The sequence below is a fragment of the Pleurodeles waltl genome, chromosome 12 (genome assembly GCF_031143425.1).
Source record: "Pleurodeles waltl isolate 20211129_DDA chromosome 12, aPleWal1.hap1.20221129, whole genome shotgun sequence".
Taxonomy (NCBI): domain Eukaryota; kingdom Metazoa; phylum Chordata; class Amphibia; order Caudata; family Salamandridae; genus Pleurodeles; species Pleurodeles waltl.
In genome coordinates, this window is record NC_090451.1 from 122874431 (window position 1) to 123015933 (window position 141503).

Genomic DNA, 141503 nt, shown 5'->3' on the forward strand with positions numbered 1-141503 from the left:
CCCAACCCCTGCAGACCACAGGCTTGCTTCCATCTAATTCTTCTGCACTCTGCAGAAGAGAGAAGAAATGTAATTTATATGCTATCCTTCCATGAAGCTCAGCAGTCTGGTCTGATATGGCAAGACGGTACTTACTGAACATTTGAAAGGGCTCAACTGGTGCTGAAATTGGAAAACATTTACTCCGGGAACCCATAACTTAGCAGTTATGGTCAGGCAAAGGAAAGGAGATAGTCACGAGGGGCGGAGTTTGAAAAGCAGAGTCTGACAGTCAACGTATACATCTACTAAAAAACTTCTGCTACAAAGAGACTGGAAACAAGGACATATGTGAAAGTATAGCTGTTCTGCATTACTTACTTGGTCACAGAGAGGCTGCATTTTAAAACATCTTGCAGGGTTAAGACGCATGCTATAGCAATCACTGTGTGCCCAGCAGTTCTAAGAGCATTATAATAGTAGTAAGATATCTTGCAATCTTGGGAGAATTCTTTGTTTTATCCAGTCAATGTTTTGACTCATAGAGTAGCATAGAAGGTTAATGTGGCTGCTTCCAAGCACATTATGTAACATGCAGATCACAGATTTTTTTTTATTTTTGTTACATTTAGATAGGTAAGTGGGCTACTGCTTTGGGCACTGAGGTAATTTTGGTACTTCCTGTTCAAACGTTGCAAGCCTTCTAATCTAGCACTGTGTTCTATTTACCAGGATTCACTTGAGTTTAAATCCTTATTGGGTTTTTACCCACAATATGTTATTCTAACATTGCAAAGAAGAGTTTCTTTGGGAAGTACTAAAGACTTATTAGTATAAACAACCACAATCACAGTGTTTCTCCTGACTGTCACTCTTAACATAAAATGTCTACAAGTATTGGTGATATGTGATTCCTAAACCTCATAAGCAATAACCCTCACTGCTTTAGCCTGTACAATGAATTATACAGCTGTATAATTTATGCAGGGCCGGCTTTAGGGCGGTGCGGCCGCACCACATGCTGACCTGGATTGGGGGCGCTGACCTCAAGGGGCACTGTGTTTAGCAATGACTTATGAAACTTGTCATTTAAAACCACCTTCTGAAAAGTTCCTTGTGTTAGGGTCTCAAGGCGCTGGTGTGGGGGAGCTACTGGTCATTTAAACAATGTCTTGAGGCGTTTTCTGAACGTCAAGAGGTCTTCAGTCTGGCGAAGATGGAGTGGTAGGGAGTTCCAGGTCTTAGCGGCTAGGTAAGAGAAGGATGTTCCTCCGGCGGTGGTGCGGAGGATGCGGGGGACGGAGGCGAGGACGAGGCTGGCGGAACGAAGATTGCGGGTGGGAGTGTGGAAGGTGAGTCTGTCATTTAGGTAGGCTGGACCTGTGTCGTGGAGGGCCTTGTGTGCGTGGATGAGGAGCATGAAGGTGATCCTTTTCGATTTTGTTAGCCAGTGTAGATCTCTGAGGTGGGGGGAGATGTGGTTGCGGCGTGGGACGTCAAGAATGAGGCGGGCAGATGCGTTCTGGATTCTTTGCAGCTTTGTTTGGAGTTTGGTTGTTGTTCCTGCATATGGGGCTGCTAACCAGGGCGTGGGTGACGGTTTTCCTGGTTTCGACGGGGATCCACATGAAGATCTTGCAGAGCATGCGGAGAGTGTTGTAGCAGGCAGAGGAGATGGCGTTGACCTGCTGAGTCATGCTGAGTGTGGGGTCCAAGATGAATCCCAGGTTGCGTGCGTGTGTGAGGGTGCGGATCCTAGGGAGGTGGGCCACCAGGAGTCGTTCCATGCTGAGGGGTTGGTGCCAAAGGTGAGGATTTCTGTTTTGTCTGTGTTTAACTTGAGGCGGCTTGATTCCATCCAGCTGGCGATGGTGTGAAGTCCGTTGTGGAGGTTGTTCTTTGCAGTTGTAGGGTCTTTTGTGAGGGAGAGGATGAGCTGAGTGTCGTCTGCGTAGAAAACCATGCTGATGTGGTGGATTTGTGCGATGTTGGCGAGGGGGGCCATGTAAACATTGAAGAGCGTGGGGCTGAGCGATGATCCTTGGGGGACGCCACAGATGATTCTGGAGGCTTCTGACAGGAACGGTGGGAGCCGGACTCTCTGGGTTCTGCCTGCGAGAAATGACGAGATCCGGTCGAGTGCCTTGTCGTGGATTCCAGTGTTGTGGAGGCGTGTGCGGAGAGTATGATGGCATACCGTGTCGAAGGCTGCGGACAGGTCCAGGAGGATGAGTGCTGCTGTTTCTCCTTCGTCGAGCATGGTCCTGATGTCGTCTGTGGCAGCAATAAGTGTGGTCTCTGTGCTGTGGGTTTTGCGGAATCCGGATTGGGAGGTGTTGAGCACCTTGCTGTCTTCCAAGAACCGGGATAGTTGGCTGTTCACGTTTTTTTTTCGATGACCTTGGCTGGGAAGGGGAAGAGGGAGATTGGCCGGTAGTTCTTGGGGTCGTCTGGGTCTGCCTTTGGTTTCTTCAGCAGGACGTTGACTTCTGCGTGCTCCTATCTTTCTGGGAAGGTGGCTGACTCGAAGGAGCTGTTGATGGTGTTGCAGAGGTGGGGAGCAATGATGATGTTTGCTTTATTGAAGATGTTGTGTGGGCAGGGGTCCGATGGTGATACGGAGTGGATGGAGGCCATGGTGTTGGTGGTGTCTTCTATGTTGACGGGGGTCCAGGTGTGGAGGAGGTGGGTGTTGCTTTGGGCGTGGGGTCCGTGGGTGTTTGTAGTCAGCTGGTGGGTCTGGGGGTTGAAGCTGTTGTGGATTTCTTCTATCTTTCAACGGAAGTGGGTTGCAAGTGAGTTGCAGAACTCCTGTGATGGCGGGGGTTCGTTGGAGCAGGTTCTGGGAGTGGAGAGCTCTTTGATGATGCCGAAGAGCTCTTTACTGTTGTGAGCGTTGGTGTCAATGCGGTTTTTGAAGTGGGACATTTTAGTGATGCGGACCAGTTGGTGGTGTTTGCGTATGGCATCTTTGAAAGCAATGTGGTTGGAGTTGGTAGGTTCAAGGTGCCAGGTTTTTTCCATTCTGCGACATAGCCGTTTGGATTCCTGTATGGCTGGGGTGAACCAGCTGTCCTTGATTCTGTGGAGGGTGTTTGGGGGTTCTTTGAGCGGTACGAGGGTGTTGCCGCAGTGTTCTATCCAGCGATGCAGGTTGGTGGTGGCTGTGTTGAGGTCCTGGGTCCCAGGGGGTGGGGCCCGGGCGAGGGTGGAAATCAGCTGATCCGTTGATATTTTGCTCCATTTGCTTCGGGGGGGTTGTGTGCGGTGGTTGTGAGTGACTTGCCATAAAGTAGCATAGAGGGTTAATATGCCTGCTGCAAAGAACAGAAATATATTTTATGTGGATAGCTTAGAGTGATAGTAACGCCAGCCTTTACCAGCACATTAAAACAAATGAATGCATGTAAAAGGGGGCTACGGAGAGATGAGAGTCACATTTGTGGGTGCTAGTGAGTGAATCCGAGGAGATGGTCATGGGGGGGGATGCCAAAAAGGACTGCCGCACAGGGCACCACCAGCGATAAACCGACTCTGAATTTATTGTGCATGTGTGCTTGATGTAAACTGCTTTGTCAGCATACACTGGGACAAATAGTGCTATAAAAGAATAAAAATTAAAAAAAATTCCATTTATATCAATATTTGCGTAATTAGTCATACAGGCGGTTAAATCTTGCATTTTTACAGTGCTAGCAGATCTCTTACATTTGGAGCTCAAAAAAGTTAAAAACTTGCTTCTAAATCCTAGCTTCTCTTAGGTACTTGCGAAGAGATAACATGGTGTGTCCCGTTGTTTTCTTCCATTGCTTCGGTGCCTAGGTGTTCAACTCCATTAACTTCCATCCAGTATTAAACTCAAACAAAAAGAGGGCTAATAGCGCTTTTAGTCGGCCTTTGTTTATGCCCTGCTGAAGGAGTTAATAAGAAAGCCCACTTACAAGCTGCTGCACTGAACGTTTTCAAACGCTTAGAAAACGGGGACCACATCACCCAAGTCTGTGTTGCACCCTCAGTCCCACCCTTACTCTTCAATTATCAAGGGGCTGCAGAGGATGTTCCCCCTGCGCTAAACTCTCAAGCAAAACCCCAAACTACCGCCATCACGTTTAACAGCGACTGCTCCTGTGCAGCTATCTGGCACTTCACAAGGAATAAAGCCGACCTAAACCTAACATACTCTTTTGCCCAGCGAGTGCCAAAATAATTACACTTGGAAATGTACTATACAGGTGTAACTGTTATTTGGACAGATTAAAAAATATGGGCAATCTACTTCAACATGGATGGTTTAAGGGGAAAATAAGGAGGAGCAGAGGAAGGGCCATGCAAACCTACAAAAAACCTACAGAAGTGTAAGGTAAGCAAGAACAATAAATAAGTCAAGTAAAATAAGTAAGGTAGGTATGTAAGGTAAGTAAGTTATGTAAGTAAATAAGTAAGGGAAGTAAAGTAAATAAGTAAAGTATAACTTTTGTAAAGCACGCAATAGCCAAGGCGTCTTAGTGCGAATTAGCTTTAGGGTGTCATAGTGTCCCTGGTGGGGCAAAAGCCCAGGGTCTTTTGTCTTTGGAGGTGTGGGAGTACAGGAGGTCCAAGGTCCACGGTGGTGGTGGTGGAGAGGAGGAGCAGGGTACCTGGAGAGAGGTTTAGGGTCTCTGAGGGTGAATGTTCTCAGGAATGAGACCTGTGCAAGGTTCCTCGGTATGCAGGATGCATAAAGGTCGGGATGCAAGACCTCTAGAGGTACGTGGTTCCTGTAGGAAGGGAACTTGAGAATCCCTGGGGTGTGGAAGGTGCAGGGTCCCTGAGAGATGGACTTCCTCTGAAGCTGCTGAATGTGCAGGGTCCCTGTTGGTGACAGAGGTGTTGGGTGTCTATATATAAGAGAGGTACAGGGTCCATGAGGTGGGGAAGTGTAGTGTCTCTGAAGATAGGGGTTGAGGAGGTAAGCACGGGCGTGCGGGGTCCCTGGGATAGGAACTGTAGGGTCCCTGGAGGCAGAACTGGTGCATAATCCCCAGCCGTGGGGGAGTCATGCTTAGTCTCTGTGGATGGCTGGTGTGCAGGATGCCATACGGTAGGAGTGATGCCCTGTCCCTGTGGGTGAGAACTTGCAGCCTTTCTTTAAGTGGGGGAGAGGCAGGGTGCTGGGAGGCGAGTGGTGTCTCTAGAGGTGAGAAGGTGCAGTGTCTCTGGACTGGAGGTTGTAAGCGTCCAGGGACCTTTGAGATGAGACCTTCACCTTGAGGTATGCAGTGTCGGATCATCTATTGCTCAGTAAACGCTCACTTCTGGGTGTTTCATCATCGGACCAGAATCTGGGTATCGGCTTCACTCTGGCCACATCCGCATCACACACCATTCTCGCCTCAAGCCCCTGATTCCTGTCACCTACGTTTATCACAAATTGCCTTAACTTTTACAACCTCATAATTTAGCTTCTTCCGCTAGTAGCACCTGCACGTCAAACTGAAATTCTGTGAAACAACCCCCCTCCACGGGTCTCCTCACTCCTAACCTTTACTTGACCACAATAAAGCGCTTCGTCAGGGTGCTAAACGCTATGTAAATGCAATTACAACAATACAATACACCTTGCTCTCCGTCTTGAAGCCATCAGATTATTTGGTGCTCCCAGTTACTGCCGATGTATTGAATGCAGTGCAAGAATGATTTGCATATCACAACACTGCGAGGTTTCGGGCTGGTTGCCGCAGGTGTTTCTCTATTTTGCTCTCTGCGGATGTTCCTTCTCTCCCCATCCCAGTATTCAAAGCCCTGCACCCAACATATGTCTTTCAAAGGCACTCTCTACTTTCACCCCCTCACGTCCCGGTTTAAGCACGACTTGCATGTTCTTCTCTTTCTGTATTTCCATCCTCCTGTTTTGAAATGTGTGCCGTTCTGCATGGATATATGTTTACGGTAGTAAAACAACACGAATTAGGAGGCAATACATTAGTGGTAAAATGGCGTTAGAGCTTTTCCTAAAATGTAACCCTTGGCCCGTACGGGGATCGAACCCGCGACCTGGGCGTTATTAGCACCACGCTCTAACCAACTGAGCTAACCGGCCAATGCGTAACCCTACAAAATGTTCACTTAAGTACGTGAGACACGGCTCAACACTTCCCTCTGTTCAGTAGTTTACAGTTGATAAGTATACATTCATAAGCTTAACTGTGCCAAGAAGTTCAATTGCCTTGTCTACTACTCAAAAGCAGCGTGGAAGTCTGCTAGGGTCACCACTAAACACCAAACAATGCTGCTACCAAACCTGCAAGGACACAGACATACTCACCCACATTCTCTCATCAAAAAGAGGATTCTTTTTTTGTTTACATTCTTGATGATTTAGCATCATGTCGATGTCTCCAAAAATGACATCATGTGACCTTTGCCCCGTTTAGCTCATCACTGGCAATATCATCACCGTCAATCAGGAGGGGACTGTCGCCTGACCTCCCAAAACATTTTCCAGGCTATAGTCACTACTAACGTACATGTCTGGAAGCAGTTAATCTGGTTTATTGTGAAAAGGCACTACATCATCCCACTGATAAACAAATGCTATTAGTGTAATAAGAGGCAAGTCACTTACCATCTAGACCTAAACATGGGCTCGATTCTTACTGCAAATGAAGGAACATTATAGTCCATCAAATGAAATACAAGAGATTTTTGTACAGTGTACACCCTCAACTCACATACTTGATGAAGTCTTTTGATGCGATAATGAAAAAAAGGGGTTCAGTGAAATAAAATATTTGCCTAAAATCACAATATTTGGTCAAGCCAGAAGCCATGACTGATCCCAAGATCTGTTTCACATGACATAATTCAGCCATTAAATGGATAGCTCTCCTTTTTAACAATAATGATTTAAGCTTTCTTTTAATTCTTGACTTGTGAGGGAGAGCATGAATCAGACAAAAGCCATATGAATACCTGGCTCGTTTTGAGCTTGAGATTCCAAGAGGACCTTGAGCAGAGCCAGGCCTCTGGTTCGAAACTTCAGTGGCTCACCCAACCCCTGCAGACCACAGGCTTGCTTCCATCTAATTCTTCTGCACTCTGCAGAAGAGAGAAGAAATGTAATTTATATGCTATCCTTCCATGAAGCTCAGCAGTCTGGTCTGATATGGCAAGACGGTACTTACTGAACATTTGAAAGGGCTCAACTGGTGCTGAAATTGGAAAACATTTACTCCGGGAACCCATAACTTAGCAGTTATGGTCAGGCAAAGGAAAGGAGATAGTCACGAGGGGCGGAGTTTGAAAAGCAGAGTCTGACAGTCAACGTATACATCTACTAAAAAACTTCTGCTACAAAGAGACTGGAAACAAGGACATATGTGAAAGTATAGCTGTTCTGCATTACTTAATTGGTCACAGAGAGGCTGCATTTTAAAACATCTTGCAGGGTTAAGACGCATGCTATAGCAATCACTGTGTGCCCAGCAGTTCTAAGAGCATTATAATAGTAGTAAGATATCTTGCAATCTTGGGAGAATTCTTTGTTTTATCCAGTCAATGTTTTGACTCATAGAGTAGCATAGAAGGTTAATGTGGCTGCTTCCAAGCACATTATGTAACATGCAGATCACAGATTTTTTTTTATTTTTGTTACATTTAGATAGGTAAGTGGGCTACTGCTTTGGGCACTGAGGTAATTTTGGTACTTCCTGTTCAAACGTTGCAAGCCTTCTAATCTAGCACTGTGTTCTATTTACCAGGATTCACTTGAGTTTAAATCCTTATTGGGTTTTTACCCACAATATGTTATTCTAACATTGCAAAGAAGAGTTTCTTTGGGAAGTACTAAAGACTTATTAGTATAAACAACCACAATCACAGTGTTTCTCCTGACTGTCACTCTTAACATAAAATGTCTACAAGTATTGGTGATATGTGATTCCTAAACCTCATAAGCAATAACCCTCACTGCTTTAGCCTGTACAATGAATTATACAGCTGTATAATTTATGCAGGGCCGGCTTTAGGGCGGTGCGGCCGCACCACATGCTGACCTGGATTGGGGGCGCTGACCTCAAGGGGCACTGTGTTTAGCAATGACTTATGAAACTTGTCATTTAAAACCACCTTCTGAAAAGTTCCTTGTGTTAGGGTCTCAAGGCGCTGGGGTGGGGGAGCTACTGGTCATTTAAACAATGTCTTGAGGCGTTTTCTGAACGTCAAGAGGTCTTCAGTCTGGCGAAGATGGAGTGGTAGGGAGTTCCAGGTCTTGGCGGCTAGGTAAGAGAAGGATGTTCCTCCGGCGGTGGTGCGGAGGATGCGGGGGACGGAGGCGAGGACGAGGCTGGCGGAACGAAGATTGCGGGTGGGAGTGTGGAAGGTGAGTCTGTCATTTAGGTAGGCTGGACCTGTGTCGTGGAGGGCCTTGTGTGCGTGGATGAGGAGCATGAAGGTGATCCTTTTCGATTTTGTTAGCCAGTGTAGATCTCTGAGGTGGGGGGAGATGTGGTTGCGGCGTGGGACGTCAAGAATGAGGCGGGCAGATGCGTTCTGGATTCTTTGCAGCTTTGTTTGGACTTTGGTTGTTGTTCCTGCATATGGGGCTGCTAACCAGGGCGTGGGTGACGGTTTCCCTGGTTTCGACGGGGATCCACATGAAGATCTTGCAGAGCATGCGGAGAGTGTTGTAGCAGGCAGAGGAGATGGCGTTGACCTGCTGAGTCATGCTGAGTGTGGGGTCCAAGATGAATCCCAGGTTGCGTGCGTGTGTGAGGGTGCGGATCCTAGGGAGGTGGGCCACCAGGAGTCGTTCCATGCTGAGGGGTTGGTGCCAAAGGTGAGGATTTCTGTTTTGTCTGTGTTTAACTTGAGGCGGCTTGATTCCATCCAGCTGGCGATGGTGTGAAGTCCGTTGTGGAGGTTGTTCTTTGCAGTTGTAGGGTCTTTTGTAAGGGAGAGGATGAGCTGAGTGTCGTCTGCGTAGAAAACCATGCTGATGTGGTGGATTTGTGCGATGTTGGCGAGGGGGGCCATGTAAACATTGAAGAGCGTGGGGCTGAGCGATGATCCTTGGGGGACGCCACAGATGATTCTGGAGGCTTCTGACAGGAACGGTGGGAGCCGGACTCTCTGGGTTCTGCCTGCGAGAAATGACGAGATCCGGTCGAGTGCCTTGTCGTGGATTCCAGTGTTGTGGAGGCGTGTGCGGAGAGTATGATGGCATACCGTGTCGAAGGCTGCGGACAGGTCCAGGAGGATGAGTGCTGCTGTTTCTCCTTCGTCGAGCATGGTCCTGATGTCGTCTGTGGCAGCAATAAGTGTGGTCTCTGTGCTGTGGGTTTTGCGGAATCCGGATTGGGAGGTGTTGAGCACCTTGCTGTCTTCCAAGAACCGGGATAGTTGGCTGTTCACGTTTTTTTTTCGATGACCTTGGCTGGGAAGGGGAAGAGGGAGATTGGCCGGTAGTTCTTGGGGTCGTCTGGGTCTGCCTTTGGTTTCTTCAGCAGGACGTTGACTTCTGCGTGCTCCTATCTTTCTGGGAAGGTGGCTGACTCGAAGGAGCTGTTGATGGTGTTGCAGAGGTGGGGAGCAATGATGATGTTTGCTTTATTGAAGATGTTGTGTGGGCAGGGGTCCGATGGTGATACGGAGTGGATGGAGGCCATGGTGTTGGTGGTGTCTTCTATGTTGACGGGGGTCCAGGTGTGGAGGAGGTGGGTGTTGCTTTGGGCGTGGGGTCCGTGGGTGTTTGTAGTCAGCTGGTGGGTCTGGGGGTTGAAGCTGTTGTGGATTTCTTCTATCTTTCAACGGAAGTGGGTTGCAAGTGAGTTGCAGAACTCCTGTGATGGCGGGGGTTCGTTGGAGCAGGTTCTGGGAGTGGAGAGCTCTTTGATGATGCCGAAGAGCTCTTTACTGTTGTGAGCGTTGGTGTCAATGCGGTTTTTGAAGTGGGACATTTTAGTGATGCGGACCAGTTGGTGGTGTTTGCGTATGGCATCTTTGAAAGCAATGTGGTTGGAGTTGGTAGGTTCAAGGTGCCAGGTTTTTTCCATTCTGCGACATAGCCGTTTGGATTCCTGTATGGCTGGGGTGAACCAGCTGTCCTTGATTCTGTGGAGGGTGTTTGGGGGTTCTTTGAGCGGTACGAGGGTGTTGCCGCAGTGTTCTATCCAGCGATGCAGGTTGGTGGTGGCTGTGTTGAGGTCCTGGGTCCCAGGGGGTGGGGCCCGGGCGAGGGTGGAAATCAGCTGATCCGTTGATATTTTGCTCCATTTGCTTCGGGGGGGTTGTGTGCGGTGGTTGTGAGTGACTTGCCATAAAGTAGCATAGAGGGTTAATATGCCTGCTGCAAAGAACAGAAATATATTTTATGTGGATAGCTTAGAGTGATAGTAACGCCAGCCTTTACCAGCACATTAAAACAAATGAATGCATGTAAAAGGGGGCTACGGAGAGATGAGAGTCACATTTGTGGGTGCTAGTGAGTGAATCCGAGGAGATGGTCATGGGGGGGGATGCCAAAAAGGACTGCCGCACAGGGCACCACCAGCGATAAACCGACTCTGAATTTATTGTGCATGTGTGCTTGATGTAAACTGCTTTGTCAGCATACACTGGGACAAATAGTGCTATAAAAGAATAAAAATTAAAAAAAATTCCATTTATATCAATATTTGCGTAATTAGTCATACAGGCGGTTAAATCTTGCATTTTTACAGTGCTAGCAGATCTCTTACATTTGGAGCTCAAAAAAGTTAAAAACTTGCTTCTAAATCCTAGCTTCTCTTAGGTACTTGCGAAGAGATAACATGGTGTGTCCCGTTGTTTTCTTCCATTGCTTCGGTGCCTAGGTGTTCAACTCCATTAACTTCCATCCAGTATTAAACTCAAACAAAAAGAGGGCTAATAGCGCTTTTAGTCGGCCGTTGTTTATGCCCTGCTGAAGGAGTTAATAAGAAAGCCCACTTACAAGCTGCTGCACTGAACGTTTTCAAACGCTTAGAAAACGGGGACCACATCACCCAAGTCTGTGTTGCACCCTCAGTCCCACCCTTACTCTTCAATTATCAAGGGGCTGCAGAGGATGTTCCCCCTGCGCTAAACTCTCAAGCAAAACCCCAAACTACCGCCATCACGTTTAACAGCGACTGCTCCTGTGCAGCTATCTGGCACTTCACAAGGAATAAAGCCGACCTAAACCTAACATACTCTTTTGCCCAGCGAGTGCCAAAATAATTACACTTGGAAATGTACTATACAGGTGTAACTGTTATTTGGACAGATTAAAAAATATGGGCAATCTACTTCAACATGGATGGTTTAAGGGGAAAATAAGGAGGAGCAGAGGAAGGGCCATGCAAACCTACAAAAAACCTACAGAAGTGTAAGGTAAGCAAGAACAATAAATAAGTCAAGTAAAATAAGTAAGGTAGGTATGTAAGGTAAGTAAGTTATGTAAGTAAATAAGTAAGGGAAGTAAAGTAAATAAGTAAAGTATAACTTTTGTAAAGCACGCAATAGCCAAGGCGTCTTAGTGCGAATTAGCTTTAGGGTGTCATAGTGTCCCTGGTGGGGCAAAAGCCCAGGGTCTTTTGTCTTTGGAGGTGTGGGAGTGCAGGAGGTCCAAGGTCCACGGTGGTGGTGGTGGAGAGGAGGAGCAGGGTACCTGGAGAGAGGTTTAGGGTCTCTGAGGGTGAATGTTCTCAGGAATGAGACCTGTGCAAGGTTCCTCGGTATGCAGGATGCATAAAGGTCGGGATGCAAGACCTCTAGAGGTACGTGGTTCCTGTAGGAAGGGAACTTGAGAATCCCTGGGGTGTGGAAGGTGCAGGGTCCCTGAGAGATGGACTTCCTCTGAAGCTGCTGAATGTGCAGGGTCCCTGTTGGTGACAGAGGTGTTGGGTGTCTATATATAAGAGAGGTACAGGGTCCATGAGGTGGGGAAGTGTGGTGTCTCTGAAGATAGGGGTTGAGGAGGTAAGCACGGGCGTGCGGGGTCCCTGGGATAGGAACTGTAGGGTCCCTGGAGGCAGAACTGGTGCATAATCCCCAGCCGTGGGGGAGTCATGCTTAGTCTCTGTGGATGGCTGGTGTGCAGGATGCCATACGGTAGGAGTGATGCCCTGTCCCTGTGGGTGAGAACTTGCAGCCTTTCTTTAAGTGGGGGAGAGGCAGGGTGCTGGGAGGCGAGTGGTGTCTCTAGAGGTGAGAAGGTGCAGTGTCTCTGGACTGGAGGTTGTAAGCGTCCAGGGACCTTTGAGATGAGACCTTCACCTTGAGGTATGCAGTGTCGGATCATCTATTGCTCAGTAAACGCTCACTTCTGGGTGTTTCATCATCGGACCAGAATCTGGGTATCGGCTTCACTCTGGCCACATCCGCATCACACACCATTCTCGCCTCAAGCCCCTGATTCCTGTCACCTATGTTTATCACAAATTGCCTTAACTTTTACAACCTCATAATTTAGCTTCTTCCGCTAGTAGCACCTGCACGTCAAACTGAAATTCTGTGAAAAAACCCCCCTCCACGGGTCTCCTCACTCCTAACCTTTACTTGACCACAATAAAGCGCTTCGTCAGGGTGCTAAACGCTATGTAAATGCAATTACAACAATACAATACACCTTGCTCTCCGTCTTGAAGCCATCAGATTATTTGGTGCTCCCAGTTACTGCCGATGTATTGAATGCAGTGCAAGAATGATTTGCATATCACAACACTGCGAGGTTTCGGGCTGGTTGCCGCAGGTGTTTCTCTATTTTGCTCTCTGCGGATGTTCCTTCTCTCCCCATCCCAGTATTCAAAGCCCTGCACCCAACATATGTCTTTCAAAGGCACTCTCTACTTTCACCCCCTCACGTCCCGGTTTAAGCACGACTTGCATGTTCTTCTCTTTCTGTATTTCCATCCTCCTGTTTTGAAATGTGTGCCGTTCTGCATGGATATATGTTTACGGTAGTAAAACAACACGAATTAGGAGGCCATACATTAGTGGTAAAATGGCGTTAGAGCTTTTCCTAAAATGTAACCCTTGGCCCGTACGGGGATCGAACCCGCGACCTTGGCGTTATTAGCACCACGCTCTAACCAACTGAGCTAACCGGCCAATGCGTAACCCTACAAAATGTTCACTTAAGTACGTGAGACACGGCTCAACACTTCCCTCTGTTCAGTAGTTTACAGTTGATAAGTATACATTCATAAGCTTAACTGTGCCAAGAAGTTCAATTGCCTTGTCTACTACTCAAAAGCAGCGTGGAAGTCTGCTAGGGTCACCACTAAACACCAAACAATGCTGCTACCAAACCTGCAAGGACACAGACATACTCACCCACATTCTCTCATCAAAAAGAGGATTCTTTTTTTGTTTACATTCTTGATGATTTAGCATCATGTCGATGTCTCCAAAAATGACATCATGTGACCTTTGCCCCGTTTAGCTCATCACTGGCAATATCATCACCGTCAATCAGGAGGGGACTGTCGCCTGACCTCCCAAAACATTTTCCAGGCTATAGTCACTACTAACGTACATGTCTGGAAGCAGTTAATCTGGTTTATTGTGAAAAGGCACTACATCATCCCACTGATAAACAAATGCTATTAGTGTAATAAGAGGCAAGTCACTTACCATCTAGACCTAAACATGGGCTCGATTCTTACTGCAAATGAAGGAACATTATAGTCCATCAAATGAAATACAAGAGATTTTTGTACAGTGTACACCCTCAACTCACATACTTGATGAAGTCTTTTGATGCGATAATGAAAAAAAGGGGTTCAGTGAAATAAAATATTTGCCTAAAATCACAATATTTGGTCAAGCCAGAAGCCATGACTGATCCCAAGATCTGTTTCACAAGACATAATTCAGCCATTAAATGGATAGATCTCCTTTTTAACAATAATGATTTATGCTTTCTTTTAATTCTTGACTTGTGAGGGAGAGCATGAATCAGACAAAAGCCATATGAATACCTGGCTCGTTTTGAGCTTGAGATTCCAAGAGGACCTTGAGCAGAGCCAGGCCTCTGGTTCGAAACTTCAGTGGCTCACCCAACCCCTGCAGACCACAGGCTTGCTTCCATCTAATTCTTCTGCACTCTGCAGAAGAGAGAAGAAATGTAATTTATATGCTATCCTTCCATGAAGCTCAGCAGTCTGGTCTGATATGGCAAGACGGTACTTACTGAACATTTGAAAGGGCTCAACTGGTGCTGAAATTGGAAAACATTTACTCCGGGAACCCATAACTTAGCAGTTATGGTCAGGCAAAGGAAAGGAGATAGTCACGAGGGGCGGAGTTTGAAAAGCAGAGTCTGACAGTCAACGTATACATCTACTAAAAAACTTCTGCTACAAAGAGACTGGAAACAAGGACATATGTGAAAGTATAGCTGTTCTGCATTACTTACTTGGTCACAGAGAGGCTGCATTTTAAAACATCTTGCAGGGTTAAGACGCATGCTATAGCAATCACTGTGTGCCCAGCAGTTCTAAGAGCATTATAATAGTAGTAAGATATCTTGCAATCTTGGGAGAATTCTTTGTTTTATCCAGTCAATGTTTTGACTCATAGAGTAGCATAGAAGGTTAATGTGGCTGCTTCCAAGCACATTATGTAACATGCAGATCACAGATTTTTTTTTATTTTTGTTACATTTAGATAGGTAAGTGGGCTACTGCTTTGGGCACTGAGGTAATTTTGGTACTTCCTGTTCAAACGTTGCAAGCCTTCTAATCTAGCACTGTGTTCTATTTACCAGGATTCACTTGAGTTTAAATCCTTATTGGGTTTTTACCCACAATATGTTATTCTAACATTGCAAAGAAGAGTTTCTTTGGGAAGTACTAAAGACTTATTAGTATAAACAACCACAATCACAGTGTTTCTCCTGACTGTCACTCTTAACATAAAATGTCTACAAGTATTGGTGATATGTGATTCCTAAACCTCATAAGCAATAACCCTCACTGCTTTAGCCTGTACAATGAATTATACAGCTGTATAATTTATGCAGGGCCGGCTTTAGGGCGGTGCGGCCGCACCACATGCTGACCTGGATTGGGGGCGCTGACCTCAAGGGGCACTGTGTTTAGCAATGACTTATGAAACTTGTCATTTAAAACCACCTTCTGAAAAGTTCCTTGTGTTAGGGTCTCAAGGCGCTGGTGTGGGGGAGCTACTGGTCATTTAAACAATGTCTTGAGGCGTTTTCTGAACGTCAAGAGGTCTTCAGTCTGGCGAAGATGGAGTGGTAGGGAGTTCCAGGTCTTAGCGGCTAGGTAAGAGAAGGATGTTCCTCCGGCGGTGGTGCGGAGGATGCGGGGGACGGAGGCGAGGACGAGGCTGGCGGAACGAAGATTGCGGGTGGGAGTGTGGAAGGTGAGTCTGTCATTTAGGTAGGCTGGACCTGTGTCGTGGAGGGCCTTGTGTGCGTGGATGAGGAGCATGAAGGTGATCCTTTTCGATTTTGTTAGCCAGTGTAGATCTCTGAGGTGGGGGGAGATGTGGTTGCGGCGTGGGACGTCAAGAATGAGGCGGGCAGATGCGTTCTGGATTCTTTGCAGCTTTGTTTGGAGTTTGGTTGTTGTTCCTGCATATGGGGCTGCTAACCAGGGCGTGGGTGACGGTTTTCCTGGTTTCGACGGGGATCCACATGAAGATCTTGCAGAGCATGCGGAGAGTGTTGTAGCAGGCAGAGGAGATGGCGTTGACCTGCTGAGTCATGCTGAGTGTGGGGTCCAAGATGAATCCCAGGTTGCGTGCGTGTGTGAGGGTGCGGATCCTAGGGAGGTGGGCCACCAGGAGTCGTTCCATGCTGAGGGGTTGGTGCCAAAGGTGAGGATTTCTGTTTTGTCTGTGTTTAACTTGAGGCGGCTTGATTCCATCCAGCTGGCGATGGTGTGAAGTCCGTTGTGGAGGTTGTTCTTTGCAGTTGTAGGGTCTTTTGTGAGGGAGAGGATGAGCTGAGTGTCGTCTGCGTAGAAAACCATGCTGATGTGGTGGATTTGTGCGATGTTGGCGAGGGGGGCCATGTAAACATTGAAGAGCGTGGGGCTGAGCGATGATCCTTGGGGGACGCCACAGATGATTCTGGAGGCTTCTGACAGGAACGGTGGGAGCCGGACTCTCTGGGTTCTGCCTGCGAGAAATGACGAGATCCGGTCGAGTGCCTTGTCGTGGATTCCAGTGTTGTGGAGGCGTGTGCGGAGAGTATGATGGCATACCGTGTCGAAGGCTGCGGACAGGTCCAGGAGGATGAGTGCTGCTGTTTCTCCTTCGTCGAGCATGGTCCTGATGTCGTCTGTGGCAGCAATAAGTGTGGTCTCTGTGCTGTGGGTTTTGCGGAATCCGGATTGGGAGGTGTTGAGCACCTTGCTGTCTTCCAAGAACCGGGATAGTTGGCTGTTCACGTTTTTTTTTCGATGACCTTGGCTGGGAAGGGGAAGAGGGAGATTGGCCGGTAGTTCTTGGGGTCGTCTGGGTCTGCCTTTGGTTTCTTCAGCAGGACGTTGACTTCTGCGTGCTCCTATCTTTCTGGGAAGGTGGCTGACTCGAAGGAGCTGTTGATGGTGTTGCAGAGGTGGGGAGCAATGATGATGTTTGCTTTATTGAAGATGTTGTGTGGGCAGGGGTCCGATGGTGATACGGAGTGGATGGAGGCCATGGTGTTGGTGGTGTCTTCTATGTTGACGGGGGTCCAGGTGTGGAGGAGGTGGGTGTTGCTTTGGGCGTGGGGTCCGTGGGTGTTTGTAGTCAGCTGGTGGGTCTGGGGGTTGAAGCTGTTGTGGATTTCTTCTATCTTTCAACGGAAGTGGGTTGCAAGTGAGTTGCAGAACTCCTGTGATGGCGGGGGTTCGTTGGAGCAGGTTCTGGGAGTGGAGAGCTCTTTGATGATGCCGAAGAGCTCTTTACTGTTGTGAGCGTTGGTGTCAATGCGGTTTTTGAAGTGGGACATTTTAGTGATGCGGACCAGTTGGTGGTGTTTGCGTATGGCATCTTTGAAAGCAATGTGGTTGGAGTTGGTAGGTTCAAGGTGCCAGGTTTTTTCCATTCTGCGACATAGCCGTTTGGATTCCTGTATGGCTGGGGTGAACCAGCTGTCCTTGATTCTGTGGAGGGTGTTTGGGGGTTCTTTGAGCGGTACGAGGGTGTTGCCGCAGTGTTCTATCCAGCGATGCAGGTTGGTGGTGGCTGTGTTGAGGTCCTGGGTCCCAGGGGGTGGGGCCCGGGCGAGGGTGGAAATCAGCTGATCCGTTGATATTTTGCTCCATTTGCTTCGGGGGGGTTGTGTGCGGTGGTTGTGAGTGACTTGCCATAAAGTAGCATAGAGGGTTAATATGCCTGCTGCAAAGAACAGAAATATATTTTATGTGGATAGCTTAGAGTGATAGTAACGCCAGCCTTTACCAGCACATTAAAACAAATGAATGCATGTAAAAGGGGGCTACGGAGAGATGAGAGTCACATTTGTGGGTGCTAGTGAGTGAATCCGAGGAGATGGTCATGGGGGGGGATGCCAAAAAGGACTGCCGCACAGGGCACCACCAGCGATAAACCGACTCTGAATTTATTGTGCATGTGTGCTTGATGTAAACTGCTTTGTCAGCATACACTGGGACAAATAGTGCTATAAAAGAATAAAAATTAAAAAAAATTCCATTTATATCAATATTTGCGTAATTAGTCATACAGGCGGTTAAATCTTGCATTTTTACAGTGCTAGCAGATCTCTTACATTTGGAGCTCAAAAAAGTTAAAAACTTGCTTCTAAATCCTAGCTTCTCTTAGGTACTTGCGAAGAGATAACATGGTGTGTCCCGTTGTTTTCTTCCATTGCTTCGGTGCCTAGGTGTTCAACTCCATTAACTTCCATCCAGTATTAAACTCAAACAAAAAGAGGGCTAATAGCGCTTTTAGTCGGCCTTTGTTTATGCCCTGCTGAAGGAGTTAATAAGAAAGCCCACTTACAAGCTGCTGCACTGAACGTTTTCAAACGCTTAGAAAACGGGGACCACATCACCCAAGTCTGTGTTGCACCCTCAGTCCCACCCTTACTCTTCAATTATCAAGGGGCTGCAGAGGATGTTCCCCCTGCGCTAAACTCTCAAGCAAAACCCCAAACTACCGCCATCACGTTTAACAGCGACTGCTCCTGTGCAGCTATCTGGCACTTCACAAGGAATAAAGCCGACCTAAACCTAACATACTCTTTTGCCCAGCGAGTGCCAAAATAATTACACTTGGAAATGTACTATACAGGTGTAACTGTTATTTGGACAGATTAAAAAATATGGGCAATCTACTTCAACATGGATGGTTTAAGGGGAAAATAAGGAGGAGCAGAGGAAGGGCCATGCAAACCTACAAAAAACCTACAGAAGTGTAAGGTAAGCAAGAACAATAAATAAGTCAAGTAAAATAAGTAAGGTAGGTATGTAAGGTAAGTAAGTTATGTAAGTAAATAAGTAAGGGAAGTAAAGTAAATAAGTAAAGTATAACTTTTGTAAAGCACGCAATAGCCAAGGCGTCTTAGTGCGAATTAGCTTTAGGGTGTCATAGTGTCCCTGGTGGGGCAAAAGCCCAGGGTCTTTTGTCTTTGGAGGTGTGGGAGTGCAGGAGGTCCAAGGTCCACGGTGGTGGTGGTGGAGAGGAGGAGCAGGGTACCTGGAGAGAGGTTTAGGGTCTCTGAGGGTGAATGTTCTCAGGAATGAGACCTGTGCAAGGTTCCTCGGTATGCAGGATGCATAAAGGTCGGGATGCAAGACCTCTAGAGGTACGTGGTTCCTGTAGGAAGGGAACTTGAGAATCCCTGGGGTGTGGAAGGTGCAGGGTCCCTGAGAGATGGACTTCCTCTGAAGCTGCTGAATGTGCAGGGTCCCTGTTGGTGACAGAGGTGTTGGGTGTCTATATATAAGAGAGGTACAGGGTCCATGAGGTGGGGAAGTGTAGTGTCTCTGAAGATAGGGGTTGAGGAGGTAAGCACGGGCGTGCGGGGTCCCTGGGATAGGAACTGTAGGGTCCCTGGAGGCAGAACTGGTGCATAATCCCCAGCCGTGGGGGAGTCATGCTTAGTCTCTGTGGATGGCTGGTGTGCAGGATGCCATACGGTAGGAGTGATGCCCTGTCCCTGTGGGTGAGAACTTGCAGCCTTTCTTTAAGTGGGGGAGAGGCAGGGTGCTGGGAGGCGAGTGGTGTCTCTAGAGGTGAGAAGGTGCAGTGTCTCTGGACTGGAGGTTGTAAGCGTCCAGGGACCTTTGAGATGAGACCTTCACCTTGAGGTATGCAGTGTCGGATCATCTATTGCTCAGTAAACGCTCACTTCTGGGTGTTTCATCATCGGACCAGAATCTGGGTATCGGCTTCACTCTGGCCACATCCGCATCACACACCATTCTCGCCTCAAGCCCCTGATTCCTGTCACCTACGTTTATCACAAATTGCCTTAACTTTTACAACCTCATAATTTAGCTTCTTCCGCTAGTAGCACCTGCACGTCAAACTGAAATTCTGTGAAACAACCCCCCTCCACGGGTCTCCTCACTCCTAACCTTTACTTGACCACAATAAAGCGCTTCGTCAGGGTGCTAAACGCTATGTAAATGCAATTACAACAATACAATACACCTTGCTCTCCGTCTTGAAGCCATCAGATTATTTGGTGCTCCCAGTTACTGCCGTTGTATTGAATGCAGTGCAAGAATGATTTGCATATCACAACACTGCGAGGTTTCGGGCTGGTTGCCGCAGGTGTTTCTCTATTTTGCTCTCTGCGGATGTTCCTTCTCTCCCCATCCCAGTATTCAAAGCCCTGCACCCAACATATGTCTTTCAAAGGCACTCTCTACTTTCACCCCCTCACGTCCCGGTTTAAGCACGACTTGCATGTTCTTCTCTTTCTGTATTTCCATCCTCCTGTTTTGAAATGTGTGCCGTTCTGCATGGATATATGTTTACGGTAGTAAAACAACACGAATTAGGAGGCCATACATTAGTGGTAAAATGGCGTTAGAGCTTTTCCTAAAATGTAACCCTTGGCCCGTACGGGGATCGAACCCGCGACCTGGGCGTTATTAGCACCACGCTCTAACCAACTGAGCTAACCGGCCAATGCGTGACCCCACAAAATGTTCACTTAAGTACGTGAGACACGGCTCAACACTTCCCTCTGTTCAGTAGTTTACAGTTGATAAGTATACATTCATAAGCTTAACTGTGCCAAGAAGTTCAATTGCCTTGTCTACTACTCAAAAGCAGCGTGGAAGTCTGCTAGGGTCACCACTAAACACCAAACAATGCTGCTACCAAACCTGCAAGGACACAGACATACTCACCCACATTCTCTCATCAAAAAGAGGATTCTTTTTTTGTTTACATTCTTGATGATTTAGCATCATGTCGATGTCTCCAAAAATGACATCATGTGACCTTTGCCCCGTTTAGCTCATCACTGGCAATATCATCACCGTCATTCAGGAGGGGACTGTCGCCTGACCTCCCAAAACATTTTCCAGGCTATAGTCACTACTAACGTACATGTCTGGAAGCAGTTAATCTGGTTTATTGTGAAAAGGCACTACATCATCCCACTGATAAACAAATGCTATTAGTGTAATAAGAGGCAAGTCACTTACCATCTAGACCTAAACATGGGCTCGATTCTTACTGCAAATGAAGGAACATTATAGTCCATCAAATGAAATACAAGAGATTTTTGTACAGTGTACACCCTCAACTCACATACTTGATGAAGTCTTTTGATGCGATAATGAAAAAAAGGGGTTCAGTGAAATAAAATATTTGCCTAAAATCACAATATTTGGTCAAGCCAGAAGCCATGACTGATCCCAAGATCTGTTTCACATGACATAATTCAGCCATTAAATGGATAGATCTCCTTTTTAACAATAATGATTTATGCTTTCTTTTAATTCTTGACTTGTGAGGGAGAGCATGAATCAGACAAAAGCCATATGAATACCTGGCTCGTTTTGAGCTTGAGATTCCAAGAGGACCTTGAGCAGAGCCAGGCCTCTGGTTCGAAACTTCAGTGGCTCACCCAACCCCTGCAGACCACAGGCTTGCTTCCATCTAATTCTTCTGCACTCTGCAGAAGAGAGAAGAAATGTAATTTATATGCTATCCTTCCATGAAGCTCAGCAGTCTGGTCTGATATGGCAAGACGGTACTTACTGAACATTTGAAAGGGCTCAACTGGTGCTGAAATTGGAAAACATTTACTCCGGGAACCCATAACTTAGCAGTTATGGTCAGGCAAAGGAAAGGAGATAGTCACGAGGGGCGGAGTTTGAAAAGCAGAGTCTGACAGTCAACGTATACATCTACTAAAAAACTTCTGCTACAAAGAGACTGGAAACAAGGACATATGTGAAAGTATAGCTGTTCTGCATTACTTAATTGGTCACAGAGAGGCTGCATTTTAAAACATCTTGCAGGGTTAAGACGCATGCTATAGCAATCACTGTGTGCCCAGCAGTTCTGAGAGCATTATAATAGTAGTAAGATATCTTGCAATCTTGGGAGAATTCTTTGTTTTATCCAGTCAATGTTTTGACTCATAGAGTAGCATAGAAGGTTAATGTGGCTGCTTCCAAGCACATTATGTAACATGCAGATCACAGATTTTTTTTAATTTTTGTTACATTTAGATAGGTAAGTGGGCTACTGCTTGAGCACTGAGGTAATTTTGGTACTTCCTGTTCAAACGTTGCAAGCCTTCTAATCTAGCACTGTGTTCTATTTACCAGGATTGACTTGAGTTTAAATCCTTATTGGGTTTTTACCCACAATATGTTATTCTAACATTGCAAAGAAGAGTTTCTTTGGGAAATACTAAAGACTTATTAGTATAAACAACCACAATCACAGTGTTTCTCCTGACTGTCACTCTTAACATAAAATGTCTACAAGTATTGGTGATATGTGATTCCTAAACCTCATAAGCAATAACCCTCACTGCTTTAGCCTGTACAATGAATTATACAGCTGTATAATTTATGCAGGGCCGGCTTTAGGGCGGTGCGGCCGCACCACATGCTGACCTGGATTGGGGGCGCTGACCTCAAGGGGCACTGTGTTTAGCAATGACTTATGAAACTTGTCATTTAAAACCACCTTCTGAAAAGTTCCTTGTGTTAGGGTCTCAAGGCGCTGGGGTGGGGGAGCTACTGGTCATTTAAACAATGTCTTGAGGCGTTTTCTGAACGTCAAGAGGTCTTCAGTCTGGCGAAGATGGAGTGGTAGGGAGTTCCAGGTCTTGGCGGCTAGGTAAGAGAAGGATGTTCCTCCGGCGGTGGTGCGGAGGATGCGGGGGACGGAGGCGAGGACGAGGCTGGCGGAACGAAGATTGCGGGTGGGAGTGTGGAAGGTGAGTCTGTCATTTAGGTAGGCTGGACCTGTGTCGTGGAGGGCCTTGTGTGCGTGGATGAGGAGCATGAAGGTGATCCTTTTCGATTTTGTTAGCCAGTGTAGATCTCTGAGGTGGGGGGAGATGTGGTTGCGGCGTGGGACGTCAAGAATGAGGCGGGCAGATGCGTTCTGGATTCTTTGCAGCTTTGTTTGGACTTTGGTTGTTGTTCCTGCATATGGGGCTGCTAACCAGGGCGTGGGTGACGGTTTCCCTGGTTTCGACGGGGATCCACATGAAGATCTTGCAGAGCATGCGGAGAGTGTTGTAGCAGGCAGAGGAGATGGCGTTGACCTGCTGAGTCATGCTGAGTGTGGGGTCCAAGATGAATCCCAGGTTGCGTGCGTGTGTGAGGGTGCGGATCCTAGGGAGGTGGGCCACCAGGAGTCGTTCCATGCTGAGGGGTTGGTGCCAAAGGTGAGGATTTCTGTTTTGTCTGTGTTTAACTTGAGGCGGCTTGATTCCATCCAGCTGGCGATGGTGTGAAGTCCGTTGTGGAGGTTGTTCTTTGCAGTTGTAGGGTCTTTTGTGAGGGAGAGGATGAGCTGAGTGTCGTCTGCGTAGAAAACCATGCTGATGTGGTGGATTTGTGCGATGTTGGCGAGGGGGGCCATGTAAACATTGAAGAGCGTGGGGCTGAGCGATGATCCTTGGGGGACGCCACAGATGATTCTGGAGGCTTCTGACAGGAACGGTGGGAGCCGGACTCTCTGGGTTCTGCCTGCGAGAAATGACGAGATCCGGTCGAGTGCCTTGTCGTGGATTCCAGTGTTGTGGAGGCGTGTGCGGAGAGTATGATGGCATACCGTGTCGAAGGCTGCGGACAGGTCCAGGAGGATGAGTGCTGCTGTTTCTCCTTCGTCGAGCATGGTCCTGATGTCGTCTGTGGCAGCAATAAGTGTGGTCTCTGTGCTGTGGGTTTTGCGGAATCCGGATTGGGAGGTGTTGAGCACCTTGCTGTCTTCCAAGAACCGGGATAGTTGGCTGTTCACGTTTTTTTTTCGATGACCTTGGCTGGGAAGGGGAAGAGGGAGATTGGCCGGTAGTTCTTGGGGTCGTCTGGGTCTGCCTTTGGTTTCTTCAGCAGGACGTTGACTTCTGCGTGCTCCTATCTTTCTGGGAAGGTGGCTGACTCGAAGGAGCTGTTGATGGTGTTGCAGAGGTGGGGAGCAATGATGATGTTTGCTTTATTGAAGATGTTGTGTGGGCAGGGGTCCGATGGTGATACGGAGTGGATGGAGGCCATGGTGTTGGTGGTGTCTTCTATGTTGACGGGGGTCCAGGTGTGGAGGAGGTGGGTGTTGCTTTGGGCGTGGGGTCCGTGGGTGTTTGTAGTCAGCTGGTGGGTCTGGGGGTTGAAGCTGTTGTGGATTTCTTCTATCTTTCAACGGAAGTGGGTTGCAAGTGAGTTGCAGAACTCCTGTGATGGCGGGGGTTCGTTGGAGCAGGTTCTGGGAGTGGAGAGCTCTTTGATGATGCCGAAGAGCTCTTTACTGTTGTGAGCGTTGGTGTCAATGCGGTTTTTGAAGTGGGACATTTTAGTGATGCGGACCAGTTGGTGGTGTTTGCGTATGGCATCTTTGAAAGCAATGTGGTTGGAGTTGGTAGGTTCAAGGTGCCAGGTTTTTTCCATTCTGCGACATAGCCGTTTGGATTCCTGTATGGCTGGGGTGAACCAGCTGTCCTTGATTCTGTGGAGGGTGTTTGGGGGTTCTTTGAGCGGTACGAGGGTGTTGCCGCAGTGTTCTATCCAGCGATGCAGGTTGGTGGTGGCTGTGTTGAGGTCCTGGGTCCCAGGGGGTGGGGCCCGGGCGAGGGTGGAAATCAGCTGATCCGTTGATATTTTGCTCCATTTGCTTCGGGGGGGTTGTGTGCGGTGGTTGTGAGTGACTTGCCATAAAGTAGCATAGAGGGTTAATATGCCTGCTGCAAAGAACAGAAATATATTTTATGTGGATAGCTTAGAGTGATAGTAACGCCAGCCTTTACCAGCACATTAAAACAAATGAATGCATGTAAAAGGGGGCTACGGAGAGATGAGAGTCACATTTGTGGGTGCTAGTGAGTGAATCCGAGGAGATGGTCATGGGGGGGGATGCCAAAAAGGACTGCCGCACAGGGCACCACCAGCGATAAACCGACTCTGAATTTATTGTGCATGTGTGCTTGATGTAAACTGCTTTGTCAGCATACACTGGGACAAATAGTGCTATAAAAGAATAAAAATTAAAAAAAATTCCATTTATATCAATATTTGCGTAATTAGTCATACAGGCGGTTAAATCTTGCATTTTTACAGTGCTAGCAGATCTCTTACATTTGGAGCTCAAAAAAGTTAAAAACTTGCTTCTAAATCCTAGCTTCTCTTAGGTACTTGCGAAGAGATAACATGGTGTGTCCCGTTGTTTTCTTCCATTGCTTCGGTGCCTAGGTGTTCAACTCCATTAACTTCCATCCAGTATTAAACTCAAACAAAAAGAGGGCTAATAGCGCTTTTAGTCGGCCGTTGTTTATGCCCTGCTGAAGGAGTTAATAAGAAAGCCCACTTACAAGCTGCTGCACTGAACGTTTTCAAACGCTTAGAAAACGGGGACCACATCACCCAAGTCTGTGTTGCACCCTCAGTCCCACCCTTACTCTTCAATTATCAAGGGGCTGCAGAGGATGTTCCCCCTGCGCTAAACTCTCAAGCAAAACCCCAAACTACCGCCATCACGTTTAACAGCGACTGCTCCTGTGCAGCTATCTGGCACTTCACAAGGAATAAAGCCGACCTAAACCTAACATACTCTTTTGCCCAGCGAGTGCCAAAATAATTACACTTGGAAATGTACTATACAGGTGTAACTGTTATTTGGACAGATTAAAAAATATGGGCAATCTACTTCAACATGGATGGTTTAAGGGGAAAATAAGGAGGAGCAGAGGAAGGGCCATGCAAACCTACAAAAAACCTACAGAAGTGTAAGGTAAGCAAGAACAATAAATAAGTCAAGTAAAATAAGTAAGGTAGGTATGTAAGGTAAGTAAGTTATGTAAGTAAATAAGTAAGGGAAGTAAAGTAAATAAGTAAAGTATAACTTTTGTAAAGCACGCAATAGCCAAGGCGTCTTAGTGCGAATTAGCTTTAGGGTGTCATAGTGTCCCTGGTGGGGCAAAAGCCCAGGGTCTTTTGTCTTTGGAGGTGTGGGAGTGCAGGAGGTCCAAGGTCCACGGTGGTGGTGGTGGAGAGGAGGAGCAGGGTACCTGGAGAGAGGTTTAGGGTCTCTGAGGGTGAATGTTCTCAGGAATGAGACCTGTGCAAGGTTCCTCGGTATGCAGGATGCATAAAGGTCGGGATGCAAGACCTCTAGAGGTACGTGGTTCCTGTAGGAAGGGAACTTGAGAATCCCTGGGGTGTGGAAGGTGCAGGGTCCCTGAGAGATGGACTTCCTCTGAAGCTGCTGAATGTGCAGGGTCCCTGTTGGTGACAGAGGTGTTGGGTGTCTATATATAAGAGAGGTACAGGGTCCATGAGGTGGGGAAGTGTGGTGTCTCTGAAGATAGGGGTTGAGGAGGTAAGCACGGGCGTGCGGGGTCCCTGGGATAGGAACTGTAGGGTCCCTGGAGGCAGAACTGGTGCATAATCCCCAGCCGTGGGGGAGTCATGCTTAGTCTCTGTGGATGGCTGGTGTGCAGGATGCCATACGGTAGGAGTGATGCCCTGTCCCTGTGGGTGAGAACTTGCAGCCTTTCTTTAAGTGGGGGAGAGGCAGGGTGCTGGGAGGCGAGTGGTGTCTCTAGAGGTGAGAAGGTGCAGTGTCTCTGGACTGGAGGTTGTAAGCGTCCAGGGACCTTTGAGATGAGACCTTCACCTTGAGGTATGCAGTGTCGGATCATCTATTGCTCAGTAAACGCTCACTTCTGGGTGTTTCATCATCGGACCAGAATCTGGGTATCGGCTTCACTCTGGCCACATCCGCATCACACACCATTCTCGCCTCAAGCCCCTGATTCCTGTCACCTATGTTTATCACAAATTGCCTTAACTTTTACAACCTCATAATTTAGCTTCTTCCGCTAGTAGCACCTGCACGTCAAACTGAAATTCTGTGAAAAAACCCCCCTCCACGGGTCTCCTCACTCCTAACCTTTACTTGACCACAATAAAGCGCTTCGTCAGGGTGCTAAACGCTATGTAAATGCAATTACAACAATACAATACACCTTGCTCTCCGTCTTGAAGCCATCAGATTATTTGGTGCTCCCAGTTACTGCCGATGTATTGAATGCAGTGCAAGAATGATTTGCATATCACAACACTGCGAGGTTTCGGGCTGGTTGCCGCAGGTGTTTCTCTATTTTGCTCTCTGCGGATGTTCCTTCTCTCCCCATCCCAGTATTCAAAGCCCTGCACCCAACATATGTCTTTCAAAGGCACTCTCTACTTTCACCCCCTCACGTCCCGGTTTAAGCACGACTTGCATGTTCTTCTCTTTCTGTATTTCCATCCTCCTGTTTTGAAATGTGTGCCGTTCTGCATGGATATATGTTTACGGTAGTAAAACAACACGAATTAGGAGGCCATACATTAGTGGTAAAATGGCGTTAGAGCTTTTCCTAAAATGTAACCCTTGGCCCGTACGGGGATCGAACCCGCGACCTTGGCGTTATTAGCACCACGCTCTAACCAACTGAGCTAACCGGCCAATGCGTAACCCTCCAAAATGTTCACTTAAGTACGTGAGACACGGCTCAACACTTCCCTCTGTTCAGTAGTTTACAGTTGATAAGTATACATTCATAAGCTTAACTGTGCCAAGAAGTTCAATTGCCTTGTCTACTACTCAAAAGCAGCGTGGAAGTCTGCTAGGGTCACCACTAAACACCAAACAATGCTGCTACCAAACCTGCAAGGACACAGACATACTCACCCACATTCTCTCATCAAAAAGAGGATTCTTTTTTTGTTTACATTCTTGATGATTTAGCATCATGTCGATGTCTCCAAAAATGACATCATGTGACCTTTGCCCCGTTTAGCTCATCACTGGCAATATCATCACCGTCAATCAGGAGGGGACTGTCGCCTGACCTCCCAAAACATTTTCCAGGCTATAGTCACTACTAACGTACATGTCTGGAAGCAGTTAATCTGGTTTATTGTGAAAAGGCACTACATCATCCCACTGATAAACAAATGCTATTAGTGTAATAAGAGGCAAGTCACTTACCATCTAGACCTAAACATGGGCTCGATTCTTACTGCAAATGAAGGAACATTATAGTCCATCAAATGAAATACAAGAGATTTTTGTACAGTGTACACCCTCAACTCACATACTTGATGAAGTCTTTTGATGCGATAATGAAAAAAAGGGGTTCAGTGAAATAAAATATTTGCCTAAAATCACAATATTTGGTCAAGCCAGAAGCCATGACTGATCCAAAGATCTGTTTCACATGACATAATTCAGCCATTAAATGGATAGCTCTCCTTTTTAACAATAATGATTTATGCTTTCTTTTAATTCTTGACTTGTGAGGGAGAGCATGAATCAGACAAAAGCCATATGAATACCTGGCTCGTTTTGAGCTTGAGATTCCAAGAGGACCTTGAGCAGAGCCAGGCCTCTGGTTCGAAACTTCAGTGGCTCACCCAACCCCTGCAGACCACAGGCTTGCTTCCATCTAATTCTTCTGCACTCTGCAGAAGAGAGAAGAAATGTAATTTATATGCTATCCTTCCATGAAGCTCAGCAGTCTGGTCTGATATGGCAAGACGGTACTTACTGAACATTTGAAAGGGCTCAACTGGTGCTGAAATTGGAAAACATTTACTCCGGGAACCCATAACTTAGCAGTTATGGTCAGGCAAAGGAAAGGAGATAGTCACGAGGGGCGGAGTTTGAAAAGCAGAGTCTGACAGTCAACGTATACATCTACTAAAAAACTTCTGCTACAAAGAGACTGGAAACAAGGACATATGTGAAAGTATAGCTGTTCTGCATTACTTAATTGGTCACAGAGAGGCTGCATTTTAAAACATCTTGCAGGGTTAAGACGCATGCTATAGCAATCACTGTGTGCCCAGCAGTTCTAAGAGCATTATAATAGTAGTAAGATATCTTGCAATCTTGGGAGAATTCTTTGTTTTATCCAGTCAATGTTTTGACTCATAGAGTAGCATAGAAGGTTAATGTGGCTGCTTCCAAGCACATTATGTAACATGCAGATCACAGATTTTTTTTTATTTTTGTTACATTTAGATAGGTAAGTGGGCTACTGCTTTGGGCACTGAGGTAATTTTGGTACTTCCTGTTCAAACGTTGCAAGCCTTCTAATCTAGCACTGTGTTCTATTTACCAGGATTCACTTGAGTTTAAATCCTTATTGGGTTTTTACCCACAATATGTTATTCTAACATTGCAAAGAAGAGTTTCTTTGGGAAGTACTAAAGACTTATTAGTATAAACAACCACAATCACAGTGTTTCTCCTGACTGTCACTCTTAACATAAAATGTCTACAAGTATTGGTGATATGTGATTCCTAAACCTCATAAGCAATAACCCTCACTGCTTTAGCCTGTACAATGAATTATACAGCTGTATAATTTATGCAGGGCCGGCTTTAGGGCGGTGCGGCCGCACCACATGCTGACCTGGATTGGGGGCGCTGACCTCAAGGGGCACTGTGTTTAGCAATGACTTATGAAACTTGTCATTTAAAACCACCTTCTGAAAAGTTCCTTGTGTTAGGGTCTCAAGGCGCTGGGGTGGGGGAGCTACTGGTCATTTAAACAATGTCTTGAGGCGTTTTCTGAACGTCAAGAGGTCTTCAGTCTGGCGAAGATGGAGTGGTAGGGAGTTCCAGGTCTTGGCGGCTAGGTAAGAGAAGGATGTTCCTCCGGCGGTGGTGCGGAGGATGCGGGGGACGGAGGCGAGGACGAGGCTGGCGGAACGAAGATTGCGGGTGGGAGTGTGGAAGGTGAGTCTGTCATTTAGGTAGGCTGGACCTGTGTCGTGGAGGGCCTTGTGTGCGTGGATGAGGAGCATGAAGTTGATCCTTTTCGATTTTGTTAGCCAGTGTAGATCTCTGAGGTGGGGGGAGATGTGGTTGCGGCGTGGGACGTCAAGAATGAGGCGGACAGATGCGTTCTGGATTCTTTGCAGCTTTGTTTGGACTTTGGTTGTTGTTCCTGCATATGGGGCTGCTAACCAGGGCGTGGGTGACGGTTTCCCTGGTTTCGACGGGGATCCACATGAAGATCTTGCAGAGCATGCGGAGAGTGTTGTAGCAGGCAGAGGAGATGGCGTTGACCTGCTGAGTCATGCTGAGTGTGGGGTCCAAGATGAATCCCAGGTTGCGTGCGTCTGTGAGGGTGCGGATCCTAGGGAGGTGGGCCACCAGGAGTCGTTCCATGCTGAGGGGTTGGTGCCAAAGGTGAGGATTTCTGTTTTGTCTGTGTTTAACTTGAGGCGGCTTGATTCCATCCAGCTGGCGATGGTGTGAAGTCCGTTGTGGAGGTTGTTCTTTGCAGTTGTAGGGTCTTTTGTGAGGGAGAGGATGAGCTGAGTGTCGTCTGCGTAGAAAACCATGCTGATGTGGTGGATTTGTGCGATGTTGGCGAGGGGGGCCATGTAAACATTGAAGAGCGTGGGGCTGAGCGATGATCCTTGGGGGACGCCACAGATGATTCTGGAGGCTTCTGACAGGAACGGTGGGAGCCGGACTCTCTGGGTTCTGCCTGCGAGAAATGACGAGATCCGGTCGAGTGCCTTGTCGTGGATTCCAGTGTTGTGGAGGCGTGTGCGGAGAGTATGATGGCATACCGTGTCGAAGGCTGCGGACAGGTCCAGGAGGATGAGTGCTGCTGTTTCTCCTTCGTCGAGCATGGTCCTGATGTCGTCTGTGGCAGCAATAAGTGTGGTCTCTGTGCTGTGGGTTTTGCGGAATCCGGATTGGGAGGTGTTGAGCACCTTGCTGTCTTCCAAGAACCGGGATAGTTGGCTGTTCACGTTTTTTTTTCGATGACCTTGGCTGGGAAGGGGAAGAGGGAGATTGGCCGGTAGTTCTTGGGGTCGTCTGGGTCTGCCTTTGGTTTCTTCAGCAGGACGTTGACTTCTGCGTGCTCCTATCTTTCTGGGAAGGTGGCTGACTCGAAGGAGCTGTTGATGGTGTTGCAGAGGTGGGGAGCAATGATGATGTTTGCTTTATTGAAGATGTTGTGTGGGCAGGGGTCCGATGGTGATACGGAGTGGATGGAGGCCATGGTGTTGGTGGTGTCTTCTATGTTGACGGGGGTCCAGGTGTGGAGGAGGTGGGTGTTGCTTTGGGCGTGGGGTCCGTGGGTGTTTGTAGTCAGCTGGTGGGTCTGGGGGTTGAAGCTGTTGTGGATTTCTTCTATCTTTCAACGGAAGTGGGTTGCAAGTGAGTTGCAGAACTCCTGTGATGGCGGGGGTTCGTTGGAGCAGGTTCTGGGAGTGGAGAGCTCTTTGATGATGCCGAAGAGCTCTTTACTGTTGTGAGCGTTGGTGTCAATGCGGTTTTTGAAGTGGGACATTTTAGTGATGCGGACCAGTTGGTGGTGTTTGCGTATGGCATCTTTGAAAGCAATGTGGTTGGAGTTGGTAGGTTCAAGGTGCCAGGTTTTTTCCATTCTGCGACATAGCCGTTTGGATTCCTGTATGGCTGGGGTGAACCAGCTGTCCTTGATTCTGTGGAGGGTGTTTGGGGGTTCTTTGAGCGGTACGAGGGTGTTGCCGCAGTGTTCTATCCAGCGATGCAGGTTGGTGGTGGCTGTGTTGAGGTCCTGGGTCCCAGGGGGTGGGGCCCGGGCGAGGGTGGAAATCAGCTGATCCGTTGATATTTTGCTCCATTTGCTTCGGGGGGGTTGTGTGCGGTGGTTGTGAGTGACTTGCCATAAAGTAGCATAGAGGGTTAATATGCCTGCTGCAAAGAACAGAAATATATTTTATGTGGATAGCTTAGAGTGATAGTAACGCCAGCCTTTACCAGCACATTAAAACAAATGAATGCATGTAAAAGGGGGCTACGGAGAGATGAGAGTCACATTTGTGGGTGCTAGTGAGTGAATCCGAGGAGATGGTCATGGGGGGGGATGCCAAAAAGGACTGCCGCACAGGGCACCACCAGCGATAAACCGACTCTGAATTTATTGTGCATGTGTGCTTGATGTAAACTGCTTTGTCAGCATACACTGGGACAAATAGTGCTATAAAAGAATAAAAATTAAAAAAAATTCCATTTATATCAATATTTGCGTAATTAGTCATACAGGCGGTTAAATCTTGCATTTTTACAGTGCTAGCAGATCTCTTACATTTGGAGCTCAAAAAAGTTAAAAACTTGCTTCTAAATCCTAGCTTCTCTTAGGTACTTGCGAAGAGATAACATGGTGTGTCCCGTTGTTTTCTTCCATTGCTTCGGTGCCTAGGTGTTCAACTCCATTAACTTCCATCCAGTATTAAACTCAAACAAAAAGAGGGCTAATAGCGCTTTTAGTCGGCCTTTGTTTATGCCCTGCTGAAGGAGTTAATAAGAAAGCCCACTTACAAGCTGCTGCACTGAACGTTTTCAAACGCTTAGAAAACGGGGACCACATCACCCAAGTCTGTGTTGCACCCTCAGTCCCACCCTTACTCTTCAATTATCAAGGGGCTGCAGAGGATGTTCCCCCTGCGCTAAACTCTCAAGCAAAACCCCAAACTACCGCCATCACGTTTAACAGCGACTGCTCCTGTGCAGCTATCTGGCACTTCACAAGGAATAAAGCCGACCTAAACCTAACATACTCTTTTGCCCAGCGAGTGCCAAAATAATTACACTTGGAAATGTACTATACAGGTGTAACTGTTATTTGGACAGATTAAAAAATATGGGCAATCTACTTCAACATGGATGGTTTAAGGGGAAAATAAGGAGGAGCAGAGGAAGGGCCATGCAAACCTACAAAAAACCTACAGAAGTGTAAGGTAAGCAAGAACAATAAATAAGTCAAGTAAAATAAGTAAGGTAGGTATGTAAGGTAAGTAAGTTATGTAAGTAAATAAGTAAGGGAAGTAAAGTAAATAAGTAAAGTATAACTTTTGTAAAGCACGCAATAGCCAAGGCGTCTTAGTGCGAATTAGCTTTAGGGTGTCATAGTGTCCCTGGTGGGGCAAAAGCCCAGGGTCTTTTGTCTTTGGAGGTGTGGGAGTGCAGGAGGTCCAAGGTCCACGGTGGTGGTGGTGGAGAGGAGGAGCAGGGTACCTGGAGAGAGGTTTAGGGTCTCTGAGGGTGAATGTTCTCAGGAATGAGACCTGTGCAAGGTTCCTCGGTATGCAGGATGCATAAAGGTCGGGATGCAAGACCTCTAGAGGTACGTGGTTCCTGTAGGAAGGGAACTTGAGAATCCCTGGGGTGTGGAAGGTGCAGGGTCCCTGAGAGATGGACTTCCTCTGAAGCTGCTGAATGTGCAGGGTCCCTGTTGGTGACAGAGGTGTTGGGTGTCTATATATAAGAGAGGTACAGGGTCCATGAGGTGGGGAAGTGTAGTGTCTCTGAAGATAGGGGTTGAGGAGGTAAGCACGGGCGTGCGGGGTCCCTGGGATAGGAACTGTAGGGTCCCTGGAGGCAGAACTGGTGCATAATCCCCAGCCGTGGGGGAGTCATGCTTAGTCTCTGTGGATGGCTGGTGTGCAGGATGCCATACGGTAGGAGTGATGCCCTGTCCCTGTGGGTGAGAACTTGCAGCCTTTCTTTAAGTGGGGGAGAGGCAGGGTGCTGGGAGGCGAGTGGTGTCTCTAGAGGTGAGAAGGTGCAGTGTCTCTGGACTGGAGGTTGTAAGCGTCCAGGGACCTTTGAGATGAGACCTTCACCTTGAGGTATGCAGTGTCGGATCATCTATTGCTCAGTAAACGCTCACTTCTGGGTGTTTCATCATCGGACCAGAATCTGGGTATCGGCTTCACTCTGGCCACATCCGCATCACACACCATTCTCGCCTCAAGCCCCTGATTCCTGTCACCTACGTTTATCACAAATTGCCTTAACTTTTACAACCTCATAATTTAGCTTCTTCCGCTAGTAGCACCTGCACGTCAAACTGAAATTCTGTGAAACAACCCCCCTCCACGGGTCTCCTCACTCCTAACCTTTACTTGACCACAATAAAGCGCTTCGTCAGGGTGCTAAACGCTATGTAAATGCAATTACAACAATACAATACACCTTGCTCTCCGTCTTGAAGCCATCAGATTATTTGGTGCTCCCAGTTACTGCCGTTGTATTGAATGCAGTGCAAGAATGATTTGCATATCACAACACTGCGAGGTTTCGGGCTGGTTGCCGCAGGTGTTTCTCTATTTTGCTCTCTGCGGATGTTCCTTCTCTCCCCATCCCAGTATTCAAAGCCCTGCACCCAACATATGTCTTTCAAAGGCACTCTCTACTTTCACCCCCTCACGTCCCGGTTTAAGCACGACTTGCATGTTCTTCTCTTTCTGTATTTCCATCCTCCTGTTTTGAAATGTGTGCCGTTCTGCATGGATATATGTTTACGGTAGTAAAACAACACGAATTAGGAGGCAATACATTAGTGGTAAAATGGCGTTAGAGCTTTTCCTAAAATGTAACCCTTGGCCCGTACGGGGATCGAACCCGCGACCTGGGCGTTATTAGCACCACGCTCTAACCAACTGAGCTAACCGGCCAATGCGTGACCCCACAAAATGTTCACTTAAGTACGTGAGACACGGCTCAACACTTCCCTCTGTTCAGTAGTTTACAGTTGATAAGTATACATTCATAAGCTTAACTGTGCCAAGAAGTTCAATTGCCTTGTCTACTACTCAAAAGCAGCGTGGAAGTCTGCTAGGGTCACCACTAAACACCAAACAATGCTGCTACCAAACCTGCAAGGACACAGACATACTCACCCACATTCTCTCATCAAAAAGAGGATTCTTTTTTTGTTTACATTCTTGATGATTTAGCATCATGTCGATGTCTCCAAAAATGACATCATGTGACCTTTGCCCCGTTTAGCTCATCACTGGCAATATCATCACCGTCATTCAGGAGGGGACTGTCGCCTGACCTCCCAAAACATTTTCCAGGCTATAGTCACTACTAACGTACATGTCTGGAAGCAGTTAATCTGGTTTATTGTGAAAAGGCACTACATCATCCCACTGATAAACAAATGCTATTAGTGTAATAAGAGGCAAGTCACTTACCATCTAGACCTAAACATGGGCTCGATTCTTACTGCAAATGAAGGAACATTATAGTCCATCAAATGAAATACAAGAGATTTTTGTACAGTGTACACCCTCAACTCACATACTTGATGAAGTCTTTTGATGCGATAATGAAAAAAAGGGGTTCAGTGAAATAAAATATTTGCCTAAAATCACAATATTTGGTCAAGCCAGAAGCCATGACTGATCCCAAGATCTGTTTCACATGACATAATTCAGCCATTAAATGGATAGATCTCCTTTTTAACAATAATGATTTATGCTTTCTTTTAATTCTTGACTTGTGAGGGAGAGCATGAATCAGACAAAAGCCATATGAATACCTGGCTCGTTTTGAGCTTGAGATTCCAAGAGGACCTTGAGCAGAGCCAGGCCTCTGGTTCGAAACTTCAGTGGCTCACCCAACCCCTGCAGACCACAGGCTTGCTTCCATCTAATTCTTCTGCACTCTGCAGAAGAGAGAAGAAATGTAATTTATATGCTATCCTTCCATGAAGCTCAGCAGTCTGGTCTGATATGGCAAGACGGTACTTACTGAACATTTGAAAGGGCTCAACTGGTGCTGAAATTGGAAAACATTTACTCCGGGAACCCATAACTTAGCAGTTATGGTCAGGCAAAGGAAAGGAGATAGTCACGAGGGGCGGAGTTTGAAAAGCAGAGTCTGACAGTCAACGTATACATCTACTAAAAAACTTCTGCTACAAAGAGACTGGAAACAAGGACATATGTGAAAGTATAGCTGTTCTGCATTACTTAATTGGTCACAGAGAGGCTGCATTTTAAAACATCTTGCAGGGTTAAGACGCATGCTATAGCAATCACTGTGTGCCCAGCAGTTCTGAGAGCATTATAATAGTAGTAAGATATCTTGCAATCTTGGGAGAATTCTTTGTTTTATCCAGTCAATGTTTTGACTCATAGAGTAGCATAGAAGGTTAATGTGGCTGCTTCCAAGCACATTATGTAACATGCAGATCACAGATTTTTTTTAATTTTTGTTACATTTAGATAGGTAAGTGGGCTACTGCTTGAGCACTGAGGTAATTTTGGTACTTCCTGTTCAAACGTTGCAAGCCTTCTAATCTAGCACTGTGTTCTATTTACCAGGATTGACTTGAGTTTAAATCCTTATTGGGTTTTTACCCACAATATGTTATTCTAACATTGCAAAGAAGAGTTTCTTTGGGAAATACTAAAGACTTATTAGTATAAACAACCACAATCACAGTGTTTCTCCTGACTGTCACTCTTAACATAAAATGTCTACAAGTATTGGTGATATGTGATTCCTAAACCTCATAAGCAATAACCCTCACTGCTTTAGCCTGTACAATGAATTATACAGCTGTATAATTTATGCAGGGCCGGCTTTAGGGCGGTGCGGCCGCACCACATGCTGACCTGGATTGGGGGCGCTGACCTCAAGGGGCACTGTGTTTAGCAATGACTTATGAAACTTGTCATTTAAAACCACCTTCTGAAAAGTTCCTTGTGTTAGGGTCTCAAGGCGCTGGGGTGGGGGAGCTACTGGTCATTTAAACAATGTCTTGAGGCGTTTTCTGAACGTCAAGAGGTCTTCAGTCTGGCGAAGATGGAGTGGTAGGGAGTTCCAGGTCTTGGCGGCTAGGTAAGAGAAGGATGTTCCTCCGGCGGTGGTGCGGAGGATGCGGGGGACGGAGGCGAGGACGAGGCTGGCGGAACGAAGATTGCGGGTGGGAGTGTGGAAGGTGAGTCTGTCATTTAGGTAGGCTGGACCTGTGTCGTGGAGGGCCTTGTGTGCGTGGATGAGGAGCATGAAGGTGATCCTTTTCGATTTTGTTAGCCAGTGTAGATCTCTGAGGTGGGGGGAGATGTGGTTGCGGCGTGGGACGTCAAGAATGAGGCGGGCAGATGCGTTCTGGATTCTTTGCAGCTTTGTTTGGACTTTGGTTGTTGTTCCTGCATATGGGGCTGCTAACCAGGGCGTGGGTGACGGTTTCCCTGGTTTCGACGGGGATCCACATGAAGATCTTGCAGAGCATGCGGAGAGTGTTGTAGCAGGCAGAGGAGATGGCGTTGACCTGCTGAGTCATGCTGAGTGTGGGGTCCAAGATGAATCCCAGGTTGCGTGCGTGTGTGAGGGTGCGGATCCTAGGGAGGTGGGCCACCAGGAGTCGTTCCATGCTGAGGGGTTGGTGCCAAAGGTGAGGATTTCTGTTTTGTCTGTGTTTAACTTGAGGCGGCTTGATTCCATCCAGCTGGCGATGGTGTGAAGTCCGTTGTGGAGGTTGTTCTTTGCAGTTGTAGGGTCTTTTGTGAGGGAGAGGATGAGCTGAGTGTCGTCTGCGTAGAAAACCATGCTGATGTGGTGGATTTGTGCGATGTTGGCGAGGGGGGCCATGTAAACATTGAAGAGCGTGGGGCTGAGCGATGATCCTTGGGGGACGCCACAGATGATTCTGGAGGCTTCTGACAGGAACGGTGGGAGCCGGACTCTCTGGGTTCTGCCTGCGAGAAATGACGAGATCCGGTCGAGTGCCTTGTCGTGGATTCCAGTGTTGTGGAGGCGTGTGCGGAGAGTATGATGGCATACCGTGTCGAAGGCTGCGGACAGGTCCAGGAGGATGAGTGCTGCTGTTTCTCCTTCGTCGAGCATGGTCCTGATGTCGTCTGTGGCAGCAATAAGTGTGGTCTCTGTGCTGTGGGTTTTGCGGAATCCGGATTGGGAGGTGTTGAGCACCTTGCTGTCTTCCAAGAACCGGGATAGTTGGCTGTTCACGTTTTTTTTTCGATGACCTTGGCTGGGAAGGGGAAGAGGGAGATTGGCCGGTAGTTCTTGGGGTCGTCTGGGTCTGCCTTTGGTTTCTTCAGCAGGACGTTGACTTCTGCGTGCTCCTATCTTTCTGGGAAGGTGGCTGACTCGAAGGAGCTGTTGATGGTGTTGCAGAGGTGGGGAGCAATGATGATGTTTGCTTTATTGAAGATGTTGTGTGGGCAGGGGTCCGATGGTGATACGGAGTGGATGGAGGCCATGGTGTTGGTGGTGTCTTCTATGTTGACGGGGGTCCAGGTGTGGAGGAGGTGGGTGTTGCTTTGGGCGTGGGGTCCGTGGGTGTTTGTAGTCAGCTGGTGGGTCTGGGGGTTGAAGCTGTTGTGGATTTCTTCTATCTTTCAACGGAAGTGGGTTGCAAGTGAGTTGCAGAACTCCTGTGATGGCGGGGGTTCGTTGGAGCAGGTTCTGGGAGTGGAGAGCTCTTTGATGATGCCGAAGAGCTCTTTACTGTTGTGAGCGTTGGTGTCAATGCGGTTTTTGAAGTGGGACATTTTAGTGATGCGGACCAGTTGGTGGTGTTTGCGTATGGCATCTTTGAAAGCAATGTGGTTGGAGTTGGTAGGTTCAAGGTGCCAGGTTTTTTCCATTCTGCGACATAGCCGTTTGGATTCCTGTATGGCTGGGGTGAACCAGCTGTCCTTGATTCTGTGGAGGGTGTTTGGGGGTTCTTTGAGCGGTACGAGGGTGTTGCCGCAGTGTTCTATCCAGCGATGCAGGTTGGTGGTGGCTGTGTTGAGGTCCTGGGTCCCAGGGGGTGGGGCCCGGGCGAGGGTGGAAATCAGCTGATCCGTTGATATTTTGCTCCATTTGCTTCGGGGGGGTTGTGTGCGGTGGTTGTGAGTGACTTGCCATAAAGTAGCATAGAGGGTTAATATGCCTGCTGCAAAGAACAGAAATATATTTTATGTGGATAGCTTAGAGTGATAGTAACGCCAGCCTTTACCAGCACATTAAAACAAATGAATGCATGTAAAAGGGGGCTACGGAGAGATGAGAGTCACATTTGTGGGTGCTAGTGAGTGAATCCGAGGAGATGGTCATGGGGGGGGATGCCAAAAAGGACTGCCGCACAGGGCACCACCAGCGATAAACCGACTCTGAATTTATTGTGCATGTGTGCTTGATGTAAACTGCTTTGTCAGCATACACTGGGACAAATAGTGCTATAAAAGAATAAAAATTAAAAAAAATTCCATTTATATCAATATTTGCGTAATTAGTCATACAGGCGGTTAAATCTTGCATTTTTACAGTGCTAGCAGATCTCTTACATTTGGAGCTCAAAAAAGTTAAAAACTTGCTTCTAAATCCTAGCTTCTCTTAGGTACTTGCGAAGAGATAACATGGTGTGTCCCGTTGTTTTCTTCCATTGCTTCGGTGCCTAGGTGTTCAACTCCATTAACTTCCATCCAGTATTAAACTCAAACAAAAAGAGGGCTAATAGCGCTTTTAGTCGGCCGTTGTTTATGCCCTGCTGAAGGAGTTAATAAGAAAGCCCACTTACAAGCTGCTGCACTGAACGTTTTCAAACGCTTAGAAAACGGGGACCACATCACCCAAGTCTGTGTTGCACCCTCAGTCCCACCCTTACTCTTCAATTATCAAGGGGCTGCAGAGGATGTTCCCCCTGCGCTAAACTCTCAAGCAAAACCCCAAACTACCGCCATCACGTTTAACAGCGACTGCTCCTGTGCAGCTATCTGGCACTTCACAAGGAATAAAGCCGACCTAAACCTAACATACTCTTTTGCCCAGCGAGTGCCAAAATAATTACACTTGGAAATGTACTATACAGGTGTAACTGTTATTTGGACAGATTAAAAAATATGGGCAATCTACTTCAACATGGATGGTTTAAGGGGAAAATAAGGAGGAGCAGAGGAAGGGCCATGCAAACCTACAAAAAACCTACAGAAGTGTAAGGTAAGCAAGAACAATAAATAAGTCAAGTAAAATAAGTAAGGTAGGTATGTAAGGTAAGTAAGTTATGTAAGTAAATAAGTAAGGGAAGTAAAGTAAATAAGTAAAGTATAACTTTTGTAAAGCACGCAATAGCCAAGGCGTCTTAGTGCGAATTAGCTTTAGGGTGTCATAGTGTCCCTGGTGGGGCAAAAGCCCAGGGTCTTTTGTCTTTGGAGGTGTGGGAGTGCAGGAGGTCCAAGGTCCACGGTGGTGGTGGTGGAGAGGAGGAGCAGGGTACCTGGAGAGAGGTTTAGGGTCTCTGAGGGTGAATGTTCTCAGGAATGAGACCTGTGCAAGGTTCCTCGGTATGCAGGATGCATAAAGGTCGGGATGCAAGACCTCTAGAGGTACGTGGTTCCTGTAGGAAGGGAACTTGAGAATCCCTGGGGTGTGGAAGGTGCAGGGTCCCTGAGAGATGGACTTCCTCTGAAGCTGCTGAATGTGCAGGGTCCCTGTTGGTGACAGAGGTGTTGGGTGTCTATATATAAGAGAGGTACAGGGTCCATGAGGTGGGGAAGTGTGGTGTCTCTGAAGATAGGGGTTGAGGAGGTAAGCACGGGCGTGCGGGGTCCCTGGGATAGGAACTGTAGGGTCCCTGGAGGCAGAACTGGTGCATAATCCCCAGCCGTGGGGGAGTCATGCTTAGTCTCTGTGGATGGCTGGTGTGCAGGATGCCATACGGTAGGAGTGATGCCCTGTCCCTGTGGGTGAGAACTTGCAGCCTTTCTTTAAGTGGGGGAGAGGCAGGGTGCTGGGAGGCGAGTGGTGTCTCTAGAGGTGAGAAGGTGCAGTGTCTCTGGACTGGAGGTTGTAAGCGTCCAGGGACCTTTGAGATGAGACCTTCACCTTGAGGTATGCAGTGTCGGATCATCTATTGCTCAGTAAACGCTCACTTCTGGGTGTTTCATCATCGGACCAGAATCTGGGTATCGGCTTCACTCTGGCCACATCCGCATCACACACCATTCTCGCCTCAAGCCCCTGATTCCTGTCACCTATGTTTATCACAAATTGCCTTAACTTTTACAACCTCATAATTTAGCTTCTTCCGCTAGTAGCACCTGCACGTCAAACTGAAATTCTGTGAAAAAACCCCCCTCCACGGGTCTCCTCACTCCTAACCTTTACTTGACCACAATAAAGCGCTTCGTCAGGGTGCTAAACGCTATGTAAATGCAATTACAACAATACAATACACCTTGCTCTCCGTCTTGAAGCCATCAGATTATTTGGTGCTCCCAGTTACTGCCGATGTATTGAATGCAGTGCAAGAATGATTTGCATATCACAACACTGCGAGGTTTCGGGCTGGTTGCCGCAGGTGTTTCTCTATTTTGCTCTCTGCGGATGTTCCTTCTCTCCCCATCCCAGTATTCAAAGCCCTGCACCCAACATATGTCTTTCAAAGGCACTCTCTACTTTCACCCCCTCACGTCCCGGTTTAAGCACGACTTGCATGTTCTTCTCTTTCTGTATTTCCATCCTCCTGTTTTGAAATGTGTGCCGTTCTGCATGGATATATGTTTACGGTAGTAAAACAACACGAATTAGGAGGCCATACATTAGTGGTAAAATGGCGTTAGAGCTTTTCCTAAAATGTAACCCTTGGCCCGTACGGGGATCGAACCCGCGACCTTGGCGTTATTAGCACCACGCTCTAACCAACTGAGCTAACCGGCCAATGCGTAACCCTCCAAAATGTTCACTTAAGTACGTGAGACACGGCTCAACACTTCCCTCTGTTCAGTAGTTTACAGTTGATAAGTATACATTCATAAGCTTAACTGTGCCAAGAAGTTCAATTGCCTTGTCTACTACTCAAAAGCAGCGTGGAAGTCTGCTAGGGTCACCACTAAACACCAAACAATGCTGCTACCAAACCTGCAAGGACACAGACATACTCACCCACATTCTCTCATCAAAAAGAGGATTCTTTTTTTGTTTACATTCTTGATGATTTAGCATCATGTCGATGTCTCCAAAAATGACATCATGTGACCTTTGCCCCGTTTAGCTCATCACTGGCAATATCATCACCGTCAATCAGGAGGGGACTGTCGCCTGACCTCCCAAAACATTTTCCAGGCTATAGTCACTACTAACGTACATGTCTGGAAGCAGTTAATCTGGTTTATTGTGAAAAGGCACTACATCATCCCACTGATAAACAAATGCTATTAGTGTAATAAGAGGCAAGTCACTTACCATCTAGACCTAAACATGGGCTCGATTCTTACTGCAAATGAAGGAACATTATAGTCCATCAAATGAAATACAAGAGATTTTTGTACAGTGTACACCCTCAACTCACATACTTGATGAAGTCTTTTGATGCGATAATGAAAAAAAGGGGTTCAGTGAAATAAAATATTTGCCTAAAATCACAATATTTGGTCAAGCCAGAAGCCATGACTGATCCAAAGATCTGTTTCACATGACATAATTCAGCCATTAAATGGATAGCTCTCCTTTTTAACAATAATGATTTATGCTTTCTTTTAATTCTTGACTTGTGAGGGAGAGCATGAATCAGACAAAAGCCATATGAATACCTGGCTCGTTTTGAGCTTGAGATTCCAAGAGGACCTTGAGCAGAGCCAGGCCTCTGGTTCGAAACTTCAGTGGCTCACCCAACCCCTGCAGACCACAGGCTTGCTTCCATCTAATTCTTCTGCACTCTGCAGAAGAGAGAAGAAATGTAATTTATATGCTATCCTTCCATGAAGCTCAGCAGTCTGGTCTGATATGGCAAGACGGTACTTACTGAACATTTGAAAGGGCTCAACTGGTGCTGAAATTGGAAAACATTTACTCCGGGAACCCATAACTTAGCAGTTATGGTCAGGCAAAGGAAAGGAGATAGTCACGAGGGGCGGAGTTTGAAAAGCAGAGTCTGACAGTCAACGTATACATCTACTAAAAAACTTCTGCTACAAAGAGACTGGAAACAAGGACATATGTGAAAGTATAGCTGTTCTGCATTACTTAATTGGTCACAGAGAGGCTGCATTTTAAAACATCTTGCAGGGTTAAGACGCATGCTATAGCAATCACTGTGTGCCCAGCAGTTCTAAGAGCATTATAATAGTAGTAAGATATCTTGCAATCTTGGGAGAATTCTTTGTTTTATCCAGTCAATGTTTTGACTCATAGAGTAGCATAGAAGGTTAATGTGGCTGCTTCCAAGCACATTATGTAACATGCAGATCACAGATTTTTTTTTATTTTTGTTACATTTAGATAGGTAAGTGGGCTACTGCTTTGGGCACTGAGGTAATTTTGGTACTTCCTGTTCAAACGTTGCAAGCCTTCTAATCTAGCACTGTGTTCTATTTACCAGGATTCACTTGAGTTTAAATCCTTATTGGGTTTTTACCCACAATATGTTATTCTAACATTGCAAAGAAGAGTTTCTTTGGGAAGTACTAAAGACTTATTAGTATAAACAACCACAATCACAGTGTTTCTCCTGACTGTCACTCTTAACATAAAATGTCTACAAGTATTGGTGATATGTGATTCCTAAACCTCATAAGCAATAACCCTCACTGCTTTAGCCTGTACAATGAATTATACAGCTGTATAATTTATGCAGGGCCGGCTTTAGGGCGGTGCGGCCGCACCACATGCTGACCTGGATTGGGGGCGCTGACCTCAAGGGGCACTGTGTTTAGCAATGACTTATGAAACTTGTCATTTAAAACCACCTTCTGAAAAGTTCCTTGTGTTAGGGTCTCAAGGCGCTGGGGTGGGGGAGCTACTGGTCATTTAAACAATGTCTTGAGGCGTTTTCTGAACGTCAAGAGGTCTTCAGTCTGGCGAAGATGGAGTGGTAGGGAGTTCCAGGTCTTGGCGGCTAGGTAAGAGAAGGATGTTCCTCCGGCGGTGGTGCGGAGGATGCGGGGGACGGAGGCGAGGACGAGGCTGGCGGAACGAAGATTGCGGGTGGGAGTGTGGAAGGTGAGTCTGTCATTTAGGTAGGCTGGACCTGTGTCGTGGAGGGCCTTGTGTGCGTGGATGAGGAGCATGAAGGTGATCCTTTTCGATTTTGTTAGCCAGTGTAGATCTCTGAGGTGGGGGGAGATGTGGTTGCGGCGTGGGACGTCAAGAATGAGGCGGACAGATGCGTTCTGGATTCTTTGCAGCTTTGTTTGGACTTTGGTTGTTGTTCCTGCATATGGGGCTGCTAACCAGGGCGTGGGTGACGGTTTCCCTGGTTTCGACGGGGATCCACATGAAGATCTTGCAGAGCATGCGGAGAGTGTTGTAGCAGGCAGAGGAGATGGCGTTGACCTGCTGAGTCATGCTGAGTGTGGGGTCCAAGATGAATCCCAGGTTGCGTGCGTCTGTGAGGGTGCGGATCCTAGGGAGGTGGGCCACCAGGAGTCGTTCCATGCTGAGGGGTTGGTGCCAAAGGTGAGGATTTCTGTTTTGTCTGTGTTTAACTTGAGGCGGCTTGATTCCATCCAGCTGGCGATGGTGTGAAGTCCGTTGTGGAGGTTGTTCTTTGCAGTTGTAGGGTCTTTTGTGAGGGAGAGGATGAGCTGAGTGTCGTCTGCGTAGAAAACCATGCTGATGTGGTGGATTTGTGCGATGTTGGCGAGGGGGGCCATGTAAACATTGAAGAGCGTGGGGCTGAGCGATGATCCTTGGGGGACGCCACAGATGATTCTGGAGGCTTCTGACAGGAACGGTGGGAGCCGGACTCTCTGGGTTCTGCCTGCGAGAAATGACGAGATCCGGTCGAGTGCCTTGTCGTGGATTCCAGTGTTGTGGAGGCGTGTGCGGAGAGTATGATGGCATACCGTGTCGAAGGCTGCGGACAGGTCCAGGAGGATGAGTGCTGCTGTTTCTCCTTCGTCGAGCATGGTCCTGATGTCGTCTGTGGCAGCAATAAGTGTGGTCTCTGTGCTGTGGGTTTTGCGGAATCCGGATTGGGAGGTGTTGAGCACCTTGCTGTCTTCCAAGAACCGGGATAGTTGGCTGTTCACGTTTTTTTTTCGATGACCTTGGCTGGGAAGGGGAAGAGGGAGATTGGCCGGTAGTTCTTGGGGTCGTCTGGGTCTGCCTTTGGTTTCTTCAGCAGGACGTTGACTTCTGCGTGCTCCTATCTTTCTGGGAAGGTGGCTGACTCGAAGGAGCTGTTGATGGTGTTGCAGAGGTGGGGAGCAATGATGATGTTTGCTTTATTGAAGATGTTGTGTGGGCAGGGGTCCGATGGTGATACGGAGTGGATGGAGGCCATGGTGTTGGTGGTGTCTTCTATGTTGACGGGGGTCCAGGTGTGGAGGAGGTGGGTGTTGCTTTGGGCGTGGGGTCCGTGGGTGTTTGTAGTCAGCTGGTGGGTCTGGGGGTTGAAGCTGTTGTGGATTTCTTCTATCTTTCAACGGAAGTGGGTTGCAAGTGAGTTGCAGAACTCCTGTGATGGCGGGGGTTCGTTGGAGCAGGTTCTGGGAGTGGAGAGCTCTTTGATGATGCCGAAGAGCTCTTTACTGTTGTGAGCGTTGGTGTCAATGCGGTTTTTGAAGTGGGACATTTTAGTGATGCGGACCAGTTGGTGGTGTTTGCGTATGGCATCTTTGAAAGCAATGTGGTTGGAGTTGGTAGGTTCAAGGTGCCAGGTTTTTTCCATTCTGCGACATAGCCGTTTGGATTCCTGTATGGCTGGGGTGAACCAGCTGTCCTTGATTCTGTGGAGGGTGTTTGGGGGTTCTTTGAGCGGTACGAGGGTGTTGCCGCAGTGTTCTATCCAGCGATGCAGGTTGGTGGTGGCTGTGTTGAGGTCCTGGGTCCCAGGGGGTGGGGCCCGGGCGAGGGTGGAAATCAGCTGATCCGTTGATATTTTGCTCCATTTGCTTCGGGGGGGTTGTGTGCGGTGGTTGTGAGTGACTTGCCATAAAGTAGCATAGAGGGTTAATATGCCTGCTGCAAAGAACAGAAATATATTTTATGTGGATAGCTTAGAGTGATAGTAACGCCAGCCTTTACCAGCACATTAAAACAAATGAATGCATGTAAAAGGGGGCTACGGAGAGATGAGAGTCACATTTGTGGGTGCTAGTGAGTGAATCCGAGGAGATGGTCATGGGGGGGGATGCCAAAAAGGACTGCCGCACAGGGCACCACCAGCGATAAACCGACTCTGAATTTATTGTGCATGTGTGCTTGATGTAAACTGCTTTGTCAGCATACACTGGGACAAATAGTGCTATAAAAGAATAAAAATTAAAAAAAATTCCATTTATATCAATATTTGCGTAATTAGTCATACAGGCGGTTAAATCTTGCATTTTTACAGTGCTAGCAGATCTCTTACATTTGGAGCTCAAAAAAGTTAAAAACTTGCTTCTAAATCCTAGCTTCTCTTAGGTACTTGCGAAGAGATAACATGGTGTGTCCCGTTGTTTTCTTCCATTGCTTCGGTGCCTAGGTGTTCAACTCCATTAACTTCCATCCAGTATTAAACTCAAACAAAAAGAGGGCTAATAGCGCTTTTAGTCGGCCTTTGTTTATGCCCTGCTGAAGGAGTTAATAAGAAAGCCCACTTACAAGCTGCTGCACTGAACGTTTTCAAACGCTTAGAAAACGGGGACCACATCACCCAAGTCTGTGTTGCACCCTCAGTCCCACCCTTACTCTTCAATTATCAAGGGGCTGCAGAGGATGTTCCCCCTGCGCTAAACTCTCAAGCAAAACCCCAAACTACCGCCATCACGTTTAACAGCGACTGCTCCTGTGCAGCTATCTGGCACTTCACAAGGAATAAAGCCGACCTAAACCTAACATACTCTTTTGCCCAGCGAGTGCCAAAATAATTACACTTGGAAATGTACTATACAGGTGTAACTGTTATTTGGACAGATTAAAAAATATGGGCAATCTACTTCAACATGGATGGTTTAAGGGGAAAATAAGGAGGAGCAGAGGAAGGGCCATGCAAACCTACAAAAAACCTACAGAAGTGTAAGGTAAGCAAGAACAATAAATAAGTCAAGTAAAATAAGTAAGGTAGGTATGTAAGGTAAGTAAGTTATGTAAGTAAATAAGTAAGGGAAGTAAAGTAAATAAGTAAAGTATAACTTTTGTAAAGCACGCAATAGCCAAGGCGTCTTAGTGCGAATTAGCTTTAGGGTGTCATAGTGTCCCTGGTGGGGCAAAAGCCCAGGGTCTTTTGTCTTTGGAGGTGTGGGAGTGCAGGAGGTCCAAGGTCCACGGTGGTGGTGGTGGAGAGGAGGAGCAGGGTACCTGGAGAGAGGTTTAGGGTCTCTGAGGGTGAATGTTCTCAGGAATGAGACCTGTGCAAGGTTCCTCGGTATGCAGGATGCATAAAGGTCGGGATGCAAGACCTCTAGAGGTACGTGGTTCCTGTAGGAAGGGAACTTGAGAATCCCTGGGGTGTGGAAGGTGCAGGGTCCCTGAGAGATGGACTTCCTCTGAAGCTGCTGAATGTGCAGGGTCCCTGTTGGTGACAGAGGTGTTGGGTGTCTATATATAAGAGAGGTACAGGGTCCATGAGGTGGGGAAGTGTAGTGTCTCTGAAGATAGGGGTTGAGGAGGTAAGCACGGGCGTGCGGGGTCCCTGGGATAGGAACTGTAGGGTCCCTGGAGGCAGAACTGGTGCATAATCCCCAGCCGTGGGGGAGTCATGCTTAGTCTCTGTGGATGGCTGGTGTGCAGGATGCCATACGGTAGGAGTGATGCCCTGTCCCTGTGGGTGAGAACTTGCAGCCTTTCTTTAAGTGGGGGAGAGGCAGGGTGCTGGGAGGCGAGTGGTGTCTCTAGAGGTGAGAAGGTGCAGTGTCTCTGGACTGGAGGTTGTAAGCGTCCAGGGACCTTTGAGATGAGACCTTCACCTTGAGGTATGCAGTGTCGGATCATCTATTGCTCAGTAAACGCTCACTTCTGGGTGTTTCATCATCGGACCAGAATCTGGGTATCGGCTTCACTCTGGCCACATCCGCATCACACACCATTCTCGCCTCAAGCCCCTGATTCCTGTCACCTACGTTTATCACAAATTGCCTTAACTTTTACAACCTCATAATTTAGCTTCTTCCGCTAGTAGCACCTGCACGTCAAACTGAAATTCTGTGAAACAACCCCCCTCCACGGGTCTCCTCACTCCTAACCTTTACTTGACCACAATAAAGCGCTTCGTCAGGGTGCTAAACGCTATGTAAATGCAATTACAACAATACAATACACCTTGCTCTCCGTCTTGAAGCCATCAGATTATTTGGTGCTCCCAGTTACTGCCGTTGTATTGAATGCAGTGCAAGAATGATTTGCATATCACAACACTGCGAGGTTTCGGGCTGGTTGCCGCAGGTGTTTCTCTATTTTGCTCTCTGCGGATGTTCCTTCTCTCCCCATCCCAGTATTCAAAGCCCTGCACCCAACATATGTCTTTCAAAGGCACTCTCTACTTTCACCCCCTCACGTCCCGGTTTAAGCACGACTTGCATGTTCTTCTCTTTCTGTATTTCCATCCTCCTGTTTTGAAATGTGTGCCGTTCTGCATGGATATATGTTTACGGTAGTAAAACAACACGAATTAGGAGGCAATACATTAGTGGTAAAATGGCGTTAGAGCTTTTCCTAAAATGTAACCCTTGGCCCGTACGGGGATCGAACCCGCGACCTTGGCGTTATTGGCACCAAGCTCTAACCAACTGAGCTAACCGGCCAATGCGTAACCCCACAAAATGTTCACTTAAGTACGTGAGACACGGCTCAACACTTCCCTCTGTTCAGTAGTTTACAGTTGATAAGTATACATTCATAAGCTTAACTGTGCCAAGAAGTTCAATTGCCTTGTCTACTACTCAAAAGCAGCGTGGAAGTCTGCTAGGGTCACCACTAAACACCAAACAATGCTGCTACCAAACCTGCAAGGACACAGACATACTCACCCACATTCTCTCATCAAAAAGAGGATTCTTTTTTTGTTTACATTCTTGATGATTTAGCATCATGTCGATGTCTCCAAAAATGACATCATGTGACCTTTGCCCCGTTTAGCTCATCACTGGCAATATCATCACCGTCATTCAGGAGGGGACTGTCGCCTGACCTCCCAAAACATTTTCCAGGCTATAGTCACTACTAACGTACATGTCTGGAAGCAGTTAATCTGGTTTATTGTGAAAAGGCACTACATCATCCCACTGATAAACAAATGCTATTAGTGTAATAAGAGGCAAGTCACTTACCATCTAGACCTAAACATGGGCTCGATTCTTACTGCAAATGAAGGAACATTATAGTCCATCAAATGAAATACAAGAGATTTTTGTACAGTGTACACCCTCAACTCACATACTTGATGAAGTCTTTTGATGCGATAATGAAAAAAAGGGGTTCAGTGAAATAAAATATTTGCCTAAAATCACAATATTTGGTCAAGCCAGAAGCCATGACTGATCCCAAGATCTGTTTCACATGACATAATTCAGCCATTAAATGGATAGATCTCCTTTTTAACAATAATGATTTATGCTTTCTTTTAATTCTTGACTTGTGAGGGAGAGCATGAATCAGACAAAAGCCATATGAATACCTGGCTCGTTTTGAGCTTGAGATTCCAAGAGGACCTTGAGCAGAGCCAGGCCTCTGGTTCGAAACTTCAGTGGCTCACCCAACCCCTGCAGACCACAGGCTTGCTTCCATCTAATTCTTCTGCACTCTGCAGAAGAGAGAAGAAATGTAATTTATATGCTATCCTTCCATGAAGCTCAGCAGTCTGGTCTGATATGGCAAGACGGTACTTACTGAACATTTGAAAGGGCTCAACTGGTGCTGAAATTGGAAAACATTTACTCCGGGAACCCATAACTTAGCAGTTATGGTCAGGCAAAGGAAAGGAGATAGTCACGAGGGGCGGAGTTTGAAAAGCAGAGTCTGACAGTCAACGTATACATCTACTAAAAAACTTCTGCTACAAAGAGACTGGAAACAAGGACATATGTGAAAGTATAGCTGTTCTGCATTACTTAATTGGTCACAGAGAGGCTGCATTTTAAAACATCTTGCAGGGTTAAGACGCATGCTATAGCAATCACTGTGTGCCCAGCAGTTCTGAGAGCATTATAATAGTAGTAAGATATCTTGCAATCTTGGGAGAATTCTTTGTTTTATCCAGTCAATGTTTTGACTCATAGAGTAGCATAGAAGGTTAATGTGGCTGCTTCCAAGCACATTATGTAACATGCAGATCACAGATTTTTTTTAATTTTTGTTACATTTAGATAGGTAAGTGGGCTACTGCTTGAGCACTGAGGTAATTTTGGTACTTCCTGTTCAAACGTTGCAAGCCTTCTAATCTAGCACTGTGTTCTATTTACCAGGATTGACTTGAGTTTAAATCCTTATTGGGTTTTTACCCACAATATGTTATTCTAACATTGCAAAGAAGAGTTTCTTTGGGAAATACTAAAGACTTATTAGTATAAACAACCACAATCACAGTGTTTCTCCTGACTGTCACTCTTAACATAAAATGTCTACAAGTATTGGTGATATGTGATTCCTAAACCTCATAAGCAATAACCCTCACTGCTTTAGCATGTACAATGAATTATACAGCTGTATAATTTATGCAGGGCCGGCTTTAGGGCGGTGCGGCCGCACCACATGCTGACCTGGATTGGGGGCGCTGACCTCAAGGGGCACTGTGTTTAGCAATGACTTATGAAACTTGTCATTTAAAACCACCTTCTGAAAAGTTCCTTGTGTTAGGGTCTCAAGGCGCTGGGGTGGGGGAGCTACTGGTCATTTAAACAATGTCTTGAGGCGTTTTCTGAACGTCAAGAGGTCTTCAGTCTGGCGAAGATGGAGTGGTAGGGAGTTCCAGGTCTTGGCGGCTAGGTAAGAGAAGGATGTTCCTCCGGCGGTGGTGCGGAGGATGCGGGGGACGGAGGCGAGGACGAGGCTGGCGGAACGAAGATTGCGGGTGGGAGTGTGGAAGGTGAGTCTGTCATTTAGGTAGGCTGGACCTGTGTCGTGGAGGGCCTTGTGTGCGTGGATGAGGAGCATGAAGGTGATCCTTTTCGATTTTGTTAGCCAGTGTAGATCTCTGAGGTGGGGGGAGATGTGGTTGCGGCGTGGGACGTCAAGAATGAGGCGGGCAGATGCGTTCTGGATTCTTTGCAGCTTTGTTTGGACTTTGGTTGTTGTTCCTGCATATGGGGCTGCTAACCAGGGCGTGGGTGACGGTTTCCCTGGTTTCGACGGGGATCCACATGAAGATCTTGCAGAGCATGCGGAGAGTGTTGTAGCAGGCAGAGGAGATGGCGTTGACCTGCTGAGTCATGCTGAGTGTGGGGTCCAAGATGAATCCCAGGTTGCGTGCGTGTGTGAGGGTGCGGATCCTAGGGAGGTGGGCCACCAGGAGTCGTTCCATGCTGAGGGGTTGGTGCCAAAGGTGAGGATTTCTGTTTTGTCTGTGTTTAACTTGAGGCGGCTTGATTCCATCCAGCTGGCGATGGTGTGAAGTCCGTTGTGGAGGTTGTTCTTTGCAGTTGTAGGGTCTTTTGTGAGGGAGAGGATGAGCTGAGTGTCGTCTGCGTAGAAAACCATGCTGATGTGGTGGATTTGTGCGATGTTGGCGAGGGGGGCCATGTAAACATTGAAGAGCGTGGGGCTGAGCGATGATCCTTGGGGGACGCCACAGATGATTCTGGAGGCTTCTGACAGGAACGGTGGGAGCCGGACTCTCTGGGTTCTGCCTGCGAGAAATGACGAGATCCGGTCGAGTGCCTTGTCGTGGATTCCAGTGTTGTGGAGGCGTGTGCGGAGAGTATGATGGCATACCGTGTCGAAGGCTGCGGACAGGTCCAGGAGGATGAGTGCTGCTGTTTCTCCTTCGTCGAGCATGGTCCTGATGTCGTCTGTGGCAGCAATAAGTGTGGTCTCTGTGCTGTGGGTTTTGCGGAATCCGGATTGGGAGGTGTTGAGCACCTTGCTGTCTTCCAAGAACCGGGATAGTTGGCTGTTCACGTTTTTTTTTCGATGACCTTGGCTGGGAAGGGGAAGAGGGAGATTGGCCGGTAGTTCTTGGGGTCGTCTGGGTCTGCCTTTGGTTTCTTCAGCAGGACGTTGACTTCTGCGTGCTCCTATCTTTCTGGGAAGGTGGCTGACTCGAAGGAGCTGTTGATGGTGTTGCAGAGGTGGGGAGCAATGATGATGTTTGCTTTATTGAAGATGTTGTGTGGGCAGGGGTCCGATGGTGATACGGAGTGGATGGAGGCCATGGTGTTGGTGGTGTCTTCTATGTTGACGGGGGTCCAGGTGTGGAGGAGGTGGGTGTTGCTTTGGGCGTGGGGTCCGTGGGTGTTTGTAGTCAGCTGGTGGGTCTGGGGGTTGAAGCTGTTGTGGATTTCTTCTATCTTTCAACGGAAGTGGGTTGCAAGTGAGTTGCAGAACTCCTGTGATGGCGGGGGTTCGTTGGAGCAGGTTCTGGGAGTGGAGAGCTCTTTGATGATGCCGAAGAGCTCTTTACTGTTGTGAGCGTTGGTGTCAATGCGGTTTTTGAAGTGGGACATTTTAGTGATGCGGACCAGTTGGTGGTGTTTGCGTATGGCATCTTTGAAAGCAATGTGGTTGGAGTTGGTAGGTTCAAGGTGCCAGGTTTTTTCCATTCTGCGACATAGCCGTTTGGATTCCTGTATGGCTGGGGTGAACCAGCTGTCCTTGATTCTGTGGAGGGTGTTTGGGGGTTCTTTGAGCGGTACGAGGGTGTTGCCGCAGTGTTCTATCCAGCGATGCAGGTTGGTGGTGGCTGTGTTGAGGTCCTGGGTCCCAGGGGGTGGGGCCCGGGCGAGGGTGGAAATCAGCTGATCCGTTGATATTTTGCTCCATTTGCTTCGGGGGGGTTGTGTGCGGTGGTTGTGAGTGACTTGCCATAAAGTAGCATAGAGGGTTAATATGCCTGCTGCAAAGAACAGAAATATATTTTATGTGGATAGCTTAGAGTGATAGTAACGCCAGCCTTTACCAGCACATTAAAACAAATGAATGCATGTAAAAGGGGGCTACGGAGAGATGAGAGTCACATTTGTGGGTGCTAGTGAGTGAATCCGAGGAGATGGTCATGGGGGGGGATGCCAAAAAGGACTGCCGCACAGGGCACCACCAGCGATAAACCGACTCTGAATTTATTGTGCATGTGTGCTTGATGTAAACTGCTTTGTCAGCATACACTGGGACAAATAGTGCTATAAAAGAATAAAAATTAAAAAAAATTCCATTTATATCAATATTTGCGTAATTAGTCATACAGGCGGTTAAATCTTGCATTTTTACAGTGCTAGCAGATCTCTTACATTTGGAGCTCAAAAAAGTTAAAAACTTGCTTCTAAATCCTAGCTTCTCTTAGGTACTTGCGAAGAGATAACATGGTGTGTCCCGTTGTTTTCTTCCATTGCTTCGGTGCCTAGGTGTTCAACTCCATTAACTTCCATCCAGTATTAAACTCAAACAAAAAGAGGGCTAATAGCGCTTTTAGTCGGCCGTTGTTTATGCCCTGCTGAAGGAGTTAATAAGAAAGCCCACTTACAAGCTGCTGCACTGAACGTTTTCAAACGCTTAGAAAACGGGGACCACATCACCCAAGTCTGTGTTGCACCCTCAGTCCCACCCTTACTCTTCAATTATCAAGGGGCTGCAGAGGATGTTCCCCCTGCGCTAAACTCTCAAGCAAAACCCCAAACTACCGCCATCACGTTTAACAGCGACTGCTCCTGTGCAGCTATCTGGCACTTCACAAGGAATAAAGCCGACCTAAACCTAACATACTCTTTTGCCCAGCGAGTGCCAAAATAATTACACTTGGAAATGTACTATACAGGTGTAACTGTTATTTGGACAGATTAAAAAATATGGGCAATCTACTTCAACATGGATGGTTTAAGGGGAAAATAAGGAGGAGCAGAGGAAGGGCCATGCAAACCTACAAAAAACCTACAGAAGTGTAAGGTAAGCAAGAACAATAAATAAGTCAAGTAAAATAAGTAAGGTAGGTATGTAAGGTAAGTAAGTTATGTAAGTAAATAAGTAAGGGAAGTAAAGTAAATAAGTAAAGTATAACTTTTGTAAAGCACGCAATAGCCAAGGCGTCTTAGTGCGAATTAGCTTTAGGGTGTCATAGTGTCCCTGGTGGGGCAAAAGCCCAGGGTCTTTTGTCTTTGGAGGTGTGGGAGTGCAGGAGGTCCAAGGTCCACGGTGGTGGTGGTGGAGAGGAGGAGCAGGGTACCTGGAGAGAGGTTTAGGGTCTCTGAGGGTGAATGTTCTCAGGAATGAGACCTGTGCAAGGTTCCTCGGTATGCAGGATGCATAAAGGTCGGGATGCAAGACCTCTAGAGGTACGTGGTTCCTGTAGGAAGGGAACTTGAGAATCCCTGGGGTGTGGAAGGTGCAGGGTCCCTGAGAGATGGACTTCCTCTGAAGCTGCTGAATGTGCAGGGTCCCTGTTGGTGACAGAGGTGTTGGGTGTCTATATATAAGAGAGGTACAGGGTCCATGAGGTGGGGAAGTGTGGTGTCTCTGAAGATAGGGGTTGAGGAGGTAAGCACGGGCGTGCGGGGTCCCTGGGATAGGAACTGTAGGGTCCCTGGAGGCAGAACTGGTGCATAATCCCCAGCCGTGGGGGAGTCATGCTTAGTCTCTGTGGATGGCTGGTGTGCAGGATGCCATACGGTAGGAGTGATGCCCTGTCCCTGTGGGTGAGAACTTGCAGCCTTTCTTTAAGTGGGGGAGAGGCAGGGTGCTGGGAGGCGAGTGGTGTCTCTAGAGGTGAGAAGGTGCAGTGTCTCTGGACTGGAGGTTGTAAGCGTCCAGGGACCTTTGAGATGAGACCTTCACCTTGAGGTATGCAGTGTCGGATCATCTATTGCTCAGTAAACGCTCACTTCTGGGTGTTTCATCATCGGACCAGAATCTGGGTATCGGCTTCACTCTGGCCACATCCGCATCACACACCATTCTCGCCTCAAGCCCCTGATTCCTGTCACCTATGTTTATCACAAATTGCCTTAACTTTTACAACCTCATAATTTAGCTTCTTCCGCTAGTAGCACCTGCACGTCAAACTGAAATTCTGTGAAAAAACCCCCCTCCACGGGTCTCCTCACTCCTAACCTTTACTTGACCACAATAAAGCGCTTCGTCAGGGTGCTAAACGCTATGTAAATGCAATTACAACAATACAATACACCTTGCTCTCCGTCTTGAAGCCATCAGATTATTTGGTGCTCCCAGTTACTGCCGATGTATTGAATGCAGTGCAAGAATGATTTGCATATCACAACACTGCGAGGTTTCGGGCTGGTTGCCGCAGGTGTTTCTCTATTTTGCTCTCTGCGGATGTTCCTTCTCTCCCCATCCCAGTATTCAAAGCCCTGCACCCAACATATGTCTTTCAAAGGCACTCTCTACTTTCACCCCCACACGTCCCGGTTTAAGCACGACTTGCATGTTCTTCTCTTTCTGTATTTCCATCCTCCTGTTTTGAAATGTGTGCCGTTCTGCATGGATATATGTTTACGGTAGTAAAACAACACGAATTAGGAGGCCATACATTAGTGGTAAAATGGCGTTAGAGCTTTTCCTAAAATGTAACCCTTGGCCCGTACGGGGATCGAACCCGCGACCTTGGCGTTATTAGCACCACGCTCTAACCAACTGAGCTAACCGGCCAATGCGTAACCCTCCAAAATGTTCACTTAAGTACGTGAGACACGGCTCAACACTTCCCTCTGTTCAGTAGTTTACAGTTGATAAGTATACATTCATAAGCTTAACTGTGCCAAGAAGTTCAATTGCCTTGTCTACTACTCAAAAGCAGCGTGGAAGTCTGCTAGGGTCACCACTAAACACCAAACAATGCTGCTACCAAACCTGCAAGGACACAGACATACTCACCCACATTCTCTCATCAAAAAGAGGATTCTTTTTTTGTTTACATTCTTGATGATTTAGCATCATGTCGATGTCTCCAAAAATGACATCATGTGACCTTTGCCCCGTTTAGCTCATCACTGGCAATATCATCACCGTCAATCAGGAGGGGACTGTCGCCTGACCTCCCAAAACATTTTCCAGGCTATAGTCACTACTAACGTACATGTCTGGAAGCAGTTAATCTGGTTTATTGTGAAAAGGCACTACATCATCCCACTGATAAACAAATGCTATTAGTGTAATAAGAGGCAAGTCACTTACCATCTAGACCTAAACATGGGCTCGATTCTTACTGCAAATGAAGGAACATTATAGTCCATCAAATGAAATACAAGAGATTTTTGTACAGTGTACACCCTCAACTCACATACTTGATGAAGTCTTTTGATGCGATAATGAAAAAAAGGGGTTCAGTGAAATAAAATATTTGCCTAAAATCACAATATTTGGTCAAGCCAGAAGCCATGACTGATCCAAAGATCTGTTTCACATGACATAATTCAGCCATTAAATGGATAGCTCTCCTTTTTAACAATAATGATTTATGCTTTCTTTTAATTCTTGACTTGTGAGGGAGAGCATGAATCAGACAAAAGCCATATGAATACCTGGCTCGTTTTGAGCTTGAGATTCCAAGAGGACCTTGAGCAGAGCCAGGCCTCTGGTTCGAAACTTCAGTGGCTCACCCAACCCCTGCAGACCACAGGCTTGCTTCCATCTAATTCTTCTGCACTCTGCAGAAGAGAGAAGAAATGTAATTTATATGCTATCCTTCCATGAAGCTCAGCAGTCTGGTCTGATATGGCAAGACGGTACTTACTGAACATTTGAAAGGGCTCAACTGGTGCTGAAATTGGAAAACATTTACTCCGGGAACCCATAACTTAGCAGTTATGGTCAGGCAAAGGAAAGGAGATAGTCACGAGGGGCGGAGTTTGAAAAGCAGAGTCTGACAGTCAACGTATACATCTACTAAAAAACTTCTGCTACAAAGAGACTGGAAACAAGGACATATGTGAAAGTATAGCTGTTCTGCATTACTTAATTGGTCACAGAGAGGCTGCATTTTAAAACATCTTGCAGGGTTAAGACGCATGCTATAGCAATCACTGTGTGCCCAGCAGTTCTAAGAGCATTATAATAGTAGTAAGATATCTTGCAATCTTGGGAGAATTCTTTGTTTTATCCAGTCAATGTTTTGACTCATAGAGTAGCATAGAAGGTTAATGTGGCTGCTTCCAAGCACATTATGTAACATGCAGATCACAGATTTTTTTTTATTTTTGTTACATTTAGATAGGTAAGTGGGCTACTGCTTTGGGCACTGAGGTAATTTTGGTACTTCCTGTTCAAACGTTGCAAGCCTTCTAATCTAGCACTGTGTTCTATTTACCAGGATTCACTTGAGTTTAAATCCTTATTGGGTTTTTACCCACAATATGTTATTCTAACATTGCAAAGAAGAGTTTCTTTGGGAAGTACTAAAGACTTATTAGTATAAACAACCACAATCACAGTGTTTCTCCTGACTGTCACTCTTAACATAAAATGTCTACAAGTATTGGTGATATGTGATTCCTAAACCTCATAAGCAATAACCCTCACTGCTTTAGCCTGTACAATGAATTATACAGCTGTATAATTTATGCAGGGCCGGCTTTAGGGCGGTGCGGCCGCACCACATGCTGACCTGGATTGGGGGCGCTGACCTCAAGGGGCACTGTGTTTAGCAATGACTTATGAAACTTGTCATTTAAAACCACCTTCTGAAAAGTTCCTTGTGTTAGGGTCTCAAGGCGCTGGGGTGGGGGAGCTACTGGTCATTTAAACAATGTCTTGAGGCGTTTTCTGAACGTCAAGAGGTCTTCAGTCTGGCGAAGATGGAGTGGTAGGGAGTTCCAGGTCTTGGCGGCTAGGTAAGAGAAGGATGTTCCTCCGGCGGTGGTGCGGAGGATGCGGGGGACGGAGGCGAGGACGAGGCTGGCGGAACGAAGATTGCGGGTGGGAGTGTGGAAGGTGAGTCTGTCATTTAGGTAGGCTGGACCTGTGTCGTGGAGGGCCTTGTGTGCGTGGATGAGGAGCATGAAGGTGATCCTTTTCGATTTTGTTAGCCAGTGTAGATCTCTGAGGTGGGGGGAGATGTGGTTGCGGCGTGGGACGTCAAGAATGAGGCGGACAGATGCGTTCTGGATTCTTTGCAGCTTTGTTTGGACTTTGGTTGTTGTTCCTGCATATGGGGCTGCTAACCAGGGCGTGGGTGACGGTTTCCCTGGTTTCGACGGGGATCCACATGAAGATCTTGCAGAGCATGCGGAGAGTGTTGTAGCAGGCAGAGGAGATGGCGTTGACCTGCTGAGTCATGCTGAGTGTGGGGTCCAAGATGAATCCCAGGTTGCGTGCGTCTGTGAGGGTGCGGATCCTAGGGAGGTGGGCCACCAGGAGTCGTTCCATGCTGAGGGGTTGGTGCCAAAGGTGAGGATTTCTGTTTTGTCTGTGTTTAACTTGAGGCGGCTTGATTCCATCCAGCTGGCGATGGTGTGAAGTCCGTTGTGGAGGTTGTTCTTTGCAGTTGTAGGGTCTTTTGTGAGGGAGAGGATGAGCTGAGTGTCGTCTGCGTAGAAAACCATGCTGATGTGGTGGATTTGTGCGATGTTGGCGAGGGGGGCCATGTAAACATTGAAGAGCGTGGGGCTGAGCGATGATCCTTGGGGGACGCCACAGATGATTCTGGAGGCTTCTGACAGGAACGGTGGGAGCCGGACTCTCTGGGTTCTGCCTGCGAGAAATGACGAGATCCGGTCGAGTGCCTTGTCGTGGATTCCAGTGTTGTGGAGGCGTGTGCGGAGAGTATGATGGCATACCGTGTCGAAGGCTGCGGACAGGTCCAGGAGGATGAGTGCTGCTGTTTCTCCTTCGTCGAGCATGGTCCTGATGTCGTCTGTGGCAGCAATAAGTGTGGTCTCTGTGCTGTGGGTTTTGCGGAATCCGGATTGGGAGGTGTTGAGCACCTTGCTGTCTTCCAAGAACCGGGATAGTTGGCTGTTCACGTTTTTTTTTCGATGACCTTGGCTGGGAAGGGGAAGAGGGAGATTGGCCGGTAGTTCTTGGGGTCGTCTGGGTCTGCCTTTGGTTTCTTCAGCAGGACGTTGACTTCTGCGTGCTCCTATCTTTCTGGGAAGGTGGCTGACTCGAAGGAGCTGTTGATGGTGTTGCAGAGGTGGGGAGCAATGATGATGTTTGCTTTATTGAAGATGTTGTGTGGGCAGGGGTCCGATGGTGATACGGAGTGGATGGAGGCCATGGTGTTGGTGGTGTCTTCTATGTTGACGGGGGTCCAGGTGTGGAGGAGGTGGGTGTTGCTTTGGGCGTGGGGTCCGTGGGTGTTTGTAGTCAGCTGGTGGGTCTGGGGGTTGAAGCTGTTGTGGATTTCTTCTATCTTTCAACGGAAGTGGGTTGCAAGTGAGTTGCAGAACTCCTGTGATGGCGGGGGTTCGTTGGAGCAGGTTCTGGGAGTGGAGAGCTCTTTGATGATGCCGAAGAGCTCTTTACTGTTGTGAGCGTTGGTGTCAATGCGGTTTTTGAAGTGGGACATTTTAGTGATGCGGACCAGTTGGTGGTGTTTGCGTATGGCATCTTTGAAAGCAATGTGGTTGGAGTTGGTAGGTTCAAGGTGCCAGGTTTTTTCCATTCTGCGACATAGCCGTTTGGATTCCTGTATGGCTGGGGTGAACCAGCTGTCCTTGATTCTGTGGAGGGTGTTTGGGGGTTCTTTGAGCGGTACGAGGGTGTTGCCGCAGTGTTCTATCCAGCGATGCAGGTTGGTGGTGGCTGTGTTGAGGTCCTGGGTCCCAGGGGGTGGGGCCCGGGCGAGGGTGGAAATCAGCTGATCCGTTGATATTTTGCTCCATTTGCTTCGGGGGGGTTGTGTGCGGTGGTTGTGAGTGACTTGCCATAAAGTAGCATAGAGGGTTAATATGCCTGCTGCAAAGAACAGAAATATATTTTATGTGGATAGCTTAGAGTGATAGTAACGCCAGCCTTTACCAGCACATTAAAACAAATGAATGCATGTAAAAGGGGGCTACGGAGAGATGAGAGTCACATTTGTGGGTGCTAGTGAGTGAATCCGAGGAGATGGTCATGGGGGGGGATGCCAAAAAGGACTGCCGCACAGGGCACCACCAGCGATAAACCGACTCTGAATTTATTGTGCATGTGTGCTTGATGTAAACTGCTTTGTCAGCATACACTGGGACAAATAGTGCTATAAAAGAATAAAAATTAAAAAAAATTCCATTTATATCAATATTTGCGTAATTAGTCATACAGGCGGTTAAATCTTGCATTTTTACAGTGCAAGCAGATCTCTTACATTTGGAGCTCAAAAAAGTTAAAAACTTGCTTCTAAATCCTAGCTTCTCTTAGGTACTTGCGAAGAGATAACATGGTGTGTCCCGTTGTTTTCTTCCATTGCTTCGGTGCCTAGGTGTTCAACTCCATTAACTTCCATCCAGTATTAAACTCAAACAAAAAGAGGGCTAATAGCGCTTTTAGTCGGCCTTTGTTTAAGCCTTGCTGAAGGAGTTAATAAGAAAGCCCACTTACAAGCTGCTGCACTGAACGTTTTCAAACGCTTAGAAAACGGGGACCACATCACCCAAGTCTGTGTTGCACCCTCAGTCCCACCCTTACTCTTCAATTATCAAGGGGCTGCAGAGGATGTTCCCCCTGCGCTAAACTCTCAAGCAAAACCCCAAACTACCGCCATCACGTTTAACAGCGACTGCTCCTGTGCAGCTATCTGGCACTTCACAAGGAATAAAGCCGACCTAAACCTAACATACTCTTTTGCCCAGCGAGTGCCAAAATAATTACACTTGGAAATGTACTATACAGGTGTAACTGTTATTTGGACAGATTAAAAAATATGGGCAATCTACTTCAACATGGATGGTTTAAGGGGAAAATAAGGAGGAGCAGAGGAAGGGCCATGCAAACCTACAAAAAACCTACAGAAGTGTAAGGTAAGCAAGAACAATAAATAAGTCAAGTAAAATAAGTAAGGTAGGTATGTAAGGTAAGTAAGTTATGTAAGTAAATAAGTAAGGGAAGTAAAGTAAATAAGTAAAGTATAACTTTTGTAAAGCACGCAATAGCCAAGGCGTCTTAGTGCGAATTAGCTTTAGGGTGTCATAGTGTCCCTGGTGGGGCAAAAGCCCAGGGTCTTTTGTCTTTGGAGGTGTGGGAGTGCAGGAGGTCCAAGGTCCACGGTGGTGGTGGTGGAGAGGAGGAGCAGGGTACCTGGAGAGAGGTTTAGGGTCTCTGAGGGTGAATGTTCTCAGGAATGAGACCTGTGCAAGGTTCCTCGGTATGCAGGATGCATAAAGGTCGGGATGCAAGACCTCTAGAGGTACGTGGTTCCTGTAGGAAGGGAACTTGAGAATCCCTGGGGTGTGGAAGGTGCAGGGTCCCTGAGAGATGGACTTCCTCTGAAGCTGCTGAATGTGCAGGGTCCCTGTTGGTGACAGAGGTGTTGGGTGTCTATATATAAGAGAGGTACAGGGTCCATGAGGTGGGGAAGTGTAGTGTCTCTGAAGATAGGGGTTGAGGAGGTAAGCACGGGCGTGCGGGGTCCCTGGGATAGGAACTGTAGGGTCCCTGGAGGCAGAACTGGTGCATAATCCCTATCCGTGGGGGAGTCATGCTTAGTCTATGTGGATGGCTGGTGTGCAGGATGCCATACGGTAGGAGTGATGCCCTGTCCCTGTGGGTGAGAACTTGCAGCCTTTCTTTAAGTGGGGGAGAGGCAGGGTGCTGGGAGGCGAGTGGTGTCTCTAGAGGTGAGAAGGTGCAGTGTCTCTGGACTGGAGGTTGTAAGCGTCCAGGGACCTTTGAGATGAGACTTCACCTTGAGGTATGCAGTGTCGGATCATCTATTGCTCAGTAAACGCTCACTTCTGGGTGTTTCATCATCGGACCAGAATCTGGGTATCGGCTTCACTCTGGCCACATCCGCATCACACACCATTCTCGCCTCAAGCCCCTGATTCCTGTCACCTACGTTTATCACAAATTGCCTTAACTTTTACAACCTCATAATTTAGCTTCTTCCGCTAGTAGCACCTGCACGTCAAACTGAAATTCTGTGAAACAACCCCCCTCCACGGGTCTCCTCACTCCTAACCTTTACTTGACCACAATAAAGCGCTTCGTCAGGGTGCTAAACGCTATGTAAATGCAATTACAACAATACAATACACCTTGCTCTCCGTCTTGAAGCCATCAGATTATTTGGTGCTCCCAGTTACTGCCGTTGTATTGAATGCAGTGCAAGAATGATTTGCATATCACAACACTGCGAGGTTTCGGGCTGGTTGCCGCAGGTGTTTCTCTATTTTGCTCTCTGCGGATGTTCCTTCTCTCCCCATCCCAGTATTCAAAGCCCTGCACCCAACATATGTCTTTCAAAGGCACTCTCTACTTTCACCCCCTCACGTCCCGGTTTAAGCACGACTTGCATGTTCTTCTCTTTCTGTATTTCCATCCTCCTGTTTTGAAATGTGTGCCGTTCTGCATGGATATATGTTTACGGTAGTAAAACAACACGAATTAGGAGGCCATACATTAGTGGTAAAATGGCGTTAGAGCTTTTCCTAAAATGAAACCCTTGGCCCGTACGGGGATCGAACCCGCGACCTTGGCGTTATTAGCACCACGCTCTAACCAACTGAGCTAACCGGCCAATGCGTGACCCCACAAAATGTTCACTTAAGTACGTGAGACACGGCTCAACAGTTCCCCCTGTTCAGTAGTTTACAGTTGAAAAGTATACATTCATAAGCTTAACTGTGCCAAGAAGTTCAATTGCCTTGTCTACTACTCAAAAGCAGCGTGGAAGTCTGCTAGGGTCACCACTAAACACCAAACAATGCTGCTACCAAACCTGCAAGGACACAGACATACTCACCCACATTCTCTCATCAAAAAGAGGATTCTTTTTTTGTTTACATTCTTGATGATTTAGCATCATGTCGATGTCTCCAAAAATGACATCATGTGACCTTTGCCCCGTTTAGCTCATCACTGGCAATATCATCACCGTCATTCAGGAGGGGACTGTCGCCTGACCTCCCAAAACATTTTCCAGGCTATAGTCACTACTAATGTACATGTCTGCAAACAGTTAATCTGGTTTATTGTGAAAAGGCACTACATCATCCCACTGATAAACAAATGCTATTAGTGTACTAAGAGGCAAGTCACTTACCATCTAGACCTAAACATGGGCTCGATTCTTACTGCAAATGAAGGAACATTATAGTCCATCAAATGAAATACAAGAGATTTTTGTACAGTGTACACCCTCAACTCACATACTTGATGAAGTCTTTTGATGCGATAATGAAAAAAAGGGGTTCAGTGAAATAAAATATTTGCCTAAAATCACAATATTTGGTCAAGCCAGAAGCCATGACTGATCCCAAGATCTGTTTCACATGACATAATTCAGCCATTAAATGGATAGCTCTCCTTTTTAACAATAATGATTTATGCTTTCTTTTAATTCTTGACTTGTGAGGGAGAGCATGAATCAGACAAAAGCCATATGAATACCTGGCTCGTTTTGAGCTTGAGATTCCAAGAGGACCTTGAGCAGAGCCAGGCCTCTGGTTCGAAACTTCAGTGGCTCACCCAACCCCTGCAGACCACAGGCTTGCTTCCATCTAATTCTTCTGCACTCTGCAGAAGAGAGAAGAAATGTAATTTATATGCTATCCTTCCATGAAGCTCAGCAGTCTGGTCTGATATGGCAAGACGGTACTTACTGAACATTTGAAAGGGCTCAACTGGTGCTGAAATTGGAAAACATTTACTCCGGGAACCCATAACTTAGCAGTTATGGTCAGGCAAAGGAAAGGAGATAGTCACGAGGGGCGGAGTTTGAAAAGCAGAGTCTGACAGTCAACGTATACATCTACTAAAAAACTTCTGCTACAAAGAGACTGGAAACAAGGACATATGTGAAAGTATAGCTGTTCTGCATTACTTAATTGGTCACAGAGAGGCTGCATTTTAAAACATCTTGCAGGGTTAAGACGCATGCTATAGCAATCACTGTGTGCCCAGCAGTTCTGAGAGCATTATAATAGTAGTAAGATATCTTGCAATCTTGGGAGAATTCTTTGTTTTATCCAGTCAATGTTTTGACTCATAGAGTAGCATAGAAGGTTAATGTGGCTGCTTCCAAGCACATTATGTAACATGCAGATCACAGATTTTTTTTTATTTTTGTTACATTTAGATAGGTAAGTGGGCTACTGCTTTGAGCACTGAGGTAATTTTGGTACTTCCTGTTCAAACGTTGCAAGCCTTCTAATCTAGCACTGTGTTCTATTTACCAGGATTGACTTGAGTTTAAATCCTTATTGGGTTTTTACCCACAATATGTTATTCTAACATTGCAAAGAAGAGTTTCTTTGGGAAGTACTAAAGACTTATTAGTATAAACAACCACAATCACAGTGTTTCTCCTGACTGTCACTCTTAACATAAAATGTCTACAAGTATTGGTGATATGTGATTCCTAAACCTCATAAGCAATAACCCTCACTGCTTTAGCCTGTACAATGCATTATACAGCTGTATAATTTATGCAGGGCCGGCTTTAGGGCGGTGCGGCCGCACCACATGCTGACCTGGATTGGGGGCGCTGACCTCAAGGGGCACTGTGTTTAGCAATGACTTATGAAACTTGTCATTTAAAACCACCTTCTGAAAAGTTCCTTGTGTTAGGGTCTCAAGGCGCTGGGGTGGGGGAGCTACTGGTCATTTAAACAATGTGTTGAGGCGTTTTCTGAACGTCAAGAGGTCTTCAGTCTGGCGAAGATGGAGTGGTAGGGAGTTCCAGGTCTTGGCGGCTAGGTAAGAGAAGGATGTTCCTCCGGCGGTGGTGCGGAGGATGCGGGGGACGGAGGCGAGGACGAGGCTGGCGGAACGAAGATTGCGGGTGGGAGTGTGGAAGGTGAGTCTGTCATTTGGGTAGGCTGGACCTGTGTCGTGGAGGGCCTTGTGTGCGTGGATGAGGAGCATGAAGGTGATCCTTTTCGATTTTGTTAGCCAGTGTAGATCTCTGAGGTGGGGGGAGATGTGGTTGCGGCGTGGGACGTCAAGAATGAGGCGGGCAGATGCGTTCTGGATTCTTTGCAGCTTTGTTTGGAGTTTGGTTGTTGTTCCTGCATATGGGGCATTTCCATAGTCCAACCGGCTGCTAACCAGGGCGTGGGTGACGGTTTTCCTGGTTTTGACGGGGATCCACATGAAGATCTTGCAGAGCATGCGGAGAGTGTTGTAGCAGGCAGAGGAGATGGCGTTGACCTGCTGAGTCATGCTGAGTGTGGGGTCCAAGATGAATCCCAGGTTGCGTGCGTGTGTGAGGGTGCGAATCCTAGGGAGGTGGGCCACCAGGAGTCGTTCCATGCTGAGGGGTTGGTGCCAAAGGTGAGGATTTCTGTTTTGTCTGTGTTTAACTTGAGGCGGCTTGATTCCATCCAGCTGGCGATGGTGTGAAGTCCGTTGTGGAGGTTGTTCTTTGCAGTTGTAGGGTCTTTTGTGAGGGAGAGGATGAGCTGAGTGTCGTCTGCGTAGAAAACCATGCTGATGTGGTGGATTTGTGCGATGTTGGCGAGGGGGGCCATGTAAACATTGAAGAGCGTGGGGCTGAGCGATGATCCTTGGGGGACGCCACAGATGATTCTGGAGGCTTCTGACAGGAACGGTGGGAGCCGGACTCTCTGGGTTCTGCCTGCGAGAAATGACGAGATCCGGTCGAGTGCCTTGTCGTGGATTCCAGTGTTGTGGAGGCGTGTGCGGAGAGTATGATGGCATACCGTGTCGAAGGCTGCGGAGAGGTCCAGGAGGATGAGTGCTGCTGTTTCTCCTTCGTCGAGCATGGTCCTGATGTCGTCTGTGGCAGCAATAAGTGTGGTCTCTGTGCTGTGGGTTTTGCGGAATCCGGATTGGGAGGTGTTGAGCACCTTGCTGTCTTCCAAGAACCGGGATAGTTGGCTGTTCACGTTTTTTTTTCGATGACCTTGGCTGGGAAGGGGAAGAGGGAGATCGGCCGGTAGTTCTTGGGGTCGTCTGGGTCTGCCTTTGGTTTCTTCAGCAGGACGTTGACTTCTGCGTGCTCCTATCTTTCTGGGAAGGTGGCTGACTCGAAGGAGCTGTTGATGGTGTTGCAGAGGTGGGGAGCAATGATGATGTTTGCTTTATTGAAGATATTGTGTGGGCAGGGGTCCGATGGTGATACGGAGTGGATGGAGGCCATGGTGTTGGCGGTGTCTTCTATGTTGACGGGGGTCCAGGTGTCTAGGAGGTGGGTGTTGCTTTGGGCGTGGGGTCCGTGGGTGTTTGTAGTCAGCTGGTGGGTCTGGGGGTTGAAGCTGTTGTGGATTTCTTCTATCTTTCAACGGAAGTGGGTTGCAAGTGAGTTGCAGAACTCCTGTGATGGCGGGGGTTCGTTGGAGCAGGTTCTGGGAGTGGAGAGCTCTTTGATGATGCCGAAGAGCTCTTTACTGTTGTGAGCGTTGGTGTCAATGCGGTTTTTGAAATGGGACCTTTTAGTGATGCGGACCAGTTGGTGGTGTTTGCGTATGGCATCTTTGAAAGCAATGTGGTTGGAGTTGGTAGGTTCAAGGTGCCAGGTTTTTTCCATTCTGCGACATAGCCGTTTGGATTCCTGTATGGCTGGGGTGAACCAGCTGTCCTTGATTCTGTGGAGGGTGTTTGGGGGTTCTTTGAGCGGTACGAGGGTGTTGCCGCAGTGTTCTATCCAGCGATGCAGGTTGGTGGTGGCTGTGTTGAGGTCCTGGGTCCCAGGGGGTGGGGCCCGGGCGAGGGTGGAAATCAGCTGATCCGTTGATATTTTGCTCCATTTGCTTCGGGGGGGTTGTGTGCGGTGGTTGTGAGTGACTTGCCATAAAGTAGCATAGAGGGTTAATATGCCTGCTGCAAAGAACAGAAATATATTTTATGTGGATAGCTTAGAGTGATAGTAACGCCAGCCTTTACCAGCACATTAAAACAAATGAATGCATGTAAAAGGGGGCTACGGAGAGATGAGAGTCACATTTGTGGGTGCTAGTGAGTGAATCCGAGGAGATGGTCATGGGGGGGGATGCCAAAAAGGACTGCCGCACAGGGCACCACCAGCGATAAACCGACTCTGAATTTATTGTGCATGTGTGCTTGATGTAAACTGCTTTGTCAGCATACACTGGGACAAATAGTGCTATAAAAGAATACAAATTAAAAAAAATGCCATTTATATCAATATTTGCGTAATTAGTCATACAGGCGGTTAAATCTTGCATTTTTACAGCGCTAGCAGATCTCTTACATTTGGAGCTCAAAAAAGTTACAAACTTGCTTCTAAATCCTAGCTTCTCTTAGGTACTTGCGAAGAGATAACATGGTGTGTCCCGTTGTTTTCTTCCATTGCTTCGGTGCCTAGGTGTTCAACTCCATTAACTTCCATCCAGTATTAAACTCAAACAAAAAGAGGGCTAATAGCGCTTTTAGTCGGCCTTTGTTTAAGCCTTGCTGAAGGAGTTAATAAGAAAGCCCACTTACAAGCTGCTGCACTGAACGTTTTCAAACGCTTAGAAAACGGGGACCACATCACCCAAGTCTGTGTTGCACCCTCAGTCCCACCCTTACTCTTCAATTATCAAGGGGCTGCAGAGGATGTTCCCCCTGCGCTAAACTCTCAAGCAAAACCCCAAACTACCGCCATCACGTTTAACAGCGACTGCTCCTGTGCAGCTATCTGGCACTTCACAAGGAATAAAGCCGACCTAAACCTAACATACTCTTTTGCCCAGCGAGTGCCAAAATAATTACACTTGGAAATGTACTATACAGGTGTAACTGTTATTTGGACAGATTAAAAAATATGGGCAATCTACTTCAACATGGATGGTTTAAGGGGAAAATAAGGAGGAGCAGAGGAAGGGCCATGCAAACCTACAAAAAACCTACAGAAGTGTAAGGTAAGCAAGAACAATAAATAAGTCAAGTAAAATAAGTAAGGTAGGTATGTAAGGTAAGTAAGTTATGTAAGTAAATAAGTAAGGGAAGTAAAGTAAATAAGTAAAGTATAACTTTTGTAAAGCACGCAATAGCCAAGGCGTCTTAGTGCGAATTAGCTTTAGGGTGTCATAGTGTCCCTGGTGGGGCAAAAGCCCAGGGTCTTTTGTCTTTGGAGGTGTGGGAGTGCAGGAGGTCCAAGGTCCACGGTGGTGGTGGTGGAGAGGAGGAGCAGGGTACCTGGAGAGAGGTTTAGGGTCTCTGAGGGTGAATGTTCTCAGGAATGAGACCTGTGCAAGGTTCCTCGGTATGCAGGATGCATAAAGGTCGGGATGCAAGACCTCTAGAGGTACGTGGTTCCTGTAGGAAGGGAACTTGAGAATCCCTGGGGTGTGGAAGGTGCAGGGTCCCTGAGAGATGGACTTCCTCTGAAGCTGCTGAATGTGCAGGGTCCCTGTTGGTGACAGAGGTGTTGGGTGTCTATATATAAGAGAGGTACAGGGTCCATGAGGTGGGGAAGTGTAGTGTCTCTGAAGATAGGGGTTGAGGAGGTAAGCACGGGCGTGCGGGGTCCCTGGGATAGGAACTGTAGGGTCCCTGGAGGCAGAACTGGTGCATAATCCCTATCCGTGGGGGAGTCATGCTTAGTCTATGTGGATGGCTGGTGTGCAGGATGCCATACGGTAGGAGTGATGCCCTGTCCCTGTGGGTGAGAACTTGCAGCCTTTCTTTAAGTGGGGGAGAGGCAGGGTGCTGGGAGGCGAGTGGTGTCTCTAGAGGTGAGAAGGTGCAGTGTCTCTGGACTGGAGGTTGTAAGCGTCCAGGGACCTTTGAGATGAGACTTCACCTTGAGGTATGCAGTGTCGGATCATCTATTGCTCAGTAAACGCTCACTTCTGGGTGTTTCATCATCGGACCAGAATCTGGGTATCGGCTTCACTCTGGCCACATCCGCATCACACACCATTCTCGCCTCAAGCCCCTGATTCCTGTCACCTACGTTTATCACAAATTGCCTTAACTTTTACAACCTCATAATTTAGCTTCTTCCGCTAGTAGCACCTGCACGTCAAACTGAAATTCTGTGAAACAACCCCCCTCCACGGGTCTCCTCACTCCTAACCTTTACTTGACCACAATAAAGCGCTTCGTCAGGGTGCTAAACGCTATGTAAATGCAATTACAACAATACAATACACCTTGCTCTCCGTCTTGAAGCCATCAGATTATTTGGTGCTCCCAGTTACTGCCGTTGTATTGAATGCAGTGCAAGAATGATTTGCATATCACAACACTGCGAGGTTTCGGGCTGGTTGCCGCAGGTGTTTCTCTATTTTGCTCTCTGCGGATGTTCCTTCTCTCCCCATCCCAGTATTCAAAGCCCTGCACCCAACATATGTCTTTCAAAGGCACTCTCTACTTTCACCCCCTCACGTCCCGGTTTAAGCACGACTTGCATGTTCTTCTCTTTCTGTATTTCCATCCTCCTGTTTTGAAATGTGTGCCGTTCTGCATGGATATATGTTTACGGTAGTAAAACAACACGAATTAGGAGGCCATACATTAGTGGTAAAATGGCGTTAGAGCTTTTCCTAAAATGTAACCCTTGGCCCGTACGGGGATCGAACCCGCGACCTTGGCGTTATTAGCACCACGCTCTAACCAACTGAGCTAACCGGCCAATGCGTGACCCCACAAAATGTTCACTTAAGTACGTGAGACACGGCTCAACAGTTCCCCCTGTTCAGTAGTTTACAGTTGAAAAGTATACATTCATAAGCTTAACTGTGCCAAGAAGTTCAATTGCCTTGTCTACTACTCAAAAGCAGCGTGGAAGTCTGCTAGGGTCACCACTAAACACCAAACAATGCTGCTACCAAACCTGCAAGGACACAGACATACTCACCCACATTCTCTCATCAAAAAGAGGATTCTTTTTTTGTTTACATTCTTGATGATTTAGCATCATGTCGATGTCTCCAAAAATGACATCATGTGACCTTTGCCCCGTTTAGCTCATCACTGGCAATATCATCACCGTCATTCAGGAGGGGACTGTCGCCTGACCTCCCAATACATTTTCCAGGCTATAGTCACTACTAATGTACATGTCTGCAAACAGTTAATCTGGTTTATTGTGAAAAGGCACTACATCATCCCACTGATAAACAAATGCTATTAGTGTACTAAGAGGCAAGTCACTTACCATCTAGACCTAAACATGGGCTCGATTCTTACTGCAAATGAAGGAACATTATAGTCCATCAAATGAAATACAAGAGATTTTTGTACAGTGTACACCCTCAACTCACATACTTGATGAAGTCTTTTGATGCGATAATGAAAAAAAGGGGTTCAGTGAAATAAAATATTTGCCTAAAATCACAATATTTGGTCAAGCCAGAAGCCATGACTGATCCCAAGATCTGTTTCACATGACATAATTCAGCCATTAAATGGATAGCTCTCCTTTTTAACAATAATGATTTATGCTTTCTTTTAATTCTTGACTTGTGAGGGAGAGCATGAATCAGACAAAAGCCATATGAATACCTGGCTCGTTTTGAGCTTGAGATTCCAAGAGGACCTTGAGCAGAGCCAGGCCTCTGGTTCGAAACTTCAGTGGCTCACCCAACCCCTGCAGACCACAGGCTTGCTTCCATCTAATTCTTCTGCACTCTGCAGAAGAGAGAAGAAATGTAATTTATATGCTATCCTTCCATGAAGCTCAGCAGTCTGGTCTGATATGGCAAGACGGTACTTACTGAACATTTGAAAGGGCTCAACTGGTGCTGAAATTGGAAAACATTTACTCCGGGAACCCATAACTTAGCAGTTATGGTCAGGCAAAGGAAAGGAGATAGTCACGAGGGGCGGAGTTTGAAAAGCAGAGTCTGACAGTCAACGTATACATCTACTAAAAAACTTCTGCTACAAAGAGACTGGAAACAAGGACATATGTGAAAGTATAGCTGTTCTGCATTACTTAATTGGTCACAGAGAGGCTGCATTTTAAAACATCTTGCAGGGTTAAGACGCATGCTATAGCAATCACTGTGTGCCCAGCAGTTCTGAGAGCATTATAATAGTAGTAAGATATCTTGCAATCTTGGGAGAATTCTTTGTTTTATCCAGTCAATGTTTTGACTCATAGAGTAGCATAGAAGGTTAATGTGGCTGCTTCCAAGCACATTATGTAACATGCAGATCACAGATTTTTTTTTATTTTTGTTACATTTAGATAGGTAAGTGGGCTACTGCTTTGAGCACTGAGGTAATTTTGGTACTTCCTGTTCAAACGTTGCAAGCCTTCTAATCTAGCACTGTGTTCTATTTACCAGGATTGACTTGAGTTTAAATCCTTATTGGGTTTTTACCCACAATATGTTATTCTAACATTGCAAAGAAGAGTTTCTTTGGGAAGTACTAAAGACTTATTAGTATAAACAACCACAATCACAGTGTTTCTCCTGACTGTCACTCTTAACATAAAATGTCTACAAGTATTGGTGATATGTGATTCCTAAACCTCATAAGCAATAACCCTCACTGCTTTAGCCTGTACAATGCATTATACAGCTGTATAATTTATGCAGGGCCGGCTTTAGGGCGGTGCGGCCGCACCACATGCTGACCTGGATTGGGGGCGCTGACCTCAAGGGGCACTGTGTTTAGCAATGACTTATGAAACTTGTCATTTAAAACCACCTTCTGAAAAGTTCCTTGTGTTAGGGTCTCAAGGCGCTGGGGTGGGGGAGCTACTGGTCATTTAAACAATGTGTTGAGGCGTTTTCTGAACGTCAAGAGGTCTTCAGTCTGGCGAAGATGGAGTGGTAGGGAGTTCCAGGTCTTGGCGGCTAGGTAAGAGAAGGATGTTCCTCCGGCGGTGGTGCGGAGGATGCGGGGGACGGAGGCGAGGACGAGGCTGGCGGAACGAAGATTGCGGGTGGGAGTGTGGAAGGTGAGTCTGTCATTTGGGTAGGCTGGACCTGTGTCGTGGAGGGCCTTGTGTGCGTGGATGAGGAGCATGAAGGTGATCCTTTTCGATTTTGTTAGCCAGTGTAGATCTCTGAGGTGGGGGGAGATGTGGTTGCGGCGTGGGACGTCAAGAATGAGGCGGGCAGATGCGTTCTGGATTCTTTGCAGCTTTGTTTGGAGTTTGGTTGTTGTTCCTGCATATGGGGCATTTCCATAGTCCAACCGGCTGCTAACCAGGGCGTGGGTGACGGTTTTCCTGGTTTTGACGGGGATCCACATGAAGATCTTGCAGAGCATGCGGAGAGTGTTGTAGCAGGCAGAGGAGATGGCGTTGACCTGCTGAGTCATGCTGAGTGTGGGGTCCAAGATGAATCCCAGGTTGCGTGCGTGTGTGAGGGTGCGAATCCTAGGGAGGTGGGCCACCAGGAGTCGTTCCATGCTGAGGGGTTGGTGCCAAAGGTGAGGATTTCTGTTTTGTCTGTGTTTAACTTGAGGCGGCTTGATTCCATCCAGCTGGCGATGGTGTGAAGTCCGTTGTGGAGGTTGTTCTTTGCAGTTGTAGGGTCTTTTGTGAGGGAGAGGATGAGCTGAGTGTCGTCTGCGTAGAAAACCATGCTGATGTGGTGGATTTGTGCGATGTTGGCGAGGGGGGCCATGTAAACATTGAAGAGCGTGGGGCTGAGCGATGATCCTTGGGGGACGCCACAGATGATTCTGGAGGCTTCTGACAGGAACGGTGGGAGCCGGACTCTCTGGGTTCTGCCTGCGAGAAATGACGAGATCCGGTCGAGTGCCTTGTCGTGGATTCCAGTGTTGTGGAGGCGTGTGCGGAGAGTATGATGGCATACCGTGTCGAAGGCTGCGGAGAGGTCCAGGAGGATGAGTGCTGCTGTTTCTCCTTCGTCGAGCATGGTCCTGATGTCGTCTGTGGCAGCAATAAGTGTGGTCTCTGTGCTGTGGGTTTTGCGGAATCCGGATTGGGAGGTGTTGAGCACCTTGCTGTCTTCCAAGAACCGGGATAGTTGGCTGTTCACGTTTTTTTTTCGATGACCTTGGCTGGGAAGGGGAAGAGGGAGATCGGCCGGTAGTTCTTGGGGTCGTCTGGGTCTGCCTTTGGTTTCTTCAGCAGGACGTTGACTTCTGCGTGCTCCTATCTTTCTGGGAAGGTGGCTGACTCGAAGGAGCTGTTGATGGTGTTGCAGAGGTGGGGAGCAATGATGATGTTTGCTTTATTGAAGATATTGTGTGGGCAGGGGTCCGATGGTGATACGGAGTGGATGGAGGCCATGGTGTTGGCGGTGTCTTCTATGTTGACGGGGGTCCAGGTGTCTAGGAGGTGGGTGTTGCTTTGGGCGTGGGGTCCGTGGGTGTTTGTAGTCAGCTGGTGGGTCTGGGGGTTGAAGCTGTTGTGGATTTCTTCTATCTTTCAACGGAAGTGGGTTGCAAGTGAGTTGCAGAACTCCTGTGATGGCGGGGGTTCGTTGGAGCAGGTTCTGGGAGTGGAGAGCTCTTTGATGATGCCGAAGAGCTCTTTACTGTTGTGAGCGTTGGTGTCAATGCGGTTTTTGAAATGGGACCTTTTAGTGATGCGGACCAGTTGGTGGTGTTTGCGTATGGCATCTTTGAAAGCAATGTGGTTGGAGTTGGTAGGTTCAAGGTGCCAGGTTTTTTCCATTCTGCGACATAGCCGTTTGGATTCCTGTATGGCTGGGGTGAACCAGCTGTCCTTGATTCTGTGGAGGGTGTTTGGGGGTTCTTTGAGCGGTACGAGGGTGTTGCCGCAGTGTTCTATCCAGCGATGCAGGTTGGTGGTGGCTGTGTTGAGGTCCTGGGTCCCAGGGGGTGGGGCCCGGGCGAGGGTGGAAATCAGCTGATCCGTTGATATTTTGCTCCATTTGCTTCGGGGGGGTTGTGTGCGGTGGTTGTGAGTGACTTGCCATAAAGTAGCATAGAGGGTTAATATGCCTGCTGCAAAGAACAGAAATATATTTTATGTGGATAGCTTAGAGTGATAGTAACGCCAGCCTTTACCAGCACATTAAAACAAATGAATGCATGTAAAAGGGGGCTACGGAGAGATGAGAGTCACATTTGTGGGTGCTAGTGAGTGAATCCGAGGAGATGGTCATGGGGGGGGGATGCCAAAAAGGACTGCCGCACAGGGCACCACCAGCGATAAACCGACTCTGAATTTATTGTGCATGTGTGCTTGATGTAAACTGCTTTGTCAGCATACACTGGGACAAATAGTGCTATAAAAGAATACAAATTAAAAAAAATGCCATTTATATCAATATTTGCGTAATTAGTCATACAGGCGGTTAAATCTTGCATTTTTACAGCGCTAGCAGATCTCTTACATTTGGAGCTCAAAAAAGTTACAAACTTGCTTCTAAATCCTAGCTTCTCTTAGGTACTTGCGAAGAGATAACATGGTGTGTCCCGTTGTTTTCTTCCATTGCTTCGGTGCCTAGGTGTTCAACTCCATTAACTTCCATCCAGTATTAAACTCAAACAAAAAGAGGGCTAATAGCGCTTTTAGTCGGCCTTTGTTTAAGCCTTGCTGAAGGAGTTAATAAGAAAGCCCACTTACAAGCTGCTGCACTGAACGTTTTCAAACGCTTAGAAAACGGGGACCACATCACCCAAGTCTGTGTTGCACCCTCAGTCCCACCCTTACTCTTCAATTATCAAGGGGCTGCAGAGGATGTTCCCCCTGCGCTAAACTCTCAAGCAAAACCCCAAACTACCGCCATCACGTTTAACAGCGACTGCTCCTGTGCAGCTATCTGGCACTTCACAAGGAATAAAGCCGACCTAAACCTAACATACTCTTTTGCCCAGCGAGTGCCAAAATAATTACACTTGGAAATGTACTATACAGGTGTAACTGTTATTTGGACAGATTAAAAAATATGGGCAATCTACTTCAACATGGATGGTTTAAGGGGAAAATAAGGAGGAGCAGAGGAAGGGCCATGCAAACCTACAAAAAACCTACAGAAGTGTAAGGTAAGCAAGAACAATAAATAAGTCAAGTAAAATAAGTAAGGTAGGTATGTAAGGTAAGTAAGTTATGTAAGTAAATAAGTAAGGGAAGTAAAGTAAATAAGTAAAGTATAACTTTTGTAAAGCACGCAATAGCCAAGGCGTCTTAGTGCGAATTAGCTTTAGGGTGTCATAGTGTCCCTGGTGGGGCAAAAGCCCAGGGTCTTTTGTCTTTGGAGGTGTGGGAGTGCAGGAGGTCCAAGGTCCACGGTGGTGGTGGTGGAGAGGAGGAGCAGGGTACCTGGAGAGAGGTTTAGGGTCTCTGAGGGTGAATGTTCTCAGGAATGAGACCTGTGCAAGGTTCCTCGGTATGCAGGATGCATAAAGGTCGGGATGCAAGACCTCTAGAGGTACGTGGTTCCTGTAGGAAGGGAACTTGAGAATCCCTGGGGTGTGGAAGGTGCAGGGTCCCTGAGAGATGGACTTCCTCTGAAGCTGCTGAATGTGCAGGGTCCCTGTTGGTGACAGAGGTGTTGGGTGTCTATATATAAGAGAGGTACAGGGTCCATGAGGTGGGGAAGTGTAGTGTCTCTGAAGATAGGGGTTGAGGAGGTAAGCACGGGCGTGCGGGGTCCCTGGGATAGGAACTGTAGGGTCCCTGGAGGCAGAACTGGTGCATAATCCCTATCCGTGGGGGAGTCATGCTTAGTCTATGTGGATGGCTGGTGTGCAGGATGCCATACGGTAGGAGTGATGCCCTGTCCCTGTGGGTGAGAACTTGCAGCCTTTCTTTAAGTGGGGGAGAGGCAGGGTGCTGGGAGGCGAGTGGTGTCTCTAGAGGTGAGAAGGTGCAGTGTCTCTGGACTGGAGGTTGTAAGCGTCCAGGGACCTTTGAGATGAGACTTCACCTTGAGGTATGCAGTGTCGGATCATCTATTGCTCAGTAAACGCTCACTTCTGGGTGTTTCATCATCGGACCAGAATCTGGGTATCGGCTTCACTCTGGCCACATCCGCATCACACACCATTCTCGCCTCAAGCCCCTGATTCCTGTCACCTACGTTTATCACAAATTGCCTTAACTTTTACAACCTCATAATTTAGCTTCTTCCGCTAGTAGCACCTGCACGTCAAACTGAAATTCTGTGAAACAACCCCCCTCCACGGGTCTCCTCACTCCTAACCTTTACTTGACCACAATAAAGCGCTTCGTCAGGGTGCTAAACGCTATGTAAATGCAATTACAACAATACAATACACCTTGCTCTCCGTCTTGAAGCCATCAGATTATTTGGTGCTCCCAGTTACTGCCGTTGTATTGAATGCAGTGCAAGAATGATTTGCATATCACAACACTGCGAGGTTTCGGGCTGGTTGCCGCAGGTGTTTCTCTATTTTGCTCTCTGCGGATGTTCCTTCTCTCCCCATCCCAGTATTCAAAGCCCTGCACCCAACATATGTCTTTCAAAGGCACTCTCTACTTTCACCCCCTCACGTCCCGGTTTAAGCACGACTTGCATGTTCTTCTCTTTCTGTATTTCCATCCTCCTGTTTTGAAATGTGTGCCGTTCTGCATGGATATATGTTTACGGTAGTAAAACAACACGAATTAGGAGGCCATACATTAGTGGTAAAATGGCGTTAGAGCTTTTCCTAAAATGTAACCCTTGGCCCGTACGGGGATCGAACCCGCGACCTTGGCGTTATTAGCACCACGCTCTAACCAACTGAGCTAACCGGCCAATGCGTGACCCCACAAAATGTTCACTTAAGTACGTGAGACACGGCTCAACAGTTCCCCCTGTTCAGTAGTTTACAGTTGAAAAGTATACATTCATAAGCTTAACTGTGCCAAGAAGTTCAATTGCCTTGTCTACTACTCAAAAGCAGCGTGGAAGTCTGCTAGGGTCACCACTAAACACCAAACAATGCTGCTACCAAACCTGCAAGGACACAGACATACTCACCCACATTCTCTCATCAAAAAGAGGATTCTTTTTTTGTTTACATTCTTGATGATTTAGCATCATGTCGATGTCTCCAAAAATGACATCATGTGACCTTTGCCCCGTTTAGCTCATCACTGGCAATATCATCACCGTCATTCAGGAGGGGACTGTCGCCTGACCTCCCAATACATTTTCCAGGCTATAGTCACTACTAATGTACATGTCTGCAAACAGTTAATCTGGTTTATTGTGAAAAGGCACTACATCATCCCACTGATAAACAAATGCTATTAGTGTACTAAGAGGCAAGTCACTTACCATCTAGACCTAAACATGGGCTCGATTCTTACTGCAAATGAAGGAACATTATAGTCCATCAAATGAAATACAAGAGATTTTTGTACAGTGTACACCCTCAACTCACATACTTGATGAAGTCTTTTGATGCGATAATGAAAAAAAGGGGTTCAGTGAAATAAAATATTTGCCTAAAATCACAATATTTGGTCAAGCCAGAAGCCATGACTGATCCCAAGATCTGTTTCACATGACATAATTCAGCCATTAAATGGATAGCTCTCCTTTTTAACAATAATGATTTATGCTTTCTTTTAATTCTTGACTTGTGAGGGAGAGCATGAATCAGACAAAAGCCATATGAATACCTGGCTCGTTTTGAGCTTGAGATTCCAAGAGGACCTTGAGCAGAGCCAGGCCTCTGGTTCGAAACTTCAGTGGCTCACCCAACCCCTGCAGACCACAGGCTTGCTTCCATCTAATTCTTCTGCACTCTGCAGAAGAGAGAAGAAATGTAATTTATATGCTATCCTTCCATGAAGCTCAGCAGTCTGGTCTGATATGGCAAGACGGTACTTACTGAACATTTGAAAGGGCTCAACTGGTGCTGAAATTGGAAAACATTTACTCCGGGAACCCATAACTTAGCAGTTATGGTCAGGCAAAGGAAAGGAGATAGTCACGAGGGGCGGAGTTTGAAAAGCAGAGTCTGACAGTCAACGTATACATCTACTAAAAAACTTCTGCTACAAAGAGACTGGAAACAAGGACATATGTGAAAGTATAGCTGTTCTGCATTACTTAATTGGTCACAGAGAGGCTGCATTTTAAAACATCTTGCAGGGTTAAGACGCATGCTATAGCAATCACTGTGTGCCCAGCAGTTCTGAGAGCATTATAATAGTAGTAAGATATCTTGCAATCTTGGGAGAATTCTTTGTTTTATCCAGTCAATGTTTTGACTCATAGAGTAGCATAGAAGGTTAATGTGGCTGCTTCCAAGCACATTATGTAACATGCAGATCACAGATTTTTTTTTATTTTTGTTACATTTAGATAGGTAAGTGGGCTACTGCTTTGAGCACTGAGGTAATTTTGGTACTTCCTGTTCAAACGTTGCAAGCCTTCTAATCTAGCACTGTGTTCTATTTACCAGGATTGACTTGAGTTTAAATCCTTATTGGGTTTTTACCCACAATATGTTATTCTAACATTGCAAAGAAGAGTTTCTTTGGGAAGTACTAAAGACTTATTAGTATAAACAACCACAATCACAGTGTTTCTCCTGACTGTCACTCTTAACATAAAATGTCTACAAGTATTGGTGATATGTGATTCCTAAACCTCATAAGCAATAACCCTCACTGCTTTAGCCTGTACAATGCATTATACAGCTGTATAATTTATGCAGGGCCGGCTTTAGGGCGGTGCGGCCGCACCACATGCTGACCTGGATTGGGGGCGCTGACCTCAAGGGGCACTGTGTTTAGCAATGACTTATGAAACTTGTCATTTAAAACCACCTTCTGAAAAGTTCCTTGTGTTAGGGTCTCAAGGCGCTGGGGTGGGGGAGCTACTGGTCATTTAAACAATGTGTTGAGGCGTTTTCTGAACGTCAAGAGGTCTTCAGTCTGGCGAAGATGGAGTGGTAGGGAGTTCCAGGTCTTGGCGGCTAGGTAAGAGAAGGATGTTCCTCCGGCGGTGGTGCGGAGGATGCGGGGGACGGAGGCGAGGACGAGGCTGGCGGAACGAAGATTGCGGGTGGGAGTGTGGAAGGTGAGTCTGTCATTTGGGTAGGCTGGACCTGTGTCGTGGAGGGCCTTGTGTGCGTGGATGAGGAGCATGAAGGTGATCCTTTTCGATTTTGTTAGCCAGTGTAGATCTCTGAGGTGGGGGGAGATGTGGTTGCGGCGTGGGACGTCAAGAATGAGGCGGGCAGATGCGTTCTGGATTCTTTGCAGCTTTGTTTGGAGTTTGGTTGTTGTTCCTGCATATGGGGCATTTCCATAGTCCAACCGGCTGCTAACCAGGGCGTGGGTGACGGTTTTCCTGGTTTTGACGGGGATCCACATGAAGATCTTGCAGAGCATGCGGAGAGTGTTGTAGCAGGCAGAGGAGATGGCGTTGACCTGCTGAGTCATGCTGAGTGTGGGGTCCAAGATGAATCCCAGGTTGCGTGCGTGTGTGAGGGTGCGAATCCTAGGGAGGTGGGCCACCAGGAGTCGTTCCATGCTGAGGGGTTGGTGCCAAAGGTGAGGATTTCTGTTTTGTCTGTGTTTAACTTGAGGCGGCTTGATTCCATCCAGCTGGCGATGGTGTGAAGTCCGTTGTGGAGGTTGTTCTTTGCAGTTGTAGGGTCTTTTGTGAGGGAGAGGATGAGCTGAGTGTCGTCTGCGTAGAAAACCATGCTGATGTGGTGGATTTGTGCGATGTTGGCGAGGGGGGCCATGTAAACATTGAAGAGCGTGGGGCTGAGCGATGATCCTTGGGGGACGCCACAGATGATTCTGGAGGCTTCTGACAGGAACGGTGGGAGCCGGACTCTCTGGGTTCTGCCTGCGAGAAATGACGAGATCCGGTCGAGTGCCTTGTCGTGGATTCCAGTGTTGTGGAGGCGTGTGCGGAGAGTATGATGGCATACCGTGTCGAAGGCTGCGGAGAGGTCCAGGAGGATGAGTGCTGCTGTTTCTCCTTCGTCGAGCATGGTCCTGATGTCGTCTGTGGCAGCAATAAGTGTGGTCTCTGTGCTGTGGGTTTTGCGGAATCCGGATTGGGAGGTGTTGAGCACCTTGCTGTCTTCCAAGAACCGGGATAGTTGGCTGTTCACGTTTTTTTTTCGATGACCTTGGCTGGGAAGGGGAAGAGGGAGATCGGCCGGTAGTTCTTGGGGTCGTCTGGGTCTGCCTTTGGTTTCTTCAGCAGGACGTTGACTTCTGCGTGCTCCTATCTTTCTGGGAAGGTGGCTGACTCGAAGGAGCTGTTGATGGTGTTGCAGAGGTGGGGAGCAATGATGATGTTTGCTTTATTGAAGATATTGTGTGGGCAGGGGTCCGATGGTGATACGGAGTGGATGGAGGCCATGGTGTTGGCGGTGTCTTCTATGTTGACGGGGGTCCAGGTGTCTAGGAGGTGGGTGTTGCTTTGGGCGTGGGGTCCGTGGGTGTTTGTAGTCAGCTGGTGGGTCTGGGGGTTGAAGCTGTTGTGGATTTCTTCTATCTTTCAACGGAAGTGGGTTGCAAGTGAGTTGCAGAACTCCTGTGATGGCGGGGGTTCGTTGGAGCAGGTTCTGGGAGTGGAGAGCTCTTTGATGATGCCGAAGAGCTCTTTACTGTTGTGAGCGTTGGTGTCAATGCGGTTTTTGAAATGGGACCTTTTAGTGATGCGGACCAGTTGGTGGTGTTTGCGTATGGCATCTTTGAAAGCAATGTGGTTGGAGTTGGTAGGTTCAAGGTGCCAGGTTTTTTCCATTCTGCGACATAGCCGTTTGGATTCCTGTATGGCTGGGGTGAACCAGCTGTCCTTGATTCTGTGGAGGGTGTTTGGGGGTTCTTTGAGCGGTACGAGGGTGTTGCCGCAGTGTTCTATCCAGCGATGCAGGTTGGTGGTGGCTGTGTTGAGGTCCTGGGTCCCAGGGGGTGGGGCCCGGGCGAGGGTGGAAATCAGCTGATCCGTTGATATTTTGCTCCATTTGCTTCGGGGGGGTTGTGTGCGGTGGTTGTGAGTGACTTGCCATAAAGTAGCATAGAGGGTTAATATGCCTGCTGCAAAGAACAGAAATATATTTTATGTGGATAGCTTAGAGTGATAGTAACGCCAGCCTTTACCAGCACATTAAAACAAATGAATGCATGTAAAAGGGGGCTACGGAGAGATGAGAGTCACATTTGTGGGTGCTAGTGAGTGAATCCGAGGAGATGGTCATGGGGGGGGGATGCCAAAAAGGACTGCCGCACAGGGCACCACCAGCGATAAACCGACTCTGAATTTATTGTGCATGTGTGCTTGATGTAAACTGCTTTGTCAGCATACACTGGGACAAATAGTGCTATAAAAGAATACAAATTAAAAAAAATGCCATTTATATCAATATTTGCGTAATTAGTCATACAGGCGGTTAAATCTTGCATTTTTACAGCGCTAGCAGATCTCTTACATTTGGAGCTCAAAAAAGTTACAAACTTGCTTCTAAATCCTAGCTTCTCTTAGGTACTTGCGAAGAGATAACATGGTGTGTCCCGTTGTTTTCTTCCATTGCTTCGGTGCCTAGGTGTTCAACTCCATTAACTTCCATCCAGTATTAAACTCAAACAAAAAGAGGGCTAATAGCGCTTTTAGTCGGCCTTTGTTTAAGCCTTGCTGAAGGAGTTAATAAGAAAGCCCACTTACAAGCTGCTGCACTGAACGTTTTCAAACGCTTAGAAAACGGGGACCACATCACCCAAGTCTGTGTTGCACCCTCAGTCCCACCCTTACTCTTCAATTATCAAGGGGCTGCAGAGGATGTTCCCCCTGCGCTAAACTCTCAAGCAAAACCCCAAACTACCGCCATCACGTTTAACAGCGACTGCTCCTGTGCAGCTATCTGGCACTTCACAAGGAATAAAGCCGACCTAAACCTAACATACTCTTTTGCCCAGCGAGTGCCAAAATAATTACACTTGGAAATGTACTATACAGGTGTAACTGTTATTTGGACAGATTAAAAAATATGGGCAATCTACTTCAACATGGATGGTTTAAGGGGAAAATAAGGAGGAGCAGAGGAAGGGCCATGCAAACCTACAAAAAACCTACAGAAGTGTAAGGTAAGCAAGAACAATAAATAAGTCAAGTAAAATAAGTAAGGTAGGTATGTAAGGTAAGTAAGTTATGTAAGTAAATAAGTAAGGGAAGTAAAGTAAATAAGTAAAGTATAACTTTTGTAAAGCACGCAATAGCCAAGGCGTCTTAGTGCGAATTAGCTTTAGGGTGTCATAGTGTCCCTGGTGGGGCAAAAGCCCAGGGTCTTTTGTCTTTGGAGGTGTGGGAGTGCAGGAGGTCCAAGGTCCACGGTGGTGGTGGTGGAGAGGAGGAGCAGGGTACCTGGAGAGAGGTTTAGGGTCTCTGAGGGTGAATGTTCTCAGGAATGAGACCTGTGCAAGGTTCCTCGGTATGCAGGATGCATAAAGGTCGGGATGCAAGACCTCTAGAGGTACGTGGTTCCTGTAGGAAGGGAACTTGAGAATCCCTGGGGTGTGGAAGGTGCAGGGTCCCTGAGAGATGGACTTCCTCTGAAGCTGCTGAATGTGCAGGGTCCCTGTTGGTGACAGAGGTGTTGGGTGTCTATATATAAGAGAGGTACAGGGTCCATGAGGTGGGGAAGTGTAGTGTCTCTGAAGATAGGGGTTGAGGAGGTAAGCACGGGCGTGCGGGGTCCCTGGGATAGGAACTGTAGGGTCCCTGGAGGCAGAACTGGTGCATAATCCCTATCCGTGGGGGAGTCATGCTTAGTCTATGTGGATGGCTGGTGTGCAGGATGCCATACGGTAGGAGTGATGCCCTGTCCCTGTGGGTGAGAACTTGCAGCCTTTCTTTAAGTGGGGGAGAGGCAGGGTGCTGGGAGGCGAGTGGTGTCTCTAGAGGTGAGAAGGTGCAGTGTCTCTGGACTGGAGGTTGTAAGCGTCCAGGGACCTTTGAGATGAGACTTCACCTTGAGGTATGCAGTGTCGGATCATCTATTGCTCAGTAAACGCTCACTTCTGGGTGTTTCATCATCGGACCAGAATCTGGGTATCGGCTTCACTCTGGCCACATCCGCATCACACACCATTCTCGCCTCAAGCCCCTGATTCCTGTCACCTACGTTTATCACAAATTGCCTTAACTTTTACAACCTCATAATTTAGCTTCTTCCGCTAGTAGCACCTGCACGTCAAACTGAAATTCTGTGAAACAACCCCCCTCCACGGGTCTCCTCACTCCTAACCTTTACTTGACCACAATAAAGCGCTTCGTCAGGGTGCTAAACGCTATGTAAATGCAATTACAACAATACAATACACCTTGCTCTCCGTCTTGAAGCCATCAGATTATTTGGTGCTCCCAGTTACTGCCGTTGTAATTAATGCAATGCATGAATGATTTGCATATCACAACACTGCGAGGTTTCGGGCTGGTTGCCGCAGGTGTTTCTCTATTTTGCTCTCTGCGGATGTTCCTTCTCTCCCCATCCCAGTATTCAAAGCCCTGCACCCAACATATGTCTTTCAAAGGCACTCTCTACTTTCACCCCCTCACGTCCCGGTTTAAGCACGACTTGCATGTTCTTCTCTTTCTGTATTTCCATCCTCCTGTTTTGAAATGTGTGCCGTTCTGCATGGATATATGTTTACGGTAGTAAAACAACACGAATTAGGAGGCCATACATTAGTGGTAAAATGGCGTTAGAGCTTTTCCTAAAATGTAACCCTTGGCCCGTACGGGGATCGAACCCGCGACCTTGGCGTTATTAGCACCACGCTCTAACCAACTGAGCTAACCGGCCAATGCGTGACCCCACAAAATGTTCACTTAAGTACGTGAGACACGGCTCAACAGTTCCCCCTGTTCAGTAGTTTACAGTTGAAAAGTATACATTCATAAGCTTAACTGTGCCAAGAAGTTCAATTGCCTTGTCTACTACTCAAAAGCAGCGTGGAAGTCTGCTAGGGTCACCACTAAACACCAAACAATGCTGCTACCAAACCTGCAAGGACACAGACATACTCACCCACATTCTCTCATCAAAAAGAGGATTCTTTTTTTGTTTACATTCTTGATGATTTAGCATCATGTCGATGTCTCCAAAAATGACATCATGTGACCTTTGCCCCGTTTAGCTCATCACTGGCAATATCATCACCGTCATTCAGGAGGGGACTGTCGCCTGACCTCCCAATACATTTTCCAGGCTATAGTCGCTACTAATGTACATGTCTGGAAACAGTTAATCTGGTTTATTGTGAAAAGGCACTACATCATCCCACTGATAAACAAATGCTATTAGTGTACTAAGAGGCAAGTCACTTACCATCTAGACCTAAACATGGGCTCGATTCTTACTGCAAATGAAGGAACATTATAGTCCATCAAATGAAATACAAGAGATTTTTGTACAGTGTACACCCTCAACTCACATACTTGATGAAGTCTTTTGATGCGATAATGAAAAAAAGGGGTTCAGTGAAATAAAATATTTGCCTAAAATCACAATATTTGGTCAAGCCAGAAGCCATGACTGATCCCAAGATCTGTTTCACATGACATAATTCAGCCATTAAATGGATAGCTCTCCTTTTTAACAATAATGATTTATGCTTTCTTTTAATTCTTGACTTGTGAGGGAGAGCATGAATCAGACAAAAGCCATATGAATACCTGGCTCGTTTTGAGCTTGAGATTCCAAGAGGACCTTGAGCAGAGCCAGGCCTCTGGTTCGAAACTTCAGTGGCTCACCCAACCCCTGCAGACCACAGGCTTGCTTCCATCTAATTCTTCTGCACTCTGCAGAAGAGAGAAGAAATGTAATTTATATGCTATCCTTCCATGAAGCTCAGCAGTCTGGTCTGATATGGCAAGACGGTACTTACTGAACATTTGAAAGGGCTCAACTGGTGCTGAAATTGGAAAACATTTACTCCGGGAACCCATAACTTAGCAGTTATGGTCAGGCAAAGGAAAGGAGATAGTCACGAGGGGCGGAGTTTGAAAAGCAGAGTCTGACAGTCAACGTATACATCTACTAAAAAACTTCTGCTACAAAGAGACTGGAAACAAGGACATATGTGAAAGTATAGCTGTTCTGCATTACTTAATTGGTCACAGAGAGGCTGCATTTTAAAACATCTTGCAGGGTTAAGACGCATGCTATAGCAATCACTGTGTGCCCAGCAGTTCTGAGAGCATTATAATAGTAGTAAGATATCTTGCAATCTTGGGAGAATTCTTTGTTTTATCCAGTCAATGTTTTGACTCATAGAGTAGCATAGAAGGTTAATGTGGCTGCTTCCAAGCACATTATGTAACATGCAGATCACAGATTTTTTTTTATTTTTGTTACATTTAGATAGGTAAGTGGGCTACTGCTTTGAGCACTGAGGTAATTTTGGTACTTCCTGTTCAAACGTTGCAAGCCTTCTAATCTAGCACTGTGTTCTATTTACCAGGATTGACTTGAGTTTAAATCCTTATTGGGTTTTTACCCACAATATGTTATTCTAACATTGCAAAGAAGAGTTTCTTTGGGAAGTACTAAAGACTTATTAGTATAAACAACCACAATCACAGTGTTTCTCCTGACTGTCACTCTTAACATAAAATGTCTACAAGTATTGGTGATATGTGATTCCTAAACCTCATAAGCAATAACCCTCACTGCTTTAGCCTGTACAATGCATTATACAGCTGTATAATTTATGCAGGGCCGGCTTTAGGGCGGTGCGGCCGCACCACATGCTGACCTGGATTGGGGGCGCTGACCTCAAGGGGCACTGTGTTTAGCAATGACTTATGAAACTTGTCATTTAAAACCACCTTCTGAAAAGTTCCGTGTGTTAGGGTCTCAAGGCGCTGGGGTGGGGGAGCTACTGGTCATTTAAACAATGTGTTGAGGCGTTTTCTGAACGTCAAGAGGTCTTCAGTCTGGCGAAGATGGAGTGGTAGGGAGTTCCAGGTCTTGGCGGCTAGGTAAGAGAAGGATGTTCCTCCGGCGGTGGTGCGGAGGATGCGGGGGACGGAGGCGAGGACGAGGCTGGCGGAACGAAGATTGCGGGTGGGAGTGTGGAAGGTGAGTCTGTCATTTGGGTAGGCTGGACCTGTGTCGTGGAGGGCCTTGTGTGCGTGGATGAGGAGCATGAAGGTGATCCTTTTCGATTTTGTTAGCCAGTGTAGATCTCTGAGGTGGGGGGAGATGTGGTTGCGGCGTGGGACGTCAAGAATGAGGCGGGCAGATGCGTTCTGGATTCTTTGCAGCTTTGTTTGGAGTTTGGTTGTTGTTCCTGCATATGGGGCATTTCCATAGTCCAACCGGCTGCTAACCAGGGCGTGGGTGACGGTTTTCCTGGTTTTGACGGGGATCCACATGAAGATCTTGCAGAGCATGCGGAGAGTGTTGTAGCAGGCAGAGGAGATGGCGTTGACCTGCTGAGTCATGCTGAGTGTGGGGTCCAAGATGAATCCCAGGTTGCGTGCGTGTGTGAGGGTGCGAATCCTAGGGAGGTGGGCCACCAGGAGTCGTTCCATGCTGAGGGGTTGGTGCCAAAGGTGAGGATTTCTGTTTTGTCTGTGTTTAACTTGAGGCGGCTTGATTCCATCCAGCTGGCGATGGTGTGAAGTCCGTTGTGGAGGTTGTTCTTTGCAGTTGTAGGGTCTTTTGTGAGGGAGAGGATGAGCTGAGTGTCGTCTGCGTAGAAAACCATGCTGATGTGGTGGATTTGTGCGATGTTGGCGAGGGGGGCCATGTAAACATTGAAGAGCGTGGGGCTGAGCGATGATCCTTGGGGGACGCCACAGATGATTCTGGAGGCTTCTGACAGGAACGGTGGGAGCCGGACTCTCTGGGTTCTGCCTGCGAGAAATGACGAGATCCGGTCGAGTGCCTTGTCGTGGATTCCAGTGTTGTGGAGGCGTGTGCGGAGAGTATGATGGCATACCGTGTCGAAGGCTGCGGAGAGGTCCAGGAGGATGAGTGCTGCTGTTTCTCCTTCGTCGAGCATGGTCCTGATGTCGTCTGTGGCAGCAATAAGTGTGGTCTCTGTGCTGTGGGTTTTGCGGAATCCGGATTGGGAGGTGTTGAGCACCTTGCTGTCTTCCAAGAACCGGGATAGTTGGCTGTTCACGTTTTTTTTTCGATGACCTTGGCTGGGAAGGGGAAGAGGGAGATCGGCCGGTAGTTCTTGGGGTCGTCTGGGTCTGCCTTTGGTTTCTTCAGCAGGACGTTGACTTCTGCGTGCTCCTATCTTTCTGGGAAGGTGGCTGACTCGAAGGAGCTGTTGATGGTGTTGCAGAGGTGGGGAGCAATGATGATGTTTGCTTTATTGAAGATATTGTGTGGGCAGGGGTCCGATGGTGATACGGAGTGGATGGAGGCCATGGTGTTGGCGGTGTCTTCTATGTTGACGGGGGTCCAGGTGTCTAGGAGGTGGGTGTTGCTTTGGGCGTGGGGTCCGTGGGTGTTTGTAGTCAGCTGGTGGGTCTGGGGGTTGAAGCTGTTGTGGATTTCTTCTATCTTTCAACGGAAGTGGGTTGCAAGTGAGTTGCAGAACTCCTGTGATGGCGGGGGTTCGTTGGAGCAGGTTCTGGGAGTGGAGAGCTCTTTGATGATGCCGAAGAGCTCTTTACTGTTGTGAGCGTTGGTGTCAATGCGGTTTTTGAAATGGGACCTTTTAGTGATGCGGACCAGTTGGTGGTGTTTGCGTATGGCATCTTTGAAAGCAATGTGGTTGGAGTTGGTAGGTTCAAGGTGCCAGGTTTTTTCCATTCTGCGACATAGCCGTTTGGATTCCTGTATGGCTGGGGTGAACCAGCTGTCCTTGATTCTGTGGAGGGTGTTTGGGGGTTCTTTGAGCGGTACGAGGGTGTTGCCGCAGTGTTCTATCCAGCGATGCAGGTTGGTGGTGGCTGTGTTGAGGTCCTGGGTCCCAGGGGGTGGGGCCCGGGCGAGGGTGGAAATCAGCTGATCCGTTGATATTTTGCTCCATTTGCTTCGGGGGGGTTGTGTGCGGTGGTTGTGAGTGACTTGCCATAAAGTAGCATAGAGGGTTAATATGCCTGCTGCAAAGAACAGAAATATATTTTATGTGGATAGCTTAGAGTGATAGTAACGCCAGCCTTTACCAGCACATTAAAACAAATGAATGCATGTAAAAGGGGGCTACGGAGAGATGAGAGTCACATTTGTGGGTGCTAGTGAGTGAATCCGAGGAGATGGTCATGGGGGGGGATGCCAAAAAGGACTGCCGCACAGGGCACCACCAGCGATAAACCGACTCTGAATTTATTGTGCATGTGTGCTTGATGTAAATTGCTTTGTCAGCATACACTGGGACAAATAGTGCTATAAAAGAATACAAATTAAAAAAAATGCCATTTATATCAATATTTGCGTAATTAGTCATACAGGCGGTTAAATCTTGCATTTTTACAGCGCTAGCAGATCTCTTACATTTGGAGCTCAAAAAAGTTACAAACTTGCTTCTAAATCCTAGCTTCTCTTAGGTACTTGCGAAGAGATAACATGGTGTGTCCCGTTGTTTTCTTCCATTGCTTCGGTGCCTAGGTGTTCAACTCCATTAACTTCCATCCAGTATTAAACTCAAACAAAAAGAGGGCTAATAGCGCTTTTAGTCGGCCTTTGTTTAAGCCTTGCTGAAGGAGTTAATAAGAAAGCCCACTTACAAGCTGCTGCACTGAACGTTTTCAAACGCTTAGAAAACGGGGACCACATCACCCAAGTCTGTGTTGCACCCTCAGTCCCACCCTTACTCTTCAATTATCAAGGGGCTGCAGAGGATGTTCCCCCTGCGCTAAACTCTCAAGCAAAACCCCAAACTACCGCCATCACGTTTAACAGCGACTGCTCCTGTGCAGCTATCTGGCACTTCACAAGGAATAAAGCCGACCTAAACCTAACATACTCTTTTGCCCAGCGAGTGCCAAAATAATTACACTTGGAAATGTACTATACAGGTGTAACTGTTATTTGGACAGATTAAAAAATATGGGCAATCTACTTCAACATGGATGGTTTAAGGGGAAAATAAGGAGGAGCAGAGGAAGGGCCATGCAAACCTACAAAAAACCTACAGAAGTGTAAGGTAAGCAAGAACAATAAATAAGTCAAGTAAAATAAGTAAGGTAGGTATGTAAGGTAAGTAAGTTATGTAAGTAAATAAGTAAGGGAAGTAAAGTAAATAAGTAAAGTATAACTTTTGTAAAGCACGCAATAGCCAAGGCGTCTTAGTGCGAATTAGCTTTAGGGTGTCATAGTGTCCCTGGTGGGGCAAAAGCCCAGGGTCTTTTGTCTTTGGAGGTGTGGGAGTGCAGGAGGTCCAAGGTCCACGGTGGTGGTGGTGGAGAGGAGGAGCAGGGTACCTGGAGAGAGGTTTAGGGTCTCTGAGGGTGAATGTTCTCAGGAATGAGACCTGTGCAAGGTTCCTCGGTATGCAGGATGCATAAAGGTCGGGATGCAAGACCTCTAGAGGTACGTGGTTCCTGTAGGAAGGGAACTTGAGAATCCCTGGGGTGTGGAAGGTGCAGGGTCCCTGAGAGATGGACTTCCTCTGAAGCTGCTGAATGTGCAGGGTCCCTGTTGGTGACAGAGGTGTTGGGTGTCTATATATAAGAGAGGTACAGGGTCCATGAGGTGGGGAAGTGTAGTGTCTCTGAAGATAGGGGTTGAGGAGGTAAGCACGGGCGTGCGGGGTCCCTGGGATAGGAACTGTAGGGTCCCTGGAGGCAGAACTGGTGCATAATCCCTATCCGTGGGGGAGTCATGCTTAGTCTATGTGGATGGCTGGTGTGCAGGATGCCATACGGTAGGAGTGATGCCCTGTCCCTGTGGGTGAGAACTTGCAGCCTTTCTTTAAGTGGGGGAGAGGCAGGGTGCTGGGAGGCGAGTGGTGTCTCTAGAGGTGAGAAGGTGCAGTGTCTCTGGACTGGAGGTTGTAAGCGTCCAGGGACCTTTGAGATGAGACTTCACCTTGAGGTATGCAGTGTCGGATCATCTATTGCTCAGTAAACGCTCACTTCTGGGTGTTTCATCATCGGACCAGAATCTGGGTATCGGCTTCACTCTGGCCACATCCGCATCACACACCATTCTCGCCTCAAGCCCCTGATTCCTGTCACCTACGTTTATCACAAATTGCCTTAACTTTTACAACCTCATAATTTAGCTTCTTCCGCTAGTAGCACCTGCACGTCAAACTGAAATTCTGTGAAACAACCCCCCTCCACGGGTCTCCTCACTCCTAACCTTTACTTGACCACAATAAAGCGCTTCGTCAGGGTGCTAAACGCTATGTAAATGCAATTACAACAATACAATACACCTTGCTCTCCGTCTTGAAGCCATCAGATTATTTGGTGCTCCCAGTTACTGCCGTTGTATTGAATGCAGTGCAAGAATGATTTGCATATCACAACACTGCGAGGTTTCGGGCTGGTTGCCGCAGGTGTTTCTCTATTTTGCTCTCTGCGGATGTTCCTTCTCTCCCCATCCCAGTATTCAAAGCCCTGCACCCAACATATGTCTTTCAAAGGCACTCTCTACTTTCACCCCCTCACGTCCCGGTTTAAGCACGACTTGCATGTTCTTCTCTTTCTGTATTTCCATCCTCCTGTTTTGAAATGTGTGCCGTTCTGCATGGATATATGTTTACGGTAGTAAAACAACACGAATTAGGAGGCCATACATTAGTGGTAAAATGGCGTTAGAGCTTTTCCTAAAATGTAACCCTTGGCCCGTACGGGGATCGAACCCGCGACCTTGGCGTTATTAGCACCACGCTCCAACCAACTGAGCTAACCGGCCAATGCGTAACCCCACAAAATGTTCACTTAAGTACGTGAGACACGGCTCAACACTTCCCTCTGTTCAGTAGTTTACAGTTGAAAAGTATACATTCATAAGCTTAACTGTGCCAAGAAGTTCAATTGCCTTGTCTACTACTCAAAAGCAGCGTGGAAGTCTGCTAGGGTCACCACTAAACACCAAACAATGCTGCTACCAAACCTGCAAGGACACAGACATACTCACCCACATTCTCTCATCAAAAAGAGGATTCTTTTTTTGTTTACATTCTTGATGATTTAGCATCATGTCGATGTCTCCAAAAATGACATCATGTGACCTTTGCCCCGTTTAGCTCATCACTGGCAATATCATCACCGTCATTCAGGAGGGGACTGTCGCCTGACCTCCCAATACATTTTCCAGGCTATAGTCACTACTAATGTACATGTCTGCAAACAGTTAATCTGGTTTATTGTGAAAAGGCACTACATCATCCCACTGATAAACAAATGCTATTAGTGTACTAAGAGGCAAGTCACTTACCATCTAGACCTAAACATGGGCTCGATTCTTACTGCAAATGAAGGAACATTATAGTCCATCAAATGAAATACAAGAGATTTTTGTACAGTGTACACCCTCAACTCACATACTTGATGAAGTCTTTTGATGCGATAATGAAAAAAAGGGGTTCAGTGAAATAAAATATTTGCCTAAAATCACAATATTTGGTCAAGCCAGAAGCCATGACTGATCCCAAGATCTGTTTCACATGACATAATTCAGCCATTAAATGGATAGCTCTCCTTTTTAACAATAATGATTTATGCTTTCTTTTAATTCTTGACTTGTGAGGGAGAGCATGAATCAGACAAAAGCCATATGAATACCTGGCTCGTTTTGAGCTTGAGATTCCAAGAGGACCTTGAGCAGAGCCAGGCCTCTGGTTCGAAACTTCAGTGGCTCACCCAACCCCTGCAGACCACAGGCTTGCTTCCATCTAATTCTTCTGCACTCTGCAGAAGAGAGAAGAAATGTAATTTATATGCTATCCTTCCATGAAGCTCAGCAGTCTGGTCTGATATGGCAAGACGGTACTTACTGAACATTTGAAAGGGCTCAACTGGTGCTGAAATTGGAAAACATTTACTCCGGGAACCCATAACTTAGCAGTTATGGTCAGGCAAAGGAAAGGAGATAGTCACGAGGGGCGGAGTTTGAAAAGCAGAGTCTGACAGTCAACGTATACATCTACTAAAAAACTTCTGCTACAAAGAGACTGGAAACAAGGACATATGTGAAAGTATAGCTGTTCTGCATTACTTAATTGGTCACAGAGAGGCTGCATTTTAAAACATCTTGCAGGGTTAAGACGCATGCTATAGCAATCACTGTGTGCCCAGCAGTTCTGAGAGCATTATAATAGTAGTAAGATATCTTGCAATCTTGGGAGAATTCTTTGTTTTATCCAGTCAATGTTTTGACTCATAGAGTAGCATAGAAGGTTAATGTGGCTGCTTCCAAGCACATTATGTAACATGCAGATCACAGATTTTTTTTTATTTTTGTTACATTTAGATAGGTAAGTGGGCTACTGCTTTGAGCACTGAGGTAATTTTGGTACTTCCTGTTCAAACGTTGCAAGCCTTCTAATCTAGCACTGTGTTCTATTTACCAGGATTGACTTGAGTTTAAATCCTTATTGGGTTTTTACCCACAATATGTTATTCTAACATTGCAAAGAAGAGTTTCTTTGGGAAGTACTAAAGACTTATTAGTATAAACAACCACAATCACAGTGTTTCTCCTGACTGTCACTCTTAACATAAAATGTCTACAAGTATTGGTGATATGTGATTCCTAAACCTCATAAGCAATAACCCTCACTGCTTTAGCCTGTACAATGCATTATACAGCTGTATAATTTATGCAGGGCCGGCTTTAGGGCGGTGCGGCCGCACCACATGCTGACCTGGATTGGGGGCGCTGACCTCAAGGGGCACTGTGTTTAGCAATGACTTATGAAACTTGTCATTTAAAACCACCTTCTGAAAAGTTCCTTGTGTTAGGGTCTCAAGGCGCTGGGGTGGGGGAGCTACTGGTCATTTAAACAATGTGTTGAGGCGTTTTCTGAACGTCAAGAGGTCTTCAGTCTGGCGAAGATGGAGTGGTAGGGAGTTCCAGGTCTTGGCGGCTAGGTAAGAGAAGGATGTTCCTCCGGCGGTGGTGCGGAGGATGCGGGGGACGGAGGCGAGGACGAGGCTGGCGGAACGAAGATTGCGGGTGGGAGTGTGGAAGGTGAGTCTGTCATTTGGGTAGGCTGGACCTGTGTCGTGGAGGGCCTTGTGTGCGTGGATGAGGAGCATGAAGGTGATCCTTTTCGATTTTGTTAGCCAGTGTAGATCTCTGAGGTGGGGGGAGATGTGGTTGCGGCGTGGGACGTCAAGAATGAGGCGGGCAGATGCGTTCTGGATTCTTTGCAGCTTTGTTTGGAGTTTGGTTGTTGTTCCTGCATATGGGGCATTTCCATAGTCCAACCGGCTGCTAACCAGGGCGTGGGTGACGGTTTTCCTGGTTTTGACGGGGATCCACATGAAGATCTTGCAGAGCATGCGGAGAGTGTTGTAGCAGGCAGAGGAGATGGCGTTGACCTGCTGAGTCATGCTGAGTGTGGGGTCCAAGATGAATCCCAGGTTGCGTGCGTGTGTGAGGGTGCGAATCCTAGGGAGGTGGGCCACCAGGAGTCGTTCCATGCTGAGGGGTTGGTGCCAAAGGTGAGGATTTCTGTTTTGTCTGTGTTTAACTTGAGGCGGCTTGATTCCATCCAGCTGGCGATGGTGTGAAGTCCGTTGTGGAGGTTGTTCTTTGCAGTTGTAGGGTCTTTTGTGAGGGAGAGGATGAGCTGAGTGTCGTCTGCGTAGAAAACCATGCTGATGTGGTGGATTTGTGCGATGTTGGCGAGGGGGGCCATGTAAACATTGAAGAGCGTGGGGCTGAGCGATGATCCTTGGGGGACGCCACAGATGATTCTGGAGGCTTCTGACAGGAACGGTGGGAGCCGGACTCTCTGGGTTCTGCCTGCGAGAAATGACGAGATCCGGTCGAGTGCCTTGTCGTGGATTCCAGTGTTGTGGAGGCGTGTGCGGAGAGTATGATGGCATACCGTGTCGAAGGCTGCGGAGAGGTCCAGGAGGATGAGTGCTGCTGTTTCTCCTTCGTCGAGCATGGTCCTGATGTCGTCTGTGGCAGCAATAAGTGTGGTCTCTGTGCTGTGGGTTTTGCGGAATCCGGATTGGGAGGTGTTGAGCACCTTGCTGTCTTCCAAGAACCGGGATAGTTGGCTGTTCACGTTTTTTTTTCGATGACCTTGGCTGGGAAGGGGAAGAGGGAGATCGGCCGGTAGTTCTTGGGGTCGTCTGGGTCTGCCTTTGGTTTCTTCAGCAGGACGTTGACTTCTGCGTGCTCCTATCTTTCTGGGAAGGTGGCTGACTCGAAGGAGCTGTTGATGGTGTTGCAGAGGTGGGGAGCAATGATGATGTTTGCTTTATTGAAGATATTGTGTGGGCAGGGGTCCGATGGTGATACGGAGTGGATGGAGGCCATGGTGTTGGCGGTGTCTTCTATGTTGACGGGGGTCCAGGTGTCTAGGAGGTGGGTGTTGCTTTGGGCGTGGGGTCCGTGGGTGTTTGTAGTCAGCTGGTGGGTCTGGGGGTTGAAGCTGTTGTGGATTTCTTCTATCTTTCAACGGAAGTGGGTTGCAAGTGAGTTGCAGAACTCCTGTGATGGCGGGGGTTCGTTGGAGCAGGTTCTGGGAGTGGAGAGCTCTTTGATGATGCCGAAGAGCTCTTTACTGTTGTGAGCGTTGGTGTCAATGCGGTTTTTGAAATGGGACCTTTTAGTGATGCGGACCAGTTGGTGGTGTTTGCGTATGGCATCTTTGAAAGCAATGTGGTTGGAGTTGGTAGGTTCAAGGTGCCAGGTTTTTTCCATTCTGCGACATAGCCGTTTGGATTCCTGTATGGCTGGGGTGAACCAGCTGTCCTTGATTCTGTGGAGGGTGTTTGGGGGTTCTTTGAGCGGTACGAGGGTGTTGCCGCAGTGTTCTATCCAGCGATGCAGGTTGGTGGTGGCTGTGTTGAGGTCCTGGGTCCCAGGGGGTGGGGCCCGGGCGAGGGTGGAAATCAGCTGATCCGTTGATATTTTGCTCCATTTGCTTCGGGGGGGTTGTGTGCGGTGGTTGTGAGTGACTTGCCATAAAGTAGCATAGAGGGTTAATATGCCTGCTGCAAAGAACAGAAATATATTTTATGTGGATAGCTTAGAGTGATAGTAACGCCAGCCTTTACCAGCACATTAAAACAAATGAATGCATGTAAAAGGGGGCTACGGAGAGATGAGAGTCACATTTGTGGGTGCTAGTGAGTGAATCCGAGGAGATGGTCATGGGGGGGGATGCCAAAAAGGACTGCCGCACAGGGCACCACCAGCGATAAACCGACTCTGAATTTATTGTGCATGTGTGCTTGATGTAAACTGCTTTGTCAGCATACACTGGGACAAATAGTGCTATAAAAGAATACAAATTAAAAAAAATGCCATTTATATCAATATTTGCGTAATTAGTCATACAGGCGGTTAAATCTTGCATTTTTACAGCGCTAGCAGATCTCTTACATTTGGAGCTCAAAAAAGTTACAAACTTGCTTCTAAATCCTAGCTTCTCTTAGGTACTTGCGAAGAGATAACATGGTGTGTCCCGTTGTTTTCTTCCATTGCTTCGGTGCCTAGGTGTTCAACTCCATTAACTTCCATCCAGTATTAAACTCAAACAAAAAGAGGGCTAATAGCGCTTTTAGTCGGCCTTTGTTTAAGCCTTGCTGAAGGAGTTAATAAGAAAGCCCACTTACAAGCTGCTGCACTGAACGTTTTCAAACGCTTAGAAAACGGGGACCACATCACCCAAGTCTGTGTTGCACCCTCAGTCCCACCCTTACTCTTCAATTATCAAGGGGCTGCAGAGGATGTTCCCCCTGCGCTAAACTCTCAAGCAAAACCCCAAACTACCGCCATCACGTTTAACAGCGACTGCTCCTGTGCAGCTATCTGGCACTTCACAAGGAATAAAGCCGACCTAAACCTAACATACTCTTTTGCCCAGCGAGTGCCAAAATAATTACACTTGGAAATGTACTATACAGGTGTAACTGTTATTTGGACAGATTAAAAAATATGGGCAATCTACTTCAACATGGATGGTTTAAGGGGAAAATAAGGAGGAGCAGAGGAAGGGCCATGCAAACCTACAAAAAACCTACAGAAGTGTAAGGTAAGCAAGAACAATAAATAAGTCAAGTAAAATAAGTAAGGTAGGTATGTAAGGTAAGTAAGTTATGTAAGTAAATAAGTAAGGGAAGTAAAGTAAATAAGTAAAGTATAACTTTTGTAAAGCACGCAATAGCCAAGGCGTCTTAGTGCGAATTAGCTTTAGGGTGTCATAGTGTCCCTGGTGGGGCAAAAGCCCAGGGTCTTTTGTCTTTGGAGGTGTGGGAGTGCAGGAGGTCCAAGGTCCACGGTGGTGGTGGTGGAGAGGAGGAGCAGGGTACCTGGAGAGAGGTTTAGGGTCTCTGAGGGTGAATGTTCTCAGGAATGAGACCTGTGCAAGGTTCCTCGGTATGCAGGATGCATAAAGGTCGGGATGCAAGACCTCTAGAGGTACGTGGTTCCTGTAGGAAGGGAACTTGAGAATCCCTGGGGTGTGGAAGGTGCAGGGTCCCTGAGAGATGGACTTCCTCTGAAGCTGCTGAATGTGCAGGGTCCCTGTTGGTGACAGAGGTGTTGGGTGTCTATATATAAGAGAGGTACAGGGTCCATGAGGTGGGGAAGTGTAGTGTCTCTGAAGATAGGGGTTGAGGAGGTAAGCACGGGCGTGCGGGGTCCCTGGGATAGGAACTGTAGGGTCCCTGGAGGCAGAACTGGTGCATAATCCCTATCCGTGGGGGAGTCATGCTTAGTCTATGTGGATGGCTGGTGTGCAGGATGCCATACGGTAGGAGTGATGCCCTGTCCCTGTGGGTGAGAACTTGCAGCCTTTCTTTAAGTGGGGGAGAGGCAGGGTGCTGGGAGGCGAGTGGTGTCTCTAGAGGTGAGAAGGTGCAGTGTCTCTGGACTGGAGGTTGTAAGCGTCCAGGGACCTTTGAGATGAGACTTCACCTTGAGGTATGCAGTGTCGGATCATCTATTGCTCAGTAAACGCTCACTTCTGGGTGTTTCATCATCGGACCAGAATCTGGGTATCGGCTTCACTCTGGCCACATCCGCATCACACACCATTCTCGCCTCAAGCCCCTGATTCCTGTCACCTACGTTTATCACAAATTGCCTTAACTTTTACAACCTCATAATTTAGCTTCTTCCGCTAGTAGCACCTGCACGTCAAACTGAAATTCTGTGAAACAACCCCCCTCCACGGGTCTCCTCACTCCTAACCTTTACTTGACCACAATAAAGCGCTTCGTCAGGGTGCTAAACGCTATGTAAATGCAATTACAACAATACAATACACCTTGCTCTCCGTCTTGAAGCCATCAGATTATTTGGTGCTCCCAGTTACTGCCGATGTATTGAATGCAGTGCAAGAATGATTTGCATATCACAACACTGCGAGGTTTCGGGCTGGTTGCCGCAGGTGTTTCTCTATTTTGCTCTCTGCGGATGTTCCTTCTCTCCCCATCCCAGTATTCAAAGCCCTGCACCCAACATATGTCTTTCAAAGGCACTCTCTACTTTCACCCCCTCACGTCCCGGTTTAAGCACGACTTGCATGTTCTTCTCTTTCTGTATTTCCATCCTCCTGTTTTGAAATGTGTGCCGTTCTGCATGGATATATGTTTACGGTAGTAAAACAACACGAATTAGGAGGCCATACATTAGTGGTAAAATGGCGTTAGAGCTTTTCCTAAAATGTAACCCTTGGCCCGTACGGGGATCGAACCCGCGACCTTGGCGTTATTAGCACCACGCTCTAACCAACTGAGCTAACCGGCCAATGCGTGACCCCACAAAATGTTCACTTAAGTACGTGAGACACGGCTCAACACGTCCCTCTGTTCAGTAGTTTACAGTTGAAAAGTATACATTCATAAGCTTAACTGTGCCAAGAAGTTCAATTGCCTTGTCTACTACTCAAAAGCAGCGTGGAAGTCTGCTAGGGTCACCACTAAACACCAAACAATGCTGCTACCAAACCTGCAAGGACACAGACATACTCACCCACATTCTCTCATCAAAAAGAGGATTCTTTTTTTGTTTACATTCTTGATGATTTAGCATCATGTCGATGTCTCCAAAAATGACATCATGTGACCTTTGCCCCGTTTAGCTCATCACTGGCAATATCATCACCGTCATTCAGGAGGGGACTGTCGCCTGACCTCCCAATACATTTTCCAGGCTATAGTCGCTACTAATGTACATGTCTGGAAACAGTTAATCTGGTTTATTGTGAAAAGGCACTACATCATCCCACTGATAAACAAATGCTATTAGTGTACTAAGAGGCAAGTCACTTACCATCTAGACCTAAACATGGGCTCGATTCTTACTGCAAATGAAGGAACATTATAGTCCATCAAATGAAATACAAGAGATTTTTGTACAGTGTACACCCTCAACTCACATACTTGATGAAGTCTTTTGATGCGATAATGAAAAAAAGGGGTTCAGTGAAATAAAATATTTGCCTAAAATCACAATATTTGGTCAAGCCAGAAGCCATGACTGATCCCAAGATCTGTTTCACATGACATAATTCAGCCATTAAATGGATAGCTCTCCTTTTTAACAATAATGATTTATGCTTTCTTTTAATTCTTGACTTGTGAGGGAGAGCATGAATCAGACAAAAGCCATATGAATACCTGGCTCGTTTTGAGCTTGAGATTCCAAGAGGACCTTGAGCAGAGCCAGGCCTCTGGTTCGAAACTTCAGTGGCTCACCCAACCCCTGCAGACCACAGGCTTGCTTCCATCTAATTCTTCTGCACTCTGCAGAAGAGAGAAGAAATGTAATTTATATGCTATCCTTCCATGAAGCTCAGCAGTCTGGTCTGATATGGCAAGACGGTACTTACTGAACATTTGAAAGGGCTCAACTGGTGCTGAAATTGGAAAACATTTACTCCGGGAACCCATAACTTAGCAGTTATGGTCAGGCAAAGGAAAGGAGATAGTCACGAGGGGCGGAGTTTGAAAAGCAGAGTCTGACAGTCAACGTATACATCTACTAAAAAACTTCTGCTACAAAGAGACTGGAAACAAGGACATATGTGAAAGTATAGCTGTTCTGCATTACTTAATTGGTCACAGAGAGGCTGCATTTTAAAACATCTTGCAGGGTTAAGACGCATGCTATAGCAATCACTGTGTGCCCAGCAGTTCTGAGAGCATTATAATAGTAGTAAGATATCTTGCAATCTTGGGAGAATTCTTTGTTTTATCCAGTCAATGTTTTGACTCATAGAGTAGCATAGAAGGTTAATGTGGCTGCTTCCAAGCACATTATGTAACATGCAGATCACAGATTTTTTTTTATTTTTGTTACATTTAGATAGGTAAGTGGGCTACTGCTTTGAGCACTGAGGTAATTTTGGTACTTCCTGTTCAAACGTTGCAAGCCTTCTAATCTAGCACTGTGTTCTATTTACCAGGATTGACTTGAGTTTAAATCCTTATTGGGTTTTTACCCACAATATGTTATTCTAACATTGCAAAGAAGAGTTTCTTTGGGAAGTACTAAAGACTTATTAGTATAAACAACCACAATCACAGTGTTTCTCCTGACTGTCACTCTTAACATAAAATGTCTACAAGTATTGGTGATATGTGATTCCTAAACCTCATAAGCAATAACCCTCACTGCTTTAGCCTGTACAATGCATTATACAGCTGTATAATTTATGCAGGGCCGGCTTTAGGGCGGTGCGGCCGCACCACATGCTGACCTGGATTGGGGGCGCTGACCTCAAGGGGCACTGTGTTTAGCAATGACTTATGAAACTTGTCATTTAAAACCACCTTCTGAAAAGTTCCGTGTGTTAGGGTCTCAAGGCGCTGGGGTGGGGGAGCTACTGGTCATTTAAACAATGTGTTGAGGCGTTTTCTGAACGTCAAGAGGTCTTCAGTCTGGCGAAGATGGAGTGGTAGGGAGTTCCAGGTCTTGGCGGCTAGGTAAGAGAAGGATGTTCCTCCGGCGGTGGTGCGGAGGATGCGGGGGACGGAGGCGAGGACGAGGCTGGCGGAACGAAGATTGCGGGTGGGAGTGTGGAAGGTGAGTCTGTCATTTGGGTAGGCTGGACCTGTGTCGTGGAGGGCCTTGTGTGCGTGGATGAGGAGCATGAAGGTGATCCTTTTCGATTTTGTTAGCCAGTGTAGATCTCTGAGGTGGGGGGAGATGTGGTTGCGGCGTGGGACGTCAAGAATGAGGCGGGCAGATGCGTTCTGGATTCTTTGCAGCTTTGTTTGGAGTTTGGTTGTTGTTCCTGCATATGGGGCATTTCCATAGTCCAACCGGCTGCTAACCAGGGCGTGGGTGACGGTTTTCCTGGTTTTGACGGGGATCCACATGAAGATCTTGCAGAGCATGCGGAGAGTGTTGTAGCAGGCAGAGGAGATGGCGTTGACCTGCTGAGTCATGCTGAGTGTGGGGTCCAAGATGAATCCCAGGTTGCGTGCGTGTGTGAGGGTGCGAATCCTAGGGAGGTGGGCCACCAGGAGTCGTTCCATGCTGAGGGGTTGGTGCCAAAGGTGAGGATTTCTGTTTTGTCTGTGTTTAACTTGAGGCGGCTTGATTCCATCCAGCTGGCGATGGTGTGAAGTCCGTTGTGGAGGTTGTTCTTTGCAGTTGTAGGGTCTTTTGTGAGGGAGAGGATGAGCTGAGTGTCGTCTGCGTAGAAAACCATGCTGATGTGGTGGATTTGTGCGATGTTGGCGAGGGGGGCCATGTAAACATTGAAGAGCGTGGGGCTGAGCGATGATCCTTGGGGGACGCCACAGATGATTCTGGAGGCTTCTGACAGGAACGGTGGGAGCCGGACTCTCTGGGTTCTGCCTGCGAGAAATGACGAGATCCGGTCGAGTGCCTTGTCGTGGATTCCAGTGTTGTGGAGGCGTGTGCGGAGAGTATGATGGCATACCGTGTCGAAGGCTGCGGAGAGGTCCAGGAGGATGAGTGCTGCTGTTTCTCCTTCGTCGAGCATGGTCCTGATGTCGTCTGTGGCAGCAATAAGTGTGGTCTCTGTGCTGTGGGTTTTGCGGAATCCGGATTGGGAGGTGTTGAGCACCTTGCTGTCTTCCAAGAACCGGGATAGTTGGCTGTTCACGTTTTTTTTTCGATGACCTTGGCTGGGAAGGGGAAGAGGGAGATCGGCCGGTAGTTCTTGGGGTCGTCTGGGTCTGCCTTTGGTTTCTTCAGCAGGACGTTGACTTCTGCGTGCTCCTATCTTTCTGGGAAGGTGGCTGACTCGAAGGAGCTGTTGATGGTGTTGCAGAGGTGGGGAGCAATGATGATGTTTGCTTTATTGAAGATATTGTGTGGGCAGGGGTCCGATGGTGATACGGAGTGGATGGAGGCCATGGTGTTGGCGGTGTCTTCTATGTTGACGGGGGTCCAGGTGTCTAGGAGGTGGGTGTTGCTTTGGGCGTGGGGTCCGTGGGTGTTTGTAGTCAGCTGGTGGGTCTGGGGGTTGAAGCTGTTGTGGATTTCTTCTATCTTTCAACGGAAGTGGGTTGCAAGTGAGTTGCAGAACTCCTGTGATGGCGGGGGTTCGTTGGAGCAGGTTCTGGGAGTGGAGAGCTCTTTGATGATGCCGAAGAGCTCTTTACTGTTGTGAGCGTTGGTGTCAATGCGGTTTTTGAAATGGGACCTTTTAGTGATGCGGACCAGTTGGTGGTGTTTGCGTATGGCATCTTTGAAAGCAATGTGGTTGGAGTTGGTAGGTTCAAGGTGCCAGGTTTTTTCCATTCTGCGACATAGCCGTTTGGATTCCTGTATGGCTGGGGTGAACCAGCTGTCCTTGATTCTGTGGAGGGTGTTTGGGGGTTCTTTGAGCGGTACGAGGGTGTTGCCGCAGTGTTCTATCCAGCGATGCAGGTTGGTGGTGGCTGTGTTGAGGTCCTGGGTCCCAGGGGGTGGGGCCCGGGCGAGGGTGGAAATCAGCTGATCCGTTGATATTTTGCTCCATTTGCTTCGGGGGGGTTGTGTGCGGTGGTTGTGAGTGACTTGCCATAAAGTAGCATAGAGGGTTAATATGCCTGCTGCAAAGAACAGAAATATATTTTATGTGGATAGCTTAGAGTGATAGTAACGCCAGCCTTTACCAGCACATTAAAACAAATGAATGCATGTAAAAGGGGGCTACGGAGAGATGAGAGTCACATTTGTGGGTGCTAGTGAGTGAATCCGAGGAGATGGTCATGGGGGGGGATGCCAAAAAGGACTGCCGCACAGGGCACCACCAGCGATAAACCGACTCTGAATTTATTGTGCATGTGTGCTTGATGTAAATTGCTTTGTCAGCATACACTGGGACAAATAGTGCTATAAAAGAATACAAATTAAAAAAAATGCCATTTATATCAATATTTGCGTAATTAGTCATACAGGCGGTTAAATCTTGCATTTTTACAGCGCTAGCAGATCTCTTACATTTGGAGCTCAAAAAAGTTACAAACTTGCTTCTAAATCCTAGCTTCTCTTAGGTACTTGCGAAGAGATAACATGGTGTGTCCCGTTGTTTTCTTCCATTGCTTCGGTGCCTAGGTGTTCAACTCCATTAACTTCCATCCAGTATTAAACTCAAACAAAAAGAGGGCTAATAGCGCTTTTAGTCGGCCTTTGTTTAAGCCTTGCTGAAGGAGTTAATAAGAAAGCCCACTTACAAGCTGCTGCACTGAACGTTTTCAAACGCTTAGAAAACGGGGACCACATCACCCAAGTCTGTGTTGCACCCTCAGTCCCACCCTTACTCTTCAATTATCAAGGGGCTGCAGAGGATGTTCCCCCTGCGCTAAACTCTCAAGCAAAACCCCAAACTACCGCCATCACGTTTAACAGCGACTGCTCCTGTGCAGCTATCTGGCACTTCACAAGGAATAAAGCCGACCTAAACCTAACATACTCTTTTGCCCAGCGAGTGCCAAAATAATTACACTTGGAAATGTACTATACAGGTGTAACTGTTATTTGGACAGATTAAAAAATATGGGCAATCTACTTCAACATGGATGGTTTAAGGGGAAAATAAGGAGGAGCAGAGGAAGGGCCATGCAAACCTACAAAAAACCTACAGAAGTGTAAGGTAAGCAAGAACAATAAATAAGTCAAGTAAAATAAGTAAGGTAGGTATGTAAGGTAAGTAAGTTATGTAAGTAAATAAGTAAGGGAAGTAAAGTAAATAAGTAAAGTATAACTTTTGTAAAGCACGCAATAGCCAAGGCGTCTTAGTGCGAATTAGCTTTAGGGTGTCATAGTGTCCCTGGTGGGGCAAAAGCCCAGGGTCTTTTGTCTTTGGAGGTGTGGGAGTGCAGGAGGTCCAAGGTCCACGGTGGTGGTGGTGGAGAGGAGGAGCAGGGTACCTGGAGAGAGGTTTAGGGTCTCTGAGGGTGAATGTTCTCAGGAATGAGACCTGTGCAAGGTTCCTCGGTATGCAGGATGCATAAAGGTCGGGATGCAAGACCTCTAGAGGTACGTGGTTCCTGTAGGAAGGGAACTTGAGAATCCCTGGGGTGTGGAAGGTGCAGGGTCCCTGAGAGATGGACTTCCTCTGAAGCTGCTGAATGTGCAGGGTCCCTGTTGGTGACAGAGGTGTTGGGTGTCTATATATAAGAGAGGTACAGGGTCCATGAGGTGGGGAAGTGTAGTGTCTCTGAAGATAGGGGTTGAGGAGGTAAGCACGGGCGTGCGGGGTCCCTGGGATAGGAACTGTAGGGTCCCTGGAGGCAGAACTGGTGCATAATCCCTATCCGTGGGGGAGTCATGCTTAGTCTATGTGGATGGCTGGTGTGCAGGATGCCATACGGTAGGAGTGATGCCCTGTCCCTGTGGGTGAGAACTTGCAGCCTTTCTTTAAGTGGGGGAGAGGCAGGGTGCTGGGAGGCGAGTGGTGTCTCTAGAGGTGAGAAGGTGCAGTGTCTCTGGACTGGAGGTTGTAAGCGTCCAGGGACCTTTGAGATGAGACTTCACCTTGAGGTATGCAGTGTCGGATCATCTATTGCTCAGTAAACGCTCACTTCTGGGTGTTTCATCATCGGACCAGAATCTGGGTATCGGCTTCACTCTGGCCACATCCGCATCACACACCATTCTCGCCTCAAGCCCCTGATTCCTGTCACCTACGTTTATCACAAATTGCCTTAACTTTTACAACCTCATAATTTAGCTTCTTCCGCTAGTAGCACCTGCACGTCAAACTGAAATTCTGTGAAACAACCCCCCTCCACGGGTCTCCTCACTCCTAACCTTTACTTGACCACAATAAAGCGCTTCGTCAGGGTGCTAAACGCTATGTAAATGCAATTACAACAATACAATACACCTTGCTCTCCGTCTTGAAGCCATCAGATTATTTGGTGCTCCCAGTTACTGCCGTTGTATTGAATGCAGTGCAAGAATGATTTGCATATCACAACACTGCGAGGTTTCGGGCTGGTTGCCGCAGGTGTTTCTCTATTTTGCTCTCTGCGGATGTTCCTTCTCTCCCCATCCCAGTATTCAAAGCCCTGCACCCAACATATGTCTTTCAAAGGCACTCTCTACTTTCACCCCCTCACGTCCCGGTTTAAGCACGACTTGCATGTTCTTCTCTTTCTGTATTTCCATCCTCCTGTTTTGAAATGTGTGCCGTTCTGCATGGATATATGTTTACGGTAGTAAAACAACACGAATTAGGAGGCCATACATTAGTGGTAAAATGGCGTTAGAGCTTTTCCTAAAATGTAACCCTTGGCCCGTACGGGGATCGAACCCGCGACCTTGGCGTTATTAGCACCACGCTCTAACCAACTGAGCTAACCGGCCAATGCGTGACCCCACAAAATGTTCACTTAAGTACGTGAGACACGGCTCAACAGTTCCCCCTGTTCAGTAGTTTACAGTTGAAAAGTATACATTCATAAGCTTAACTGTGCCAAGAAGTTCAATTGCCTTGTCTACTACTCAAAAGCAGCGTGGAAGTCTGCTAGGGTCACCACTAAACACCAAACAATGCTGCTACCAAACCTGCAAGGACACAGACATACTCACCCACATTCTCTCATCAAAAAGAGGATTCTTTTTTTGTTTACATTCTTGATGATTTAGCATCATGTCGATGTCTCCAAAAATGACATCATGTGACCTTTGCCCCGTTTAGCTCATCACTGGCAATATCATCACCGTCATTCAGGAGGGGACTGTCGCCTGACCTCCCAATACATTTTCCAGGCTATAGTCACTACTAATGTACATGTCTGCAAACAGTTAATCTGGTTTATTGTGAAAAGGCACTACATCATCCCACTGATAAACAAATGCTATTAGTGTACTAAGAGGCAAGTCACTTACCATCTAGACCTAAACATGGGCTCGATTCTTACTGCAAATGAAGGAACATTATAGTCCATCAAATGAAATACAAGAGATTTTTGTACAGTGTACACCCTCAACTCACATACTTGATGAAGTCTTTTGATGCGATAATGAAAAAAAGGGGTTCAGTGAAATAAAATATTTGCCTAAAATCACAATATTTGGTCAAGCCAGAAGCCATGACTGATCCCAAGATCTGTTTCACATGACATAATTCAGCCATTAAATGGATAGCTCTCCTTTTTAACAATAATGATTTATGCTTTCTTTTAATTCTTGACTTGTGAGGGAGAGCATGAATCAGACAAAAGCCATATGAATACCTGGCTCGTTTTGAGCTTGAGATTCCAAGAGGACCTTGAGCAGAGCCAGGCCTCTGGTTCGAAACTTCAGTGGCTCACCCAACCCCTGCAGACCACAGGCTTGCTTCCATCTAATTCTTCTGCACTCTGCAGAAGAGAGAAGAAATGTAATTTATATGCTATCCTTCCATGAAGCTCAGCAGTCTGGTCTGATATGGCAAGACGGTACTTACTGAACATTTGAAAGGGCTCAACTGGTGCTGAAATTGGAAAACATTTACTCCGGGAACCCATAACTTAGCAGTTATGGTCAGGCAAAGGAAAGGAGATAGTCACGAGGGGCGGAGTTTGAAAAGCAGAGTCTGACAGTCAACGTATACATCTACTAAAAAACTTCTGCTACAAAGAGACTGGAAACAAGGACATATGTGAAAGTATAGCTGTTCTGCATTACTTAATTGGTCACAGAGAGGCTGCATTTTAAAACATCTTGCAGGGTTAAGACGCATGCTATAGCAATCACTGTGTGCCCAGCAGTTCTGAGAGCATTATAATAGTAGTAAGATATCTTGCAATCTTGGGAGAATTCTTTGTTTTATCCAGTCAATGTTTTGACTCATAGAGTAGCATAGAAGGTTAATGTGGCTGCTTCCAAGCACATTATGTAACATGCAGATCACAGATTTTTTTTTATTTTTGTTACATTTAGATAGGTAAGTGGGCTACTGCTTTGAGCACTGAGGTAATTTTGGTACTTCCTGTTCAAACGTTGCAAGCCTTCTAATCTAGCACTGTGTTCTATTTACCAGGATTGACTTGAGTTTAAATCCTTATTGGGTTTTTACCCACAATATGTTATTCTAACATTGCAAAGAAGAGTTTCTTTGGGAAGTACTAAAGACTTATTAGTATAAACAACCACAATCACAGTGTTTCTCCTGACTGTCACTCTTAACATAAAATGTCTACAAGTATTGGTGATATGTGATTCCTAAACCTCATAAGCAATAACCCTCACTGCTTTAGCCTGTACAATGCATTATACAGCTGTATAATTTATGCAGGGCCGGCTTTAGGGCGGTGCGGCCGCACCACATGCTGACCTGGATTGGGGGCGCTGACCTCAAGGGGCACTGTGTTTAGCAATGACTTATGAAACTTGTCATTTAAAACCACCTTCTGAAAAGTTCCTTGTGTTAGGGTCTCAAGGCGCTGGGGTGGGGGAGCTACTGGTCATTTAAACAATGTGTTGAGGCGTTTTCTGAACGTCAAGAGGTCTTCAGTCTGGCGAAGATGGAGTGGTAGGGAGTTCCAGGTCTTGGCGGCTAGGTAAGAGAAGGATGTTCCTCCGGCGGTGGTGCGGAGGATGCGGGGGACGGAGGCGAGGACGAGGCTGGCGGAACGAAGATTGCGGGTGGGAGTGTGGAAGGTGAGTCTGTCATTTGGGTAGGCTGGACCTGTGTCGTGGAGGGCCTTGTGTGCGTGGATGAGGAGCATGAAGGTGATCCTTTTCGATTTTGTTAGCCAGTGTAGATCTCTGAGGTGGGGGGAGATGTGGTTGCGGCGTGGGACGTCAAGAATGAGGCGGGCAGATGCGTTCTGGATTCTTTGCAGCTTTGTTTGGAGTTTGGTTGTTGTTCCTGCATATGGGGCATTTCCATAGTCCAACCGGCTGCTAACCAGGGCGTGGGTGACGGTTTTCCTGGTTTTGACGGGGATCCACATGAAGATCTTGCAGAGCATGCGGAGAGTGTTGTAGCAGGCAGAGGAGATGGCGTTGACCTGCTGAGTCATGCTGAGTGTGGGGTCCAAGATGAATCCCAGGTTGCGTGCGTGTGTGAGGGTGCGAATCCTAGGGAGGTGGGCCACCAGGAGTCGTTCCATGCTGAGGGGTTGGTGCCAAAGGTGAGGATTTCTGTTTTGTCTGTGTTTAACTTGAGGCGGCTTGATTCCATCCAGCTGGCGATGGTGTGAAGTCCGTTGTGGAGGTTGTTCTTTGCAGTTGTAGGGTCTTTTGTGAGGGAGAGGATGAGCTGAGTGTCGTCTGCGTAGAAAACCATGCTGATGTGGTGGATTTGTGCGATGTTGGCGAGGGGGGCCATGTAAACATTGAAGAGCGTGGGGCTGAGCGATGATCCTTGGGGGACGCCACAGATGATTCTGGAGGCTTCTGACAGGAACGGTGGGAGCCGGACTCTCTGGGTTCTGCCTGCGAGAAATGACGAGATCCGGTCGAGTGCCTTGTCGTGGATTCCAGTGTTGTGGAGGCGTGTGCGGAGAGTATGATGGCATACCGTGTCGAAGGCTGCGGAGAGGTCCAGGAGGATGAGTGCTGCTGTTTCTCCTTCGTCGAGCATGGTCCTGATGTCGTCTGTGGCAGCAATAAGTGTGGTCTCTGTGCTGTGGGTTTTGCGGAATCCGGATTGGGAGGTGTTGAGCACCTTGCTGTCTTCCAAGAACCGGGATAGTTGGCTGTTCACGTTTTTTTTTCGATGACCTTGGCTGGGAAGGGGAAGAGGGAGATCGGCCGGTAGTTCTTGGGGTCGTCTGGGTCTGCCTTTGGTTTCTTCAGCAGGACGTTGACTTCTGCGTGCTCCTATCTTTCTGGGAAGGTGGCTGACTCGAAGGAGCTGTTGATGGTGTTGCAGAGGTGGGGAGCAATGATGATGTTTGCTTTATTGAAGATATTGTGTGGGCAGGGGTCCGATGGTGATACGGAGTGGATGGAGGCCATGGTGTTGGCGGTGTCTTCTATGTTGACGGGGGTCCAGGTGTCTAGGAGGTGGGTGTTGCTTTGGGCGTGGGGTCCGTGGGTGTTTGTAGTCAGCTGGTGGGTCTGGGGGTTGAAGCTGTTGTGGATTTCTTCTATCTTTCAACGGAAGTGGGTTGCAAGTGAGTTGCAGAACTCCTGTGATGGCGGGGGTTCGTTGGAGCAGGTTCTGGGAGTGGAGAGCTCTTTGATGATGCCGAAGAGCTCTTTACTGTTGTGAGCGTTGGTGTCAATGCGGTTTTTGAAATGGGACCTTTTAGTGATGCGGACCAGTTGGTGGTGTTTGCGTATGGCATCTTTGAAAGCAATGTGGTTGGAGTTGGTAGGTTCAAGGTGCCAGGTTTTTTCCATTCTGCGACATAGCCGTTTGGATTCCTGTATGGCTGGGGTGAACCAGCTGTCCTTGATTCTGTGGAGGGTGTTTGGGGGTTCTTTGAGCGGTACGAGGGTGTTGCCGCAGTGTTCTATCCAGCGATGCAGGTTGGTGGTGGCTGTGTTGAGGTCCTGGGTCCCAGGGGGTGGGGCCCGGGCGAGGGTGGAAATCAGCTGATCCGTTGATATTTTGCTCCATTTGCTTCGGGGGGGTTGTGTGCGGTGGTTGTGAGTGACTTGCCATAAAGTAGCATAGAGGGTTAATATGCCTGCTGCAAAGAACAGAAATATATTTTATGTGGATAGCTTAGAGTGATAGTAACGCCAGCCTTTACCAGCACATTAAAACAAATGAATGCATGTAAAAGGGGGCTACGGAGAGATGAGAGTCACATTTGTGGGTGCTAGTGAGTGAATCCGAGGAGATGGTCATGGGGGGGGATGCCAAAAAGGACTGCCGCACAGGGCACCACCAGCGATAAACCGACTCTGAATTTATTGTGCATGTGTGCTTGATGTAAACTGCTTTGTCAGCATACACTGGGACAAATAGTGCTATAAAAGAATACAAATTAAAAAAAATGCCATTTATATCAATATTTGCGTAATTAGTCATACAGGCGGTTAAATCTTGCATTTTTACAGCGCTAGCAGATCTCTTACATTTGGAGCTCAAAAAAGTTACAAACTTGCTTCTAAATCCTAGCTTCTCTTAGGTACTTGCGAAGAGATAACATGGTGTGTCCCGTTGTTTTCTTCCATTGCTTCGGTGCCTAGGTGTTCAACTCCATTAACTTCCATCCAGTATTAAACTCAAACAAAAAGAGGGCTAATAGCGCTTTTAGTCGGCCTTTGTTTAAGCCTTGCTGAAGGAGTTAATAAGAAAGCCCACTTACAAGCTGCTGCACTGAACGTTTTCAAACGCTTAGAAAACGGGGACCACATCACCCAAGTCTGTGTTGCACCCTCAGTCCCACCCTTACTCTTCAATTATCAAGGGGCTGCAGAGGATGTTCCCCCTGCGCTAAACTCTCAAGCAAAACCCCAAACTACCGCCATCACGTTTAACAGCGACTGCTCCTGTGCAGCTATCTGGCACTTCACAAGGAATAAAGCCGACCTAAACCTAACATACTCTTTTGCCCAGCGAGTGCCAAAATAATTACACTTGGAAATGTACTATACAGGTGTAACTGTTATTTGGACAGATTAAAAAATATGGGCAATCTACTTCAACATGGATGGTTTAAGGGGAAAATAAGGAGGAGCAGAGGAAGGGCCATGCAAACCTACAAAAAACCTACAGAAGTGTAAGGTAAGCAAGAACAATAAATAAGTCAAGTAAAATAAGTAAGGTAGGTATGTAAGGTAAGTAAGTTATGTAAGTAAATAAGTAAGGGAAGTAAAGTAAATAAGTAAAGTATAACTTTTGTAAAGCACGCAATAGCCAAGGCGTCTTAGTGCGAATTAGCTTTAGGGTGTCATAGTGTCCCTGGTGGGGCAAAAGCCCAGGGTCTTTTGTCTTTGGAGGTGTGGGAGTGCAGGAGGTCCAAGGTCCACGGTGGTGGTGGTGGAGAGGAGGAGCAGGGTACCTGGAGAGAGGTTTAGGGTCTCTGAGGGTGAATGTTCTCAGGAATGAGACCTGTGCAAGGTTCCTCGGTATGCAGGATGCATAAAGGTCGGGATGCAAGACCTCTAGAGGTACGTGGTTCCTGTAGGAAGGGAACTTGAGAATCCCTGGGGTGTGGAAGGTGCAGGGTCCCTGAGAGATGGACTTCCTCTGAAGCTGCTGAATGTGCAGGGTCCCTGTTGGTGACAGAGGTGTTGGGTGTCTATATATAAGAGAGGTACAGGGTCCATGAGGTGGGGAAGTGTAGTGTCTCTGAAGATAGGGGTTGAGGAGGTAAGCACGGGCGTGCGGGGTCCCTGGGATAGGAACTGTAGGGTCCCTGGAGGCAGAACTGGTGCATAATCCCTATCCGTGGGGGAGCCATGCTTAGTCTATGTGGATGGCTGGTGTGCAGGATGCCATACGGTAGGAGTGATGCCCTGTCCCTGTGGGTGAGAACTTGCAGCCTTTCTTTAAGTGGGGGAGAGGCAGGGTGCTGGGAGGCGAGTGGTGTCTCTAGAGGTGAGAAGGTGCAGTGTCTCTGGACTGGAGGTTGTAAGCGTCCAGGGACCTTTGAGATGAGACTTCACCTTGAGGTATGCAGTGTCGGATCATCTATTGCTCAGTAAACGCTCACTTCTGGGTGTTTCATCATCGGACCAGAATCTGGGTATCGGCTTCACTCTGGCCACATCCGCATCACACACCATTCTCGCCTCAAGCCCCTGATTCCTGTCACCTACGTTTATCACAAATTGCCTTAACTTTTACAACCTCATAATTTAGCTTCTTCCGCTAGTAGCACCTGCACGTCAAACTGAAATTCTGTGAAACAACCCCCCTCCACGGGTCTCCTCACTCCTAACCTTTACTTGACCACAATAAAGCGCTTCGTCAGGGTGCTAAACGCTATGTAAATGCAATTACAACAATACAATACACCTTGCTCTCCGTCTTGAAGCCATCAGATTATTTGGTGCTCCCAGTTACTGCCGATGTATTGAATGCAGTGCAAGAATGATTTGCATATCACAACACTGCGAGGTTTCGGGCTGGTTGCCGCAGGTGTTTCTCTATTTTGCTCTCTGCGGATGTTCCTTCTCTCCCCATCCCAGTATTCAAAGCCCTGCACCCAACATATGTCTTTCAAAGGCACTCTCTACTTTCACCCCCTCACGTCCCGGTTTAAGCACGACTTGCATGTTCTTCTCTTTCTGTATTTCCATCCTCCTGTTTTGAAATGTGTGCCGTTCTGCATGGATATATGTTTACGGTAGTAAAACAACACGAATTAGGAGGCCATACATTAGTGGTAAAATGGCGTTAGAGCTTTTCCTAAAATGTAACCCTTGGCCCGTACGGGGATCGAACCCGCGACCTTGGCGTTATTAGCACCACGCTCTAACCAACTGAGCTAACCGGCCAATGCGTGACCCCACAAAATGTTCACTTAAGTACGTGAGACACGGCTCAACACGTCCCTCTGTTCAGTAGTTTACAGTTGAAAAGTATACATTCATAAGCTTAACTGTGCCAAGAAGTTCAATTGCCTTGTCTACTACTCAAAAGCAGCGTGGAAGTCTGCTAGGGTCACCACTAAACACCAAACAATGCTGCTACCAAACCTGCAAGGACACAGACATACTCACCCACATTCTCTCATCAAAAAGAGGATTCTTTTTTTGTTTACATTCTTGATGATTTAGCATCATGTCGATGTCTCCAAAAATGACATCATGTGACCTTTGCCCCGTTTAGCTCATCACTGGCAATATCATCACCGTCATTCAGGAGGGGACTGTCGCCTGACCTCCCAATACATTTTCCAGGCTATAGTCGCTACTAATGTACATGTCTGGAAACAGTTAATCTGGTTTATTGTGAAAAGGCACTACATCATCCCACTGATAAACAAATGCTATTAGTGTACTAAGAGGCAAGTCACTTACCATCTAGACCTAAACATGGGCTCGATTCTTACTGCAAATGAAGGAACATTATAGTCCATCAAATGAAATACAAGAGATTTTTGTACAGTGTACACCCTCAACTCACATACTTGATGAAGTCTTTTGATGCGATAATGAAAAAAAGGGGTTCAGTGAAATAAAATATTTGCCTAAAATCACAATATTTGGTCAAGCCAGAAGCCATGACTGATCCCAAGATCTGTTTCACATGACATAATTCAGCCATTAAATGGATAGCTCTCCTTTTTAACAATAATGATTTATGCTTTCTTTTAATTCTTGACTTGTGAGGGAGAGCATGAATCAGACAAAAGCCATATGAATACCTGGCTCGTTTTGAGCTTGAGATTCCAAGAGGACCTTGAGCAGAGCCAGGCCTCTGGTTCGAAACTTCAGTGGCTCACCCAACCCCTGCAGACCACAGGCTTGCTTCCATCTAATTCTTCTGCACTCTGCAGAAGAGAGAAGAAATGTAATTTATATGCTATCCTTCCATGAAGCTCAGCAGTCTGGTCTGATATGGCAAGACGGTACTTACTGAACATTTGAAAGGGCTCAACTGGTGCTGAAATTGGAAAACATTTACTCCGGGAACCCATAACTTAGCAGTTATGGTCAGGCAAAGGAAAGGAGATAGTCACGAGGGGCGGAGTTTGAAAAGCAGAGTCTGACAGTCAACGTATACATCTACTAAAAAACTTCTGCTACAAAGAGACTGGAAACAAGGACATATGTGAAAGTATAGCTGTTCTGCATTACTTAATTGGTCACAGAGAGGCTGCATTTTAAAACATCTTGCAGGGTTAAGACGCATGCTATAGCAATCACTGTGTGCCCAGCAGTTCTGAGAGCATTATAATAGTAGTAAGATATCTTGCAATCTTGGGAGAATTCTTTGTTTTATCCAGTCAATGTTTTGACTCATAGAGTAGCATAGAAGGTTAATGTGGCTGCTTCCAAGCACATTATGTAACATGCAGATCACAGATTTTTTTTTATTTTTGTTACATTTAGATAGGTAAGTGGGCTACTGCTTTGAGCACTGAGGTAATTTTGGTACTTCCTGTTCAAACGTTGCAAGCCTTCTAATCTAGCACTGTGTTCTATTTACCAGGATTGACTTGAGTTTAAATCCTTATTGGGTTTTTACCCACAATATGTTATTCTAACATTGCAAAGAAGAGTTTCTTTGGGAAGTACTAAAGACTTATTAGTATAAACAACCACAATCACAGTGTTTCTCCTGACTGTCACTCTTAACATAAAATGTCTACAAGTATTGGTGATATGTGATTCCTAAACCTCATAAGCAATAACCCTCACTGCTTTAGCCTGTACAATGCATTATACAGCTGTATAATTTATGCAGGGCCGGCTTTAGGGCGGTGCGGCCGCACCACATGCTGACCTGGATTGGGGGCGCTGACCTCAAGGGGCACTGTGTTTAGCAATGACTTATGAAACTTGTCATTTAAAACCACCTTCTGAAAAGTTCCTTGTGTTAGGGTCTCAAGGCGCTGGGGTGGGGGAGCTACTGGTCATTTAAACAATGTGTTGAGGCGTTTTCTGAACGTCAAGAGGTCTTCAGTCTGGCGAAGATGGAGTGGTAGGGAGTTCCAGGTCTTGGCGGCTAGGTAAGAGAAGGATGTTCCTCCGGCGGTGGTGCGGAGGATGCGGGGGACGGAGGCGAGGACGAGGCTGGCGGAACGAAGATTGCGGGTGGGAGTGTGGAAGGTGAGTCTGTCATTTGGGTAGGCTGGACCTGTGTCGTGGAGGGCCTTGTGTGCGTGGATGAGGAGCATGAAGGTGATCCTTTTCGATTTTGTTAGCCAGTGTAGATCTCTGAGGTGGGGGGAGATGTGGTTGCGGCGTGGGACGTCAAGAATGAGGCGGGCAGATGCGTTCTGGATTCTTTGCAGCTTTGTTTGGAGTTTGGTTGTTGTTCCTGCATATGGGGCATTTCCATAGTCCAACCGGCTGCTAACCAGGGCGTGGGTGACGGTTTTCCTGGTTTTGACGGGGATCCACATGAAGATCTTGCAGAGCATGCGGAGAGTGTTGTAGCAGGCAGAGGAGATGGCGTTGACCTGCTGAGTCATGCTGAGTGTGGGGTCCAAGATGAATCCCAGGTTGCGTGCGTGTGTGAGGGTGCGAATCCTAGGGAGGTGGGCCACCAGGAGTCGTTCCATGCTGAGGGGTTGGTGCCAAAGGTGAGGATTTCTGTTTTGTCTGTGTTTAACTTGAGGCGGCTTGATTCCATCCAGCTGGCGATGGTGTGAAGTCCGTTGTGGAGGTTGTTCTTTGCAGTTGTAGGGTCTTTTGTGAGGGAGAGGATGAGCTGAGTGTCGTCTGCGTAGAAAACCATGCTGATGTGGTGGATTTGTGCGATGTTGGCGAGGGGGGCCATGTAAACATTGAAGAGCGTGGGGCTGAGCGATGATCCTTGGGGGACGCCACAGATGATTCTGGAGGCTTCTGACAGGAACGGTGGGAGCCGGACTCTCTGGGTTCTGCCTGCGAGAAATGACGAGATCCGGTCGAGTGCCTTGTCGTGGATTCCAGTGTTGTGGAGGCGTGTGCGGAGAGTATGATGGCATACCGTGTCGAAGGCTGCGGAGAGGTCCAGGAGGATGAGTGCTGCTGTTTCTCCTTCGTCGAGCATGGTCCTGATGTCGTCTGTGGCAGCAATAAGTGTGGTCTCTGTGCTGTGGGTTTTGCGGAATCCGGATTGGGAGGTGTTGAGCACCTTGCTGTCTTCCAAGAACCGGGATAGTTGGCTGTTCACGTTTTTTTTTCGATGACCTTGGCTGGGAAGGGGAAGAGGGAGATCGGCCGGTAGTTCTTGGGGTCGTCTAGGTCTGCCTTTGGTTTCTTCAGCAGGACGTTGACTTCTGCGTGCTCCTATCTTTCTGGGAAGGTGGCTGACTCGAAGGAGCTGTTGATGGTGTTGCAGAGGTGGGGAGCAATGATGATGTTTGCTTTATTGAAGATATTGTGTGGGCAGGGGTCCGATGGTGATACGGAGTGGATGGAGGCCATGGTGTTGGCGGTGTCTTCTATGTTGACGGGGGTCCAGGTGTGGAGGAGGTGGGTGTTGCTTTGGGCGTGGGGTCCGTGGGTGTTTGTAGTCAGCTGGTGGGTCTGGGGGTTGAAGCTGTTGTGGATTTCTTCTATCTTTCAACGGAAGTGGGTTGCAAGTGAGTTGCAGAACTCCTGTGATGGCGGGGGTTCGTTGGAGCAGGTTCTGGGAGTGGAGAGCTCTTTGATGATGCCGAAGAGCTCTTTACTGTTGTGAGCGTTGGTGTCAATGCGGTTTTTGAAATGGGACCTTTTAGTGATGCGGACCAGTTGGTGGTGTTTGCGTATGGCATCTTTGAAAGCAATGTGGTTGGAGTTGGTAGGTTCAAGGTGCCAGGTTTTTTCCATTCTGCGACATAGCCGTTTGGATTCCTGTATGGCTGGGGTGAACCAGCTGTCCTTGATTCTGTGGAGGGTGTTTGGGGGTTCTTTGAGCGGTACGAGGGTGTTGCCGCAGTGTTCTATCCAGCGATGCAGGTTGGTGGTGGCTGTGTTGAGGTCCTGGGTCCCAGGGGGTGGGGCCCGGGCGAGGGTGGAAATCAGCTGATCCGTTGATATTTTGCTCCATTTGCTTCGGGGGGGTTGTGTGCGGTGGTTGTGAGTGACTTGCCATAAAGTAGCATAGAGGGTTAATATGCCTGCTGCAAAGAACAGAAATATATTTTATGTGGATAGCTTAGAGTGATAGTAACGCCAGCCTTTACCAGCACATTAAAACAAATGAATGCATGTAAAAGGGGGCTACGGAGAGATGAGAGTCACATTTGTGGGTGCTAGTGAGTGAATCCGAGGAGATGGTCATGGGGGGGGATGCCAAAAAGGACTGCCGCACAGGGCACCACCAGCGATAAACCGACTCTGAATTTATTGTGCATGTGTGCTTGATGTAAACTGCTTTGTCAGCATACACTGGGACAAATAGTGCTATAAAAGAATACAAATTAAAAAAAATGCCATTTATATCAATATTTGCGTAATTAGTCATACAGGCGGTTAAATCTTGCATTTTTACAGCGCTAGCAGATCTCTTACATTTGGAGCTCAAAAAAGTTACAAACTTGCTTCTAAATCCTAGCTTCTCTTAGGTACTTGCGAAGAGATAACATGGTGTGTCCCGTTGTTTTCTTCCATTGCTTCGGTGCCTAGGTGTTCAACTCCATTAACTTCCATCCAGTATTAAACTCAAACAAAAAGAGGGCTAATAGCGCTTTTAGTCGGCCTTTGTTTAAGCCTTGCTGAAGGAGTTAATAAGAAAGCCCACTTACAAGCTGCTGCACTGAACGTTTTCAAACGCTTAGAAAACGGGGACCACATCACCCAAGTCTGTGTTGCACCCTCAGTCCCACCCTTACTCTTCAATTTTATTACAAGACCGGAGGCTCCTATTATGCAGTCTTTTCTTGCTTTAATTACGAACAGCAGCCAAGCAAGAACTACAGTATCCAGAAACAAAAGAACTACAAAATGACCTCATAGTGTAGTAACCAATGGGATATCACAATGCACTACTAATATCTTAACTGCGAGCAACAAGTCCTCTTTTCTTGCTGCTCGCAGTCAAGATAAGTACCTACGTTACTTGCTCGGTTGTTTATTGTGCTTACTGTTATTACTATTGCATTGTGAAACTTGTGTGTTTAGCGCGCGGTTATTATAAGGGAACGCGCGTCCTTTTTTCTGTCCTTCCGACACAGCGTCTCTCAACGGCCGTCTTCGGCCGTTGAGGACGCGCGCTCGAGCGCGGCGCATTCCTTTCAGCGCACGCGTAGCATTCCTCACATTCTTTGGGCCGGCATACCTTGTCAGCTGATACTCGCGTCGCGTCTTTATTTCCGACCGGGTTTGCTTGCTATTTGAGCATAATTGGCTCACTTTGCCTCGTTTGGCATTCTCAACTCCTGCCCTCGTCTGTCAGTCGACTTCGACTGCATTGAACCGCCTCCCTTGGCTCGGTCCCGCCCCTTCAGACACTCCTTTTTCTTTTTCCTCAAAAAAATTAACCCTTCGGTGACCAGTGTGTTTTTACATTATGGCTGGGGAAGAGGATTCCCAGGTGTTTCAGGAGAGTTTGAAGTCCTTCATAAGGGACTCTGTACAGCAGGCAGTCTCAGTTTCCATGTCTGAGGTTACCAAAAATTTTGAAGCCTCGGTTTCAAAGATGATGTCTTCTTCCAAATTGCCTTTTAATAAGAGCAGGAAACGTGCGACCACTCTCCCAATGACGTCCAAAGGCGTTTCCTCTGGTCCTTCCACCCGAGAGGTCTATAAATCGGGTCCCCCCCCTTCTCCTTTATATATTTCGCAGTTAAGAGACACGGATGACGATGATAATGTTTCCAGCCATGAGGGCGATGTGGACGGATCAGAAGATCCAGTTTCTTATGGGCCTCTGGAGAAAAGGCGTAGAATTTCTCCTCCTGACGGTGGTGACGTACACCTAGTGTCTCACGATTTAGTCGACCATGCTGGTGAACCCTTATTTGATCCCTCCTTCATGGTCCATCCAAATTCAAAGGAGTGGTACCCATCAGAGCATGTGGCGGATTATGTTTCTTTCTTTTTACGTCACCCTCTGGATAAAGCCGCTCGTAATAAACTCAAGTCAGAGTGTCCTCGTCCCTCTCTTCCGGATAATATAACAGCAACTCCGGTAATTGATCCTAACATGCTGATGTTCTTCTCAAAATTCGGCAAGGATCCCAAAAAGGGCGTGGATAGAGCCTGGTCGGGTTGCCAGGACAAGCTTCTTGATTTGGTGGGCCCTCTCACCAGAATTTTTGATTTGGCGGAAGAAGCAAAAATGGATAGTAACCCTATTGATCCGGAGGTCCTTTCAAACTGGGCGCAACGTGCTATTTGTATGCTGGGGAACGCCAACACTCAACTTTCGATTGAAAGGAGGAAGAGTCTGCTTTTAAAGATCGATCCCAAATTAACTTCTCTGGCCTCAAAAGATGAGGGTCCTTTGGCCAAAGGCCTGTTATTTGGAGATTCTTTTATTAAAGATTTGGGCAAATATGTGTCCACCTTTGCCTCTCTGGATAAGGCCCAGCTTTCGATGAAGAAAATTTTTTCGTCTCGGGTTTTTGCCAGGGCCGGCAAAGGCAGGAGTCGCTTTGCCGGCCGCTCCATCAGGAATCAATATTCCAACAGAGACTCCTTCAACCAGCAATCTCAACCTGAATCCTATTCAGGATACAAACCGAAGTTCTATCCCCGTCGTTCAAGAGGCTACCGGTCCAGAGGTTACTCCAGCAGGGGAGACCAAACCTCCGGTAAGTATTTCCGCTTCTGGCCTTCCTCCTGTAGGGGGCAGATTAGCTCTGTGTCTCGATTCATGGCGTTCTCTCACCTCAGATCCCTGGGTGATTCAATCTGTTCAAGGGTACCAGTTAGAATTCTATCAGATGCCAGTTCAGAGTCGCGTCCCTATACCCCTAGTTTTTTCCCAAGAGCAAAACGAGCTTTTGCGCGTCGAAATCCAATCTCTCCTGGCCAAGTGCGCAATAGAGCCTGTTCAATTCGACTCTTCGGGCTTCCTCAGCACCATCTTTCTAGTTCAGAAGAAGAATCACAAATTTCGTCTGGTGTTGAATCTCAAGGCTTTCAACAATTTTATAATCTATCGTCACTTCAAGATGGAGACTATTCTCCATCTCAGGGACATTCTGCTTCACCGAGATTGGCTAATCAGACTGGATCTGCAAGATGCCTATCTCACAGTCCCAATTCATCATTCACACAGGAAGTTTCTTCAATTCCAATGGCAGGACTCTTTTTACCGCTTTCGAGTTCTTCCCTTCGGCCTTTCTTCCGCTCCTTGGTGTTTCACCAAGATTCTCAAACCCGTCGCAGCCTTTCTCCGGTCTCACGGGGTGCGTTTAATTCTCTATTTGGACGACTTCCTTTTGATGGCACAGGACAAAAATCTACTTCTAGATCATCTTCAACTGTGTCTAAACCTCCTTCGCGATTTAGGTTTTCTCATCAATGTGCAAAAGTCGGTTTTAGTTCCGACTCAATCTTTGGAGTTTCTCGGTTTTCGAATAAATACCACTCTATCGGTGTTGCAGCTCCCGCAACACAAGGTTTCATTGATCAAGAAGGAGATTCGCCACTCCCTTTCCCTTCCGCAGATCTCTCTCAGAAATCTGGCACGCCTAGTAGGTCTGTTAGCTTCTTCCATTCAGGCAATCTTCCCAGGTCCTTTACATTATCGAGCCCTGCAACGGCTCAAAATACGTCATCTTCACAAGGGTCTCGCTTATTCGGATCCCTTGGTCTTAGATGCCGAATCCAAAGAAGAGCTTCAGTGGTGGCTAACCCATCTAGATGCCTGGAACGGCAGAACTATCTTCTCTGCCGCCCCAGATCTTGTATTAGAATCCGATGCAAGTCGGACGGGTTGGGGCGCGAGATGTGGTCAGTTCTCGACTGGGGGCGCATGGTCTCTGAAGGAGTCCTTCTTGCACATCAACAGTTTAGAGATGCTTGCAGGTTCCTTTGCCATCCGCACTTTTGCAAAGAACAGGGTAAGTTGCACCATCCTTCTCAGGATGGACAATTTGTCCGCGGTCAGATACATCAATCACCTAGGAGGTACCAGGTCAAAGATACTCTCCTCTCTGGCAAAACATCTTTGGGAATATTGTCTGCCTCGTCGGATTTCAGTCAAGGCGGTTTTCCTGCCAGGCAGATTCAATACAGTAGCGGATTGGTATTCCAGACACCTTCACGATTCCAGCGATTGGCAACTGCACCCTTCAGTGTTCAGTCACCTTTCTTTTGTCTTTGGAGAAATGTCTATAGATCTGTTTGCTTCTCGCCTCAATTCTCACCTTCCTTCATATTTCAGTTGGAGGCCAGATCCACAAGCCCTGGCCACAGATGCCTTTCTTCAGATTTGGCCGACTTCCCTTCTATATGCTTTTCCCCCTTTCCTTCTCATCCCCAGAGTCCTCGCTCAGGTGCGCAGGCAACGGTCTATTCTGGTGATTGTAACTCCTTTCTGGCAGACCCAACCGTGGTATCCGACTCTATTAGAGCTGGCGATCGCTCCGCCTCTTTGGCTGCCCCAATTTCCCGATCTCCTCTTGAATCCTCAGGGCCATCAACATCAGTTGATTCTCGACGGATCCCTGTTCCTCATAGCTTGGAAAGTTTCGGGTCGTCCTGGGGAGTCCCAGGAATTTCGGAGGACGCTGTTAAATTTATCCAGCAGGCCAGAGCCCCGGGAACTTCCAGGGCCTATAAGTCAGCTTGGTCCCTTTGGTGCGGCTGGTGCCTGGACAGGAATTCAGATCCCTTTTCAGCGAATGTAGTATTAATTATAAATTTTTGGGCTTCTTTGGCTTCTCAAGGTAAGGCTTATCGCACTATTAATTTGTATAGATCTGCCATTTCTGCGGAACATCAAAGAGTTGATGGTAGGCCAGTTGGAGAGCATCCCCTGGTCTGTCAATTGTTAAAGGGAGTAAGATACGTTAATACACCGTCTCCTAAATATAATGTTATGTGGGATGTTACTCTGGTGTTGCGTTTTCTTACCTCATGGCCTGATAATGAATTATTATCTCTCAAACAGCTTTCGGCTAAGTTAACCATGCTTTTATGTTTAGTTTCTATCAAGCGGATCTCAGATGTTAGAGCACTGGATGTTACTTCCTTTTTCTTTTCTCCCCTTGGTGTTTCGTTTCAGATCAAAAAAACGTACGAAAACTAACTTGTCTAGTATTAATTATCCATATTTTCCCTCTCAACCCAATATATGTGTTGCAAATTGCTTAAAAACTTATGTAACCCGTACTGCAGATTTGAGAGCATCCTCTTCATCCCAACTACTTATTTCCTTTCAGAAACCTCACCTTCCTGTGTCTTCCCCTACCCTGGCTCGTTGGGTTAAATGGGTTATGTCCCTTGCTGGCATTGATATTAGTGCCTTTGGTGCCCATTCGGCCAGGGGGGCTATGGCCTCTCGTGCTTTTTGGGCAGGTTCCTCTTTACAGGATATTCTCAGATCTGCAGACTGGTCGAATGAAAATACGTTTAGAACTTTTTATTGTAAACCGATTTCTCATGTCTCAGATTCTGTGATTGCAATGCTTTGAACATGCATAATAGGAGCCTCCGGTCTTGTAATAAAATTGAGATTTTCCTAGCCTTGGTGTCTGAAAGGCTAGATTTTATTAAAGACACGGAGGCGAGTATTATCCCACCACGATTTAACCCGCCCTGTTTCTCTCTTTCAGTACCAACTCCCTCTTCCGGTGTTGGCTCAGGGTGATACACACCAACGTCTCTTACCAAGCTTGGATTTGTGCGACATCGACTATACCTTCCAGTCGTCCTTCGGTCTCCGTCATCTTCGAGATGGTTGCATGGACTTTATGACTTTGGTTTTTATGTTCTATGTGATTGTTTTGGTTACTTCTCCTCTTTAGTTCGCATCAAGAAAAGAGGACTTGTTGCTCGCAGTTAAGATATTAGTAGTGCATTGTGATATCCCATTGGTTACTACACTATGAGGTCATTTTGTAGTTCTTTTGTTTCTGGATACTGTAGTTCTTGCTTGGCTGCTGTTCGTAATTAAAGCAAGAAAAGACTGCATAATACTCGCCTCCGTGTCTTTAATAAAATCTAGCCTTTCAGACACCAAGGCTAGGAAAATCTCAATTATCAAGGGGCTGCAGAGGATGTTCCCCCTGCGCTAAACTCTCAAGCAAAACCCCAAACTACCGCCATCACGTTTAACAGCGACTGCTCCTGTGCAGCTATCTGGCACTTCACAAGGAATAAAGCCGACCTAAACCTAACATACTCTTTTGCCCAGCGAGTGCCAAAATAATTACACTTGGAAATGTACTATACAGGTGTAACTGTTATTTGGACAGATTAAAAAATATGGGCAATCTACTTCAACATGGATGGTTTAAGGGGAAAATAAGGAGGAGCAGAGGAAGGGCCATGCAAACCTACAAAAAACCTACAGAAGTGTAAGGTAAGCAAGAACAATAAATAAGTCAAGTAAAATAAGTAAGGTAGGTATGTAAGGTAAGTAAGTTATGTAAGTAAATAAGTAAGGGAAGTAAAGTAAATAAGTAAAGTATAACTTTTGTAAAGCACGCAATAGCCAAGGCGTCTTAGTGCGAATTAGCTTTAGGGTGTCATAGTGTCCCTGGTGGGGCAAAAGCCCAGGGTCTTTTGTCTTTGGAGGTGTGGGAGTGCAGGAGGTCCAAGGTCCACGGTGGTGGTGGTGGAGAGGAGGAGCAGGGTACCTGGAGAGAGGTTTAGGGTCTCTGAGGGTGAATGTTCTCAGGAATGAGACCTGTGCAAGGTTCCTCGGTATGCAGGATGCATAAAGGTCGGGATGCAAGACCTCTAGAGGTACGTGGTTCCTGTAGGAAGGGAACTTGAGAATCCCTGGGGTGTGGAAGGTGCAGGGTCCCTGAGAGATGGACTTCCTCTGAAGCTGCTGAATGTGCAGGGTCCCTGTTGGTGACAGAGGTGTTGGGTGTCTATATATAAGAGAGGTACAGGGTCCATGAGGTGGGGAAGTGTAGTGTCTCTGAAGATAGGGGTTGAGGAGGTAAGCACGGGCGTGCGGGGTCCCTGGGATAGGAACTGTAGGGTCCCTGGAGGCAGAACTGGTGCATAATCCCTAGCCGTGGGGGAGTCATGCTTAGTCTCTGTGGATGGCTGGTGTGCAGGATGCCATACGGTAGGAGTGATGCCCTGTCCCTGTGGGTGAGAACTTGCAGCCTTTCTTTAAGTGGGGGAGAGGCAGGGTGCTGGGAGGCGAGTGGTGTCTCTAGAGGTGAGAAGGTGCAGTGTCTCTGGACTGGAGGTTGTAAGCGTCCAGGGACCTTTGAGATGAGACCTTCACCTTGAGGTATGCAGTGTCGGATCATCTATTGCTCAGTAAACGCTCACTTCTGGGTGTTTCATCATCGGACCAGAATCTGGGTATCGGCTTCACTCTGGCCACATCCGCATCACACACCATTCTCGCCTCAAGCCCCTGATTCCTGTCACCTACGTTTATCACAAATTGCCTTAACTTTTACAACCTCATAATTTAGCTTCTTCCGCTAGTAGCACCTGCACGTCAAACTGAAATTCTGTGAAACAACCCCCCTCCACGGGTCTCCTCACTCCTAACCTTTACTTGACCACAATAAAGCGCTTCGTCAGGGTGCTAAACGCTATGTAAATGCAATTACAACAATACAATACACCTTGCTCTCCGTCTTGAAGCCATCAGATTATTTGGTGCTCCCAGTTACTGCCGTTGTATTGAATGCAGTGCAAGAATGATTTGCATATCACAACACTGCGAGGTTTCGGGCTGGTTGCCGCAGGTGTTTCTCTATTTTGCTCTCTGCGGATGTTCCTTCTCTCCCCATCCCAGTATTCAAAGCCCTGCACCCAACATATGTCTTTCAAAGGCACTCTCTACTTTCACCCCCTCACGTCCCGGTTTAAGCACGACTTGCATGTTCTTCTCTTTCTGTATTTCCATCCTCCTGTTTTGAAATGTGTGCCGTTCTGCATGGATATATGTTTACGGTAGTAAAACAACACGAATTAGGAGGCCATACATTAGTGGTAAAATGGCGTTAGAGCTTTTCCTAAAATGTAACCCTTGGCCCGTACGGGGATCGAACCCGCGACCTTGGCGTTATTAGCACCACGCTCTAACCAACTGAGCTAACCGGCCAATGCGTAACCCCACAAAATGTTCACTTAAGTACGTGAGACACGGCTCAACACGTCCCTCTGTTCAGTAGTTTACAGTTGAAAAGTATACATTCATAAGCTTAACTGTGCCAAGAAGTTCAATTGCCTTGTCTACTACTCAAAAGCAGCGTGGAAGTCTGCTAGGGTCACCACTAAACACCAAACAATGCTGCTACCAAACCTGCAAGGACACAGACATACTCACCCACATTCTCTCATCAAAAAGAGGATTCTTTTTTTGTTTACATTCTTGATGATTTAGCATCATGTCGATGTCTCCAAAAATGACATCATGTGACCTTTGCCCCGTTTAGCTCATCACTGGCAATATCATCACCGTCATTCAGGAGGGGACTGTCGCCTGACCTCCCAATACATTTTCCAGGCTATAGTCGCTACTAATGTACATGTCTGGAAACAGTTAATCTGGTTTATTGTGAAAAGGCACTACATCATCCCACTGATAAACAAATGCTATTAGTGTACTAAGAGGCAAGTCACTTACCATCTAGACCTAAACATGGGCTCGATTCTTACTGCAAATGAAGGAACATTATAGTCCATCAAATGAAATACAAGAGATTTTTGTACAGTGTACACCCTCAACTCACATACTTGATGAAGTCTTTTGATGCGATAATGAAAAAAAGGGGTTCAGTGAAATAAAATATTTGCCTAAAATCACAATATTTGGTCAAGCCAGAAGCCATGACTGATCCCAAGATCTGTTTCACATGACATAATTCAGCCATTAAATGGATAGCTCTCCTTTTTAACAATAATGATTTATGCTTTCTTTTAATTCTTGACTTGTGAGGGAGAGCATGAATCAGACAAAAGCCATATGAATACCTGGCTCGTTTTGAGCTTGAGATTCCAAGAGGACCTTGAGCAGAGCCAGGCCTCTGGTTCGAAACTTCAGTGGCTCACCCAACCCCTGCAGACCACAGGCTTGCTTCCATCTAATTCTTCTGCACTCTGCAGAAGAGAGAAGAAATGTAATTTATATGCTATCCTTCCATGAAGCTCAGCAGTCTGGTCTGATATGGCAAGACGGTACTTACTGAACATTTGAAAGGGCTCAACTGGTGCTGAAATTGGAAAACATTTACTCCGGGAACCCATAACTTAGCAGTTATGGTCAGGCAAAGGAAAGGAGATAGTCACGAGGGGCGGAGTTTGAAAAGCAGAGTCTGACAGTCAACGTATACATCTACTAAAAAACTTCTGCTACAAAGAGACTGGAAACAAGGACATATGTGAAAGTATAGCTGTTCTGCATTACTTAATTGGTCACAGAGAGGCTGCATTTTAAAACATCTTGCAGGGTTAAGACGCATGCTATAGCAATCACTGTGTGCCCAGCAGTTCTGAGAGCATTATAATAGTAGTAAGATATCTTGCAATCTTGGGAGAATTCTTTGTTTTATCCAGTCAATGTTTTGACTCATAGAGTAGCATAGAAGGTTAATGTGGCTGCTTCCAAGCACATTATGTAACATGCAGATCACAGATTTTTTTTTATTTTTGTTACATTTAGATAGGTAAGTGGGCTACTGCTTTGAGCACTGAGGTAATTTTGGTACTTCCTGTTCAAACGTTGCAAGCCTTCTAATCTAGCACTGTGTTCTATTTACCAGGATTGACTTGAGTTTAAATCCTTATTGGGTTTTTACCCACAATATGTTATTCTAACATTGCAAAGAAGAGTTTCTTTGGGAAGTACTAAAGACTTATTAGTATAAACAACCACAATCACAGTGTTTCTCCTGACTGTCACTCTTAACATAAAATGTCTACAAGTATTGGTGATATGTGATTCCTAAACCTCATAAGCAATAACCCTCACTGCTTTAGCCTGTACAATGCATTATACAGCTGTATAATTTATGCAGGGCCGGCTTTAGGGCGGTGCGGCCGCACCACATGCTGACCTGGATTGGGGGCGCTGACCTCAAGGGGCACTGTGTTTAGCAATGACTTATGAAACTTGTCATTTAAAACCACCTTCTGAAAAGTTCCTTGTGTTAGGGTCTCAAGGCGCTGGGGTGGGGGAGCTACTGGTCATTTAAACAATGTGTTGAGTCGTTTTCTGAACGTCAAGAGGTCTTCAGTCTGGCGAAGATGGAGTGGTAGGGAGTTCCAGGTCTTGGCGGCTAGGTAAGAGAAGGATGTTCCTCCGGCGGTGGTGCGGAGGATGCGGGGGACGGAGGCGAGGACGAGGCTGGCGGAACGAAGATTGCGGGTGGGAGTGTGGAAGGTGAGTCTGTCATTTGGGTAGGCTGGACCTGTGTCGTGGAGGGCCTTGTGTGCGTGGATGAGGAGCATGAAGGTGATCCTTTTCGATTTTGTTAGCCAGTGTAGATCTCTGAGGTGGGGGGAGATGTGGTTGCGGCGTGGGACGTCAAGAATGAGGCGGGCAGATGCGTTCTGGATTCTTTGCAGCTTTGTTTGGAGTTTGGTTGTTGTTCCTGCATATGGGGCATTTCCATAGTCCAACCGGCTGCTAACCAGGGCGTGGGTGACGGTTTTCCTGGTTTTGACGGGGATCCACATGAAGATCTTGCAGAGCATGCGGAGAGTGTTGTAGCAGGCAGAGGAGATGGCGTTGACCTGCTGAGTCATGCTGAGTGTGGGGTCCAAGATGAATCCCAGGTTGCGTGCGTGTGTGAGGGTGCGAATCCTAGGGAGGTGGGCCACCAGGAGTCGTTCCATGCTGAGGGGTTGGTGCCAAAGGTGAGGATTTCTGTTTTGTCTGTGTTTAACTTGAGGCGGCTTGATTCCATCCAGCTGGCGATGGTGTGAAGTCCGTTGTGGAGGTTGTTCTTTGCAGTTGTAGGGTCTTTTGTGAGGGAGAGGATGAGCTGAGTGTCGTCTGCGTAGAAAACCATGCTGATGTGGTGGATTTGTGCGATGTTGGCGAGGGGGGCCATGTAAACATTGAAGAGCGTGGGGCTGAGCGATGATCCTTGGGGGACGCCACAGATGATTCTGGAGGCTTCTGACAGGAACGGTGGGAGCCGGACTCTCTGGGTTCTGCCTGCGAGAAATGACGAGATCCGGTCGAGTGCCTTGTCGTGGATTCCAGTGTTGTGGAGGCGTGTGCGGAGAGTATGATGGCATACCGTGTCGAAGGCTGCGGAGAGGTCCAGGAGGATGAGTGCTGCTGTTTCTCCTTCGTCGAGCATGGTCCTGATGTCGTCTGTGGCAGCAATAAGTGTGGTCTCTGTGCTGTGGGTTTTGCGGAATCCGGATTGGGAGGTGTTGAGCACCTTGCTGTCTTCCAAGAACCGGGATAGTTGGCTGTTCACGTTTTTTTTTCGATGACCTTGGCTGGGAAGGGGAAGAGGGAGATCGGCCGGTAGTTCTTGGGGTCGTCTAGGTCTGCCTTTGGTTTCTTCAGCAGGACGTTGACTTCTGCGTGCTCCTATCTTTCTGGGAAGGTGGCTGACTCGAAGGAGCTGTTGATGGTGTTGCAGAGGTGGGGAGCAATGATGATGTTTGCTTTATTGGAGATATTGTGTGGGCAGGGGTCCGATGGTGATACGGAGTGGATGGAGGCCATGGTGTTGGCGGTGTCTTCTATGTTGACGGGGGTCCAGGTGTGGAGGAGGTGGGTGTTGCTTTGGGCGTGGGGTCCGTGGGTGTTTGTAGTCAGCTGGTGGGTCTGGGGGTTGAAGCTGTTGTGGATTTCTTCTATCTTTCAACGGAAGTGGGTTGCAAGTGAGATGCAGAACTCCTGTGATGGCGGGGGTTCGTTGGAGCAGGTTCTGGGAGTGGAGAGCTCTTTGATGATGCCGAAGAGCTCTTTACTGTTGTGAGCGTTGGTGTCAATGCGGTTTTTGAAATGGGACCTTTTAGTGATGCGGACCAGTTGGTGGTGTTTGCGTATGGCATCTTTGAAAGCAATGTGGTTGGAGTTGGTAGGTTCAAGGTGCCAGGTTTTTTCCATTCTGCGACATAGCCGTTTGGATTCCTGTATGGCTGGGGTGAACCAGCTGTCCTTGATTCTGTGGAGGGTGTTTGGGGGTTCTTTGAGCGGTACGAGGGTGTTGCCGCAGTGTTCTATCCAGCGATGCAGGTTGGTGGTGGCTGTGTTGAGGTCCTGGGTCCCAGGGGGTGGGGCCCGGGCGAGGGTGGAAATCAGCTGATCCGTTGATATTTTGCTCCATTTGCTTCGGGGGGGTTGTGTGCGGTGGTTGTGAGTGACTTGCCATAAAGTAGCATAGAGGGTTAATATGCCTGCTGCAAAGAACAGAAATATATTTTATGTGGATAGCTTAGAGTGATAGTAACGCCAGCCTTTACCAGCACATTAAAACAAATGAATGCATGTAAAAGGGGGCTACGGAGAGATGAGAGTCACATTTGTGGGTGCTAGTGAGTGAATCCGAGGAGATGGTCATGGGGGGGGATGCCAAAAAGGACTGCCGCACAGGGCACCACCAGCGATAAACCGACTCTGAATTTATTGTGCATGTGTGCTTGATGTAAACTGCTTTGTCAGCATACACTGGGACAAATAGTGCTATAAAAGAATACAAATTAAAAAAAATGCCATTTATATCAATATTTGCGTAATTAGTCATACAGGCGGTTAAATCTTGCATTTTTACAGCGCTAGCAGATCTCTTACATTTGGAGCTCAAAAAAGTTACAAACTTGCTTCTAAATCCTAGCTTCTCTTAGGTACTTGCGAAGAGATAACATGGTGTGTCCCGTTGTTTTCTTCCATTGCTTCGGTGCCTAGGTGTTCAACTCCATTAACTTCCATCCAGTATTAAACTCAAACAAAAAGAGGGCTAATAGCGCTTTTAGTCGGCCTTTGTTTAAGCCTTGCTGAAGGAGTTAATAAGAAAGCCCACTTACAAGCTGCTGCACTGAACGTTTTCAAACGCTTAGAAAACGGGGACCACATCACCCAAGTCTGTGTTGCACCCTCAGTCCCACCCTTACTCTTCAATTTTATTACAAGACCGGAGGCTCCTATTATGCAGTCTTTTCTTGCTTTAATTACGAACAGCAGCCAAGCAAGAACTACAGTATCCAGAAACAAAAGAACTACAAAATGACCTCATAGTGTAGTAACCAATGGGATATCACAATGCACTACTAATATCTTAACTGCGAGCAACAAGTCCTCTTTTCTTGCTGCTCGCAGTCAAGATAAGTACCTACGTTACTTGCTCGGTTGTTTATTGTGCTTACTGTTATTACTATTGCATTGTGAAACTTGTGTGTTTAGCGCGCGGTTATTATAAGGGAACGCGCGTCCTTTTTTCTGTCCTTCCGACACAGCGTCTCTCAACGGCCGTCTTCGGCCGTTGAGGACGCGCGCTCGAGCGCGGCGCATTCCTTTCAGCGCACGCGTAGCATTCCTCACATTCTTTGGGCCGGCATACCTTGTCAGCTGATACTCGCGTCGCGTCTTTATTTCCGACCGGGTTTGCTTGCTATTTGAGCATAATTGGCTCACTTTGCCTCGTTTGGCATTCTCAACTCCTGCCCTCGTCTGTCAGTCGACTTCGACTGCATTGAACCGCCTCCCTTGGCTCGGTCCCGCCCCTTCAGACACTCCTTTTTCTTTTTCCTCAAAAAAATTAACCCTTCGGTGACCAGTGTGTTTTTACATTATGGCTCTGGAAGAGGATTCCCAGGTGTTTCAGGAGAGTTTGAAGTCCTTCATAAGGGACTCTGTACAGCAGGCAGTCTCAGTTTCCATGTCTGAGGTTACCAAAAATTTTGAAGCCTCGGTTTCAAAGATGATGTCTTCTTCCAAATTGCCTTTTAATAAGAGCAGGAAACGTGCGACCACTCTCCCAATGACGTCCAAAGGCGTTTCCTCTGGTCCTTCCACCCGAGAGGTCTATAAATCGGGTCCCCCCCCTTCTCCTTTATATATTTCGCAGTTAAGAGACACGGATGACGATGATAATGTTTCCAGCCATGAGGGCGATGTGGACGGATCAGAAGATCCAGTTTCTTATGGGCCTCTGGAGAAAAGGCGTAGAATTTCTCCTCCTGACGGTGGTGACGTACACCTAGTGTCTCACGATTTAGTCGACCATGCTGGTGAACCCTTATTTGATCCCTCCTTCATGGTCCATCCAAATTCAAAGGAGTGGTACCCATCAGAGCATGTGGCGGATTATGTTTCTTTCTTTTTACGTCACCCTCTGGATAAAGCCGCTCGTAATAAACTCAAGTCAGAGTGTCCTCGTCCCTCTCTTCCGGATAATATAACAGCAACTCCGGTAATTGATCCTAACATGCTGATGTTCTTCTCAAAATTCGGCAAGGATCCCAAAAAGGGCGTGGATAGAGCCTGGTCGGGTTGCCAGGACAAGCTTCTTGATTTGGTGGGCCCTCTCACCAGAATTTTTGATTTGGCGGAAGAAGCAAAAATGGATAGTAACCCTATTGATCCGGAGGTCCTTTCAAACTGGGCGCAACGTGCTATTTGTATGCTGGGGAACGCCAACACTCAACTTTCGATTGAAAGGAGGAAGAGTCTGCTTTTAAAGATCGATCCCAAATTAACTTCTCTGGCCTCAAAAGATGAGGGTCCTTTGGCCAAAGGCCTGTTATTTGGAGATTCTTTTATTAAAGATTTGGGCAAATATGTGTCCACCTTTGCCTCTCTGGATAAGGCCCAGCTTTCGATGAAGAAAATTTTTTCGTCTCGGGTTTTTGCCAGGGCCGGCAAAGGCAGGAGTCGCTTTGCCGGCCGCTCCATCAGGAATCAATATTCCAACAGAGACTCCTTCAACCAGCAATCTCAACCTGAATCCTATTCAGGATACAAACCGAAGTTCTATCCCCGTCGTTCAAGAGGCTACCGGTCCAGAGGTTACTCCAGCAGGGGAGACCAAACCTCCGGTAAGTATTTCCGCTTCTGGCCTTCCTCCTGTAGGGGGCAGATTAGCTCTGTGTCTCGATTCATGGCGTTCTCTCACCTCAGATCCCTGGGTGATTCAATCTGTTCAAGGGTACCAGTTAGAATTCTATCAGATGCCAGTTCAGAGTCGCGTCCCTATACCCCTAGTTTTTTCCCAAGAGCAAAACGAGCTTTTGCGCGTCGAAATCCAATCTCTCCTGGCCAAGTGCGCAATAGAGCCTGTTCAATTCGACTCTTCGGGCTTCCTCAGCACCATCTTTCTAGTTCAGAAGAAGAATCACAAATTTCGTCTGGTGTTGAATCTCAAGGCTTTCAACAATTTTATAATCTATCGTCACTTCAAGATGGAGACTATTCTCCATCTCAGGGACATTCTGCTTCACCGAGATTGGCTAATCAGACTGGATCTGCAAGATGCCTATCTCACAGTCCCAATTCATCATTCACACAGGAAGTTTCTTCAATTCCAATGGCAGGACTCTTTTTACCGCTTTCGAGTTCTTCCCTTCGGCCTTTCTTCCGCTCCTTGGTGTTTCACCAAGATTCTCAAACCCGTCGCAGCCTTTCTCCGGTCTCACGGGGTGCGTTTAATTCTCTATTTGGACGACTTCCTTTTGATGGCACAGGACAAAAATCTACTTCTAGATCATCTTCAACTGTGTCTAAACCTCCTTCGCGATTTAGGTTTTCTCATCAATGTGCAAAAGTCGGTTTTAGTTCCGACTCAATCTTTGGAGTTTCTCGGTTTTCGAATAAATACCACTCTATCGGTGTTGCAGCTCCCGCAACACAAGGTTTCATTGATCAAGAAGGAGATTCGCCACTCCCTTTCCCTTCCGCAGATCTCTCTCAGAAATCTGGCACGCCTAGTAGGTCTGTTAGCTTCTTCCATTCAGGCAATCTTCCCAGGTCCTTTACATTATCGAGCCCTGCAACGGCTCAAAATACGTCATCTTCACAAGGGTCTCGCTTATTCGGATCCCTTGGTCTTAGATGCCGAATCCAAAGAAGAGCTTCAGTGGTGGCTAACCCATCTAGATGCCTGGAACGGCAGAACTATCTTCTCTGCCGCCCCAGATCTTGTATTAGAATCCGATGCAAGTCGGACGGGTTGGGGCGCGAGATGTGGTCAGTTCTCGACTGGGGGCGCATGGTCTCTGAAGGAGTCCTTCTTGCACATCAACAGTTTAGAGATGCTTGCAGGTTCCTTTGCCATCCGCACTTTTGCAAAGAACAGGGTAAGTTGCACCATCCTTCTCAGGATGGACAATTTGTCCGCGGTCAGATACATCAATCACCTAGGAGGTACCAGGTCAAAGATACTCTCCTCTCTGGCAAAACATCTTTGGGAATATTGTCTGCCTCGTCGGATTTCAGTCAAGGCGGTTTTCCTGCCAGGCAGATTCAATACAGTAGCGGATTGGTATTCCAGACACCTTCACGATTCCAGCGATTGGCAACTGCACCCTTCAGTGTTCAGTCACCTTTCTTTTGTCTTTGGAGAAATGTCTATAGATCTGTTTGCTTCTCGCCTCAATTCTCACCTTCCTTCATATTTCAGTTGGAGGCCAGATCCACAAGCCCTGGCCACAGATGCCTTTCTTCAGATTTGGCCGACTTCCCTTCTATATGCTTTTCCCCCTTTCCTTCTCATCCCCAGAGTCCTCGCTCAGGTGCGCAGGCAACGGTCTATTCTGGTGATTGTAACTCCTTTCTGGCAGACCCAACCGTGGTATCCGACTCTATTAGAGCTGGCGATCGCTCCGCCTCTTTGGCTGCCCCAATTTCCCGATCTCCTCTTGAATCCTCAGGGCCATCAACATCAGTTGATTCTCGACGGATCCCTGTTCCTCATAGCTTGGAAAGTTTCGGGTCGTCCTGGGGAGTCCCAGGAATTTCGGAGGACGCTGTTAAATTTATCCAGCAGGCCAGAGCCCCGGGAACTTCCAGGGCCTATAAGTCAGCTTGGTCCCTTTGGTGCGGCTGGTGCCTGGACAGGAATTCAGATCCCTTTTCAGCGAATGTAGTATTAATTATAAATTTTTTGGCTTCTTTGGCTTCTCAAGGTAAGGCTTATCGCACTATTAATTTGTATAGATCTGCCATTTCTGCGGAACATCAAAGAGTTGATGGTAGGCCAGTTGGAGAGCATCCCCTGGTCTGTCAATTGTTAAAGGGAGTAAGATACGTTAATACACCGTCTCCTAAATATAATGTTATGTGGGATGTTACTCTGGTGTTGCGTTTTCTTACCTCATGGCCTGATAATGAATTATTATCTCTCAAACAGCTTTCGGCTAAGTTAACCATGCTTTTATGTTTAGTTTCTATCAAGCGGATCTCAGATGTTAGAGCACTGGATGTTACTTCCTTTTTCTTTTCTCCCCTTGGTGTTTCGTTTCAGATCAAAAAAACGTACGAAAACTAACTTGTCTAGTATTAATTATCCATATTTTCCCTCTCAACCCAATATATGTGTTGCAAATTGCTTAAAAACTTATGTAACCCGTACTGCAGATTTGAGAGCATCCTCTTCATCCCAACTACTTATTTCCTTTCAGAAACCTCACCTTCCTGTGTCTTCCCCTACCCTGGCTCGTTGGGTTAAATGGGTTATGTCCCTTGCTGGCATCGATATTAGTGCCTTTGGTGCCCATTCGGCCAGGGGGGCTATGGCCTCTCGTGCTTTTTGGGCAGGTTCCTCTTTACAGGATATTCTCAGATCTGCAGACTGGTCGAATGAAAATACGTTTAGAACTTTTTATTGTAAACCGATTTCTCATGTCTCAGATTCTGTGATTGCAATGCTTTGAACATGCATAATAGGAGCCTCCGGTCTTGTAATAAAATTGAGATTTTCCTAGCCTTGGTGTCTGAAAGGCTAGATTTTATTAAAGACACGGAGGCGAGTATTATCCCACCACGATTTAACCCGCCCTGTTTCTCTCTTTCAGTACCAACTCCCTCTTCCGGTGTTGGCTCAGGGTGATACACACCAACGTCTCTTACCAAGCTTGGATTTGTGCGACATCGACTATACCTTCCAGTCGTCCTTCGGTCTCCGTCATCTTCGAGATGGTTGCATGGACTTTATGACTTTGGTTTTTATGTTCTATGTGATTGTTTTGGTTACTTCTCCTCTTTAGTTCGCATCAAGAAAAGAGGACTTGTTGCTCGCAGTTAAGATATTAGTAGTGCATTGTGATATCCCATTGGTTACTACACTATGAGGTCATTTTGTAGTTCTTTTGTTTCTGGATACTGTAGTTCTTGCTTGGCTGCTGTTCGTAATTAAAGCAAGAAAAGACTGCATAATACTCGCCTCCGTGTCTTTAATAAAATCTAGCCTTTCAGACACCAAGGCTAGGAAAATCTCAATTATCAAGGGGCTGCAGAGGATGTTCCCCCTGCGCTAAACTCTCAAGCAAAACCCCAAACTACCGCCATCACGTTTAACAGCGACAGCTCCTGTGCAGCTATCTGGCACTTCACAAGGAATAAAGCCGACCTAAACCTAACATACTCTTTTGCCCAGCGAGTGCCAAAATAATTACACTTGGAAATGTACTATACAGGTGTAACTGTTATTTGGACAGATTAAAAAATATGGGCAATCTACTTCAACATGGATGGTTTAAGGGGAAAATAAGGAGGAGCAGAGGAAGGGCCATGCAAACCTACAAAAAACCTACAGAAGTGTAAGGTAAGCAAGAACAATAAATAAGTCAAGTAAAATAAGTAAGGTAGGTATGTAAGGTAAGTAAGTTATGTAAGTAAATAAGTAAGGGAAGTAAAGTAAATAAGTAAAGTATAACTTTTGTAAAGCACGCAATAGCCAAGGCGTCTTAGTGCGAATTAGCTTTAGGGTGTCATAGTGTCCCTGGTGGGGCAAAAGCCCAGGGTCTTTTGTCTTTGGAGGTGTGGGAGTGCAGGAGGTCCAAGGTCCACGGTGGTGGTGGTGGAGAGGAGGAGCAGGGTACCTGGAGAGAGGTTTAGGGTCTCTGAGGGTGAATGTTCTCAGGAATGAGACCTGTGCAAGGTTCCTCGGTATGCAGGATGCATAAAGGTCGGGATGCAAGACCTCTAGAGGTACGTGGTTCCTGTAGGAAGGGAACTTGAGAATCCCTGGGGTGTGGAAGGTGCAGGGTCCCTGAGAGATGGACTTCCTCTGAAGCTGATGAATGTGCAGGGTCCCTGTTGGTGACAGAGGTGTTGGGTGTCTATATATAAGAGAGGTACAGGGTCCATGAGGTGGGGAAGTGTAGTGTCTCTGAAGATAGGGGTTGAGGAGGTAAGCACGGGCGTGCGGGGTCCCTGGGATAGGAACTGTAGGGTCCCTGGAGGCAGAACTGGTGCATAATCCCTAGCCGTGGGGGAGTCATGCTTAGTCTCTGTGGATGGCTGGTGTGCAGGATGCCATACGGTAGGAGTGATGCCCTGTCCCTGTGGGTGAGAACTTGCAGCCTTTCTTTAAGTGGGGGAGAGGCAGGGTGCTGGGAGGCGAGTGGTGTCTCTAGAGGTGAGAAGGTGCAGTGTCTCTGGACTGGAGGTTGTAAGCGTGCAGGGACCTTTGAGATGAGACCTTCACCTTGAGGTATGCAGTGTCGGATCATCTATTGCTCAGTAAACGCTCACTTCTGGGTGTTTCATCATCGGACCAGAATCTGGGTATCGGCTTCACTCTGGCCACATCCGCATCACACACCATTCTCGCCTCAAGCCCCTGATTCCTGTCACCTACGTTTATCACAAATTGCCTTAACTTTTACAACCTCATAATTTAGCTTCTTCCGCTAGTAGCACCTGCACGTCAAACTGAAATTCTGTGAAACAACCCCCCTCCACGGGTCTCCTCACTCCTAACCTTTACTTGACCACAATAAAGCGCTTCGTCAGGGTGCTAAACGCTATGTAAATGCAATTACAACAATACAATACACCTTGCTCTCCGTCTTGAAGCCATCAGATTATTTGGTGCTCCCAGTTACTGCCGTTGTATTGAATGCAGTGCAAGAATGATTTGCATATCACAACACTGCGAGGTTTCGGGCTGGTTGCCGCAGGTGTTTCTCTATTTTGCTCTCTGCGGATGTTCCTTCTCTCCCCATCCCAGTATTCAAAGCCCTGCACCCAACATATGTCTTTCAAAGGCACTCTCTACTTTCACCCCCTCACGTCCCGGTTTAAGCACGACTTGCATGTTCTTCTCTTTCTGTATTTCCATCCTCCTGTTTTGAAATGTGTGCCGTTCTGCATGGATATATGTTTACGGTAGTAAAACAACACGAATTAGGAGGCCATACATTAGTGGTAAAATGGCGTTAGAGCTTTTCCTAAAATGTAACCCTTGGCCCGTACGGGGATCGAACCCGCGACCTTGGCGTTATTAGCACCACGCTCTAACCAACTGAGCTAACCGGCCAATGCGTAACCCCTCAAAATGTTCACTTAAGTACGTGAGACACGGCTCAACACTTCCCTCTGTTCAGTAGTTTACAGTTGAAAAGTATACATTCATAAGCTTAACTGTGCCAAGAAGTTCAATTGCCTTGTCTACTACTCAAAAGCAGCGTGGAAGTCTGCTAGGGTCACCACTAAACACCAAACAATGCTGCTACCAAACCTGCAAGGACACAGACATACTCACCCACATTCTCTCATCAAAAAGAGGATTCTTTTTTTGTTTACATTCTTGATGATTTAGCATCATGTCGATGTCTCCAAAAATGACATCATGTGACCTTTGCCCCGTTTAGCTCATCACTGGCAATATCATCACCGTCATTCAGGAGGGGACTGTCGCCTGACCTCCCAATACATTTTCCAGGCTATAGTCGCTACTAACGTACATGTCTGGAAACAGTTAATCTGGTTTATTGTGAAAAGGCACTACATCATACCACTGATAAACAAATGCTATTAGTGTAATAAGAGGCAAGTCACTTACCATCTAGACCTAAACATGGGCTCGATTCTTACTGCAAATGAAGGAACATTATAGTCCATCAAATGAAATACAAGAGATTTTTGTACAGTGTACACCCTCAACTCACATACTTGATGAAGTCTTTTGATGCGATAATGAAAAAAAGGGGTTCAGTGAAATAAAATATTTGCCTAAAATCACAATATTTGGTCAAGCCAGAAGCCATGACTGATCCCAAGATCTGTTTCACATGACATAATTCAGCCATTAAATGGATAGCTCTCCTTTTTAACAATAATGATTTATGCTTTCTTTTAATTCTTGACTTGTGAGGGAGAGCATGAATCAGACAAAAGCCATATGAATACCTGGCTCGTTTTGAGCTTGAGATTCCAAGAGGACCTTGAGCAGAGCCAGGCCTCTGGTTCGAAACTTCAGTGGCTCACCCAACCCCTGCAGACCACAGGCTTGCTTCCATCTAATTCTTCTGCACTCTGCAGAAGAGAGAAGAAATGTAATTTATATGCTATCCTTCCATGAAGCTCAGCAGTCTGGTCTGATATGGCAAGACGGTACTTACTGAACATTTGAAAGGGCTCAACTGGTGCTGAAATTGGAAAACATTTACTCCGGGAACCCATAACTTAGCAGTTATGGTCAGGCAAAGGAAAGGAGATAGTCACGAGGGGCGGAGTTTGAAAAGCAGAGCCTGACAGTCAACGTATACATCTACTAAAAAACTTCTGCTACAAAGAGACTGGAAACAAGGACATATGTGAAAGTATAGCTGTTCTGCATTACTTAATTGGTCACAGAGAGGCTGCATTTTAAAACATCTTGCAGGGTTAAGACGCATGCTATAGCAATCACTGTGTGCCCAGCAGTTCTGAGAGCATTATAATAGTAGTAAGATATCTTGCAATCTTGGGAGAATTCTTTGTTTTATCCAGTCAATGTTTTGACTCATAGAGTAGCATAGAAGGTTAATGTGGCTGCTTCCAAGCACATTATGTAACATGCAGATCACAGATTTTTTTTTATTTTTGTTACATTTAGATAGGTAAGTCGGCTACTGCTTTGAGCACTGAGGTAATTTTGGTACTTCCTGTTCAAACGTTGCAAGCCTTCTAATCTAGCACCGTGTTCTATTTACCAGGATTGACTTGAGTTTAAATCCTTATTGGGTTTTTACCCACAATATGTTATTCTAACATTGCAAAGAAGAGTTTCTTTGGGAAGTACTAAAGACTTATTAGTATAAACAACCACAATCACAGTGTTTCTCCTGACTGTCACTCTTAACATAAAATGTCTACAAGTATTGGTGATATGTGATTCCTAAACCTCATAAGCAATAACCCTCACTGCTTTAGCCTGTACAATGAATTATACAGCTGTATAATTTATGCAGGGCCGGCTTTAGGGCGGTGCGGCCGCACCACATGCTGACCTGGATTGGGGGCGCTGACCTCAAGGGGCACTGTGTTTAGCAATGACTTATGAAACTTGTCATTTAAAACCACCTTCTGAAAAGTTCCTTGTGTTAGGGTCTCAAGGCGCTGGGGTGGGGGAGCTACTGGTCATTTAAACAATGTCTTGAGGCGTTTTCTGAACGTCAAGAGGTCTTCAGTCTGGCGAAGATGGAGTGGTAGGAAGTTCCAGGTCTTGGCGGCTAGGTAAGAGAAGGATGTTCCTCCGGCGGTGGTGTGGAGGATGCGGGGGACGGAGGCGAGGACGAGGCTGGCGGAACGAAGATTGCGGGTGGGAGTGTGGAAGGTGAGTCTGTCATTTAGGTAGGCTGGACCTGTGTCGTGGAGGGCCTTGTGTGCGTGGATGAGGAGCATGAAGGTGATCCTTTTCGATTTTGTTAGCCAGTGTAGATCTCTGAGGTGGGGGGAGATGTGGTTGCGGCGTGGGACGTCAAGAATGAGGCGGGCAGATGCGTTCTGGATTCTTTGCAGCTTTGTTTGGAGTTTGGTTGTTGTTCCTGCATATGGGGCATTTCCATAGTCCAACCGGCTGCTAACCAGGGCGTGGGTGACGGTTTTCCTGGTTTCGACGGGGATCCACATGAAGATCTTGCAGAGCATGCGGAGAGTGTTGTAGCAGGCAGAGGAGATGGCGTTGACCTGCTGAGTCATGCTGAGTGTGGGGTCCAAGATGAATCCCAGGTTGCGTGCGTGTGTGAGGGTGCGGATCCTAGGGAGGTGGGCCACCAAGAGTCGTTCCATGCTGAGGGGTTGGTGCCAAAGGCGAGGATTTCTGTTTTGTCTGTGTTTAACTTGAGGCGGCTTGATTCCATCCAGCTGGCGATGGTGTGAACTCCGTTGTGGAGGTTGTTCTTTGCAGTTGTAGGGTCTTTTGTGAGGGAGAGGATGAGCTGAGTGTCGTCTGCGTAGAAAACCATGCTGATGTGGTGGATTTGTGCGATGTTGGCGAGGGGGGCCATGTAAACATTGAAGAGCGTGGGGCTGAGCGATGATCCTTGGGGGACGCCACAGATGATTCTGGAGGCTTCTGACAGGAACGGTGGGAGCCGGACTCTCTGGGTTCTGCCTGCGAGAAATGACGAGATCCGGTCGAGTGCCTTGTCGTGGATTCCAGTGTTGTGGAGGCGTGTGCGGAGAGTATGATGGCATACCGTGTCGAAGGCTGCGGAGAGGTCCAGGAGGATGAGTGCTGCTGTTTCTCCTTCGTCGAGCATGGTCCTGATGTCGTCTGTGGCAGCAATAAGTGTGGTCTCTGTGCTGTGGGTTTTGCGGAATCCGGATTGGGAGGTGTTGAGCACCTTGCTGTCTTCCAAGAACCGGGATAGTTGGCTGTTCACGTTTTTTTTTCGATGACCTTGGCTGGGAAGGGGAAGAGGGAGATCGGCCGGTAGTTCTTGGGGTCGTCTGGGTCTGCCTTTGGTTTCTTCAGCAGGACGTTGACTTCTGCGTGCTCATATCTTTCTGGGAAGGTGGCTGACTCGAAGGAGCTGTTGATGGTGTTGCAGAGGTGGGGAGCAATGATGATGTTTGCTTTATTGAAGATGTTGTGTGGGCAGGGGTCCGATGGTGATACGGAGTGGATGGAGGCCATGGTGTTGGCGGTGTCTTCTATGTTGACGGGGGTCCAGGTGTGGAGGAGGTGGGTGTTGCTTTGGGCGTGGGGTCCGTGGGTGTTTGTAGTCAGCTGGTGGGTCTGGGGGTTGAAGCTGTTGTGGATTTCTTCTATCTTTCAACGGAAGTGGGTTGCAAGTGAGTTGCAGAACTCCTGTGATGGCGGGGGTTCGTTGGAGCAGGTTCTGGGAGTGGAGAGCTCTTTGATGATGCCGAAGAGCTCTTTACTGTTGTGAGCGTTGGTGTCAATGCGGTTTTTGAAGTGGGACCTTTTAGTGATGCGGACCAGTTGGTGGTGTTTGCGTATGGCATCTTTGAAAGCAATATGGTTGGAGTTGGTAGGTTCAAGGTGCCAGGTTTTTTCCATTCTGCGACATAGCCGTTTGGATTCCTGTATGGCTGGGGTGAACCAGCTGTCCTTGATTCTGTGGAGGGTGTTTGGGGGTTCTTTGAGCGGTACGAGGGTGTTGCCGCAGTGTTCTATCCAGCGATGCAGGTTGGTGGTGGCTGTGTTGAGGTCCTGGGTCCCAGGGGGTGGGGCCCGGGCGAGGGTGGAAATCAGCTGATCCGTTGATATTTTGCTCCATTTGCTTCGGGGGGGTTGTGTGCGGTGGTTGTGAGTGACTTGCCATAAAGTAGCATAGAGGGTTAATATGCCTGCTGCAAAGAACAGAAATATATTTTATGTGGATAGCTTAGAGTGATAGTAACGCCAGCCTTTACCAGCACATTAAAACAAATGAATGCATGTAAAAGGGGGCTACGGAGAGATGAGGGTCACATTTGTGGGTGCTAGTGAGTGAATCCGAGGAGATGGTCATGGGGGGGGATGCCAAAAAGGACTGCCGCACAGGGCACCACCAGCGATAAACCGACTCTGAATTTATTGTGCATGTGTGCTTGATGTAAACTGCTTTGTCAGCATACACTGGGACAAATAGTGCTATAAAAGAATAAAAATTAAAAAAAATGCCATTTATATCAATATTTGCGTAATTAGTCATACAGGCGGTTAAATCTTGCATTTTTACAGCGCTAGCAGATCTCTTACATTTGGAGCTCAAAAAAGTTAAAAACTTGCTTCTAAATCCTAGCTTCTCTTAGGTACTTGCGAAGAGATAACATGGTGTGTCCCGTTGTTTTCTTCCATTGCTTCGGTGCCTAGGTGTTCAACTCCATTAACTTCCATCCAGTATTAAACTCAAACAAAAAGAGGGCTAATAGCGCTTTTAGTCGGCCTTTGTTTAAGCCTTGCTGAAGGAGTTAATAAGAAAGCCCACTTACAAGCTGCTGCACTGAACGTTTTCAAACGCTTAGAAAACGGGGACCACATCACCCAAGTCTGTGTTGCACCCTCAGTCCCATCCTTACTCTTCAATTATCAAGGGGCTGCAGAGGATGTTCCCCCTGCGCTAAACTCTCAAGCAAAACCCCAAACTACCGCCATCACGTTTAACAGCGACTGCTCCTGTGCAGCTATCTGGCACTTCACAAGGAATAAAGCCGACCTAAACCTAACATACTCTTTTGCCCAGCGAGTGCCAAAATAATTACACTTGGAAATGTACTATACAGGTGTAACTGTTATTTGGACAGATTAAAAAATATGGGCAATCTACTTCAACATGGATGGTTTAAGGGGAAAATAAGGAGGAGCAGAGGAAGGGCCATGCAAACCTACAAAAAACCTACAGAAGTGTAAGGTAAGCAAGAACAATAAATAAGTCAAGTAAAATAAGTAAGGTAGGTATGTAAGGTAAGTAAGTTATGTAAGTAAATAAGTAAGGGAAGTAAAGTAAATAAGTAAAGTATAACTTTTGTAAAGCACGCAATAGCCAAGGCGTCTTAGTGCGAATTAGCTTTAGGGTGTCATAGTGTCCCTGGTGGGGCAAAAGCCCAGGGTCTTTTGTCTTTGGAGGTGTGG

At 47.1% G+C, this 141503-nt stretch overlaps 18 non-coding genes across 18 annotated transcripts; all 18 read right to left on the reverse strand.

Moving 5' to 3' along the window:
* Positions 1 to 5984: 5984 nt before the first annotated feature.
* Positions 5985 to 6058, reverse strand: TRNAI-AAU (transfer RNA isoleucine (anticodon AAU)). The gene has a single exon. It is a non-coding gene; the product is annotated as a tRNA-Ile (tRNA).
* A 6933-nt stretch (positions 6059 to 12991) lies between these two features.
* Positions 12992 to 13065, reverse strand: TRNAI-AAU (transfer RNA isoleucine (anticodon AAU)). Its single transcript has one exon. It is a non-coding gene; the product is annotated as a tRNA-Ile (tRNA).
* Positions 13066 to 19998: 6933 nt separating this feature from the next.
* Positions 19999 to 20072, reverse strand: TRNAI-AAU (transfer RNA isoleucine (anticodon AAU)). The gene has a single exon. It is a non-coding gene; the product is annotated as a tRNA-Ile (tRNA).
* A 6932-nt stretch (positions 20073 to 27004) lies between these two features.
* Positions 27005 to 27078, reverse strand: TRNAI-AAU (transfer RNA isoleucine (anticodon AAU)). The gene has a single exon. It is a non-coding gene; the product is annotated as a tRNA-Ile (tRNA).
* A 6933-nt stretch (positions 27079 to 34011) lies between these two features.
* Positions 34012 to 34085, reverse strand: TRNAI-AAU (transfer RNA isoleucine (anticodon AAU)). The gene has a single exon. It is a non-coding gene; the product is annotated as a tRNA-Ile (tRNA).
* Positions 34086 to 41017: 6932 nt separating this feature from the next.
* TRNAI-AAU (transfer RNA isoleucine (anticodon AAU)) lies at positions 41018 to 41091 on the reverse strand. Its single transcript has one exon. It is a non-coding gene; the product is annotated as a tRNA-Ile (tRNA).
* A 6933-nt stretch (positions 41092 to 48024) lies between these two features.
* On the reverse strand, positions 48025 to 48098 carry TRNAI-AAU (transfer RNA isoleucine (anticodon AAU)). The gene has a single exon. It is a non-coding gene; the product is annotated as a tRNA-Ile (tRNA).
* A 6932-nt stretch (positions 48099 to 55030) lies between these two features.
* On the reverse strand, positions 55031 to 55104 carry TRNAI-AAU (transfer RNA isoleucine (anticodon AAU)). The gene has a single exon. It is a non-coding gene; the product is annotated as a tRNA-Ile (tRNA).
* Positions 55105 to 62036: 6932 nt separating this feature from the next.
* Positions 62037 to 62110, reverse strand: TRNAI-AAU (transfer RNA isoleucine (anticodon AAU)). Its single transcript has one exon. It is a non-coding gene; the product is annotated as a tRNA-Ile (tRNA).
* A 6952-nt stretch (positions 62111 to 69062) lies between these two features.
* On the reverse strand, positions 69063 to 69136 carry TRNAI-AAU (transfer RNA isoleucine (anticodon AAU)). The gene has a single exon. It is a non-coding gene; the product is annotated as a tRNA-Ile (tRNA).
* Positions 69137 to 76089: 6953 nt separating this feature from the next.
* TRNAI-AAU (transfer RNA isoleucine (anticodon AAU)) lies at positions 76090 to 76163 on the reverse strand. Its single transcript has one exon. It is a non-coding gene; the product is annotated as a tRNA-Ile (tRNA).
* Positions 76164 to 83116: 6953 nt separating this feature from the next.
* TRNAI-AAU (transfer RNA isoleucine (anticodon AAU)) lies at positions 83117 to 83190 on the reverse strand. The gene has a single exon. It is a non-coding gene; the product is annotated as a tRNA-Ile (tRNA).
* A 6952-nt stretch (positions 83191 to 90142) lies between these two features.
* TRNAI-AAU (transfer RNA isoleucine (anticodon AAU)) lies at positions 90143 to 90216 on the reverse strand. The gene has a single exon. It is a non-coding gene; the product is annotated as a tRNA-Ile (tRNA).
* Positions 90217 to 97168: 6952 nt separating this feature from the next.
* On the reverse strand, positions 97169 to 97242 carry TRNAI-AAU (transfer RNA isoleucine (anticodon AAU)). The gene has a single exon. It is a non-coding gene; the product is annotated as a tRNA-Ile (tRNA).
* Positions 97243 to 104194: 6952 nt separating this feature from the next.
* On the reverse strand, positions 104195 to 104268 carry TRNAI-AAU (transfer RNA isoleucine (anticodon AAU)). Its single transcript has one exon. It is a non-coding gene; the product is annotated as a tRNA-Ile (tRNA).
* Positions 104269 to 111220: 6952 nt separating this feature from the next.
* TRNAI-AAU (transfer RNA isoleucine (anticodon AAU)) lies at positions 111221 to 111294 on the reverse strand. Its single transcript has one exon. It is a non-coding gene; the product is annotated as a tRNA-Ile (tRNA).
* Positions 111295 to 123560: 12266 nt separating this feature from the next.
* Positions 123561 to 123634, reverse strand: TRNAI-AAU (transfer RNA isoleucine (anticodon AAU)). The gene has a single exon. It is a non-coding gene; the product is annotated as a tRNA-Ile (tRNA).
* Positions 123635 to 135900: 12266 nt separating this feature from the next.
* TRNAI-AAU (transfer RNA isoleucine (anticodon AAU)) lies at positions 135901 to 135974 on the reverse strand. The gene has a single exon. It is a non-coding gene; the product is annotated as a tRNA-Ile (tRNA).
* Between the last annotated feature and the right edge of the window lie 5529 nt (positions 135975 to 141503).